The sequence below is a fragment of the Oryx dammah genome, unplaced genomic scaffold (genome assembly GCF_014754425.2).
Source record: "Oryx dammah isolate SB20612 unplaced genomic scaffold, SCBI_Odam_1.1 HiC_scaffold_5, whole genome shotgun sequence".
NCBI classification, from domain to species: Eukaryota; Metazoa; Chordata; class Mammalia; order Artiodactyla; family Bovidae; genus Oryx; species Oryx dammah.
The window spans coordinates 57,993,576-58,123,460 of record NW_024070189.1 but is presented as its reverse complement, the minus strand read 5'-3'; the positions used below and the strand labels follow the sequence as shown (position 1 = coordinate 58,123,460).

General features: G+C 39.8%; 2 protein-coding genes, 1 non-coding gene and 1 pseudogene across 4 annotated transcripts; 2 read left to right on the top strand and 2 right to left on the bottom strand.

The window, feature by feature from the left end:
* The first annotated feature begins 27,540 nt into the window (after positions 1–27,540).
* Positions 27,541–30,245, top strand: PCDHAC1 (protocadherin alpha subfamily C, 1). Its single transcript, XM_040239888.1, has one exon. The coding sequence runs from the start codon at positions 27,541–27,543 to the stop codon at positions 29,995–29,997; it is 2,457 nt and encodes an 818-aa protein (XP_040095822.1). The 3' UTR covers positions 29,998–30,245.
* Positions 30,246–62,792: 32,547 nt separating this feature from the next.
* LOC120863555 lies at positions 62,793–64,085 on the bottom strand (annotated as a pseudogene).
* An 8,473-nt stretch (positions 64,086–72,558) lies between these two features.
* On the top strand, positions 72,559–122,323 carry PCDHAC2 (protocadherin alpha subfamily C, 2). Of its 2 annotated transcripts, XM_040239887.1 has the most exons (5): positions 72,559–75,511; positions 87,104–87,162; positions 90,434–90,522; positions 119,613–119,714; positions 120,155–122,323. In XM_040239887.1, the coding sequence occupies exons 1-5, from the start codon at positions 72,959–72,961 to the stop codon at positions 120,223–120,225; spliced, it is 2,874 nt and encodes a 957-aa protein (XP_040095821.1). In that variant the 5' UTR covers positions 72,559–72,958; the 3' UTR covers positions 120,226–122,323. The 2 variants fall into 2 exon arrangements, with proteins under 2 accessions (XP_040095821.1, XP_040095820.1); XM_040239886.1 differs by having other exon boundaries at positions 72,573–75,511; positions 119,613–122,323.
* Positions 103,795–103,866, bottom strand: TRNAC-GCA. Its single transcript has one exon. It is a non-coding gene; the product is annotated as a tRNA-Cys (tRNA).
* Positions 122,324–129,885: the final 7,562 nt, after the last annotated feature.

The window sequence follows — 129,885 nt, the reverse complement described above, 5'->3', positions numbered from 1 at the left end:
AGCGCGGTGGGGAGCTGGTCTTACTCTCAGCAGAAGCAGCAGAGGGTATGCTCTGGGGAAGGGCCGCCCAAGACCGACCTCATGGCCTTCAGCCCCAGTCTTCCTCCTTGTCTGAGTTCTGCGGAGGGACCAGGTGAAATAGAAGCAGAATTAGAGCAGTTGAAAAAGGTGAGGTCATATTTTAAATTTTCTTTCTGTTTTAGCCATCCTCACAGTTTTCTGTTTAAGATTCTTCAATCTCAGTTTTAAGGTCATTCTTTGATTTGCTCGTCATTATGGTTTTAATGAGTGTTACTGACATCATGAGTTCCATTAATCTTCAAATTAAATATTAGTAAAAACCATAGTATTAGTCATAATACTAATTATTTGCTTTTGTTGAATTCTTGACAGTTTTAAAATATTTATTGCTTACATAAGCATTTTTCAAGAAACTCCACATTGTGAGTACTTAAGCATCTAGAAAACCATAATTAAACATTCTAAAATCTGTGTCTTTAAAATTTATAGATATACCCACATACAGATTTTGTTTTGAATGGGGCCATAACTTTTTAAAGTTTTTCTTAAAGGTGCATTTTTCTTCCTTCTTAAAGAATCTTTTTTGTTTGCTCCTTACTTATTTTACTCTGGCTCACCACCATTCCCCTGTCCGTATACAATCTGAAAAACCTTATGATTTTCCTTTAACATTTTTATTTGCAGTTACATAATTATTCACATACATGCATACACGTGGTGGGTTTTTGTTATTGTTTCTTTTGGAAATTTTGTTAGCATAGATACTGCATTTTACATTTCACAGTCACCAGTACTTTGTGGAAATCCCTGAGTCATTTAATAGCTGTGTAGTACTCTGTAGTGTGTATGTACCATTTATATGATATCATTTATATCATTTATCAGTTATTCACCAGTTGATGAGTACTTTGTGGTTTTTTTTGCCCTCATAAACCATGCTGTGGAGAAGGCAATGGCAACCCACTTGAGTACTCTTGCCTGGAAACTCCCATGGATGGAGGAGCTTGGTAGGCTGCAGTTGCTCAGAGTCGGACACGACTGAGTGACTTCACTTTTACTTTTCATTTTCATGCAATGGAGAAGGAAATGGCAACCCACTCCAGTATTCTTGCCTGGAGAATCCCAGGGATGGGGGAGCCTGGTGGGCTGCCGTCTTATGGGGTCACACAGAGTCGGACACGACTGAAGTGACTTAGTAGCGGCAAACCATGCTGTAATATCATTTTACATATTCCTAAAATATTTGTGCCTTTATTTGTATAAAGTTCATTTTCAGATATTGATGAATCTAAGAGTATGAATAATTTTAATTTAAATATATGTTCTGATTACTTTCCCAAAATTTTGAATTTCTTTTGATCTCCACCAACAAGTTTGAGCACTCTCCCTTTTATCTTTAAAAGCAATAGAGGTCTTACATTCTGCCAATGTGATACGTATAAAGTGGTATCTTTGTTACTTTAATTTTAATTCCTATATAGCTTTGAGCATAATGTCATCAGCATTTGGTTTTCATTGATTTGTCAGTTAAATTTTTTGGTTGTTTTTCAATTTGGGAAAGTTCTCTGTCAATAATTAGCTTTTATCTCCCATCTATATCACAGATATTTTTCCTCCTATATATTGATTTGTTTAGGGTATATTTTGCCATATAAAAGTATTTTTTAAATTTCTCTGTTTCCTGTTATGGATTTTAAAGTCTTTTAAGTTTATTTAGGGGTATCTTCCTAAGATTTATACTGAACATTCATTAATTCATTTAAAAACATTTAAATTTAATTTAATTAAAAATTGAAGTATAATGATATTAATTTCAGGTGTACAATGTAATGATTCAGTGTTTGTATATATTGTGAAATGATCACCACAATAAATCTAGTTAACATTCATCATTATACATAGTTACAAAATTTTTTTCAATGAGAACCTTTAGGATCCTTTCTTTAGCATCTTTCAAATATATAATACAGCATTATTAACTACAATCACCATACTGTGCATTATTTCACTAGGACTTATTTATTTTATAACTGTCAGTTTGTCCTTTTTGACCACCTTCACCCATTGCACCCACCCCTTGCATCTGGCAACCACGAATTTGTTTTCTATAAGTTTGTTAGATTCCACATAAGTGAGATCATTTTTTCTTAATGTAGACATTTATCACATTAAACCTCCCTCTTAGCATTGCTTTTGCTGTATTTCACAAGTTTTTTAAAAATATGATTTTATTTATTTATTTTTGGCTTTGTTGTATCTTTGTTGCTGCGTGAGCGAGTGGGGGATGCTGTCTAGTCATGGCACACTGGCTTCTGATTGTGATGGCTCCTGTTGTGGAGCCTGGGCTCTAGGCATGGCAGCTTCAGTAGTTTCAATAGTTGTGGTGCAGGGGCTTTAGCTGCTCGGCAGCATGTGGGATCTTTCCAGATCGAGGACTGAACCCTAATCTCCTGTATTGGCACTTCGATTCTTTACTACTGAGCTACCCGGGAAGCCCACCTCATAAGTTTTGATGTGTTGTGTTTTCATATTCACTTGTTTCAAGATATTTTTGAATTTTCCCTTGATTTCATCTTTGATCCATTGGTTTCCAGGAATGTGTTGTTTAATTTCCACATATTTAACCATTGTGGTTGGAAAAGATACTTCATATAATTTTGGTCTTTTAAAATTTGCTTACCCTTGATTTGGATCTAATATCTGATCTATCCTGGAGAATGTGCCATGTGTGCTTGAGAAGAATGTATATTCTGCTGCCCTTGGATGGAATGTTCTACATGTATATCTGTTAGGTACATTGGATGTAAAGTATAGTACAAGTTCAATGTTTTCTTATTGATTTCTTTCTGGATAATCTATCCATTGATGAAAGTGGATATTGTAATGTTGTCTATCATTCCTTTCACTCCTTCAGATCTGCTAGTATTTGTTTTTATATTTATGTGCTGTGATGTTAGGTACATATATATTTATGATTATTTTATCTTCTCGATGACATGACCATTTTATCAGTTTTAGAGACCTTTTTGTCTTTTGTTACAGTTTTCTACTTAAAGTTGATTTTATCTAAGGATAGTTAACTCTCCCCTCTCTTTTGGTGGAATGTCTTTTTCCATATCTTCACTTCGAGCCTGTGTATTAGCTGAAGTGAATGTTTTGGAGGCAGCTTGTAGTTGTGTCTGTTTTGTTTTTTTTTTTAAACGTTTTCAGCCATTCTGTGCCCTTTGATTGGATAATTTAATCCACTTACATTTAAAGTAATTCTTGATAAGTAAAAACTTACTATCACCATCTTGTTCATTGTTTTCTGGTTGTTTCATTGTTCCTTTGTTCTTTTCTTCCTCTCTTGCTATCTTCTTTTGTGAACTGATGATTTTCCATTGGGGTATACTTTGATTTCCTTTTCTTTATCTCGTGTGTATGTGTCTATTGTAGTTTTTTGTTTGTTTTGTAGTTACCCTGTGGCTTACTTGAAATATCTTACAGATAAAACAGTTTATTTTAAGCTGATAACTTTGATCATATTAAAAACGTCTATTCTTTTTCCTCTCCCCTTACTTTGTTTTTGTTGCCATAATTGACATCTTTTTTATATTCTGTACCATAAACAAATTATTGTAGCTATATTTATTTTTAACACCTTTGTTTTATAACCCTTATACTAGAGTTAAATGGTTATCACATCATCATATTACAGTATTAGATTATTCTGAGTCTGACTATATACTTACCTTTACCAGTGTATCGTGTATTTTCATATGGTTTCATGTTATTAGCTGCCTTTCATTTCAGCTTGAAGAACTCCTTTCAGCATTTCTTGTAAGGCACATCTAGTAGTAGGTGATGAACTCCCTCAGCTTTTGTTTGTTTGGGGAAGTCTTTATCTCATCTTCATTTCTGAAGGTCAGCTTTGTAGGGTCAGGTTTTCATGGTTGGCATTTTTTTTTAGCTCTTTGAATATATCCTCCCATTCTTTCCTGGCATACAATGCTTCTGCTGCAATATCTGCTGATAGCCTTATGAGAGTTGTCTTATATAAGATACATTTTTTTTCTTGTTGCTTTAAAAATTGTCTTTTTTCTTCTTTGATTTTATACCATTTTATTATAATTTGTCTTGAAGAAGATTGTCTTGCATTGAAAATTTTAGGTAACCTATCGGCTTGATGAACTTGGATGTCTAAACCCTTCTCCAGGTTTGGGAAGTTCTCACCATTCTTTCTTTATTTTTTAAAAAAGTATTTCTTTATCTTTGGCTGTGCTGGGTCTCAGTTGCTGCTTGGGCTTTTCTCTAGCGGTAGCGAGTGCAGTGTGGGCTTCTCATCGCAGTGGCTTCTCTAGTTGTGGAGCACGGGCTCCAGGTGCATGGGCTTCAGTAGTTGCAGGACATGAGATGAATAACTGTGGCTTGTGGGCTCTAGAATGTGGGCTCACTATTTTCTTTCTTTTCACATCTCTTTATCAGATATTTTTAAATGATCTGTCTTGCTCCTTCTACTGTCTTTCTGTAGCATTTCAATTTTTCTGGTTCTACAGCAGCAAGCTACTCTTGTTTGTTCTCAGTGGCCATTAGGCATCTAAACTATGGTGGTTCCCTGACAGTTTCAAGTCAAGTGAGACAGATACTAGTTCCTTGAGCAGCCCTCCAAAACCCAGAAGGGTTAGATTCACGCCCTTTCTCCCTCCTTCCTAAAGGAGCTAGCTGCCTTTTTGCTAGCAGTGAAGTTGCTTATTCTTCATGACTCCCAGGCATCCAAACTATGCCAGTTCTATCAGTTCTCTGAGTAGGGCAATATATAGAAACTAGTCCCTCATGAAGTTCTCCAAGGAGCTGAAACATTGGACACATGCTCTGCTCTTCTCTTTCCCCTTGATGGTGGGAGAGTGAAACAGGGTGTTTTTTCCTGGTGCTGAGCTATGCCAACTTCTGGGAGGGGCTGATGTGAGTAAAGTAAAATTACTCTTCTTATTTGTTCCAATACACCTGTTTAAGTTTTAAATTCATTTCGGTACTCCAACTTCTTAACTTGATTATGGAATTCTTGTAAGGGTATTTCATTACACATATCATTACTAATTAGTATTTTTGTGGGAGAATTAGGGCTGGGACTTTCTATTCTGACAGCAAGGAGAAAATGTCTTTTAATTTCATGGCTGCAGTCACTATCCACAGTGATTTTGGAGCCCAAGAAAATAAAATGGGCTTCTCTGGTGGCTCAGACAGTAAAGAATATGCCTGCAATGCAGGAGACTGAGTTCGATCCCTGGGTCAGAAAGATCCTTTGGAGAAGGGAATGGCTATCTCCTCCAGTATTCTTGCCTGGAGAATTATGTGGACAGAGGAGCTTGGTGGGCTATAGTCCATGGGGTTGCAAAGAGTCAGACGTGACTAATAGCAACATTACAAGATATTAAATATGGTTCCCTGTGCTATACAGAGGTCCTTGTTATCTGTTTTATATATGGTACTGTATATCTATTAACTCCAAATTCCTAATTTATCCCTGCCTTTCCCCTTTGGTAACCATAAGTTTGTATTCTGTGTGAGAATGTTTTTGTTTTGTGAATAAGTTCATTTGTATCATTTTTTTAGATTCCACATACAAGTGATATTATGTGATGTTTGTCTTTTTCTATCTGACTTACTTTACTAAGTATGACAATTTCTAGGTCCATTTATGTTGCTGCAAATGGCATTATTTTATTATTTTTCTTGGCTGAGTAGGTAACATTCCACTGTATATATTTACACCACTTTTCTTTATCCAGTAATTTGTTGATAAACACTTAAGTTGTTGATGAACACTCAAACTGCTGCACAAATGCACTCATCTCACACACTAGCAAAGTAATGCTCAAAATTCTCTAAGCCAGGCTTCAATGATATGTGAACTGTGAACTTCCAGATGTTCCAGTTGGATTTACAAAAGAGAGAGGAACCAGAGATCAAATTGTCAACATCCATTGGATCACTGAAAAATCAAGAGAGTTCCAGAAAAACTTCTACTTCTGCTTTATTGACTAAGCCAAAGCCTTTGACTGTGTGGATCACAACCAACTGTGGAAAATTCTTAAAGAGATGGGAATACCAGACCACCTGACCTATCTTCTGAGAAATCTGTATGCAGGTCAAGAAGCAACAGTTAGAACTGAACATGGAACAACAGACTGGTCCCAAATTGGGAAAGGAGTGTGTCAAGGCTGTATATTGTCACCCTGCTTTTTTAACTTATATGCAAAGTGGTGGTGGTGGTGGTGGTGGGTGGTTTAGTCGCTAAGTCATGTCCAGCTCTTGCGACCCCATGGACTGTAGCCTGTCAGACTCCTCTGTCCATGGGATTCTCCAGGCAAGAATACTGGAGTGGATTTCCATTTCCTCCTCCAGGGGATCTTCCTGACCCAGGAATTGAACCCAGGTCTCCTGCATTGCAGGCAGATTCTTTACCAACTGAGCTATAAGTCAGCATGCATTATGTGGAACAGCATGCATTATATGCAGAGTACATCATGAGAAACGCTGGGCTGGATGAAGCACAAGCTAGAATCAAGATTTCCAGGAGAAATATCAATAACCTCAGATATGCAGGTGACACCACCCTTATGGCAGAAAGTGAAGAGGAACTAAAGAGCCTCTTGATGAAAGTGAAAGAGGAGAGTGAAAAAGTTGGCTTAAAGCTCAGCATTCAGAAAACTAAGATCATGGCATCTGGTCACATCACTTCATGGGAAATAGATGGGGAAACAGTGGAAGCAGTGGGAGACTTTATTTTGGGGGCTCCAAAATCACTGCAGATGGTGATTGCAGCCATGAAATTAAAAGATGCTTACTCCTTGGAAGGAAAGTTATGACCAACCTAGTTCAGTTCAGTTGCTCAGTCGTGTCCGACTCTTTGTGACCCCATGAATTGCAGCATGCCAGACCTCCCTGTCTATCACCAACTCCCAGAGTTCACTCAAACTCATGTCCATCGACCAACCTAGACAACATATTAAAAAGCAGAGACATTATTTTGCCAACAAAGTTCCATATAGTCAAGGCTATGGTTTTTTCAGTAGTCATGTATGGATGTGAGAGTTGGACTATAAAGAAAGCTGAGCACTGAAGAACTGATGCTTTTGAACTGTGGTGTTGGAGAAGACTCTTGAGAGTCCCTTGGACTGCAAGGAGATCCAACCAGTCAGTTCTAAAAGAAATAAGTTCTGAATATTCATTGGAAGGACTGATGCTGAACGTGAAATTCCAATACTTTGGTCACCTGATGTGAAGAGCCAACTCACTTGAAAAGACCCTGATGCTGGGAAAGATTGAGGGCAGGAGGAGAAGGGGACGACAGAGGATGAGATGGTTGGATGGCATCACCGACTCAGCGGACATGAATTTAGGTAGGCTCTGGGAATTGGTGTTGGACAGGGAAGCCTGGCATGCTGCAGCTGGGTCGCAAAGAGTTGGACACGACTGAGCAACTGAACTGAAGAAGATTCTTGAGAGTCCCTTGGACTACAAGGAGATCCAAGCAGTCAATCCTAAAGGAAATCAACCCTGAATGTTTGATACTGAAGCTGAAGTTCCAATACTTTGGCCACCTGATGCAAAGAGCTGACTCACTGAAAAAGACCCTGATGCTGGGAAAGATTGAAGGTGAAAGGAGAAGGGTGCAGCAAAGGATGAGTTGGTTGGATGGCATCACTGACCTAATGGACATGAGTTTGAGCAAACTCCAGGAGATCATGGAGGGCAGAGGAACCTGATGTGCTGCAATCCATGGGATTGCAAAAAGTTGGACATGACTTAGGGACTGAGCAACAACAACAATAGTTGCTGTATAACACAACAACAATGACAATGGTAACTCTGTTTAGATAAACTAAACCTCCATACTGTTTACCTTAATGGCTACACCAATTTACATTCCCAACAACACTGTAGGAAGGTTCCCTTTTATCCACACTCTCCCCATCATTTAGTATTTGTAGACTTTTTGATGATGGTTATTTTGCCCTGTGTGAGGTGATGCTTCTTTGTAATTTTGATTTGCATTTCCCTAATAATTAGCAATATTGAGTATCTTTTTGTGTGCCTTTGGCCATCTGTATGCTTTCTTTGGAGAAATGTCTATTTAGGTCTTCTGTCCATTTGTTCGGAGAAGGCAATGGCACCCCACTCCAGTACTCTTGCCTGGAAAATCCCATGGATGGAGGAGCCTGGTGGGCTCCAGTCCATGGGGTCGCTAAGAGTGGGACATGACTGAATGACTTCACTTTCACTTTTCACTTTCATGCATTGGAGGAGGAAATGGCAACCCACTCTAGTGTTCTTGCCTGGAGAATCCCAGGGACAGGGGAGCCTGGTGGGCTGCCATCCATGGGGTCGCACAGAGTCGGACACGACTGAAGCGACTTAACAGTAGTAGTAGTAGTCCATTTGTTAATTGTTAGTTATTTTTTTATATTGAGCTATATAAGCTGTTCTTATATTTTAGAAATTAAGCCCTTGTCAGTCACATTGTTTGAAAATATTTTATCCTTTTCCATAGCTTGTCTTTTTGTTTTGTTGATGGTTTCCTTTCTGTACAAAAGCTTGTAAGTTTGATTAGGTCTCATTTATTTATTTTTGGTTTTATTTCTTTTGCCTTGGAAGACTGATCTAAGAAAGTATTGCTATGATTTATGTTCAAGAATGTTTTGCTTATGTTCTCTTCTAGAAGTTTTATGGTGGTGTGTCATATTTAAGTTGTTAAACCATTTTGAATTTATTTTTGTGTATGATGTGAGCGAGTGTTTTAATTTGATTGATTATATGTGACTGTCCAGCTTTCCCAACACCATTTCCTGAAGAGGCTGTCTTTTCTCCATTGTATATTTTTGCCTTCTTTGTTAAAGTTTTTTTCCCCATACGTGTGTGGGTTTATTTCTGGGCTCTCCATTCTGTTCTATTAATCTGTATATCTGTTAATCCATATATTGTGCCAATACCATGCTATTTTGATTACTGTAGCTATATAGTATTGTCTGAAGTCTGGAAGGGTTATGCTTCCAGTTTTGTTCTTTTTCCTGGGATTGCTTTAGCAATTCCATATCTTTAGTGGTTCCATATAAATTTTAGGATTATTTGTTCTAGTTCTGTGAAAAACATCATGGGGAATTTAATAGGGAGAGTATTAAATCTGTAGATTGCTTTGGGTGGGATGGCCATTTGGACAATATTAATTCTTCCAGTCGAAGAACATTAATATCTTTCCATTTATTTGAATCATCTTCAGTTTTCATTATCAATGTTTTATAGCTCCCATTGAGTGAGTAAGTCTTTCATCTCCTTTGTCAGGTTTATTTCTAGGTATTTTGGTTTTTTTTAATTTGATTTTAAGCAGAAATTTAAAAAACTTTCTCCTTCTGATATTTCATGGTTAGTGTAAAAAATGCAGTAGATTTCTGTATGTTAATCTTGATTCTATACCTTGCTGAATTCATTTATCAGGTCTAATAGTTTTCATGTGGGTTCTTTAGGGTTTTCTTTATAGAGTATGTCATCTGCATATAGTGACAATTTTACCTTCCAATTTGGATTTTTTTTTTCTTTTTCTTGTCTGATTGCTATAGCTGGGACTTCCAATACTATGTTGAATAGAAGTGGTCAGAGTGGGCATTCTTGTTTTGCTCCAGATTTTAGCAGGAAGGCTTTCAACTTTTCACCTTTGAATATTATGTTGGCTGTGGTGTATTATATTTATTGATTTTTCAGATGTTAAATCAACCTTGCATTCCTGGAATAACTCCCGCTTGGTGATAGTGAATAATTTCTTTACTGAGTATGGTTCTCTAGTATGTTGGTGATAATGTATGTTTTTATATTTATGAGAGATATTGGTCTCTAGTTTTTTTCTTGTATTGTCTTTAGTTTTGGTATCAGGGTAATGTTGCCATCAGAATGAAGTGTTTACTTCTCTTCTATTTTTGAAAGAGTTTGTAAAGAACAGGTGTTAATTCTTATTTAAGTGTTTGGTAGAATTCATTCATAGTAACTTTTGGTCCTATTTATTTGTTTTCATTTTGTGTGTATTTCTATCATTATGTATTCAGTTTCTTTACTTTTTATATATCCATTCAGGTTTTCTATTTCTTTTTGACTCAGGTTTTGTATTTGTATTTTATATAAATTTGTCTGTTTTATATAAGGTATTTATATATTGGCATACAATTGTTCATGGTATTCTCTTATAATCCTTTTTATTTCTGTGAGATCACTAATAATGCCCGTTATTTCATTTCTGGTTTTAAGTAATTTTAGTCTTCTGGTTTGTTTCTCTTGGTCAACCTAGCTAAAGTTTTGCCAGTTTTGTTGATATTTTCAAAGAACCAACTTTTGGCTTTATTGTCTTACTCTGTTGTTTTACCATTCTTAGTTTCATTTATTTCTGCTCTAATGCTAATTATTTTGTATCTTCTGCTTGCTTTAGATTTTATTGCTTTTCTTTTTACCATGTCTTAAAGTAGAAGATTAGGTTATTGATATGAGGTATTTCTTCTTTTTAAATGTCAACATTTATAGATGTATGTTTCTCTATAAGCATTGTTTTAGTTGCATCCCATAAGTTTTCATATGTTGTGTTTCCATTTTTGGTCATTTAAGAGTATTTTCTGATTTTCCTTGTTCTTTCTTCTTTGACCCATTGGTTATTTTAGCATATTTCATCTAATTTTCACATATTTGTGAATTCCTCAAACTTTATTTTGTTATGATTTTTTGTTTCATTGCATTGTGGTAGAGAATATTCTTTGTATGGCATTAATTTTAAAAAATTTATTGAAGCTTGTTTTATGACTTAGTGTTGAGAAGGGCAGTCTCATGTGCACAGTCTTTCAACCCTTGTTCAGCTACGTAAGAATGGGTCTTGGAAAGGGAACCCATGTACACTCTTTGTGGAAATGTAAATTGGTGGCTACTATGGAAAACAGTATGATATATTCTCAAAAAACTAAAAATACAACTATCATGTGACCCAGCAATTTCAGTTCTGGATATATATATATTTTTAAAAATGAAAACACGAATTCAAAAAGATACATGTACCCCAGTGTTCATAGCAGCATGTGTATGTGCTTAGTTACTTGGTCATGTCTGACTCTGTGACCCAGTGGACTGTACCCTGCCAGGCTCCTCAGTTCATGGGATTCTCCAGGCAAGAATACTGGAGTGGGTAGTCATTCCTTTCTCCAGGAAATTTTCCTGACCCAGGGGTGGAACCCGGGTCTCCTGAATTGCAGGCAGATTCTTTATTGTCTGAATCACCAGGGAAGCCCTCATGGCAGCCTATTATTTACAATTGCCAATAGAAGCAACCTAGATAAGTGTCCATCAACAGATGAATAGATAAAGAAGATGAAGCCATAAAAAAGAATGAACTTTTGCCATTTGTAACAACATGGATGGACCTCGAGTGTATTATACTAAGTGAAACAAATCAGATAGGGAAAGACAGATACTGTATGATATTACTTATTTACGGAATCTAAAAAATAAAACCAACTAATGAATGTAACAAAGAAGAAATATACCTATAGATATAGAAAACTAGTAGTTACCAGTGGGGAGAGGGAAATGGGGAAGGATAAGAACAGGGGAGGGAATACAAACATAGTAGTTTGTAGAGGTGCAAACTATTATATATAAAATAAAAAAGCTACAAGGATATATTGCACATCACAAGGAATATAGCCTGTATTTTATAGTAACTGTAAACCAGTATGGTGTACATATGTAACTTATTTAAAAAAAGAAGGTATTGTCAAATGTAGTCAATAACGTTTGAGAAATATTTGTCTTGTAAAGTAATAAAATTGTTTTTAAGTGGGATTGTTATGGCTACACAGTTTGTACTTTTTCAAAAATGAGTTGTTTATTTCAATACTTGAACTTACAACAAAAAATTATACCTAAGAAAATAGAATGGGTCTTGATAAGGAATGGAACATTTCATTATCAAGAGATGAAGAGTCCATACAGCCTTTGCTAGGTATATATACAATGTGGGGCTACATTTCCCTGTTTCAGGCTCAACGGATGCTCTGCTTGGAGCATGCACATCATGTGGCACCTATCCAACTCCAATTAAAAAGTTCTTTTTATTTTTATTGAAGTATAGTTGATTTATAATATTGTAACATTTTCAGGTGTATAGCAAAGTGACTGAGATATACATGCATGCATGTGTGAGACCCTAGGGACTGTAGCTTCCATAAGCCTCTTATCCTTATCCATCAGAGGGCAGACAGAATGAAAACCACAGTCACAGAAAACTAATCAAACTGATCACATGGACCACAGCCTTGTCTAACTCAATGAAACTATTAGCCATGCCATGTAGGGCCACCCAAGATAGATGCATCATGGTGGAAAGCTCTCACAAAATGTAGCCCACTGGAGAAGGGAATGGCAAACCACTTCAGTATTCTTGCCTTGAGAAACTCATGAACAGTATGAAAAGGCAAAAAGATATAACACTGAAAGATGAACCCTCCAGGTTCGTAGGTGCCCAATATGCTACTGAGGAAGAGTGGAGAAATAACTCCAGAAAGAAGGAAGAGATGGAGCCAAAGCGAAAACAACACCCAGTTGTGGATGACACTGGGGATGGAAGTAAAGTCTGATCCTGTAAGGTACAATATTGCATAGGAACCTGGAATGTTAGGTCCATGAATCAAGGTAAATTGGAAGTGATCAAACAGGAGATGGCAAGAGTGAACACTGACATTTTAGGAAAGGAGAAAAGGAAAGATATACCCATTTGAATGCAGAGTTCCAAAGAATAGCAAGGAGAGATAAGAAAGCCTTCCTCAGTGATTAATGCAAAGAAATAGAGGAAAACAATAGAATCGGAAAGACTAGAGATCTCTTCAAGAAAATTAGAGATACCAAGGGAACATTTCATGCAAAGATGGGTTCAATAAAGGACAGAAATAGTATGGACCTAACTGAAGCAGAAGATATTAAGAAGAGGTGGCAAGAATACACAGAAGAACTATACAAAAAAGATCTTCATGACCCAGATAACCACGATGGTGTGATCACTTACCTAGAGCTAGACATCGTGGAATGTGAAGTCAAGTGGGCCTTAGGAAGTATCACTATGAACAAAGCTAGTGGAGGTGATGGAATTCCAGTTGAGGTATTTCAAATTCTAAAAGATGATGCTGTGAAAGTGCTGCACTCAATATGCCAGCAAATTTGGAAAACTCAGCAGTGGCCACAGGACTGGAAAAGGTCAGTTTTCATTCCAATCCCAAAGAAAGGCAATGCCAAAGAATGCTTAAACTACCGCACAATTGCACTCATCTCACACGCTAGTAAAGTAATGCTCAAAATTCTCCAAGCCAGGCTTCAGCAATACGTGAACTGTGAACTTCCAGATGTTCAAGCTGGATTTAGAAAAGGCAGAGGAACCAGAGATCAAATTGCCAATATTCACTGGATCATGGAAAAAGCAAGAGAGTTCCAGAAAAACATCTATTTCTGTTTTATTGACTATGCCAAAGCCTCTGACTGTGTGGATCACAATAAAATGGAAAATTCTTCAAGAGATGGGAATAGCAGACCACCTGACCTGCCTCTTGAGAAACCTGTATGCAGGTCAGGAAACTACAATTAGAAATGGACATGGAACAACAGACTGGTTCCAAATAGAAAAAGGAGTATGTCAAGGCTGTATATTGTCACCCTGGTTATTTAACTTATATGAGGAGTACATCATGAAAAATGCTGGGCTGGAGGAAGCACGAGCTGGAATCAAGATTGCTGGGACAAATATCAATAATCTCAGATTTCAGATGACACCACCCTTATGGCAGAAAGTGAAGAAGAACTAAAGAGCCTCTTGATGAAAGTGAAAGAGGAGAGTGAAAAAGTTGGCTTAAAACTCAACATTCAAAAAACTAAGATCATGGCATCTTGTCCCATCACTTCATGGGAAATAGATGGGGAAACAATGGAAACAGTGAGAGACTATTTTTTTGGGCTCCAAAATCACTGCAGATGGTGATTGCAGCCATGAAATTAAAAGACATTTACTCCTTGGAAGGAAAGTTATGACCAACCTAGACAGCATATTAAAAAGCAGGGACATTACTTTGTCAACAAAGGTCTGTCTAGTCAAGGCTATGGTTTTTCTAGTAGTCATGTATGGATGTGAGAGTTGGACTATAAAGAAAGCTGAGCGCCGAAGAATTGATGCTTTTGAACTGTAGTGTTGGAGAAGACTCTTCAGAGTCCCTTGGACTACAAGGAGGTCCAACCAGTCCATCCTAAAGGAGATCAGTCCTGGGTATTCATTGGAAGGCCTGATGCTGAAGCTGAAACTCCAATACTTTGGCCACCTGATGCGAAGAGCTGATTCATTTGAAAAGACCCTGATGCTGGGAAAGATTGAAGGCAGGAGGATAAGGGGAAGACAGAGGATGAGATGGTTGGATGGCATCACCGACTTAATGGACATGAGTTTGGGTAAACTCTGGGAGCTGGTGATGGACAGGGTGGCCTGACATGCTGCAGTTCATAGGGTTGCAAAGAGTCGGACACAACTGAATGACTGAACTGAACCGAACTGAATTAAAATGGACTGGAATGGGCGAATTTAACTCAGATGACTATTATATCTACTACTGTGGGCAAGAATCCCTTAGAAGAAATGGAATAACCCTCATAGTTAACAAAAGAGTCAGAAATGTATTACTTGGGTGTAGTCTCAAAAATGAAGAATGATCCCTGTTCGTTTCCAAGGAAAACCATTCAATATCACAGTAATCCAAGTCTATGCTCCAACCAGTAATGCTGAAGAAGCTGAAGTTGAAGGTTCTATAAAGACCTACAAGACGTTCTAGAACTAGCACCCAAAAAAGATGTCCTCTTCATCTGAAATGAAGGGACAGAATTGCAAAAGTAGAAAGTCAAGAGATACCTGAAGTAACAGGCAAATTTGGCCTTGGTGTACGAAATGAAGCAGGGCAAAGGCTAACAGAGTTTTTCCAAGAGAATGCACTGGTTAAAGCAAACACCCTCTTGCAACAACTCAAGAGAAGGCTCTCCACGTGGACATCACCAGATGGTCAATACTGAAATCAGATTGATTATATTCTTTGCAGCTGAAGATGGAGAAGCTCTATACAGTCAGCAAAAACAAGGCCAGGAGCTGACTGTGGCACAGATCATGAACTCCTTATTTCAGTAATTCAGACTTAAATTGAAGAAAGTAGGGAAAACCACTAGACCATTCAGGTATTACCTAAATCAAATCCCTTACGATTATATAGTGGAAGTGACAAATATATTCCAGGGATTAGATGTGATAGACAGCTTGCCTGAAGAACTATGGATGGAGGTTCATGACATTGTACAGGAGGCAATGATCAAGACCATCCTGAAGAGAAAGAAATGCAAAAAGGCAAAATGGTTTGCCGGGAGCTGCCATGGGAGATCCCACCCATGACAAAGTCATGTGGAAGAGAACTGTTAAGCAAGGCTTCAGAACTCAAGGGGCTCCCTAGGCTTTCTCGAGCATCTACCCCAAAACCAGAATCTGTCTGTTTTACTGTTTCACAACTTTCCCCAACTCCTCTGACATTAACAGGGGGCCAACCCTGACCACCTTTCTCTAAAGAAAATTAACTTAGGGCTCTAGCTAATAAGTCTCCTGGACATGAGAGGAACATTTCAAATCAAACCCCCTCTATTAGCATTCTAGCTTGCTTGGCAGGTTATCCAGACTCTTGCAGCTATGCATGCAATTATTTACAGCCTCCCAACTGTGAGAAGCACAGAAAGCCTAAAACATAGAGCCTTTGAAACAGTTAAAAGTTATTAGAGTAGTGCTAGTGCTGATGTAGGATTTCATTATTGGGCCAATGCTTGTTGCTAAGTTCCCATATCTCTTATCCACTGTGCTCCTGGGAATGCATTAGTTAACATAGTGAGAATGCTAGAAAAACAAGTGTAGCCTTGAATTTAACCATGTCAAACTTTTGAGCTAATTGGTTCTTTCTTGTAACTCATTGCATCTTTGCTCTGTGAAAAACGTAACTCTGTTTGGCATTTTCTGAGGCTGACATAGATTAGAAATATAAAGAAAAAACACTTTGAGGTAAAACAAGTTTTTTGGTTGAGCAGCCTTTATCAAAAGAGGGTCATAAAATGTTCACAGGCCTCTAAGCCTAGAAGATACTGTACACAACATCTTTTGTGGAAAAGGTATACAGAAAAATTGTTTCAATAAAGGCAATACCACTGGAATGTTGGGCTGACTCTGTATGACCTGGCATCTTTCATTTCCCTCTATGTACAAAAAAGGTATATAGGTACTGTTTAAAAATAAAGCCATGGATCTCGCTCATCAAAGCAGCTTGATCTCCTCGTGTCAATCATTTTCCTCCTGTTACTCTCTCTTTCAGGCTAGTTCCCATCTGGAGTACAGAGATCTGCCATGTCTACTTATTTGCCTGGGTTTCTAAGACCTGAATGGGAAGGTGCCCTGCGCCTTCACTCCCCTGGGAGACCAGGAGGGCACCTGTGGCCTCACGTAGACAGTGCAAGTCTCTTGTCTTGAGACTTTATTGATTTTCTGTTTAAACCAAGGAACACCAGCCTCTTTTCTTCTCTCCTCTATTTTCTTATCTACAACATTCTTAACTATCTCTCTCTCTCAATCAATCGCCGACGCTGTTTCTCCTTCGGGTTTCCCTGGATCCTGCGGGGGCTGGTCCCTGGCGATGGTTGTTTGAGGAGGCCTTACAAATAGCTGAGAAAAGAAGAGAAGTGAAAGGCAAAGGAGAAGAAGAAAGATATACCCATTTGAATGCAGAGTTCCAAAGAATAGCATGGAGAGATAAGAAAGCCTTCCTCAGTGATTAATGCAAAGAAATAGAGGAAAACAATAGAATGGGAAAGACTAGAGATCCCTTCAAGAAAATTAGAGATACCAAGGGAACATTTCATGCAAAGATGGGCTCAACGAAGGACAGAAATGGTATAGACCTAACAGAAGTAGATGATATTAAGAAGCAGTGGCAAGAATACACAGAACTGTACAAAAAAGATCACGACCCAGATAACCACGATGGTGTGATCACTTACCTAGAGCTAGACATCGTGGAATGTGAAGTCAAGTGGGCCTTAGGAAGTATCACTACGAACAAAGCTAGTGGAGGTGATGGAATTCCAGTTGAGGTATTTCAAATTCTAAAAGATGATGCTGTGAAAGTGCTGCACTCAATATGCCAGCAAATTTGGAAAACTCAGCAGTGGCCACAGGACTGGAAAAGGTTAGTTTTCATTCCAATCCCAAAGAAAGGCAATGCACAATTGCACTCATCTCACATGCTAGCAAAGTACTACTCAAAATTCTCCAAGGCAGGCTTCAACAGTATGTGAACCATGAACTTCCAGATGTTCAAGCTTGATTCAGCAAAGGCAGAGGAACCAGAGATCAGATTGCCAACATCTGCTGGACCATCAAAAAAGCAAGAGAGTTCCAGAAAAACATCTATTTCTTCTTTGTGGACTACACCATAGCCTTAGACTGTGTGGATCACAACAAACTGTGGAAAATTCTTCAAGAAACGGGAATACCAGACCACCTTACCTGCCTCCTGAAAAATCTGTCTGCAGGTCAAGAAGCAACAGTTAGAAGTGGACATGAAACAGCAGAATGGTTCCAAATTGGGAAAGAAGTACGTCAAGGCTGTATATTGTCACCCTGCTTATTTAACTTATATGCAGAGTACATCATGTGAAATGCTGGGCTGGATGAAGCACAAGCTGGAATCAAGATTGCCAGGAGAAATATGAATAACCTCAGATATGCAGATGACACTCTCCTTATGGCAGAAAGTGAAGAAGAACTAAAGAGCCTCTTGATGAAAGTAAAAGAGGAGAGTGAAAAAGTTGGCTTAAAACTCAGCATTCGGAAAACTAAGATCATGGCATCTGGTCCCATCACTTCATGGCAAATAGATGGGGAAACAATGGAAAGAGTGAGAGAATTTTTTGGTGGGGGGGGTTCCGAAATCACTGCAGATGGTGACTGCAGCTATGAAAGTAAAAAATGCTTGCTCCTTGGAAGAAAAGCTATGACCATCTTAGCATATTAAAAAGGAGAGACATTACCCTGCCAACAAAGGTCTGTCTAGTCTAAGGTATGGTTTTTCCAGTAGTCATGTATGGATGTGAGTGTTGGACTTTAAAGAAAGCTGAGTGCTGAAGAATTGATGCTTTTTGAACTGTGGTGTTGGAGAAGGCTCTTGGGATCCCTTCGACTATAAGGAGATCCAACCAGTCCATCCTAAAGGAAATCAGTCCTGAATATTCATTGGAAGGACTGATGCTGAAGCTGAAACTCCAATACTTTGGCCATCTGATGTGAAGAGCTGACTCATTGGAAAAGACCTTGATGCTGGGAAAGATTGAGGGCAGGAGGAGAAGGGGACAACAGAGGATGAGATGGTTGGATGGCATCACTGACTCAATAGACATGAATCTGAGCAAGCTCCGTGAGTTCGTGATGAACAGGGAAGCCTGGTGTACTGCAGTCCATGGGGTTGCAGAGTCAGACTTGACTGAGCAACTGAACTGAACTGGAATCTAGCCTGCTAGGCTCCTCTGTCCATGGAGATTCTCCAGGCAAGAATACTGGAGTCAGTTGCCGTGCCCTCCTCCAGAGGATCTTCCTGACCCAGAGATCGAATCCGCATCTCTTTTGTCTCCTGCATTGACAGGCGTGTTCTTTACTACTAGCACCATCTGGGAAGCCCACATAATGTGTGTGTATGTGTGTGTGTGTATATATATATTTTTTTCAGATTAGTTTTCATTATAGAAAATTGTTTCCTGTGTAAAAATTGTTACAATAAATCCTTGTTTATCTATTTTATTTTATTTATTATTTTTTTTTCCACACTGTGTGCTTTGTGGAATCATAGTTCCCCAACCAGGGATCAAACTCAGGTCCTTGGCAGTGAAAGCACAGAGTCCCAACCATAGGACTACCAGGGAATTCCGTATTTTACATATAGTAGGGCTGCTCTGATGGCTCAGACAGTAAAAAATCCCCCTGTGATGTAGGAGACCTGAGTTCAATCCCTGGGTCAGGAAGATCCCCTGCAGAAGAGAATGGCAATCCATTTCAGTATCCCTGCCTGGAGAATTCCACGGACAGAGGAGCCTGGTGGGCTGTAGTCCATGGGGTTGCAAAGAGTCAGACATGACTGAATAACTTTCAGTCACTCACTCACAGTATGAATCTTTTAACAACAAACAATGATATGTTATTCCATACTCCGAATTTATCCCTCCTCCTTCCCTTTCCTCTTTGGTACCCTTGAGTTTGTTATCTTTGTGAGTCTATTTCTGTTTTGTAAATATATTCATTTGTATTTTCAGATTGTACTTTTAAGTGATATCGTATAATATCTGCCTTTCTCTGATTTCCTTCACTTAGTCTGATATTCTCTAGATCCATTCAGGTTGCTGCAAATGGCAAGAGTTCATTCTTTTCATGGCTTAGCAGTATTCCATTGTGGGTGTATATCATACACGCCACATCTTCTTTACCTGTTACTCTGGTGATGGTCACTTAGACTGCTTCCATGTGTTGGCTATTGTAGACAGTGCTGCTTTGAACATCGGGTGTGTTGTCTCTGTTTTGTTTTTCTGGTGGCACTGGGTCTTCATTGCTGTGGGTGGGCTTTCTCTGATTGTGGAGCGTGGGCACTGCTCTCCATTGTGGTGGCTCCTCTTGTTGCAGAGCATAGGCTCTAGGCATGTGGGCTTCATTTCTTGCAGCAAGAGGGTTCAGTAGTTGCAGTATGCAGGCTCTAGGGCACTGCAGGCTTCAGTAGTTACAGCACACAGGCTCAGTAGTTGCAGCTCATGGGCTTTAGAGTGAAGGCTCAGTAGTTGTGGTGCTGGGGCATGTGGAATTTTCCCAGACCAGGAATCAAACCCTTGTCCCCTGCATTGACAGCTGGATTCTTTTCCACTGTGCCACCAGGGAAGTTCTGTTGTATCTGTTTTTAGTGGGGAAGAGAAAAAGTCTTTCTACCATGGCACAAGAGGGGTACATTTAGGCAGACTGCTCTGCAATTGCCTCTTGTCTGCCATTTTACTTTTGGTTTCTTTATGTCTTAATTCTTCTTTGTTTTTATATTCCTCCTTTACCAATATTTTATTAAGTGAGTATTTTCAAATGTAATATTTTAATTCCTTCAATGGATTTTAAGCTGTATATTTATTTTCTCAGTGGTTTCTCTAGAGTTTATTATATACATTATAACATCAATATCTCCTTCAGATTTATAGTAACTTAATTCTATTAAGGTATAAAGATATTGCTCCTATATAATTCTTTTTCTTTCTTCCTCTTTGTTCTATTATTATACGTATTACATCTTGTAGTGGGTTGAATTGTGGCCTCCAAAAAGGTATGTCCACTTCCTAACCCCTGGAACCTGTGAATGTGACATATTTGGGGAAAAAAAGGACTTTGAAGATGTAATTAAGGATCTTGGGATGAGGAGTTTATCCTGAATTTCCCAGGTGGGCACTAATTCCAACGAGAAGAGTTTTTGTATAAGAGAGAATAAGGGAGGACACAGACACAGAGGGAAGGTCACGTGAAGATAGAAGCAGAGTGGAGTCATGAACAAAAGCTGTATGCGGCAAGAAATGAAATCTCTGCTAGAGCTTCCAGAAGGGGTGCAGCCTCGCCAACACCTTAAGTTTGAATTTCTCCCCTCCAGAACTATGAGAAAAACTGTTTTAAGCCACCCAATGTGTGGTAACTCTTTTGCATCAGCTACAGGAAAGCAATACACATCTCTATATATTACAAACCCAACAGTACATTGTTACAATTATTACATTATATAATTTTTTGTCTTTTAAAGATGTTGAGGGAAAAAGGAAAGCAATTATATATTTATAGTGTTTCTCATTTCCCATTTCTGGTTCTGTTAATTTATTGCCCTGCATTGAAATTTCCTTATCCAATACAGCTGTTCTTCCATCCACTTCCTTTGTACTATAATTAGCAATTTTGTTTCATTTCTATATATTATAAGCCCAGAAATATGCTTATACATATTGTTACATACAATTGGTTTTTTAAAAGAAGAAAGGAGAAGCTTCTGGGCCTACTTCAGAAGGAATACTATTCCTCTCTCCCTGCCAGAGCCAAGGAGATCTTTCTTGGATGTTCACTTTGAGAACCTAGTGGGATTCCTGAAAGTAAAGTCCATGAAAGTAGGCATGCTCCCCCTTCACCCCAACTGTGACCTCCATGAGTTTCTCACTTTTAAGATAGTCCACAACTCAGCCTCCAGCAATTTGTTAAAATTTCCATTTAGGTGTTTCTTCCAGGCTGTGCCTCTAGAGGCTTCTGCTCCATGGAAACAGATCATGGTTGACTCTCTGCATTTGCTTATTTCTTCAGATTTTTGTGACTTCCCTGGTGGCTCAGATAGTAAAGCATCTGCCTACAATGAGGGAGACCCAGGTTTGATCCCTGGGTTGGGAAGATCCTCTGGAGAAGGAAATGGCAACCCACTCCAGTACTCTTGCCTGGAAAATCCCATGGACGGAGGAGCCTGGTAAGCTACAGTCCACGGGGTCACAAAGAGTTGGACACAACTGAGTGACTTCATTTTCACTTTTTTTCTTTCCAGATTTTAGAGTAGAGGTTTTCCCTGTAAACTCAGTTCTCTAATGGGTTTAGGGAAAGTCATGTATCCAGCTTTTCTTGTTGTTATTACAAGAAAAAAAGTGATAAATTCTAAGCTCTTTACGTGTTGGAGGTGAAACTGGAAGTTTGTTCTTTCTACTTACTTTTCTCAGCCTTCTCAAGTGTTTCTTATTGATCTTGACTATGTATTAATACCAAGCAGAGCTTGTTCACTTTTTTTTACTATTTCCAATGTGGCTCTAATTTCTGTTATTATATTCTATTATTTCTGATTTTATATTTCTCTTCCACTTATTTCATGAGTTGCATCAGCTCTGTTTTCATGGTCTTCTGTGGCATTTTCATTTTCTTTTTGAAATTCTGTATCCCTGAGTTCTTAATTCTCTGAGATTCTTTAAAATTGTTTCGTGAATCTTTTGACTAGAGACCTTTAGAGATTTCTGTGTTATTATCTGTTATTTTTCATATTATATTCTTATTCCTTCTTGTAATATTTATATAGGTCCTGCATTGGCTCTTTTTTTATTAGTATTTATCTTTGAGAGGAGTTCCTTTAGGACCAGCTATCTGCAGGTGAAAATGTAGATGGATGGGCCAGTAGTGCTCTGGACAAAGGTGAGCATTTCCTGTTTACCATTTGTTAGAGGGGTTTGTGTATATCTTAGCTTTTACATATCTCCCAATAATGAGAACTGGCAGCTGCAGAGCAATTTGTCCTCCACAGTTTTCTCTTAATTTTACCACATACTTAGGTTCACTCTTGAAATAATTGTGCATCTGCTCACTAGTGCATTCACTCCTGCTTTTTCTCCTATTTTGTGCTGACAAATAGGATTATGGAAAAGCCCTGCCTGATTTAACTTAGGTACCTAGATATTTTTGTTTCAAATAAGGGATCTGTTGTTTTATATCTCAGTGTGAAGTACTACTTTGGAAAACTCTAATCTACCAGTTCTTTCCAAGGTCTCCAGTGGCAAGAATACTCTCTCAGCATTTTCTGGCATCTTGGTCCAATTTTCTTAGCACTTGGTAACTTCTCTTCATATATACTATGGTTGAAGTTCAAATGCTTTAAGGAGTTTCATCAAAGACACAGTTTTACTTTTTGTTGGCTATTCCCCTGTTGTTTTTGGTAGGTTTTATGGAGAAGAAATCCATTTTCATTTATCCATAATTGATTGAAATCCCTCTTTTTGTCTAGTTATTGCAGATATGTAGGAAAACTATGTTTTATAACTTAGTCATCTCATTGAGCTCTCTTTTAGTTCAATTTATTTTTCTTTAATTCTCTGGGACTTTATGAATAGAAAATTTTATTACCTATAAATTTATCATCTATTAGTAAGTAACAGTCTATTTTATCCTCCTCTCTAACACACATGCATATGCACACACACTTCCTTATCTTGTGTTGTCTAGAATTTCCAAGTCAGTATTGAATAATAGCTATTACATAAAGTGTGCTGTTATGCTTATGATTTTTCAGGGCAATAATTCTGATATTACTATTGTTTAAAATAAAGATGGCCATTTTGGGGGGTGATAGCTGTGAAATTTTTATCAAAATTAAAAAATATATAAATAATTATGATCTGGAAATACTTTGTTTTGAAACTATAATATAATGTGATATTTATGTAGATTCTTTTTTGGAGAATGTTGATAGTGCCTTTGTCAGATCTTTATTTTAGGTTAGGCACTCTTATAAAACTGATGTCAGATAGGGTGATTGGTAGTGGTTGCAAGCCTTCCTTTTCAGCCGCATATGATGAAATTTTTTTCATCAGCTCAGAGGAAGATCTGGTGTGACTGCTTACCAAATATGTAGGAATATGAAATTTGATATAGGTAAAATATGTGATTGAGCCAGACTGGCTAGCTCTTAATACAATGACATTCAGCCAATTTGACTTTAAAAAATTAAGTGTAAAAGTCTAGGATTTTTTTTATCTGTGGCTTAATAACATCTAGGAAAAACCACATACGAATTTCAGCTTTAAATCCATCATAAAAAAGTTATGTGATGTGGCTGTTAAAGAACCAGATGCAAGTTTAGACCCTTACTTGATATGGAGTATTTAGAATGAAAAGGTAAGATCTCGTCTCCTTGGATATTATGACCAATCTGGAGCATGACTTTAAGTTCTGAGGACTATACTTTGAAGATGAAATAGAGTAAGATTTTATAAAGAGGTAATTCTAGAAAAATTAGCATAGTTATAAAAAGGAGTAAGAAAACACAGCATAGAGTTAATTAGAGTGAAGATTCATGAAAAAAATGTCTGAGACACTTTATATAATATGTTATGGAGAAAAACTTTGTACAAACTTGAGAAAGATGTTCTATAGTAATGAGCTATTGGTAAAGTGTTCAGGTTAAAAAAACACAATGATTGACACAGGCTGTTGTGTACTGAGAGTAGTTGAGCCACTTAATTTATGTGCCTAGAGCTTGGCTAGATATTTCAGAGACAAAATTGAGTGATACATATCTCTACCCTCAAACAATTCACACTCTGTTAGGCTTGATTTGAAACCTTTATAAAGCAATATTATGGGATGAAAATTTGCTTAATGTGATTGTGATGTCCAGTTTTTTAATTTACTTCCCATAAGTACAGAATATACTCCCAAAAGAATAATCTTAATTACTAAGAAAATCTTAAGTACAATAACATCTTACTGACAAACTCTGGTGGATATTCAGATCATTCTCCTGTTTGGCTTCAGGATCTCTAACATGAACTTATTCATTATGACTAGCAATCTCTTGAATTTACAGATTACAGCCAAGTTTGGTGGGAGCTTTATAATAGTAGTCTTTGCAATAGAACTCAAGCAGAAATCAGAACAATGTTTTTGCACAGAGTCCTCTTAAAGTTGTACTTGCACCTAATTAAAAGCTTGAAAATACTTGAATTAGGAGACACTATAGAAAATGCCATGTACTGGCAAAATGAAATATTAGAAAGGAAGGGTTCTGCTATAGAGAAGTTATGTTAATTCATGATTTTAACCTTAACTAGTAATATTATCGGAGAAGGCAATGGCAACCCACTCCAGTACTCTTGCCTGGAAAATCCCATGGACGGAGGAGCCTAGTAGGCTGCAGTCTATGAGGTCGCTAGGAGTTGGACACGACTGAGCGACCTCACTTTCACTTTTCTCTTTCATGCATTGGAGAAGGAAATGGCAACCCACCCCAGTGTTCTTGCCTCGAGAATCCCAGGGACGGGAGGGAGGGACCCTGGTGGGCTGCTGTCTATGGGGTTGCACAGAGTCGGACACGACTGAAGTGACTTAGCAGCAGCAGCAGCAGCAATATTATACATAAGAAAAAAAGTTTTTAGACTTTCTCATCTTCTGGATATCCAAATATTTAGATATCTAAATATTACTTTCCCACAAACTCTAGTTTATATCAATTAACATTGAGTGTGTGCTGTTGCTCAGTCGTGTCCAAGTCTTTGTGACCCTATGGACTGTAGCCTGTTAGGCTTCTCTGTCTGAGATTTTCCAGGCAAGATTACTGGAATGGGTTGCCATGCCCTCCTCCAGGGGATCTTCTCGACCCCAGGGATTGAACCTGTGTCTGCTGCAGCTCCTGCATTGCAGATGGATTCTTTACCACTGAGCCACCAAGGAAACCCAAGGGCAGGGGTGATATGTATTATTTTTCATTTTATAGTCCTTGATAGCAGAGGAGTAACTTTTGACATGCCACATTTCAATGATTACTTTATGATAGGCTTTGAGGCAGAATTATTTTAAAAACTGAAGTATAATAGAAGCATTTGTGCTTTGTTATAATTATCATATATATTAAATAAATAGGCAGCTCATAAATAAAATAAATAGGTAGCTCAGTGGTAAAAGAATCTGCCTGCCACTGCAGGGGAGGCAATTTCGATCCCTGGGTTGGGAAGATTCCCCTGAAGAAGGAAATGGTAATCCATTCAATATTCTTGCCTGGGAAATCCTATGGACAGAAGAGCCTGGTGGGTTATAGTCCATGGGGTCCCAAGGAGTCCGACACCACTTAGTGACTAAAACAACAAGAGGCAGCCTGCCCTCCTTCCTTGAAAGAAATAAGGGTTGGGTTTGTGATGGACAGAGGAGGTGATTGGTATTTAGTGGCACAGTGAAGTTACCAATCCCACTTAGTCTTAAAACCAGAAAGCTGGAAGTGCCTGTTTATCCCTGCCTGCCCCACCTACATTTTAAGTGACAGTTAAAAAAAATTATTAGAGAAATACTTAGGCATACAGTAAAGTTGAGAGAATTGTGTGATTAACTCCGTGTATCCAATACTCAGCCGTATGTTTGGGCAGTGGTCTGACCAGTAAATATAATGCCCTGAGAGCTTCATTTCTTTATCTGTATTCAGCTTTTGTCTTTCAAATTTTGGTTCTTGGGGTTTTGGACACTGAAATTGTATTAAAAGAAGGATTTGAGTGAAGAATTTAGTGTTTAGTGTTTAAGCTTTTTCAGCAGCTCTCCACCCTCTCAGGAGAAGCCACTGGTTGTAGGGTGCTAGGTGGAATTTGGAAGTATTGTGGGCAAGAGCTGTTTTTCATAGAACAGATCACTGTCCCAATTTCCGTGCCGAAGACCGGCTAAAAACAAAGCTGGGGAACCGACGGGCATCAAGTCTGCTCTTACACCACTGTTTTCTGAATAAGAGCAAATTAACAGAACAGTTTTCTGGTCACGCTATGGGGAGTATCTCAGTATTTCCCCCTTCATTTTGTACGTCCAGGTCCAGTTTGGGGATGAGCTGTCAATCTTTCTGAGTTTCTGATGCTTGATATTGACTGGCTTCTAACCACTTTCCTCGCCCAGAGTTTGCAGAGCACTCCCCTTAGGGGCTCCTGGGGAAAAGAGAAAAGCTGCTGATTTGGAAAAAAGAGGGAACGTTGAACCGGAATTGCGCTCGCCTAGTTTTGTGCTTTGAAAAGCGAGAGTGCCAGGGAATGATACCCATATGCCCCTCGCTGGTTCTCGCTATAGAAATCTTGGCGTCTCCGGGTTTATAAGAAAGTGCAGAAGAGACTTAAACTCGCAGCGGAGAGGCTGAGAATCCAGCACGGAAGGCACCATAGCACTTGGTTTGGGGGTTCCTGTTTCCTTAAGCCTAGAAGGCGTATTGGTTCATGTCGTGGTCCCGCCTTCCAGCGTGTAGGCCCGGCCGTTCCTCTCTGAATTCATCCCTCTCTGCCGGCACTGTACGGAGTCAGTGGGTCCGAGCGCCCGGGATCAGATGCTCGGCTCTCAAAATAGTCGCTGAGAGACGCCCAGCCGAGCTCAGCGCCAGTTTTATGCCGTCTTCAGGTAGAGTTTGTAGACGTTAAGACTGCGGCGGTCAGGGCGTTGTCCTAGGAAACGCAGTTTAAGGGAAGATGTGTTAGTTTCTTGGAGCATCTCTTTGCCCCGCCCTGCTCTCGCTGCCTGGGCGCGGGGCGAGTTCCCAGTGGGCGGGGAACGGAGACCGCTTTTCCCCGAGCCCGGCGATTTTCCTCGCCTCTGCACCCCTAGGCGGCGCTGCGCTCCTCCGCTCCCGCAGGTCCGCTTTCCCAGACGGCTGCCGAACCTCCGGTCTAGCAAGCCTTGCTCTCAGCCGGCCGGTCCCGGGTAATTACGGCATTCGGAAGGCGAACGTCGGCTGTCTCTGCACCTCCAGCGGGCAGCGGCGGCCGACCGGCCCTCGGTTTTTTCCTTTTACCACAGCTCGCACTCTCCGGGAGTCCGGAGCATGGTCCTGGGTCACCGCTGGTAGAGCGAGGACGCCGAGAGGGAGGGGGATGGTGGGCTGGAGGGTGGCGGTTCTATGTTTGTGGGTTTCCTGCGGCTCTGTAGCGGGGCAACTCGAATACTCAGTGTCGGAGGAGACCGAACGGGGCGTAGCCGTAGGCAGTGTTGCCCAGGACTTGAGGCTGTCAGCGGCCTCTCTGTCCTTGCGGAACTTTCGCTTCCTTTCCAGCCGCGGCGAGACTTACTTCGGGGTTGATCTGGCCAGCGGAAGCTTGGTGGTCCGAGAGCCTGCAGACCGCGAACGGCTGTGCGGGGCCAAAGCTGCCTGCGTCCTGATCTATGAGCTTGTGCTCGAGGACCCGCTAGAGCTGCACAAGGTTCATGTTCACGTTCTGGACATCAACGACAACTCGCCTCACTTCCCTGCCGGCGACGTGCAATTCCATATTCCTGAGTTCCTTATGCCCGGAGCCCGCTTTACTCTCCCAAATGCCGAAGATGCCGACGAGGGAAGTAACGGGTTGCTAAGCTACAGCCTGAGCCCCAGCCGGCACTTTCGCCTGGACATGGGTTCGCGGGTCGACGGCAGCGAATTCCCAGAGCTGGTGTTGGAGAAAGCGTTGGATCGGGAGCAGCGTGCCACCCACCGGCTAGTGCTCACCGCTCGGGACGGCGGGCTGCCAGCGCGCTCCGGTGAGGTACAAGTCACCATCGTCGTGGTGGACACAAACGACAATGCACCTGTATTTGAGCGCTCAGTATACCGCACCGAGGTACCAGAGACTGCACCCAGTGGGACTGTGTTATTCCGAGTGCAAGCCTCGGACCCGGATAAAGGCTCCAATGGGGAAATCCGGTACTCCTTAAGCAACAGCACCCAAGCCAAACTGCGACACTACTTCCACGTGCACCCTAGAAATGGGGAAGTGCGGGTCGCTGCTTCACTAGGTCCTCCTGAAACGCTGTTGGAAGCATACATTGAGGCAAGGGATAAAGGTGCCTTCAGTCTAGCCAGCACCGCTAAACTGCTGGTGGAGGTGACTGACGTGAACGATCACGCCCCTGAGGTGGACCTTCTCACTCTCTCCAGTCCCCTTTCCGAGGACGCCGCCACTGGCACAGTGATTGCTCTCCTTAGTGTAAGGGATGAAGACCTTGGTCCCAATGGTAAAGTCACCTGTAGCATGTACAGTGGAGGCCCCTTTAAGTTGAAGGCTTCCTTTGGCAACTACTACAGCTTGCTGACTGATGGGCTGCTGGACCGGGAGCAAGTCAGTGAATACCAGGTTCTGATCACTGCCTCGGATGGTGGCTCACCTCCACTTAGCACTCGCAGGACACTGACTGTGTCAGTTGCTGATGTGAATGACAACACACCAAGCTTTCCTAAATCAAAAAAGGAACTTTTTGTGGCTGAAAACAATGCCCCTGGGGCCTCCCTAGGACAGGTGTTTGCCCAGGACCCAGATCAGGGGAAGAATGGCCTTGTCTTCTATGAGCTGTTGGATATTATCTCTGAAGGGCAGGCAGCCTCTAGCTTGGTGGCAGTAGATTCATCCAGTGGGACTATCACTGCCAAAATTTCCTTTGACTTTGAGTGGCTCAGGGAGTTTCACTTCCAAGTGGAAGCCCGGGATGGTGGCTTTCCTCCCAGAAGTGCAACAGTGACTGTGAACTTGTTTGTGGTAGATAGGAACGATAATGCTCCAGTCATCTTGTTTCCCTTGCCCAAAAATGGCTCTGTCCCAGTGGAAATCGTGACCCGCTCTGCCAGAACAGGACACTTGATCACAAAAGTGGTAGCAGAAGATGCAGACAGTGGCTCCAATGCTTGGCTTTCCTACTACATCTTTCAGGCTTCTGACTTGAGCCTTTTCAGAATTTCAGCCAACATGGGAGAGCTCCGTACTGCTCGTTTAGTTCTTCCCACTGATGCAGTTAAACAGAAGGTGGTGGTGGTGGTTCAGGACCATGGAGACCCATCACTTTCCACCTCTGTCACATTGGGTGTGCTGTTGAGCAGCTCTGCCCCTCAGGTCCTTCCAGATTTTGAAGGTGGCTGGGAAACAGGAGGGCACCTTTCTGCCCAGAACCTGTATTTAACAATTGCCCTGGCCTGTATTTCCTTTTTATTTCTGGGGTGTTTACTTTTCTTTGTGTGTAGCAAGTTGAGCCAGAGTGCAGGTTGTTGCACTCAGAGCTGCTGTCACTCTCCAGAGGAGCTGAGGTATGGAAGCAAGGTGGCTTCGAATCCTTGCATATCATCAGCCACAACAGATGTCACTACAGTCGAAAGACTTTCTCATACTTATCTCTATTGGGCCTCCCTGGGACTTGGTTACGATAATAACAGTTTGCTGTTGCATGGGGAATACATTGCTGCTGACCTGAGAAATCTGGCCTCTGGGGTAGAACTGAATGTGCCAATATCCTGTATCCAGATTCGGAATAGGAAAGGGGATCATGCAAATGTCAATGCCATGGTAAGCATATTTTATGGAATTTGATTCCCTTGACCAGGAGATGGTCACTAGGTGTTTCTAAAATGTTTCTTATATGAGTCTTTGGCAGCACGTAATCCATTGAATTGAACACTCCTGCTCAGCATCCCCTGTACTAAGGATTCTAGGAAGATCCAGGTGTTAAAAGAGATCGTTTTTGGCCTCAAGGAGGTTACAGTTTATTTTTGAAAAACCAAGGTAAGAAATTCAAACCTATTAAAGAACAATTAAAGTAATACAGTATAAAGTTCTAAAATTGAAAAGAATAAACCACCAAAGCTTCTGGAACAGGTAGTAAACAACCTGGGATGTCTTTGAATAATTCCTTTTATGAATTTCTTTAAGGAATTACTTGAAACAAATATCCTTTCATTAGAAAACATATTTTGAGCAACAGGTATGTTTAAGGCATTCTGACCTAAGTTGAGAATGAAAATTATGGAAGAGTCTTTGCATAATACAAACTTAATACCATGGATGATGAGACATTTACTCAAACCATAACAAATACATGATTTAAATATGATGATAACCTAAAACATGTAAAAATAAATTGTAACAGATGTTCAAAGAGGGGAGAGAGAGAGAACATCTAGACAGGGAAGAGGGAATCAGAGAAGGTTTTGTGGTAGAGAAGGCAGTGAATTGGATTGTGAATGCTATACCATTTAATAAAATGCAGCATATTCCCTAGGCTATATTTTACAATGATTACCATTTTGACAAAGTAGTCTTTTTTGATAATGATATTCCGAAACATAGATAATAGTTCCACACAGTATTTGTAAATATATAGAAATAATAAGCATGTCTCAGAACACTTATTTGTACTGACAGAAAGATGATACAGTTGCGTATAGGACGTGACAATCTTTTATTATGTGTTCTTATTGATGCATTTCACAAAGAAGACAGATGCGTAATTGCCATGTCAGAAACATTTGTGTGTTCAAGGTGCACTTCCCATTCAAAGTCCATTCAACTGGATTTAATTTTCTTATTCTTTTAGAAGCCAGTAAACTTTGAAATAAGTAAATACCATGTTAAGATGTAATGTCCCTAAGAAGGCTTCCCTCGTAGCTCAGTCAGTAAAGAGTCTGCCTGCAATGCAGGCTTCGGTTCCTGGGTCAGGAAAATCCCTTGGAGAAGGAAATGGCAACCCAGTACAGTACTCTTGCCTGGAGAGTCCCATGGACAGAGGAGCGGGGCAGGTAGTCTGTGGGACTTGACAGTCTATGGATTTGCAACAATCGGACAGGACTAAGCAAATACAGCAGCAGCAGCAGCACCTAAGAAAGATTAAGTTACTCAGATACTTCAGTTCCTCTATAGTGGCCCTTGGTATTTCAAAACTTTCTAAGTGAAGTGGGAGCAATGGATTAGCAATTTTCCGGTATTTCTTTCTGACTTCTCATAGAGATCATGGATAAAAGGGAGGAAGGTATGCAGAAGTCAGGGAAGGGGAACATTTTACCATACCATTTCAGATAATAAGGGGGAAATTGGGTTATAAGTTACTCTACTTCAAATAATGATGTTAACCCATCTTTATAATTTTGCGTATTTAATATTTACAGCATGATACAATGGAATCCATTATATACTATATGATTAGTCAATACTTGTTGATGAATAAATGATTCAATTTGTGAATCTATGAATTGAGTGGTAGAGAAAAATTTACTTTTTTACTTTATGTTTATATATAGCCAGCAGTTTAAAGGCCCTTCTAAAATATATTATTTCAATAACTATTTTCTTCCTTATGATATATAATCATGAAACAACACAATAGGGATTTTCTGGTCTAAAGCTAGCATGAACAACATCAGTGCTGTTTTTCTGGGGCTAAATACCAGTCCAGTTTCTGTAGATGACAAAGTGATTAGCAGGAATGCACATAATGACACTGTAAAATTTGCATGAATGAAAATTAAAGTGCAGCTAATTTTAAGGGAGAAAATTGGTGCACAGAATATTAGTATTTCAGGTATCAAAACACAATGTATAAACTCTCCTTCTATTAAGAGAATTCACCATTTCTTTCTTTTTTTCATTGCTTTCTGTAACAAGGAGAGATAAGAATACCAGTAATGTCCATGAAGTTTGAAAATTAGGAATTGTTTGAGAGAAAAATTTTGACTAGACTGCAAAGGAAACATAAGTAAGCATTAGGAAGATCAATGGATCTGAGAGTTAGAAGGAAAATTATCCACTTGGAAAGAATATAGCTAATAACAGAGGAATATGTCTCCTGCCACAGAATGTTTAAACTTAATGTGAGTGATAAAGTAACAGAGATATATATTATTTAGACATGGAGGACTGTTGTGCCCTATCATCCATCCAGTTGAGCAATCTTTCCATCATCGTTGATATTTTGCTTTATCAGTGGTTCATTGCTAATTTTTATGGGCTGGATATTTCCTCACATATAAAGAAAGTTTGTTGTATAAAAACATGGACAAAAATAACTTCTATGAGGCTGGAGTATTTGTAATTCAACAGAGGCATTTATCACTTACTTTTTCCTCGAAGTGTATATTGATCCAGTCTTTTGATGCTTTAGAAAAGAATGCTTGTCATGGTGTTCATTGAATGCCTTAAGAACAACTACAGAATTCTAGAAATAAGGTATTTCTTGCTTCAGTTTTAGAAATGATCTATCTTTTGAAAAGCCTGCAATTTCATAATTTTAACTGTGTTCAAATCACACAGAATCATGTTGATGCATATGTACTTATAGTTTGTTCTACTCTAAGCTCTTCTCTCTTATTTTAGAGTACATTAGTATACTTTACAATACTAAAAAAACAGCTTATGAAATTCGGGAAAAAAAAGAAATTCAGGAAAACATTTTATCTGTATCTCTCCTTTGATAATATTTAACAGATATAAACAAAATTGACCTACTGTGCAACAGCTAAGCAATATGAGTCTCATGTCAATTTTTTTTCTGTTAAGATTCTTGATAATTTAATTTTTTAGATGATATCTGTGATATATCTACTTCCTATTAAAAACTGCATTGGCAGTTTTTTAAAGATAGTAAATATTAGTGTCCCAAAAATGCACAACAGCATAAACTGACTTTATTAAAAATTTCACATGAAAATTATATTTTTAACATACCAGTCTAAATTAAACTAAACCAAATTAAAGCAACTTCTCTTTTGCCAGGATCTATGGGGCATAAGATATTTCCCCTTTGCAGTGTCATTTGTTAACAGGATGGTAGCCTGTTTTTGGCTTTCTGGGTGTTTTTATTTGCTAACGTATATTCCCCAAGTAGACTTGCCCATAGGTTAACTGGATATTTCCTTATATCTATTTTGACTTTGAAGCTGATAACCACACTTTGAAAAACTTTAGAGTGCAGAATCTAAGGAAGCATGCGGGCTATATGAAATATGTTCAGATTCAAATATATGGAGACAGCACAATAGTATTCTTTGTATAATATGGAAACCTCAAACTAGTGAAAAGGAGAAAAGAGCATCATAACTTGAATAGAAAAGAGAAAAGCAGTGCTTTGGGGAGATGTATGAGTGGGAAAGTTTTGACAGCATGTATGATAATGATAATGACCTATTGATTTTTGTTGCCTTCAATATTTGCAGTAATATTTCAGAGTCTAAATACTCTTTAGCTGGGTTGAGATGAAAGTAGACTGAATTACTAAGAGGTTTTTATATTGCTCAAATGCATATAATGTGAATATCAGAAATATCATTTGGCAGAATGTCAAATGAATATAGATCACAATCTAGGATTCTGACTAAAGTATGGGAAGTGAAGAATTTATTGGTAAGGATTATTCTTTAAAACCAAAACTTAATGATAAAGGTGGTTACTCACTTTGTTCCCAATTTTAATTGATGAGAAGAGAATGGGTCAAAATATAAATAAGTTACATGTCTCTTTTATACTGCATTTATGAAAAATAATTGGCAATAATAAGGCAAGAATACTGTAGTGGGTTGCCATTTCCTTCTCCAGGAGATCTTCCTGACCCAGGGAATGAACCCAGGTCTCCCATATTGTAGGCAGACACTTTACCATCTGAGCCACCAAGGAAGTCCCATGTGAAAAATAATTAGGATAAGAATTTCCTCCTCAGTCTTTAAACACAGAAGGTCATTATGTATTCATCTAGGACTTATCTTAGAATCTAGGGATGAATATGAGATCATGTAGTCTTCTGTGCTGCAGAGAAAGAGAAAAGCCTTTCTGTCCCAACTCAAATTGTTGGCTGTTCATAGAGCCATCTGATTGCCATGTACACATACCCTGTTTTCATAACTGAACTCTATTGACATACCTCAAAAACGTACTCTCTGAATTCAGGTACATTATGCCTACTCTTTGGAATCTTTAAGCAAAGATTACAGCTGTTTTGTTTAGAATCAAAATGATGTTCTTACAAAATAAAAACAACCAATAAAGACATCTTAATAATGTATTCATCACTTGAGATTGGCATGTCATTTTCCTTTCTTTTAAGGATTTGCTATCAAGGTTATGGTGGCCTTATTAAACAAGTTGGAAGTGTTTTTCTTTTTTCCTCTCCTTTTTTTCTAGTTTCTGGTCATGTTAAGATTGGTGATATATCTTCCTCAAATACTTCATAGAATTCACTAAGGATATTCTCTATGCCTTAAGTTTTCTTTGTGGGAAAGTTTTAAATCATGAAATCACATTTCTTTACTATAAAAGAAATATTAATAATTTTATTCTTGTTTCATTTCTATAAATTCTCTTTTCCAGAAATACGTTAATTTTAGCTAAATTTTCAAATATTTAAGCTAAAATATACACTAAATATGGCATAAAGTTTTTTTTATAATGTCCTCTTTGTAATCTTTTAATATTTACAGGATCTGTAGTGATATTCTTCTTTCCAATCCTAATGTTATTGTCAGCTGTCATTTTTCCTGGTTAGACTTGGTAGTCACTTATTATAATAGCCTTTTCAAGGACTAACTAAGTTTTGGGGATTCTCTTTCTTGTATATTTGCTTTCTATTTCATTGACTTCTGCTCTTAACATTGTTTACCTTCTCATATTTCTTTATATTCAGTTTGCTATTTGATTTCTAGCTTTTTGTTTTTCAGGTTTTGTTGTTTCTAATGTATGGATTTATGGATTTAAAGCCCCAAAATTTCCACTTAGTACTAGCTGATTCATGTAAATCTTATTTTTAAAATTTTATTTGAAGTATAACATACATAAAAGTTCATATATCATATATTAGCATACATAAAAGTTCATATATCATACATGTACAGCTTGCTGAATAATCAAAGCCAACACAATCATGCGATCACCACAGAGATAAGGAAGTAGAAGAGCATTACCAGCACCCCAAGCCACCCTCAGCCTCCTCTATCATTGGGCTTTGCTGGTGGCTCAGACAGTAAAGAATCCGCCTGCAATGCAGGAGACCTAGGTTTGATCCCTCGGTTGGGAAGATCCTGGGATAAGGGAATGGCTACCCCCTCCAGTATTCTTGCCTAGAGAATTCCATAAACTAAGGAGCCTGCTGGTTTATAGTCCATGGGGGTTGCAAAGAGTTGGATATGACTGAACCACTAATACCTCATTACTCTCATCTGAAAATATCACTATTGTAATGAGTTTCAATGTCATAAAAATACGATCATATAGTATTCTTATGGTTTTGTGTCTGGCTAATTTAATTCAGTATTATACATGTGACGTTCATCTGGCCTGCTGTGTGTAGCAATAATCCATCCATTAAACTGCTGTTTATCATGTTGTGTGAGTATATCACAATTTATTTATTCATTTTTCTGTTGATGGACATTTTTTTCAAGTTTATTTTTGCTATTATAGACAATTCTGCTATGGATATTTTCCCTATGTCTTTTGGTGCACACGTTAGCATTTCTGTTAACAGTGTATCTAGTAGTAGAAATTGCTTGTTTATATAGTATGAGTGTTCTCAACTTTAATAGATACTGCCAGCGGTTTCCCAAATTAGTTGTTCCAAGTTATTCTCCCACCAGCTTAAGAGTTTTAAGTTACTCCGCACAGTTACTCCACATTCTTGAATAATTAGTATTACTAGTATTACCAGCCTTTTACATTTTCATCATTATAGTGGTATGTACTCATATCTCATTTTTAAAATTTAAACTCTAGATTTGAGCTAGGTTTTTTTTTTCATGTAGTAAGTGAATATGGAACAGTCTACAAGGTGAATATTAAAGTGCTTAGTCCATTTGTCCCTTCCTTCCACTATATACTTTTAAAATCAGGTTTATTGGTTGTTTGGGGAAGGCAATGGTAACCCACTTCTGTATTCTTGCCTGGGAAATCCCATGGATAGAGGAGCCTGGAAGACTACAATCCATGGGGTCGTAAAGAGTCAGACATGACTTAATAACTAAACAACAACAGCAATTGGTTGTTTGGGAAATGTTGGCTCTCTCAGTTATACAGATCTTCCAAATGTGGACACATTTTATTATGCAATAAAAATAATATTTATCAATACCACCATTGCTCTCACCAGATGGTCTTTTATTATTGGGAAGCTACAGGCTCACCATGGTAGAGGAAAGTTTTCCAAAATTATAACTGTCACTCAAAATCTTAAATTCTAGTATTTGCAACAAATACTATCATTCATTTTCCTTGCAGTGAGGGATTCATTTCATTCATTTTTTTTTACAAAGGCTTTCAATTTTATTTTATTTTTAACAAACATACATGGGACTCGATAAAGGTTACTAACTGAATGAGCTCTAACAGACAGGTTCTCTGTGGCTTTGACACACTCAGCTTCTAAATGATCAGCTAGCTAGTTAGGATTGTACACTTGGTACTTTTTGCTGTTGTTCAGTCATTCAATCATGTCCAGCTCTTTGCCACCGCATGGACTGTAGCCCACAAGGCTCCTCTGTCCATGGGATTTCCTAGGCAAGATTATGGGAGTGGATTGCCATTTCCTTCTCCGCATTTCATTCATTTTTAAGAGAATGTCTGCTCTCTGGTGTTATAAATACCCAGATTCATTTTGTAAATTTCCTGCCTCAGACCTGGAATCAACCATTCCCCAAGGATCCTTCAATTCTTTTTTTGTGGGAGATATTATTCAGACATATAATCTGGGTGGTAGGTGTGCTCATTTCTACAGGATTGAGTCAACGTTTCTAGGTATTTTCAGTTACCAAACTAAGGGATATGCATTTTTTAAAAAGTAAAATCACAAATTCATACTAATCTTTCCAATTCAAGTTAAGAACTATAAGGTTTTTAGTTAATTTCATTACTCTTACATCTGTATCTCCTTTCTCTCACCATAAAAATCTTAGTGTTCATTTATATCAACATAATTACTAATTTATTACCACACACTACTGAAAGAACAGACTCAGAAAACAGTACCAGCACTACACCAACAATGTGATTACAGTAACAGTTTAATGTTTTTGCCATTTTTTTCATTTGTAGGCTGCATTTTACTAGGCTTGTACAAATTGTTGTTTAGTTGCTAAGTCGTGTCCAGCTCTTTTGCAACCCCATGGACTGTAGCCTGCCAGGCTCCTCTGTCCATGAGATTTCCCAGGCAATAATAATGGAGTGGTTTGCCATTTCCTTCTCCAGGGGATCCTCCCTACCTAGGGATCAGACCCATGTCTCCTGCATTGGCAGGCAGATTCTTTACTACTGAGCCATCAAGGAAGCCTCTTGTATAAATTATCATGTTTTAAAGTATCTTGGAATAGTTCATCTCTGTGTAGTTAAGCCACAAACTACATAGAGTTAGATTCATTTGTTTGAAATTGCTTTCAAAATTAGGGCTTTTTAAGATTAAGTAGTTTTGAACCACCTTTGTCTAATTCCCCCTCTTCCCTACCCCTTCCTCTGGTAATCACAAATCTGATCTCTTTTTCTATGAGTTTGTTTTTGAAGTATAATTAACCTACAGCACTGTTTTAATTCCTGGTGTACAACATAGTGACTTGATATTTCTATATGTTATGAAAGTCTAGTTACCATTTGTCCCCATATAAAGGCATTATATTATTACTGACTGTGTTTCCCATAGTGTACATTTTTTACCTGTGACTCATTTATTCTGTATAGCTGAAAGTTTGTACCTCTTTAATTTCCCTTAATTTACCTAGTTTACTCATCTCCCACCCTCCTCCCTTCTGGCAACCACTTGTTTCTTCTCTATATCTGTGATTTTGATTCTATTTTGTTTATTCATTTTTTTAATATTTGTTTTTCACATGTAAGTGGAATCATGCAGTTTTTGTTGTTGTCTGACATATTTCACTTAGCATAACAACAATCCACCCAGATTGTCATGAATGGCAAGATTTTATTCTTTTCTATGACTAATATTCCATTATATATATGTGTGTGTGTACAAAAAATGATATATCCAATAAGATTGGATATATCATTAGGTTGCTTCCATATCTTGGATATTAATAGTGTTAATGCCACAATGAACATAGGGGGTCCATATATCTGTTCAAATTAGTGTTTTCATTTTCTTTAGAAAAGTATCCAGAAGTGGGATTGTTGGGTTATATGGTAGTTCTGTTTTTAATCTTTTGAGGAAACATCACACTGTTTTCCATAATGGTACACCAATTTACATTCCTATGAACAGTGTGTTAGGGTTCCATTTTCTTCACATGCTCGTGAATACTTCTTTCTTATTTGCTGTCTTTTTAATAATAGTCATTCTGACAAGTGTGAGGTGATATCTCAGTGTGGTTTTGATTTGCATTTTCCTGCTGATTAGTGATTTTGAACATCTTTTCTTGTATCTGTTGGCCATCTTCATGTCTTCTTTGGAAAAATACCTATTCAGATCCTCTGCCCATTTTTTAATCAGGTCATTTTTTTGGATATTGAGTTATATGTGTTCTTTATGTATTTTGGATATTAGTCACTTATTGGATATATCATTTGCAAATGTTAATATCTTCTCCCATTCAGTAGGTGACTTTTTAATTTTGTCAGTAGATTCGTTTGCTGTGCAAAATGTTTTTAGTTTGGTGTCGTCCCATTTGTTTATTTTTGCTTTATTCATTTCATCTAGATTGTCTATTTTATTTACATATAATTGTTCATAGTAGTCTCTTGTGATTCTTTGTATTTCTGATATCAGTTTTCACTTTTCTTCATTTCTGATTTTATTTATTTGGCTTCTCTCTTTTTCTTGATGATTCTGGCTAAACGTTTATCAATTTTGTTTATCTTTTCAAAGAACTAGCTCTTAGTTTCATTCATCTTTCCTATTTTTTTAGACTCTATTCTATTTATTTCTTCTCTGATCCTTATGATTTCTTTCCTTCTGGTAACTTTGGGTCTTGTTTGTTATTCTTTTATAGTTCCTTTCAGTGTAAAGTTAGGTTTTATTTGAAATTTTTCTTGTTTTCTGATGTAAGCTTGTATCTCTGTAGAGTTCCCTTTTAGAACTGCTTTTGCTGTGTCCCATAGATTTTTAGATCACAGTTTCTGTTTTTATTTGTCTCCAGATATTGGTTGATTTAATAGTAACAAAGCAATCTTGCATTCTTAGCATAAATGTAGGTTTGTTGTGATATATTATTCTTTTTTATATCACTAGATTTAGTTTCTTAACATTTTGCTTAGAATTTTAAAAATGTGTATACGATAGAAATTGACTTGTAATCTTTCATTCTTATAAAGTTTTTGTCAGGTTTTGGTATCAAAACTATGCTGGTCTCATATAGTAAATTGAAAAGTATTACCTTTTTTCCAGTTCTTTGGAAAGTTTGTATATGTAAATCAGTGGTTTCTTTCCCTCCTGTAAACATTTGGAAGAATTCAGAATAAAGTCTTTTTGGACTAGCATTCTCTGCATTAAAGTTTTTAATTATAAATAAATATCTGTTATAGATATGAAACTATATAGATCTTCTGTTTCTAGTTATAACAATTGCTTCATTGTGTTTTTCAATAATTTTGTGCATTCAAATAAATGTGAAAATACATTTATAGAGTGTGGGCTTAATGTTGTTTCATAATATTTCTTCTTATTATTTTGAAATCATAGGAACCATATGTTTCTTTTTGTATTGCTAGTGTAGTATTTTTTATTTCTCTTTTTTTTTTGGATAAGCTTTGCCGTAGATGTGTTGGTTTTATTAGGCTTTTCAGTGAGCCATCTTTTGACTGCCAGAAAATAAAAAGAAAACATTACCTTTAGATGAGCGCTAGGAAGATGGACAACTGAAGTCTCGAGGGAAAAATAAAAGCCAGAAAACAATGAAATGACATCTTCAAGGGATTTAAGAAAACCTGAAAAACCTAGAATTTTATACCCAGCAAAGATATCCATAAAAAGCAAAACCAATACAATATTGTAAAGTAATTAACCTCCAATTAAAATAAATAAATTTATATTAAAAAAAAGTAAATAAAAATATTTTCAAATGAAACAAAGTTGAGGAAATGCATCCCAATCAGATCTGCACTGAGGGAAATAGTAAGTGATTTCTTTACAGAAAGTTTTCCTAATTAGAAGCTCAGAAATATAGGAAGGAAGGAAGGGAGGGGAAAAAGAGGGAAGAAGAGGAAGTAAATATTTACTGACTAAAACAATAATAATGCACAGTAGAATTTAAAATATAAGAAGAACTAAAATATATGAGGACAACAACAAAAATATGGAAAGAGGTAAATGGAATTAAAAGGGTTTAAGGCCATTACATTGTCCTGAAAGTAGTGAAAGTAAAAATTATATTAGACTTTAATAAGTCCAGGATGAATGTTGTATTTTCTAAGAAAATCCATTTAAGATAGTAAAGAAAAGTAGACAATAAGTTAGTAGCAGAGAGAAGATGGATAAAAATATACTTAATTAGTCCAAACGAAGGCTAGAAGTAGGGGAAAGGCAAATTAGATAAATACAAGTAGAGATTAAAATCCAGGTATATCAGTAGTTACATTAGATGTAGATAGACTAAACACTCCAATTTAAAAAATGGTCATACTGATTAGAAATTATACTCCCATATGTCAGTTATCAGAGATACACTTTTACAAAAAGGATTAAAAAAAAAAGTGGGAAGTAAAAGAATGGAAAGAGACATACCATATAAATACTTATCAAAAGGAAACTGTATAGCTAACTCTACAGATATCACTTATAGTGGACCTGAAGACAAGAAGCCTTATAGATATAAATAGGGGCATTCAGTTCAGTTCAATCACTCAGTTGTGTCCGACTCTTTGCGACCCCATGAATCGCAGCACGCCAGGCCTCCCTGTCCACCACCAACTCCCAGAGTTCACTCAGACTCACGTCCATCAAGTCAGTGATGCCATCCAGCCATCTCATCCTTGGTTGTCCCCTTCTCCTGCCCCTAATCCCTCCCAGCATCAGAGTCTTTTCCAATGAATCAACTCTTCGCATGAGGTGGCCAAAGTACTGGAGTTTCAGCTTTAGCATCATTCCTTCCAAAGAAATCCCAGGGCTGATCTCCTTCAGAATGGACTGATTGGATCTCCTTGCAGTCCAAGGGATGCTCAAGAGCCTTCTCCAACACCACAGTTCAAAAGCATCAATTCTTTGGCGCTCTGCCTTCTTCACAGTCCAACTGTCACATACATGACCACTAGAAAAACCATAGCCTTGACTAGACGGACCTTAGTTGGCAAAGTAAAGTCTCTGCTTTTGAATATGCTATCTAGGTTGGTCATAACTTTTCTTCCAAGGAGTAAGCGTCTTTTAATTTCATGGCTGCAGTCACCATCTGCAGTGATTTTGGAGCCCCCCAAAATAAATTCTGACACTGTTTCCACTGTTTCCCCATCTATTTCCCATGAAGTGATGGGGCATTATGTAATAATAAAAGGGTTAGTCCATTAGGAAGATAAAACAATCATAAAATTTAATGTGTTAATAACATCATGTTTAAGTACCTTAAGCAAAAACAGTTAAAGTTTAAGGACAAATAGAGAAATCTATAACCAGAATGGGAAATTTTAACATACTTTGTTCAGAAACAGAATAAGGAGACAAAAAAACCCCAAAAAACAAAAAACACAACAATGAGGATACAGAGAATTTGAATAAGGGGGTTAACGAGCATGTGTCTGTGTGCATATAAAACCACCCAGTAACTGCAGAATGAAAAGTCTTTAAAATACACATAAGCATGTGGTGCAGGTAAGAAAATTAAGTGTAATCTGGACCATAAAAGAAGTCTCAATGAATCCATGACAAGTTTTCATGCATGCATGCTTAGTTGCTCAGTCGTGTCTGACAGTATGTCAGGCTGTGAATGGTTGATTTTTGTAAATGTTCATGAATGTCTCTGTTTATGAAAGGGGTAATATTATGAAATTGCCTGTAAAAGTACTCTGTATATGTCTGTTAAGTCTTTTGCCAGTTGTGTTGTTCAAATATTCTGCATTCTTTTTTACTCTTTTTATTTGCTTATTTTATGTGACTGAAAAAGTTATGTTAAAATGTCTCATTGTAAATGAACTGTTTATTTCTTCTTGGATTTTTGTCACATTTTTACTTCATATATTTTGAGGCTTTTTATTTTATTTAGATACTTAACCCAATTTAGATTTGTAATATTTTCCTGTTAAGTGGAAACTTCTAACATTATGAAATAACTCTCTATCTCTACTTCTGTTGGTGATGAACTGTTTTAGTTTTTGTTTGCCTATGATGTCATTCTTGATAGATATTTTTCCTTGGGTATAGAATTCTAGGTCAGCATTTCCTTCACTTTGGCACATTAAATTTATCACCTACTTTTTGGGTTTCACTGTTGTCTTATTGTGCTCTTTTGTGACTAATTTCTTATTATTTTTCTTTCAGTTTTGCTAATTTTGTCTTCTTTTGTGCCTAATATTCTACTAGAAGTGTCCTTTGAGTTTTATTTTTAGTTATTCTGTTTTTCATTTTAAAATTCTAATATTATTGTTCATATCTGCTGGGTTATTTTAAATTTATTTTACTTCTCTGAAAAGATTTTCAAACTTGCTTTTTATTTCTTTAAATATATTAAATCTCTGATATTTCTACAGTCTGCAGTCTGAAAGTATGTTTCTGCTGAGTGCTGCATCAAATAGTTTTTTATCACAGCTCCATATTTCCATGTGTTCCAGATTTCCCCTGACTTCTGATGGTCATTACCCTGAAAATAATATTTCTTAGGATATCCTGAGATCTTGTATGAAAGTACCTTCAAGATAGATTTTTATTTACATCTGCCAGTGTCTGAGGGGCTTTGTAGGTGGCTCAGGCGTTAAGAATCTGTCTGCAATGGAGGAAATGCAGGAGATACTGGTTTAATCCTTGGGTCAGGAAAATCTCCTGGGGAGGAGTATGGCAACCCACTCCAGTTTTCTTGCCTGGAGAATCCTATGGACAGAGGAGTCTGGCAGGCTACAGTCCAGTCCATGGGGTCACAGAGAGTCGGACACTACTGAAGTGACTGAACACACACATGCCAGTGTCTGAATACTACTAGTTGTATGCTACCTTACGTTTAAGATTTGAGGATCTTTGGAGGCTTAGGCTCTATGTATACCCAGCTGAAAATCTACAGGATATCCAGTATCCAACCACAACTTTATAAGGTTTTTTTCCCTTTCCCGTTTTCCTTCTGTTTTGGTTGGCTCCAAGTGAAATTTCCCAGCAGTGGATAGGTTTAGTTTTGTTACACCGTCTCCTGGAGGGTATGGTCCTTGGGTTCCAGATTACTGTAGTTTGGAGATCCTATAAGATTCCTCTTCTTATGTACTTTCTGGTCCTTAATTTCTGTCTTCCTTATCCTACAAATTATCTGGATTTACAACCAAGTTTATGTTGGAAGATGCTTTCAAAACAAAAAGCAAGTTCAAAATTCTGCTCACCTCTCTGGGTTTAAGTTTCCTCCAGACTTTGTCTTAGCAGTTCTCACCCTTATCAGATTTTCAGTGCTTTTAAGATAATTGATTTAATATTTTATCTAGAATATTTACTTGCTTTCAGTAAGATGGCTGCTCTGAATAATTTAAGCTTCCATTACTCGAGATTCCCTAGTATACAATTTTATCACCAGCATATTAGCATCTAAGTAGTATTGAAATGTTTTATTGTTGTGAAGTTGCTCAGTCGTGTCCAACTCTTTGCAACCCCATGGACTGTAGCCTGCCAGGCTCCTCCGTCCATGGGATTTTCCAGGCAACAATACTGGAGTGGGTTGCCATTTCCTTCTCCAGAGGATCTTCCTGACCCAGGGATCAAACCTGGGTCTCCCGCATTGTAGGCAGATGCTTTTACTGTCTGAGCCAACAGGGAAGTCAGTGTTTTATAGGGGGATTTAAATCTTTTATTACTATTTTGGGCTTCCCAGGTGGCGCTAGTGGTAAAGAACCAGCAATTACTGATTTTGGGGAAAAAAGTAATTCGTACATTAGATCTACTATAACGAAGAGAGCACACGCTTTCACTTAAAACATTCAGACAATAACCTATTGTCTAAAAAAGAACACACACACATATTACATCTATGTAACCGAATCACTGTGCTGTATACCTGACACTAACATGACATTGTAAATCAACCATATTTCAATAAAAAGCAAACAAAAACATTCAGATAATCAAATTTTATTGAAGGTGGTACTTGTGACCTTGCTTGACATACAATTTCCATATTTCTTTATTCTAGTCACTCCATCTGGCATACCTTTTAAAGCATGAGACACTCAAAATGTTGAGACAGATAAGATATAATCCATAATAGTGAAAGATATCTCAACAATAAACAGGTAAACCATCAATTATAATACAAACAGATTAGAGCAACAATGAAACAAATACATGCTACCCTGGAATGAAGAGGGAAAGCAACTAACTTAGTATGTTGTTTGGTTGAGGGTGGGGACATGTAGAGAGATCTTCCCGTGTAAGATATTTCTATAGTAGAGGATTAATGGATGATTTGGGAAGCAAGGAGGTAGATTGGTGAACGAGTATTTCAGGCAGAGCAAAATCCATAAAGCCCTGGAGGAGTGAGAAAGCATAAGAGAAACTGAAAATACTTTGATTTGGTCAGAATATACTGTATATGTGTAAGCAAAAAAGAAGTTGAGGCTAGAAAAATAAATAAGAATCAGGTAAGATTCTTTAATGTTTAGAATATCAGATTTTATCATGAAGAAATAGGTAGCTGATAAGGTTGAGAAAAAGGTTAAAAAATAACTTTTCCATTAAATAGTACCACATGATCATTGTAGGTGTTTTATAAAAAGAAATTACCTGTAGTTCCAAAACCTAAATACAGTCACAATTATGCTTACAGCTCTTTAAAAAAAAAACATGTTCCATGTGTATTTTAAAAAATAGTTGAAATAATATATAAATAATTTATATATTATAGAATATAGTAAAATTTAGGAAAGTATAGGCATTTTTAAATGATTACATTTTTATTGAGATATAGTTGATATACAGTAATGTATGTTTCAGATGAATAACATAGTAATTCACAGTTTTTAAATGCTGTATTCCATTTATAGTTATTGTAAAATATTTGCTCTATTCTCTGTGTTATACAACATATCCTTGTAGCTTATCTGTTTTATATAGTCTGTAGCCCTTAATCCCCTACCCATATCTTGCCCCTCTCCTCTTCTCTCTTCCCGCTGGTAGCCACTAGTTTGTTCTCTATGAATCTGTTTCTTTTTTGTTATAGAGGTCAACATTTTAGATGACTGTATGATAGTTCATCACAGATAATTTTCCTATGCTGAACATTTGATTCTAGTGTTTATTATAAATGTCACTGCTGTGAACAAGTTTGTACATTGATCTTTGCTTGATTTTCAGATAAATTCCTTAGGAAGATGCACAGAAGACATCCTGCTATTAGCTTGAAAGTTGACGTGTTTTGTGTTTTTTAAACTTTAAAAATTCTTTTTATTATCATTTTGGTGGTTATCTTAGGTGTTACAACATAATCCTTGACTTCTCAAAGTCTAATTACTAATTAGTACTTTTAGCTCTTTTTGCTGGATCTATTTCTGTAATAGTTGTGGATCATGAATTATTCTTACTCAGACATATTATTTTTTGTCCCTATTTCTAGCCACATTTGGAACTATTTTGGAAAATACTGTTCAGTCATGTCCAATAATAATTGCAAGTTAATTAGCTGAGCCAGATTTTGTCTGATACTGTCCCCGGATCAGTATCTAGAAACAGACACCCAGGATGTAAATAACATAACTGTTAATAGTTTCCCATTCCTGCTCTTTTGACTTGAAAAATGTCATATAATAGATAAAAGGTTTTACATTTGGCTTCTTCTCTTAGAAAGGAGGGCATATTCTATATCTCCATCAAAACATTTAAAAGATATCTTCTTTTAGAATGGAACTGGAGGAATCCACTTGCCTGACTCTACTACAAAGCCACAGTCATCAAGACAGTATGGTACTGGCACAAAGACAGAAATATAGATCAATGGAACAAAATAGAAAGCCCAGAGATAAATCCACACACATATGGATACCTTATCTTTGACAAAGGAGGCAAGAATATACAATGGAGTAAAGACAATCTCTTTAACAAGTGGTGCTGGGAAAACTGGTCAACCACTTGTAAAAGAATGAAACTAGATCACTTTCTAACACCACACACAACAATAAACTCAAAATGGATTAAAGATCTAAATGTAAGACCAGAAACTATAAAACTCCTAGAGGAGAACATAGGCAAAACACTCTCTGACATAAATCACAGCAGGATCCTCTATGATCCACCCCCCAGAATTCTGGAAATAAAAGCAAAAATAAACAAATGGGATCTAATTAAAATTAAAAGCTTCTACACAACAAAGGAAAATATAAGCAAGGTGAAAAGACAGCCTTCTGAATGGGAGAAAATAATAGCAAATGAAGCAACTGACAAACAACTAATCTCAAAAATATACAAGCAACTTATGCAGCTCAATTCCAGAAAAATAAACGACCCAATAAAAAAATGGGCCAAAGAACTAAATAGACATTTCTCCAAAGAAGACATACGGATGGCTAACAAACACATGAAAGGATGCTCAACATCACTCATTATTAGAGAAATGCAAATCAAAACACAATGAGGTACCACTTCACACCAGTCAGAATGTCTTCGATCCAAAACTCTGCAAGCAATAAATGCTGGAGAGGGTGTGGAGAAAAGGGAACCCTCTTACACTGTTGGTGGGAATGCAAACTAGTACAGCCACTATGGAGAACAGTGTGGAGATTCCTTAAAAAATTGCAAATAGAACTGCCTTATGACCCAGCAATCCCACTGCTGGGCATACATACACTGAGGAAACCAGAATTGAAAGAGACACGTGTACCCCAATGTTCATCGCAGCACTGTTTGTAATAGCCAGGACATGGAAACAACCTAGATTTCCATCAGCAGATGAATGGATAAGAAAGCTGTGGTACGTATACACAATGGAGTATTACTCAGCCATTAAAAATAATACATTTGAATCAGTTCTAATGAGATGGATGAAACTGGAGCCAATTATACAGAGTGAAGTAAGCCAGAAAGAAAAACACCAATACAGTATATTAACACATATATATGGAATTTAGAAAGATGGCAATGATGACCCTGTATGCGAGACAGCAAAAGAGACACAGATGTGTAGAGTGGACTTTAGGACTCTGAGGGAGAGGGAGAAGGTGGGATGATTTGGGAGAATGACATTGAAACATGTATACTATCATGTAAGAAACGAATCGCCAGTCTGTGTCTGATGCAGGATACAGGATGCTTGGGGATGGTGTACGTGGATGACCCAGAGAGATGTTATGGAGAGGGAGATGGGAGGGGGGTTCATGTTTGGGAACGCATGTACACCCGTGGTGGATTCAACCAATACAGTATTGGAAAGTAAAATAAAGTAAAAATAAAAATTAAAAAAATTAATTAAAAAAAAGATATCTTCTTTAGATTAATGATAATAGCCTGAGCAAGATTGTTAATTATTAATGTGTGTAAGATTAAATTTTCCTCCCAAGCACCTGTCCTCTGCCATCAAGGATTATGTTTATAATCTCAGAAGATTATAGCCATGCATTTGGATTCATTCTGAATCACAATTGATGACTTGTAATGCCTTTCAACTTTCATTCAACTGAAAATCAAATAGGTCTGAATTGTCACAGCACTCTTTTTACCTCTGTGGAAAGCAAAGAACCTTATAATTTTGAGGACATAACACTAGTGTTTGCCTCTTTTATGGTGTCTTTCATAATCTATGACCCTTGGGCTCAGAAACATTTTGTTCATATAAGAGATTTTATCACCAAGCAAGAAGATTTACATAAGTCTATATAGTAAGTGAGGAGTTGATAGTAGTTCACGTTAATATTTGTAGCTTTGATATTATTCTACCTATTTAGATGAACAGAAGAATAAATTGTGAAAATTTAATCTATAGTTTACGTACATATCAGCTGCCATCTGCCTCACTTAAATTTGCCTCTCCTCTGAAATCTACTATTTATTCCTTCTGTGATTCATTTGTAAGTTAATATTTTATCTATAGTTCTCTTGAAATGCCCAACTGAAAGTTGTGCCCTAGAATGGTTTGATGGAATTTACTTTAAGAGTTTTTTTTTTTGGTCCATGTGATGGCTGAATATTCTCCTGTTTAACAGCTTATTTGAGGGTTTTTGGAAATACAAGACCAGAAGAAACTTAAATCACATTTTTGTGTTTGAAAATTTTATTTTCTCCTTATAACATCAATAGATTTTGTTATACAGCTAAAATAATATTTAAAATATTACATGAAAACTCTAAAATCACCAGGATCCCCAAGATATTAATCTAAATTTAGACAAGCAGTTAATTATATGTGGGTTCTTTACCACTAGTGCCACCTGGGAAGCCCTTAAGGAAAGGGAATAATTCCTTTTTTTCTTTAAAGGTTGTTATCAAGTACTTCCAGGCTTCCCTAGTAGCTCAGTTGTTAAACAATCTGCCTGCAATGTGGGAGACCTGGGTTCGATCCTTGGGTTGGGAAGATCCCCTGGAGAAGGGATAGTGCCCACTCCAGTATTCCAGATAATTTGATCAGGATGAAAACGTAAGGCCAGTTTCCACACTTGTTTAAGAACCTTAAAATTTTATAGTGCTATTTTATGGCTTTATTTTTTATCAACTTATGTATAGTTATAATGTATAGTATAGATTTAGCTATATCTTAATAGACTATATCCATTTAAAGTATTTGATTCAGTGAGTTTTGTTTTTAAAAATTGAGGTTTATTATATGCAATATTATATAATTTTCAGGTGTACAACATAGTGATTTATAATTTTTAAAGAATTTGTTCCATTTATAATTATTATAAAATAGTGGCTCTATTTCCTGTGTTGTACTGTATATCCTTGTAGCTTATTTGTTTTATACATAGGAATTTCTTCCTCTTAATCACCTGTCCCTACTTTGCCCTTCCCTCCTCCCTTCTCCCCACTGCTACCCACTAATTTGTTCTCTACATCTGTGAGCCTGTTTTTTTTTATTATTATTATAGTCATTAGTTTATTTTTTAAATTCCCTGATTCAATGTGTTTTAATGATTGTTTACATTCTTGAAATTACCACTAACCTAAAGATATAGAATATTTTCACCACTCCCAAAAGTTTCCTGTGGTCCTTTTGCAGTTATTTCTCCCTCCAACTCAGGCCTCAAAGAACAACTGATCTGCTTTCAGTTACTATAAATTGATTGCATTTTCTAGAATAATATATAAATGGAATTGTTCAGTAAGAAGTTTTTGTATCTGCCTTCTTTAGCTCAGCATAATGATTTTGAGATTCATTCATATTGCTGGGTATTTTCAGTAGTTCATTCGTTTTCATCATTGAGTAGCATACCATTGTATGGATATATCACATTTTTATTGCCTAGTCACCTATCAATGGAATGTTTTTTCTAATTTCTAGCTATTAAGAAAAAGACTTCTGTGTAGACTGGCTATGTTCTCTGGTAGGTGTATGTTTTAAGAAGCCGACACATTGTTTGTCAAAGTGTGCATCATTTCACATGTTCACCAGCAACCATATGGGGGTTCCAGTTGCTCCACATCTTCACAAACATTTGGTCAGTCTTTTTAAAAAAGGTCCTTTATCACAACCATTCTAATGAGTGTGAACCGTTATTCAATTGTGGTTTTAATTAGCATTTCCCTAATGATTTTGTGCATTTTTTAAAATGTGCCTCCACTTGTATGTCTTCTCCTAAGGAGTATGTTAAAATTATTTTCCCCTTTTTTATTGGTTTGCGTGCCTCATTATTACTGAATTGTAAAAATCTATATACAAGTCCTATATCAGATATATGTACTGCAGATACTCTCTCCCATTCTGTGTCTTGCCCATTCATTTTCTTAATAGTGTCCTCTGAAGACCAAAGTTTTAAATTTTGATGAGGGCAAACTATTTTTTATGATTTATGTCTTTTGTGTTCTCCTTAGAAAACTTCTGCTTATTCCAAGTTGACAAAGAATTTTCTCTGTGTTTTCTTCTAGAAGCTTTTAGATTTAGTTCTGTGAGCCATTCAAGCTAATTTCTGTGGATGGTATGAGGTAATGTAGATTTGTTTTTCTCCGTTCAAAGACCATTTATTGAAAAGACCTACTCTTTTCAATTATATGGCATGTTTATAAAAAAAATCAATGGACCATATTTTGTTGACCTTATTCTGGACTCTGTTTCATCCCTTTGATCTGTATGTTTTTTCTTTCACCAGTAGTAAATTGTTTTGATATTGTAATTTTATAAGTTTGTAAATGAGCTGTATAAGATTCCTTAGGATTTTCTAATTGTATCATCTGGAAATAGAGATTCTTACTTCTTTCTTCCAGGATTACATTTAATATTTTTATTTATTACTTAATAGCAATGGCTAGGACATATAGTACAATAGTGAATAGAAGTGATAAGAGCAAGCATCCTTGCTTTATTTCCAACTTAAGTCACTTCAGTCATGTCCAACTCTGTGAGACCCCATAGATGGCAGCCCACCAGGCTACCCTGTCCCTGGGATTCTCCAGGCAAAAACACTGGAGTGGGTTGCCATTTCCTTCTCCAATGCATGAAAGTGAAAAGTGAAGGCGAAGTCGCTCAGTCGTGTCCGACCCTCAGCGATCCCATGGACTGCAGCCCACCAGGCTCCTCCGTCCATGAGATTTTCCAGGCAAGAGTACTGGAGTGGGTTGCCATTGCCTTCTCCAATTTCCAGCTTTAGGGCATAAGTATTCAATATTTCACCATTAAGTATTATGGAAGTCATATTTTTTTATAAATGTTTTATCAAATTGAGGAAAATCCTCTCTCTGGATTGTTCAGAATTTTATCATGAGTAGTTACGGAATTTTGTCAAAATATTTTTCCACATCAATTGAAGTGAAAATAGAGTTTTCTTCTTTAACCTACGAATATGGTAAATTATACTTGATTGTTTTTGAATGTTGAAACAACCTTTCATTCCTGGGATAAACCTTTAGACATGATTATTGTCTTTAAGCATATTGTTGGTTTAGATTTGCTAATATTTTGTTATTTTTACACCTGTGTTTGTACAAGATATCTTTATGTGATTTCTCATTTTTTTCTTTTCTATTCTTTCTGTTGTGTATCTTTGTCATGCTGTGCTATTATCTTACCCAATAAAAAGACTTCAATTTCTTTGATAGATTTTTAAATTAAAATGAAAACACTGTTCATATATTTGTTTCATCTTGAGTTAGTCTTAAGATGTATTTTTCAAAGAATTTGTCTGTTTCTTCCAATTTGTTATCTTTGTTAGCACAAAATTATTAATAGTATTCTCTCATCTTTTAATGTCTATGTAGTCTATAGTGATAGCATTCCTTTTATTCCTGATATTGATGATTTGTGTTCTGTTTTTTTCTTGATCAGTCTAGCTTGAAGTTTATCAATTTTGTTGATCTTTTCAAAGAGCCAGCTTTTGACTTTTTGATACATTTTCTATTATTTTTCTGTTTTCTGTTTTATTTCTTCATCTTTATTATTTGCATTCTTCTATGACTTTGGGTTTACTTTGCTCCTTTTTACATTTTTTGGGTGCATTTTTCTATATCTTTTAGGTATATTCTATATCTAATTTAAAATTCTTTATAATAGAAAAAATTTAAGGCTACAAATTCCCCTCTAAAAACTGTTTATTTGCGTTCAACAAATTTTGATATACTGTATATTTATTTTTGCTCATTTTAAAATATGTTCAATTTCCTTCTGATTTATTCTTTTGCCCATTGATTACTTAGGAGTGTCTTTAAGTTTACTAGCTATCTTATTACTTCTGATTTCTATTTAATTCTGTTTTGTTCAAAGCAGATACTCTGCCCAATTTCAGTTTTTTGAGGTTTATTTTTATTCCCTGGTGGCTCAGATGGTAAAGCGTTTGACTGCAATGCCTGAGACCAGGCTTCGATCCCTGGGTCAGGAAGATCCCATGGAGAAGGAAATGGCAACCCACTTCCAGTACTCTTGCCTGGAAAATTCCATGGACGGAGGAGCCTGGTGGGCTACAGTCCATGAGGTCACAAAGAGCTGGACATGACTGAGCAATTTCACTTTCTTTTTATGTCTCAGTATACAGTCTATCTTGGTGAATGTACCAAATGTACTTTAAAAGAATGTGTATTCTGCAGTTGTCAGGTGTAGTGATTTATAAGTTATAAGTAATTATTTAGGTTTTCACTGATATTTTTGTGTAGTTCTGTCAGTTGCTCTGAGAGTGGTGTTAAAGTATTTATTATTATTATAGTTCTCCCTTTAATTGTGTCCATTTTTGCTTCATGCATTGTGAGGCTCTACTATTAGGCATATGTGCACATTTATAATTATTACAATCTTCCTGATTTACTGATCTTTATATTTTTATGAAATATCTCTTTGTTGCTCAGATCATGAATTCCTTATTGAGAAATTCAGACTTAAATTGAAGATAGTGGGGAAAACCACTAGACCATTCAGGTATGACCTCAATCAAATCCCTTATGATTATATAGTGGAAGTAAGAAATAGATTTAAGAGACTAGATCTGATAGACAGAGTGCCTGATGAACTATGGACGGAGGTTTGTGACATTGTACAGGAGACAGGGATCAAGACCATCACCAAGAAAAAGAAATGCAAAAAAGCAAAATGGCTGTCTGAGGAGGCATTACAAATACCTGTGAAAAGAAGAGAAGCAAAAAGCGAAGGGGAAAAGGAAAGATATACCCATTTGATGCAGAGTTCAACGAATAGCAAGGAGAGATAAGAAAGCCTTTCTCAGCAATCAGTGCAAAGAAATAGTGGAAAACAATAGAATGGGAAAGACTAGAGATCTCTTCAAGAAAATTAGAGATACCAAAGAAACATTTCATGCAAAGATGGGCTCAATAAAGGACAGAAATGGTATGGACCTAACAGAAGCAGAAGATATTAAGAAGAGGTGGCAAGAATACACAGAAGAACTGTACAAAAAACATCTTCATGACCCAGATAATCATGATGGTGTGATCACTCACCTAGAGTGAGACATCCTGGAATGTGAAGTCAAGTGGGCCTTAGAAAGCATCACTATGAACAAAGCTAGTGGAGGTGATGGAATTCCAGTTGAGCTATTTCAAATCCTAAAAGATGATGCTGTGAAAGTGCTGCACTCAATATGCCAGCAAATTTGGAGAACTCAGCAGTGGCCACAGGACTGGAAAGGGTCAGTTTTCATTCCAATCCCAAAGAAAGGCAATGCCAAACAATGCTCAAACTAGCACACAATTGCACTCATCTCACACGCTAGTAAAGTAATGCTCAAAATTCTCCAAGCCAGGCTTCAGCAATACATGAACCATGAACTTCCAGATGTTCAAGCTGTTCTAGAAAAGGCAGAGGAACCAGAGATCAAATTGCCAACATCTGCTGGACCATCAAAAAAGCAAGAGAGCTCCAGAAAAACATCTATTTCTGCTTTATTGACTACACCAAAGCCTTTGACTGTGTGGATCACAATAAACTGTGGAAAATTCTGAGAGAGATGGAAATACCAGACCATCTGACCTGCCTCTTGAGAAACCTATATGCAGGTAGGAAGCAACAGTTAGAACTGGACATGGAACAACAGACTGGTTTCCAATAGGAAAAGGAGTACGTCAAGGCTGTATATTGTCACCCTGCTTATTTAACTTAATATGCAGAGTACATCATGAGAAATGCTGGGCTGGATGAAGCACAAGCTGGAATCAAGATTGCCGGGAGAAATATCAATAACCTCAGATATGCAGATGACACCACCCTTATGGCAGAAAGTGAAGAACTAAAAAGCCTCTTGATGAACGTGAAAGAGGAGAGTGAAAAAGTTGGCTTAAAGCTCAACATTCAGAAAACAAAGATCATGGCATCCGGTCCCATCACTTCATGGGAAATAGATGGGGAACAGTGGAAACAGTGTCAGACTTTATTTTGGGGGGCTCCAAAATCACTGTGGATGGTGACTGCAGCCATGAAATTAAAAGACACTCCTTGGGAAGAAAGTTATGACCAACCTAGACAGCGTATTAAAAAGCAGGGACATTACTTTGTCAACAAAAGTCCGTCTAGTCAAGGCTATGGTTTTTCCAGTAGTCATGTATGGATGTGAGAGTTGGACTATAAAGAGGGCTGAGTGCAGAAGAATCGATTCTTTTGAACTGTGGTGTTGGAGAAGACTCTTGAGAGTCCCTTGGACTGCAAGGAGATCCAACCAGTCCATCCTAAAGGAGATCAGTCCTGGGTGTTCATTGAAAGGACTGATGTTGAAGCTGAAGCTCTGATACTTTGGCCACCTGACTCATTTGAAAAGACCCTGATGCTGGGAAGGATTGAGGGCAGGAAGAGAAGTGGACGACAGAGGATGAGATGGTTGGATGGCATCACCAACTCAATGGACATGAGTTTGGGTGAACTCCAGGAATTGGTGATGGACAGGGAGGCCTGATGTGCTGCAGTTCATGGGGTCACAAAGAGTCGGACATGACTGAGCAAGTGAACTGAACTGAATACTCTTTTTTGAAGTATATTTTATCTGATATTAAATTGGCCATTCCAATCTCATATTTACTGTGTGCATGGCGTATCTCTTCTCATACATTTACTTTCTGTTTCTTTACATTTGAAATGTGCCCTTGTACAAAGAATATGTTTTGTTCTTGTTCTTTTATTCATCTTGATAACTGTTATCTTTTGACTGAAGTTAATTTGTGTGATTGTTGATATGTTTGAATTTGTGTTCTCTAATATATTGTCTCAGAGAAGGTAATGGCACCCCACTCCAGTACTCTTGCCTGGAAAATCTCATGGACAGAGGAGCCTGGTAGGCTGCAGTCCATGGGGTCGCTAAGGGTCGGACACGACTGAGCAACTTCACTTTTCACTTTCATGTATTGGAGAAGGAAGTGGCAACCCACTCCAGTGTTCTTGCCTGGAGAATCCCAGGGACGGGGGAGCCTGGTGGGCTGCCGTCTATGGGGTCTCACAGAGTCGGACACGACTGAAGTGACTTAGCAGCAATATATTGTCTTTCATTTTCCACTCTGAATTTGTTCTTCTGGTTTTCCTTGTCTCTTTTGAATTATTTGAATATTCTTTAGAATTCTGTTTAATTTTTGGATATAGGTATTTTTAGTTAAATCTATTTGCATATTTTAGTTGTTGCTGTAAGGATTATAGTATGTATCTTAACTTTTATCAGTCTACTTAGAGTTACTTGTGTTCTACTTTCATGTAACATAGTAAACTGTAACCATATGAAACTGTTCAGCTCCTCTCATGCCATTGCTTACACTATAGTTTTCATTTGTATTAAACTTGTACAATATTAACCCAAGACACAAGATACAGTTATAATTTTTGCTTAGTCATTATGTGCTTTAGAGAAGTTAAGAAGATAAAAAGTCATTTTTATTCATCCAGACATTTACCATTTTCAGTGCAGTTACTTGTTTCCAAAGAGTCTGATTTCCCTGTAGTATCTTTTCACTTCAGCCTGGAAAAGTTTAATGTGTATCTGCTGCAGTGATTTCTCTTAGTTTTCTTTATTGGAAAGGTATTTATTTCTATTGCATTTTTGACTGATAAAGAGTTCTGAATTGATAGTTTTTTCTTTCTTTCAGCATTTTAAAGACTTTATTCCATTGTCTTTTAACTTCTGTTTTTCCTTTTGTTTATTTTTGGCTGCGCTGGATCTTCTTTGCTTTGCATGGGTTTTGTCTAGTTGTGGAGAGCAGGGGCTACTCTTCATTGCTGTGCAAGGGCTTTGCATTGTGGTAGCTACTCTTGTTGCAGAGCACAGGGTCTAGAGTGCTGGCTAACAGTTGTGACACATGGGCTTAGTTGTTCTGCAGCATGTGGAATCTTCCCAGATCAAGGATTGAACCTGTGTCTCCTGCAGGTGGATTCTTACCCACTGTGCCACCGGGGAAGTCCTTAACCTCTGTGTTTTCTGATGAGAAGTCTACAATCATTTAAGTCATTGTTACCTTTCTATGATACGATTGTTTTTGTTACCTTTTTGGGGGGTGAGGTGTACTGATTTCAAGGTTTTCTACTTATCTTTGGTTCAGAAACTTGACTATGATGTGCTTGCTTGTGGTTTTCTTCATATTTTTCCTGTTTGGGATTACCTGAGTTTACTAAACCTGTAAATTTATGTCTCTCACCAAATCTGGAAAAATTTTTGTCCTTAATTCCTAATAGAGCCAAATATTTTTTGGCTATATTCTCTGTTTTCTCTCTTTCTGAACTCTATCACCTACATATGAAACTTTTGAATATTTTCTGGTTTTATCATTGTAGAGTTTAACTTTTGTCCTTAATAGTCATATTTTTATATCCTCAAATATAGGAATATATGTCCTATATTCTCTATATATCCTATATTCTATTAGGTCTTTGAAGCTCTGCTTATTTGATTTCAATTCTTTCTCTCTCTCCTTCAGATTTGATCATTTTCTTACTCTAATTTCAGGTTCAGTGACTTTTACTTCTATTATCTCCACTCTTCTATTAAGCCTACTCAATGAATTTTTATTTCAGACATGATATTTTAGTACTAGTATTTTCACTTGGTTCTTTTTTTTATATTTTCTATGCTTAGATTTTCTTTATTTTCATTCATTACTGGCATGGTGTTCTTCATGTTATTAAATATAGTTAGAGTAGCTACCTTAAAGTAATTCCAGCTCCTGCATCATCTCAGGTTTGGTTTCCTGGTGGTCTTTACCTTTGAAAACACATCACATTTTACTAGTTGTTTGTATGCTATGTAATTTTGAATTGTATCCTGGATATTGTAAGTGTTGTGGAGACTCTGTACTGTGTTACATTTTTCTGAAGGGTGTTCATGTTTTCGTTTTAGGAGAGAATAAATGATTAGACTGAAAATATAAAACTTCTCTGGCTTGTGATGGGCAATAGTTCAAATTTAAGTTTAGTTCTTTTAGCTCTAGCCTTGGTTTTCTATATGTGGTTCAGGGGTCTACAGAGATGTGTGAAGAATTCACTTTATCTGGCTCTCTCCACTTAAGGATCTTTCTCTCCTCCAATTGCTGTGGTTGGTACTGACTCTTCATTATTCCTCATGCCTGAGAAAATGAGGTCTATCTGTCAGAGCTTTAGCTTCCTCATGTTGTGCCACAACCATGGCCTGTCCTCAGAGCAAAGCAACAAAAACAGGAAGCTCACACCACGCTAAACCCTTTCTCCAAATTTTGGCTCCCCAGCAGATCTCCTTGCTTTTGTTTACTCTCAGGAGCCCTCAGAAAGTTACTATATGTATTTGTTCAGAAGGCCTATTATGAGCTTAGTTAGGTATACTGGATTCAGCTTCAGACCTTTTTTATTTAAAGATTTTGCTTAAATATCACATTAATCCAGAATTAAATTTAATAATTTTTTTATCTCCAGATAAAGGGTTGAATGAATGTTTGAGAGAGTTAGATATCAAGAAATGTATTTGCTTTCCTTAAATATTCTTTATTTTTTAAATTATCAAATTATTAACACATTTACAAGAGACTTGGAAAATACAGAACAAAGTTACATACAGTTCCACTATATATTATAATTATTTTTTAAGTAGATAAATTAAGATTTTTAGTTGGAGTTTCAATATCAAGCTCTCAAAAATTAATAGAATGGACAGAAAAGTAGAAGGATCTAGTAGACCTGAAAGCACTATTAACCAATTCAATATAATTAAGATTTATACAGTTAAGGAATGTATATTCTTAAAGGAACAACTTTTAACCCTACTGGATATAGGGTAAAAATGACATAAAAACACTGTGATGTGGGGACTTCCCTTGTGGTCCAGTGGTTAAGACTTCACACTGCCAGTGCAGAAGGCACAGGTTCTGGTTGGGGAACTAAGATTCCACATGCCATGCAGTGCGACCAAAAGATAAAAATAAATAAGTAAAAACAGTATGATGAAACAAGTCACCTTAAGTGAAATAAATTCAAAGAAGTAAACTGACTTTCTCAATGAGAATTTAGGTATAATTTATAGGAGTAATATGAAATAATTATGAGACCTTTTATAAGGAAAACAAAATATTGCTGTGAACATGATTCTGTGTTTCTTTACTGTATTATGAACTAAGAATTTTAAAGACAAATTAGAAGTGAATTGGCACTTTTACCGTTGATTGTGAGTATAAATTGGCACAGAAATTTTGGACAGTATTTTGCCATGTCTGAGTAAAATTTATATGTCCATACTTTTAACTAAGCACCTCTCAAAATAAACACATAAGCACATACATACATGCACACACTTTCAGAAATACACCTAAATATTCAATCATATAGTAAAAATAAATTATAAAATATTCATAATGGCTGAATATTATACAGCCATTACCAGGAGTAAAACAGAGTTATCTGGAGAATTCCCTGGCTGTTCAGTGGTTGGGACTCTGTGCTTTCACTGCCAAGGACCTGGGTTCAATCTGGGTCAGAGAACTGGGATTTTGCAGGTAGCATCACAGGGCCAAAAAACAAAACAAATAAACCCCCCAGAGTTATCTGTGGTGACATCATAAATGTTAAGTAAAAATAAACAGTAGTATGCAGAATGTGGTTACACTTGGGTAATATATATAATGTACATATTTATGTATACATAAATGTATACATGTATACATGTATACATAAAAGTCTGGAGGAATATACAATTATCTATTAATGATGTACAGGAGAATGGGATTTGAAAGGACTTTCACTTTTTTTGCCTTTTCTGGATGAATTGAGTTTTGTATAAGCAGCATGTATTTTTCAATGTTATTGAACCTAAATAAAATAAATAGACCAAGGAAAAAATAAAAATATTTAATGCAAGAAATATAGCCAAAATTTACATCTTTTTAAAACCTAAAATATATGGACATACTATATTCACTTATTCAAAAAGTGACTATATACACAAATGTATGCATTGTATATGTATACACACATGTATTGTATATGTATGTGAATATGCATATACATATACAATAAAAGCTTTTTAGAGCAGTATAAACAAATATACTTTTACTTGCTAGTGATCCCCAGATGTTTTTCCTTAGTTGATTATAATATAACTTTAATATAATAAATAAATTAAAAGTGTATATGAGATACCAGGAAAGGGCATCAGAGGTTTAGTGTTTAGTTCTTGTCACATAGTAAATTTTCAATAAATGTTGAATGAATGAAAAGTTTCCCAATATCAGAAAAAAGAATTTTTCTTTTAATAAGAATGAGTTTGTTCAGCTCTGAATTATTTCTGCAAATAAGATTCTGACACACTAACATAAGGCAATTTTCTTGTTTACAAATTCTGAGCCTTAATAGTAAAATAGCACAGAGATGAAATAAATGGAAATACAGTGCAGTCACATATTACTCTAGGGTTAGGGTCCAAAGTGTATGTGTGTGGTGAATAACATGTTTAATTAGTAAAAACTTGCAAATCAGGTAAATCTTTCCAAGTATATTTTCCCTAGTTGTATTGGTACCACTTTATTTAAAAAATTTTTTTAAATTTTTTGTGATACTTTTATTTTATTTATTATTATTATTTTATTTTACAATACTGTATTGGTTTTGCCATACATTGACATGAATCTGCCACGGGTGTACATGAGTTCCCAATCCTGAACCCCCCTCCCACCACCCTCCCCATATCATCTCTCTGGGTCATCCCAGTGCACCAGCTCCAAGTATCCTGTATCCTGTACTGAACCTAGACTGGCGATTCGTTTCTTACATGATAGTATACATGTTTCAATGCCATTCTCCCAAATCATCCCACCCTCTCCCTCTCCCACAGAATCCAAGAGTCTGTTCTATACATCTGTGTCTCTTTTGCTGTCTCGCATACAGGGTTATGGTACCACTTTAAAGAGAAATTCTTATGTATGCTAAAGTTTAAGATTACTAAACTCACCTAAATCAGGGAACAAAAGAATTTTTTTCATCTGGATATTCAGACTTTTCCGCCATTAAGATAAATGATGAATGAGGATTGATGGAGGATTATAAAGTACTCCTGCTTTCCTATAGGGTTTATTCCATTTGCTTTGTAATGTTAGCTCAGTAACCTTGATACATATACAAATTCTTTAATGAGAATTAAATTTGATAATTTAATTTGGCTATGTATTGTAACATTATTAAATTTCTCCATGATTTAAAAAAAAATATTGGGGGGAGAATAAGTATAGGGAATAATCCATGATAATTTAATTTTCTGTCCCTAGCCCCAACCTAAAATTGCCAAGTTCTCAGAATTATAGCTAGTTTCTCATCCAGGGATGTGTACTCAAGAAACTCACAGTCTGATTTTTTTCAGGGTTGCAGCTACTTTCTTAACATATCATTGCTGACACTTGGAAAGAAGGACTTTTTTGTAATTTGAAAATCCTCTTTATTCTTCAACTCCTGCTAGCTTAAGGAGCACTAAATCTACATATCCTAGGAGGCTTATCTGTCTAGTATATCCTATGTATACATTGATTTATGAACCAATAAATGTTTCATATACAGTTGAGATTTCAAATGGGCTTATGATAATTGGATCAGAGGAATACTAGTCTAGCTTGAGAGTATAGCAGAAAACCAATCATGGGAGGCTATGATGAAATTTTAATTATAAAGGATATTGACTATCTTAGGGTGACAGTTCTGTTGTAATAGATGTAACATTGAACTGGAAAGGGGGAAAGTGAGATTTCCACCCCCCACCCCAGATCTGCTTGAAACCAACTCTTATTTCTAGTAAATTATCAAACCATTCTGTGCTTCAGTTTTATATCTTCATTAAAGTTACCATCTTATTGTCTTTGGTTTACTGAGTTTATTGAAAAATTCCCCAATAGATTTAGATAAAGAAAAAGTCTCAAGTTAAAGTGGTAACTAATTGGAAAGTTTGGTATGCATGTGTGTATACATATTTTTCTGCTCAGGGCTGGAAGGCTAAAGTAGACATTAACCCACTTCAAGTTGTAGACATATAAATTAAATGATATTAAGATCTTTTCTTAATGTAGAAAAGCAATTTATTCCATTATAAGCACTTACACAGTTAGTCATGGAGAGTAACAGGCCTGCTGTGAAACAGGTCACCCAAAATTGAGGTGGTATCAAACTAGTGGTCAAGGACTAACTCCTTAAAAGAAAAAAAAGTAACTCTTATCTGGGATTAATTTCATTTTAAAAACAAATACAAGCTATTGATTCACTCTTCTCAATTTAACTGGACAGTCTACGTGTGGTATAACTATCAGGTAAAAACATACATCTTTACAACTTGGTAGTCCCAAGTTTTTTTAAAAAACCATTTCACAGAAAGTAAAGAAATAATATTAAAACAGCTCAAGAAATACACCAACAAGCAAAAATATATGGGGAAGGAGGAACACATTGTTTTGACTTAACTGAAGAAACTGAGAGGAGACTGGTTTATGTAAGAAAATGTGCATCCTGGAAAGTTCAGCATGTAGGAATTTGTATGACTTGAATCTCCTCTATTTCCTGAATAAAAACAACATCTTGTAGTATTTATACTTCATGGCTCAGACACTTACCTCACTTGGCTCTATTTCTTACTCACTCTAGCCTTTACTTAAATGAGTCTGAAAAACCTGGGCATATAGCATAAGAAGAAAAATAACCACACAGGATATTCCCTCTTTTTTGTGGCTACTTTTTGGAAGGAATGATGCTAAAGCTGAAACTCCAGTACTTTGGCCACCTCATGCGAAGAGTTGACTCACTGGAAAAGACTCTGATGCTGGGAGGGATTGGGGGCAAGAGGACAAGGGGACGACAGAGGATGAGATGGCTGGATGGCATCACCGACTCGATGGATGTGAGTTTGAGTGAACTCTGGGAGTTGGTGATGGACAGGGAAGCCTGGCGTGCTGCAATTCATGGGGTCACAAAGAGTCGGACATGACTGAGCGACTGAACTGAACTGAATTGAACTTAGACCTCTGTTACTAGAAAATTCCTAAAGAAAATTTAAATATATGTCTGTGGCTCTGCTGAATCAAGAAGCCACCAGTTAATATTTAGAAAACACCTTCTGTTTGGACTAATAACATTGTTGATAGAATTTATTATAGAGGGATAACCAAAGTAAGTCTGTGTCTCAAAACCAGTGTTAAATCAATCTCAGAGTAGAGAGAAAGAACAGGGGAGTCCAAAAATCACAAGAAGTGCAGACATGATCTAAGATCCTTGTCCTTCTGGAGCCACACTTTCTGCAGGGTCTTCATCATTATAAATGTTCTCTGCCATTTGCCACACTTGCTTGACATTATCTTCTGATATAGAACAAATAACCCAAGGTTCATTGGGATTCCAGGAGAAATCAGATATCTTTGCAATGTGACCACCGTAAACAAACAACAATTCTGGTGGCCCATCTTCTGCATCTTCTGGGGATTGTCCCTCTCTAATTTTGCTTAAATCCCAGACATTCAGTCTACGATCAGTACCACTGGAAGCCAAAATAGTCTGTGAGGCGACCACTGAACCTGGAATATTTCATCCTTATGTGAGTCAAAGGAATGCAACTTAAGTTTCAGATTTCTCAGATCCCACAGAGCAACACTCTTGTCAGCTGATCCTGTGGCAAGAATGAACTCACTATAAGGATTGAAAGAAAGGCAGTTCACTTCAGCAGTGTGAGCATCAACTGGGTGGCTTGGCTTGAAAGTATTGTTAGAACGAGTATCCCAGATCATGAGTTTCTGATCATCAGCAACTGACCCAAAGAGGACTCATGGAGCAGATGCCAGGAGACATCTACTACTGCTGTGTGCCCTGTGAAGATGGTCTTCGCATCCACAACTTTCCCTTTCTTTGGAACAGCACTGATGTCCCACAGGCAGATGGCGTGATCATCTGAAGCACTCAGTAGGTGCCCACTGAGATTTGGGTTCCAAGAAAGCCTGTAGCCTTCCTTCTGATGTCCACAGAGACGCAAGTCTGGGTTGCACTCTCCAGAAGGGTCTAGTTTAGAAGGATGTTTTGTATAGCCAAAACCAAGAACATCACTGGATGGGGTCTTTGTTGCAATGATGCAAGGGTTCTGGGGCATATAGCATGCCCTGTTTACCTCTCCTTCAAGGTTGATCTTGATTTCTAATCCAATTTGTCCACTAATTGAGCCAAAACCTCCAAATTCTCCTTTCTCACTATTGTAGTGTGAAGCATCAAACTGAACATCATCGTTAGGGAGCTGCACGCTGGCTATCACAAGGTGGTTTTGTTCATCTGATGTGTGTGTGTCCCCAGGAGAAGTCAATGAATACTGAAATCTTTCCCTTCTGGTCTGGTTACATCTGGAAGCCACTGTGCAGTTAGGCTACGCCACTCCAGAGCATGGGTTATCACCAAATTGTAAAGAAAAGGAGTGTTCTTTTTCCATATTTTGTATTCTTCATTGATCACACATTCTTCTACTGTGTCATCAAAGGCTGCTTCCTTGTCGGCCATGGAGGGTAGGCAAGCTGGTGGGGATCCTGTGATTTTAAGATCTTTGAGACCGTTAGATCAGAGATGCTAAATAAGTAGAACCAGTATTAGATTTTTCGTCTCAGTACTAGATTTTTCTCCTGAATTCCATCAGTCAAGAATGCAAAAAGAGAATGCAGAAACTTGGGGTTTTGCTCTTTTCACTCATCCCTTCTTTCTCCTCAGGTTATTTTGATAATTTTATGAGACTTCTATCCCTATGTTGTGCCCTCTTTTTTTCTGGCTAATAATCATTGAAAATGCATAAAATGGAAAATTTACATGCTTTATCTCAATAAATGCCTAGCAGAAACTGTACCACTAAGTACTGTTTTCCCCTATTTTACTAAGCTGAGATCTACAGAGAGAGAGAGAGAGAGCGCGTGCGCGCGCAGGAGAAAGCGCAAAAACCTTTCCCAAGGACACATAATAAACAGTAGAGCCAGATCTTGAATCTTAAGAGTCTGGTTTACATTAAGCAGGATTATTATAAGAGGACCCTCCCTAGGTGTATGACCTAAGCATATAATGTGATTAAAAACCTTCAAGTGGAGTTGGGTCTATAATTGCTAGTGGAATTTAATCCTAGAATCTTACTACCTAAAAGATGCATTGTAAAAAGTTCTGAGGATACCACAAAAATGAAGAATCTATAAGTCTCTTGTAACTCTGAGAGGTTTCTAACTTTGATAAAAGTTTTAGATAACAGTAATTGCTCATCAAAATACCTTAAAGATCTTTTCATATCACAGGATACATCTCAACTTGGCTAATTTAGAGAATTTATATTTTACCCACCTTATAATGTACACATAACTGCTGAAGAATTTATGTAACAATATCCATCACACCAAATACATGAAAGAGATATTAGAAAAGTCTGGGAATTCCCTGGCAGTCCAGTGGTTAGGATGCTGTGTTTCCATTTCAGGGGGCCCAGGTTCATCCCCTGGTCAGGGAACTAAGATCCCTAATCCAATTTATTTGTAAAACCCCATTACTTAGGCAGAATATTGTAGATGAGATCCTGCAAACCATGTAGTGTGGCCAAAAAAGAGGTTCATTTGTAAAACTCAATTACTCAGGCACAATATTGTAGGTGGGAAGATGGTACTGAAAGAAGAAATGAAACACAAATCTGTTTTGTATCGCAGTTTTGCTAAGGCAAACCATTGTGTGTGTGTGTTTAGGCTTCCCAGGTGGCACTAGTGGTAAATAACCTGCCTGCCAATGCAGGAGACATAAGAGACACAGGTTTGATCCCTGGGTTGGGAAGATCCCCTGGAGGGCATGACAAGCCACTCCAGTATTATTGACTGCAGAATCCCATGGATAGAGGAACCTGGCAGGCTACAGTCCATAGGGTCGCACAGAGTCAGACATGACTGAAGCAACTTAGCACACACACACATGTGTATGTGTGTGTGTATATATATATATATATATTCCAACTGAAGTCTGTAAAAGATCAAAAAATTATAGTTGTAAAAGGAGTTGGACAGGAGCTCATATAAAATACTTGGAACTTTTTGCTGGAGGCAGTAACATAATTCTTTTTTTTTTTTTCGTAATTCTTAATTAAGAGTGCCTGTGTAGTGGTCAGAGGTGGTACTTCTAGCTCAAGAAAAAAGGGCATGGAAAAGAGCTTCCTGAAGATTCTGTTAAATTTCTTCACCTTTTGGGTATCTAGTTTCTTCATCAGTACCAACTTGATTGGGGACTGTGCTCTTGTGAGCATTAAATGAAATAATATGTATAGCTGCTGCTGCTGCTGCTAAGTCGCTTCAGTTGTGTCCGACTCTGTGCGACCCCATAGACAGCAGCCCACCAGGCTCCCCCATCCCTGGGATTCTCCAGGCAAGAATACTGGAGTGGGTTGCCATGTCCTTCTCCAATGCATGAAAGTGAAAAGTGAAAGTGAAGTCGATCAGTCGTATCTCTCAGTGACCCCATGGACTGCAGCCCACCAGGCTCCTCCATCCATGGGATTTTCCAGGCAAGAGTGCTGGAGTGGGGTGCCATTGCCTTCTCCGAATACATATAGAAACAATATGTAAACGTAGTGCTAAGGCATCAACATGGCAAGGAGGAACCAAAAAGCCAATAATTACTTGATATTCTGTATATATGAACAGATACTTTTGAGAATTCACCCTTTTTAGGTGGAGGTGTATGTTTGTTTTCTCCAAGCAGCAAACACAATGGGTATAGAAAGAAGACACTGTGACCTTCATTTAGACCAAGCTTAGGTCAATCTTGGAAAACAGTTCCAGTTCCAGGAACCTCACCAATATCTATATTTTTTGAAATATAAAAAAAATGTGTACAAATCGATGACTGCTTTGGCTAAAATCTACTTGGGAACAAGGGTATTTTTTTAGTGCCAAATTACCATCTTATTTTATTCTATGGCTAAAATCCCAAGAATTGAAGAGGAGAAACAGGGCCAAAACAAGTTTTTCTATTAAAATAAAAGGCCTTGAGTGATGAATGGAAACTTGGAACAGGTTTTAATGGCAATACCGGAAGCCAGAAATTAACTTAAATACAAACTTACCAATTTCTGGCATGCGTTGAGTCTCAAATAGAATATTGGTTCTAATTTTAGTGAATTAGAAACATGTCTTACTCCAGGCAGTTGGTATTCTCATTCCAGAAAGGTCAACTTGTTGCTGGATTGGCCTGGACAATTGATGCTTCCTTGCTTTGAGTCATTGATAAAATGTTGAATAACTAAGTGCTAAGGCCAATGGTAAATCTCTGCAGTCACCTACAAGAATTCTCCTTTCAGGCTGAAACATTCCACTAATAAACACTTTTTGTCACTGTTAGCCAAATAATTATGAAATCATCTAATTATACTGTCCATAGCCTTTCTTCATTCCTTTTGTCTGTAAGGATATACTGGGGGATTTTATTTAATGTCTTCATGAATTCCAAATAGACTGTGCCTGTAGCATTTTCCTTGTCAATTATTCTAGCAACTGAAAATCTAAAATGCCCATGTGGAATTGTTTTAAAAGTTTATGTGGTTGGTTTGATGTTACCAGTTTTCAGTTAAGCTAAAGTGGTCCCTAGTATGAATGCCTCTGTCTCTACGTGCTCAAAAACAGTTACTTTAGTAACAATAGTTTTGAAGGAATTTATATCAGACTCAATGGCACTTTTTTAAAAATAGGAAATTTGGTACTCTAGTCACATCTGTAAGTTCCTCTAGATCTCTAGAAGATCATTTATTCCTTGGCTCACTTATAGCACTTTTATGTTTCCTATCTCCTCACTGATCTTGAGGTTCAAGTTCCACTTAAACATTTTGCTCAATGAAAAATAAAGAATTTGAGTGAGATACTTTCTAAATTTCTCTCAACCTTTAACATTCTGTGATTTTTGGTAGGCCATCTCAATTGAAAATAGTGATAGAGAAGCAAAGCTCTCTAATTGAATAGTTTGATTTTATCTGTTATATTACACTATCTGCCCCCAAGCTCTAGTGTATTTCTCCCTTTTTATTATTTATCCAAAGATAGTTTGAGTTCCTTTGTTTATTCTAAGCAATTTTCAGATGCCTCAGTCTCGAATCAACAGTATATTAATTTCTTAGAACTAAAGACTTAAAGGATCTTTCCCTAGGAGGTAATGTATTCCCTCTGGAGGAAAGGGATTGTGGAAAAAATTCAACCATCATGTTAAATGAAAAATCTTTTTTTATCTCTCCAATCATTGGATGCTGTACCTGTAAAGAATGCTATAATCATATTTGTAAACATTTTCCTCTTCAAGATGTATAAAGATCAGAAATGCAGTTCCTTTATAACAAGATGGAATTTTTAAACTATTTTGGACCACACTAAACATTGGGATGTTCATTTGTCTCTGTTTTTAAAGTATATGTCATGTGCTCAGTTGGTGGAACAACAAAAATACACACCTTAAAGCTGAAAATTATAACCTTCCCTATTTGACAGATATTCCCATAATGGTCAGCCCAAAGCCTGATCCAACTAATGAGAACACCTTGTGATCAAAAGACTCTAGATTGTTTGCTTCCCCAAAGTAAAATGACTTGTAATGACACTAATAATAAAGGAAAATGGATGTGAATTAGGAGAGTTCACTGAGCACCAGTATTTTCTCAGAGGCTTACCTGGGTTGTGTTCTGATTGGTTTCGCTCCTGTGTCCAGTGACTTCACGATAGATGCATTTCACAGATACAATTAAGGGATATAATTAAGGGAGACTATTTCAGAGTTCTTGGCTAACATGGGGGTAAACAAAATCATGGCTTTTTGTTTTTTTGTGTGTGTGGTGCTTCTCATATCATGTTACTTTCTTTGTTAGTTATGAGCAGGGAATATCTTTTTTTATAATTTATAATTATAAAGTAGAAAGAGTGATAATATAATAATTCTGAACAGATCCTTTCTTAAAGAGTCCAGCAACTTTGTAATTAGTTCCAGGTTTGAAATATTTTGAATTTCAAATTTTAAAGGAAGTTAAATCATTGCGGACTGTTGAACCCTCTCACCATGAGATCTGGGGAAAAAAGGGAAGCGGTAGCTCTTCTTATATCTGCTAAAAAAGGATCTGAGGAAGCAGAAACACCCTTCACTTATTTATTGAGAGGTTTCCTACACTGTGAAAAAGATACAGACACATACAACATGGCTTCTGCTTGTAGGTTGGTTATAATTAAGATAAAGAAATAATATTAAAGCATTTGGATGAATTAAAAAATGACACATTTAGAATTCTGAATGTCAGCATTTAGAGAGATAAAAAGACCTTGTGTTTAGAATAGACAATGTTTCATGGATTAGGTAGGTTTTAAGATGGATCTTGAAATATAGATAAGATTTGGAAAGGGGGAGAGAAAAGATGAAGCTATTTTTATTTGAGATAATTGTACAGTGAAGTTGTAAATTTAGTTCTGTTCAAGAAACATTATTAAGTACCTCTGTGCCAATCTCTACACTGGGCGTTAGACATTACAGCATGTTTGGCAACAGTTCTGTACTCTGTTGCTAGCGTATCTTCACATATCTTAAAAAAGGTGAATCTCTTGTGAGGAAACAAATCCCTTGAAGGAATTCTCATGACGTAAGTCCCTTTTCTTTGATGATATAGAAAAGGACTGGTTTTTGTTTTCAAAATATAGGATAAGCTTAACTTTGGTACACATTCATCTTCCCCATCATCACCGACTTCCTGTCTGGCATAGTTACAGGTGCTAATCTTTGTTCGATACTTTAAAGGGCCGTGCTATATACAGACTGTCAACTAAGGAGGTTATCTGATGATAAGAAGTTGTTGCATTTTGATAATAACAATAATAATGATAATAACACTTGTCAATTACTATGTAGGTTGTTTTTCTCTTTCCAGTTTTATTGAGCTATAACTGACATACAGCATTGTATAATTTAAGGTGCACAGCATGATGATTTGTTACATACATCATGAAATAATTACTACAATGTTTAATGAACATCCATTTTCTCATATAGATAGAAAATTAAAGAAAAAGAAACTTTCTTTCCTCATGATGAGAACTCTTAGGATTTACTCTCTTAACAGCCTTCATATATAATATATAGCAGTATCAATTATATTATTTATCATCTTATGCATTATATCCCTAGTACTTACCTTATAACTGGCAGTTTGTGTGCAGCCCATCTTCTAACTGGCTTCATCTAACTCCCCGTCTCCTACCCTCTCACCTCTGGTAACCATAAATCTGATTTCTTCTTCTATGAGTTTGTGTGTTTGTGAAGTATAACTGACATACAACACTATGTTAATTTCTGGTGCACACCATAGTGATTCAATATTTCTGTGTGTTACAAAATGATCACCACAATAAGTCTAGTTAGCATTTGTCACTATACAGAGATATCACATTATTATTGACTATATTCCCATATTGTATGTTTCATACCTGTGACTTATTTTATAAGAGGAAGTTTGTACCTCTTTAATCTCCCTAAGATTGTTTTATATACATCATTTCATGTAATTGTAATGATTCTATGAGTTTACTTAAAATTGTCTTCCCCAATTATAATGAGTAAGCTAAAGTTTAAGTTATAGAACATGACCAAGGCCACATGGTTAGTCATTGGCAGGGGTGTGACTGACTTCAAAATCTGTATTACTACACGGTGCTACTCTGCTTTTCTGTAGAGGTTCTTGAAGGTCTGAGGAAAGGAAGGAGTGCATAGTGGTGTGGCTGATGCATTAGTACTAATATTCATGGACAGGGCACCTGCCAGCAGTCTAAACAGTCCCATTCCAATAACTAGTAAGGTTGGCATGAGACATGTACAGTATATGAGGAACTAAATCATTGTAATGCCAAATACAGAGTACACCATCTCTTCAGTACATCTGTGAAAAGGTGGATGCTTTGCACTGGTGCTGTTTGCCTTCTTAGCCACTGAGGGAGTAAGCACTAGTTGAAGCTTATGATCCTGACGCATCAAGACGGACAACCTGGCAGATGTCCTTGCTGGAAGATGACAAGATTACTAAGAGGAGAGGCCTGATTTTTCTCCTGAGTTGACACTCGGAGGCTTCCATTAAAAACATTAACAAGCCTCTGTCATTTTCATCTCTTCTTAAGAGCCTGTGATCTTGTCAGGGGCACAGGTCCATGCATGGGCAGTGCCTAGTGACCAGGTTCCTGAGTTGTGGGCAGAGGTGGCAGTGACTATGAAAGCCTGGGAGGAGATGAGGGAAGAAAAGGTCATTCTTCCTGACAACTCCTAACTTGATTCCACTTATGAGCCATTTATTTTCAGAAATAAGTAATGGGTGAAGACATAGGCCAGACCTACAATTCATCCACTTGAAAGTTTAAGGCTTTCTGAGATCAAATTACCACAGCAAACACAGACAGAGTTACTATAGGGACATTTTGGAAGGAAGCTGACAGAGGGAGAAGTCAGAAGCCTAGGAAAGGAGATAGAATGCGATGGAAATTGCTTCCCTCTCTGCACCCTTGAGGGAACAAAGAGGGCAAATAAGAAGCAGCACATAGAAGACATAGAAGGAAGAGAGAGAAGGAAGCTGGGGGCTTCTCTGGAGTAAAATGAGTTAGGTTGTGGAGCTGTCAGAGGGTGTACCTGGGGTGTGGGGAGAAGAGATGCCCTAGTCCAGGCCTTTGAAACCTGGGTGCCTTGGCCCCTTCACCCCCTGAAGGAGCAAAGCATGTCAAGTGTCAGGTCTTGTTCTAGTTTTGTTGCAGTTCATAGCTAGGAAATGACCCACAGCAGAAGATCAAGGGACGAGAGGATGCTGAAAGAAGAGAAGGAGTGCTTTTTTTTTTTTTTTTTTTTAACAAGTGGGGCAATGAGTTTTAAACTCTTGTAGGATAGATGAGAAGGCCTGGGGAAAGTGGATGCTCAGAACAGAGAAGAGGCAATGACACAGCACAGAAAGGCTTCTTCTGATCCTTCTGCCTTTCTGTTCACTGAAGGCAATTGGTTATCCTTTTGTTGCCTCTGCAGCAATACAAGGGGTGTATTACACCTGCAGAGACCAGCAGGTGTAGAGGAGCCTCGTATTTATGGAATATGAGCTTCAGCCATTGAAATTGCTGCCTGGTAGTGTAAGATAAATCCTAACCTCCCACATTTTGCTTAATAACAGCAGACTTTTCACTGCAATGCATTAATGGATTCCAACTTCTGGACAGGCTTGGGAAATCAAGAGTAACTATCTTGATGTAATGGTTTTGCAGACTCTTGACACTGTCATCCATTAAAGAAAAAAAATTAAATCACTTGAAAGAACAAAGAAAATGTTTTGGGTGATAAATGAAAAAGATTTGAAGTAAAATGAGGAAAAGCTTGAAGGAAGAAACTCTTTAAAATTTTACCAGATTCTCCCGACTATGATCAAAAGTGGTCAAGTAAGAGCTTAGCCTGCAGCCTCATGGAACCAATATTTTTAAAGAATTTTAAAACCTGAAATATTGATTATTTGCCAAGGCACACACTCAAAGGCCATTCAGCCAGGAGCAGAATCGAGTGTTGGATCCCAGGATGCTAGTTTTAGGTCTGCACTTCCCACCCCCTCCCTCTGCTCTAGAAGTTGAACACTTTCTGCAGTATTTAGGAGTATTCAGGGGAAATGCTGGGGTCGGAGACACACTCCCCGTCATCCTCCAGAGTGCCTCTCGCGTTTGTTTCTTTGAACGTGAAGCCGCCGCCCAGACACCAGTACTTAGCTGAGGCCCTCTGTGTATTTTCTTGAATTGCGCTTGGAAATCTTTTCCTGGGAGCTGATAGCTCGAGTCCTAGAGATTTAGCAGTCTTTGCTAGAATCTGCTTACAAGACCGGTGCAGCAGCCAGGGACCGTGGAGACGGGCTGAACAGGACAGTGGGGGCAGGGAGCAAGGGAGTGGCCGTGTTCCCGCGGTCTGCGGGGATACGGCGGGTCCACGGTGCAGGAGCTGGGGCTGGAGTGGTTGGAGCGTCTGGGCTGACTGGGTCGGTCGCCGTCCGCCACCTAGGTGCGGAATCGGAGCCGGACTTGCTGAGCACTCCTCCCCCTCCCCTTCTGCTTCCTCTTCCCTCCCCCTGGACCAGCGGCGGCGGCGGCAAGGAAGGGAAGCCGGGCAGAGCGACTCGGTGGCGAGCGGATGAGCTGGGATATGGGGAGTCAGGGCTGGCGGCGGGGCCAGGAGCCCTCCGGAGGGCCCACGAGGGGAGCGGCCCCTGGCATTTGTTAGCGTTTGCTGGCACGTGAGGTGTGGGGGAGCGGGCGCTGGGCGGCACAGGCGGAGGCGGAGGCGCGGCCGGGGCGTGGAGCAAGGCTGGGGAAGCTGCTGCCTCCGGCCCTGCCCGGCTGCCTCCGCCGTGGCCGGTGGCTATGGAGCTGGCGGGCATCAGACCCGGGGCGACAGTGCATCCGCGACTCCAGCCGCCCATGTCCTGGCTGCTGCTGTTGCAGCTTCTCCTGCTGCTGCCGGGCCCAGCGGCCTCCCAGCTGCGATACTCGGTGCCAGAGGAGCAGGCACCCGGCGCGCCTGTGGGCAACGTGGCTCGTGCGCTGGGGTTGGAGCTGCGGCGCTTGGGGCCGGGCTGCCTGCGCATCCACCACCTGGGTGCGCCCAGCCCGCGCTACCTGGAGCTGGACCTGACCAATGGAGCGCTCTTCGTCAACGAGCGCATTGACCGGGAGGCGCTGTGCGAGCAGCGGCCTCGCTGCCTGCTCAGCCTGGAAGTGCTGGCGCACAGCCCGGTGGCGGTGAGCGCCGTGGAGGTGGAGGTGCTGGACATCAACGACAACTCGCCCCGCTTCCCGCGGCCCGACTACCAGCTGCAGGTAAGCGAATCGGTGGCCCCTGGAGCGCGCTTTCACATAGAGAGCGCGCAGGACCCCGACGTGGGCACCAACTCGGTGCAGACCTACGAGCTCAGCCCCAATGAGCACTTCGAGCTGGACCTGAAACCCCTGCAAGAGAACAGTAAGGTGCTGGAGCTGCTGCTGCGGAAGGGCCTAGACCGCGAGCAGGCCGTCTTGCACCACCTGGTTCTCACAGCTGTGGACGGGGGCAGCCCAGCCCGTTCCGGCACGGCGCAGATCTCGGTGCGAGTCCTGGACACTAACGACAATTCTCCCGCCTTCGACCAGTCCACTTACCGCGTCCACCTTCGAGAGGACTCGCCCCCAGGCACGCTAGTGGTGAAGCTGAATGCCTCCGACCCGGATGAGGGCTCCAATGGCGAGCTCACGTACTCCTTGAGCAGCTACACGTCGGACCGGGAGAGACAGCTCTTCAGCATCGACGCCAGCACGGGGGAAGTGCGGGTCAGCGGAGCGCTGGATTACGAGGAGGCCTCCTCCTACCAGATCTATGTGCAGGCAACTGACCGGGGTCCGGTGCCCATGGTGGGTCACTGCAAGGTGCTGGTGGATATCGTGGACGTGAATGATAACGCACCAGAGGTGGTGCTCACGGACCTGTACAGCCCGGTGCCCGAGGACGCTGCCCCCAACACTGTTGTGGCCCTTCTCAGTGTCAATGACCAAGACTCGGGTCCCAACCGGAAAGTGAGCCTGGGCCTGGAGGCTGCACTGCCTTTCCGACTGAATGGGTTTGGAAACTCCTACACATTGGTGGTGAGTGGACCCCTGGACCGGGAGCGGGTGGCCGCCTACAACATCACAGTGACTGCCACTGATGGGGGAGTACCACAGCTCACGTCCCAGCGGACACTGCAGGTTGAGATCTCTGACATCAATGACAACCCCCCCAGCTTCCCAAAGGACTCCTACTCCATCTACATCGAGGAGAACAATTTGCCCGGGGTGTTGCTCTGCACTGTGCAAGCGACGGACCCAGATGAAAAGGAGAATGCTGAGGTGACCTACTCCCTCCTGGAGAGGGAGGTTCAAGGGCTGCCGGTCACCTCCTATGTCTCCATTAACAGTGCCAGTGGCAGCCTTTATGCTGTCAACTCCTTTGATTATGAGAAGTTTCGGGAGTTTTTTGTGATTGTGGAGGCCCGGGACAATGGGAGCCCACCACTGAGCAGCACTGTGACCGTCAATGTGTATGTAGTGGACGTGAATGACCATGCCCCTCACATCCTGTACCCTACCTCAACCAATTCATCAGTAGCCATTGAAATGGTGCCTCGAACTGCCCCTGCTGGCTACCTGGTCACTAAAGTCATAGCCATGGACTCAGATTCTGGGCAAAATGCTTGGCTCTTTTACCATCTGTCCCAGATTTCTGACCTGGACCTCTTTAAAGTAGAGCTCCACACTGGAGAAATTAGGACTACCAGGAAGATGGGAGACGAGACTGGAACCACTTTCAACCTGACCGTGGTGGTCCGAGATAACGGAGAGCCATCGCTCTCAGCCTCTGTGGCCATTACAGTAGCCGTGGTGGATAGGGTTTCCAGAATCCTCCCTGACACTCAGAGACACGTGAAAAGTCCTCGGACATACTCTGAAATTACACTTTATCTCATAATAGCACTAAGCACAGTGTCTTTTATATTTCTTTTGACAATCATTGTTTTGAGCATCATCAAGTGCTACCGCTACACTGCTTATGGCACCACGTGCTGTGGAGGCTTCTGTGGAGTGAGGGAGAGGTGCCCTGCAGAACTCTACAAGCAGGCCAACAACAACATTGACGCCAGGATACCTCCCGGCCTCAAAGTGCAGCCGCACTTCATCGAAGTGCGAGGGAACGGCTCCCTCACCAAGACCTACTGCTACAAGGCCTGCCTGACAGCAGGCTCAGGGAGCGATACCTTCATGTTTTACAACACAGGGGCACAGACAGGACCAGGACCTGGGGGAGCCCAAGCAGCGGCAGGTGACAGCAGGCACCTCACAGGCCAAAGTGGGCAGAGTGCTGGGAACCTGATTATACTAAAAAATGAAGCTGTTTCTCAACATGAGGTGAGATGGCAGTCAAGGGGCCTTCCACAAAGTCATGCATTTTTCACCCACTCCACCACTATCATGTGGCTGGCTTTACTGAGTCATTAACAATGACGAGGGTTATCTGGCACACTGAGTATATGTAGTACCTGTGACTGAGTTATAATCTTATGTGTTTTCATCTCTAGAAAAAGAGCACTAGAGAATTGTTTTAGTTTCCCTTTTCTTTTCAGATATATGAAGACTTGACTATAAAATTGTTTGAGAAATGAGGGTTTGTCTTAAGTGTGGGATGTTCAAGCACAGCTTTGTAGAGAAATAGAGTAGGCCCGAGAATAAGACGGTGCTGTAGGGAGTGATGTTATGAGACTCAAGGAGGAAGGGCTTGTGCCATGTCATCTACAGGGAAAGTCCTCTTTTGAAACCCTAGAGGAGTGTCGTTTTTCAAAGTTCTTAGACTTCAGGGTTATGGTGGTCACCTCTGTATGCTCTCCATACTATTTATACCTTGGACTATCTACAGTGTAAAGTATCTAGTTTATATTTCTGGATATTAGTTCACATTAGTTAATCCAGTTACTATTTCTAATATTAGTTTTGCATTGTACTAATGTGATATGATCTGCTAGAAACTCTTCTCAGAGTTGATGAGATCATAGAATGTGGACCCCCCACCCCCACCCCAAAGACAAAGTCTGTTTTGGCTGTTTGCTGTGGTAACTCTTCTGTAGGGGCTGTCAGAGGAGATGAATGATGGTAAGGCTGGGAACCCATTTGTCTGGTTGGGCCATGGCGATGTTAGAATGAGTGGACTAGGGATGTGAGGGTTTGGTGAAGCCTGGGACAAGCTGGGGTTGGGGAGAAAGAAAGGGGGGAAGAATCCTGCCCTTAGTCACCTTTCTTGGCATTGTGTGAACTCATTGTAAGAGGATTTCCCTGCACATAGAGTAAGTCTGATTCCCTCTTAACAGTTTCTAAGGCTTTGATGAGATGTGAAGCAGCCTCTTCAAGGCCCTCTTGTCTTTAACTTAAATGATAATACTTTAAATAATACTTCAGTATGTTCCAAAGCACATGTTCATTTACTGAATCTAGCTACAGAAGCCTTGGAAAGGGGGACTTACTGTACAGGAAGGACTGGTGTTGGTAGATGCACTGGTTTTAGGTTTTAAGGAGGCATAAGGTTAGTTTGCTCGTTATGTGAAGGATGTATGTGTTGGACAGCGCATGTGTTTTGTGTAGTGTGTTTGTCTCCACATGCATTTTCTGTGAGACTTAAATAGGGTTGCAGAAGTCAGAATTTTATCTCGTAAATTGTGATAAATTGTTTCTTCCCAAACAACTACTGTGTAGCTAGGACTTTCAGAGGTACAGTATTTGTCCCTCCTATATTTTTGTGACGTGTTTTCATTGACATATTGCTGTCTTTTTATCCATAGTTTCACATTCTAAATTCATGCTCATCTTCAGGAAATTAATACATAAGAACAGAATAGAACAGAGATGGATTGAGAGAATTTCCATGTACATTGAAGGTAGATTTATCTGTGGAGCCTGGTGTTAGTCAGTGCTGAGCAGTCACCAGAGGCAGATTGCAGATTAAGAACAGGGGGTGGGGAATCAAGGAGTTTCTAGAATTCTTTGGATCATAGCTTTGGGCAGCATGTAGGGGAGCCTGGTGGGCTGCTATCTATGGGGTTGCAGAGTCAGACACGACTGAAGTGACTTAGCAGCAGCAGCAGAAGGGCTTAATTTTAAATAAGGATGCTGTAGACATTTGCTGAACAAATTCCTGAGAAGTCTTTGTGGGCCTCTCTACAGAGAGCAGGGCAGGTGAGCTTTGCTACCAGCTGTGAGCCAGAAGCGAGGGGAGTGAACTGTTACCCTCCCTCTCCTGACTCGAAGCTTGAGACAGTTTGATATGTGAACTATTTTTGTCTCACACTGACCTGTGTGTTAATATGTGCTTTGGTTCACAAACCTTTAATCTAGGGAGAAAATTATGTCAGAAAAGTGCTTACTCCTGTGGGATTTTGCCAGGAGAGTACTTGATTTTAATAATGGCAAATTTTTGCCAGACGCTTTTGGAAATTCAATGCCCATCTGCAGCTCCTGGAATACTTGCAGTTACACAGAGAGAGTGAGTCATGTTGTCATAGCATGGCAAAATGGGGACAGAAACCACTCAACTCTGAAAATCATCACTGCTGGATCAACCTGTTAAAATCTTACGTGAGGCTTTCTGTCTTCTCTACCCAGTCATTTCAGATGGCAGGAGAGTCCTGGGGTGCAATTAATTCCATGTGTCTAAAATTAGTTGGGGACTGGAAAAGATGAATAAGGAATTTGTGCTCACTGACCACCCAGCTATATATAAAAATATTCTGCACTGCAATATATGTATGGTTTTATTACCTGTAAGTCATATTAAACAAATACTTATCAACATCTAGCATATGAGGAAACAGAGGTTAAGTAACATACACAGTCACTCTACTAGTGGTATTTTAAGTCATATCTGTCTAACTCCAAAGACTGTGCTGTTTGAAATGTTATAGATAGAAGTCTCATTGTTTATATTCCTGTTGATATGGGATACTCAGGCATTTAGGCTACTGCTGATTCACCTAGAAGTGTCACTTAACTGCTCTGGAAAAAGAGGAATTCTTTGCATAAAAGTAGGTCACCAATGGGAGGATCAGTGAGTAAAGAATGTTACTACCAAACTAGCATATTTTTATTTGTTTTACCATTGACAAAACCTGTTCAACAGATCTTTTATCTTCATTCTTTCTCTAGTTTCTCTTGTTGCTTATTAAATATCAGTATTTAATATCAGAATAATCTTTTGGTAGATTTTATCCCCCAGTGAGTTTATTTCATGAGCCACTTGTGCAGTGAGGTTTTTGGAGTAACTGTTTAACAATGGGGCAGAATTTTTCCTTGGAGAGATCTGAAAACCTAGTATTGAATGTAGGTGGCACCCTCTTCAGAATCACCAAGAAAAGAAACCAAAGCTTATGGTGGATTCTGTGCACTTGTGGTCCTTGCACTTGTGACTGCTGATGAGTCACTTTGAGTGCTCTTGTCAGAATTGTCCAACTGGGCCTCACTGGGACTAGTTGGCCCAAGATGTAGACATCACAAGAGAGTAGCAGAAATGAGGTATATTTACATTCACTTTCACTTATTTTAAAGCAATTTGGAATCACCAAATCTTCAGTTATTTTTGCTGCTGTGTGTATATATTCACTCTAATTCCAGATGTAGTAACCTGAAAAGTAACCCTCCTTTCAGTGGCAGCTAATTTTTTTCCCACAGGACTGACTCTTCTAGCTGGTGACTGACTCTGCCCTGGATCAGAATGTACACTTCGTGTAAAGTGGCATTGTAGTGAATTCATTAAAAACCTCACAGTGGTCAAAATAGGCAAAGAAATTGTGTCTGAGCTTCCATTTCAATGTCTCATCCTCATATGGTCACTTTTGAATGGGTGGGGCTGTTTTGTTTTGCCATTTCTGTTTTGCTTATAGAGCTGTTGTGAGAAAAGGTTTCTTTGGTCTAAGAATACAATAATGTATTCACATTACCCTCTTCCTCCCCTTTTCTACATATCAGCTGAGCCAGATGGAATTATGGCTGAGCTCCTCTCTGTCTCTTTATCTTGCACATATTCTGATTGTTGAAGAAATCTGTTTACTGTAGCTTGAATGTCATTGGCCTACCCTTCGTACTGACCCAGGAGTGAGCCTGCACACGGGCATCTGGTCTAACTCAGAACACTCTGCAGGGACACAGCCTGGCATATTATAAATTGTCTATTGGCATGCTGTCTGTTTGACAGAATAGCAGAGTCGATTCTGGATACTTGCCTTGGTTGGCCACCAAGTTTTGCTCTCAGTGAGAGGTCAGGATGATGTCAGTTTGCAAATGTTTGAGGAAAAATTACCACCAGCAAGCCAGAGGTTTAGCTGAACTGTGGGGATTTACAGATGTCTTCGAATGTGACTTTTGTAAATTTCACCTGGCTCCATGTTCTTGTGCATATTATAGTATGAATATAAATTTGGCTTATTTGTATGATAATATTTTGAGTATTTTAATCTGAAAGCATGATTTCAAAAATCGAAGGTCAAGAGAATTCCTCTGCAGTGTTTTAAATATGCTAGCCTAAAAATTATGCAACCTTTTTTCTTTCGAGGGTTTGAATTTGACAAATGTGAAGAAATCTCCAAAATCACAAAAATTGAAGAAGAATACTAGTTCCTTGGCACATGAACAACACTGGTTCCTTTCTGGCCTTGCAGGGTCAAAACTCTGGGCTCCAGGGAAGTGAAACTGTGAGTGAAAAAGTAACTGCTGTGCTCGCAGGCTGTGCATCCAGAGTTAAGCAGATCTAACATTTTCTGTTGTACTGGACCTGTTATGTATGTTTTAAAGTTATGTGTACTTTATTTTCCTGCTCTGTGGATTAAGGTTATAAATGACTGTTTTTAGAAGTAACTATTCACCTAGAGGGGCTTCCCAGGAGGCACTAGTGGAGGGTTCAATTTCTGGATCAGGAAGATCCCCTGGAGGAGGGAATGGCAATCCACTTCAGTATTCTTGCCTGGAGAATCCCATGGACAGAGAAGCCTGGCGGGCTACAGTCCATGGGGTCGCACAGAGTCAGACATGACTGAGACACTGAGTGTGATCACAATTCACCTAGAAATCTCATACTTATCATCTTTTCATTTTGATTTACGAGAAGACTAATATGTAACATAACAATGATTATTTTAAATGTTAGATTCCTTTTTGCCTTGATGACCAACAGTTTTATGTATTTATTTCCTATTGCTTTGTAACAAGTCACCACAGATTAGTGGTTAAAACTAATACTCAATTATTACCTGCCCATTGTGGCTGGCTTCTCTGCTGAGGTTTTCACAAGGCTGAAAGGAACATATCTGCCAGGCTGAGTTCTCTCTTGGACACTCCAAAGAAGAATCTGCTTCCAAGTTCATTCAAGTTGTTGGGCAGAATGCAGTTCCTTGAGGACTGAGCTCTCTGTTTTCTTACAGGGAAAGAAGGGGGGCCCACAGCCCCCTTTTCTTATAGGGGGCCCCACGGCCCCCTCCATCTTCAGAGCTGGAGAGTATTTTGACAGTAGAAAATATTTTCTCTTGTGGACTCCCTCACATGCTTCAGATGTCTCTGCTGGACTCCGTCTCATGTTCAGATGTCTCTGATTTCTGTCTCTGATTTCTACACCCAGATTTAAAAGACTGGAATGATTAGATCATCCCACCTATATTCTCTCCCTTTTTTCAAAGCCAACTGTGCCATATAGTATGACTTAATCATGGAGTAAGGCCCATCATATTCAGTATTGGAGATTATACAGGGCATTCACACAGAGTGTAGGGATCCTGGAGGCCACTTTTGGGTTTTGCCTATCATAATTTATATTAGTGTTCATAAAATATCACTGAAAAATTTGCAGTGGATACATCTTTAATAGATTCCTACTAGGAAGGAAAAGGAGATGCTACATGTAGTCTTGTTTCTCAAACAACCATTTATTGATAGCTTCATGGATTTCCATAATAAGAAGATAGCATTTACTTCACTGAGTAGTCCTATGGTTTTATGAATGGCATAGAGTATGTGTCCTGGAAAAGGTGATTCACTCTTTTGTAGCTCAAATATTCTATAGTATAAATAGTAAATAATAGCACTACAGGATAAATAAAATCTCAGCTATAATTTTGATAGGAATTTAAATGTATTCTTGTTCTTCAATACTACATTACCTGCATGAACTACTTAATTCAGCTTTTCCACTTCTGGAATTTTGTGACTTATTCTACTGAAGGACTACTCTTTGAAACAACATACTGGGGCTTTTTACCTATAAAACTTAAGCAAAGCTCAGGGATGTACCATCCAAGTATTAGGGAACTGAACATATGTCTCATTGTATCAGGTATATCGGTAGTCAACCTCTCAGCTTCAATTTTTCCAAGTTTAACCAAGTTCAGGTGAAACCCATGTACATTTTTTTTTACCTTTAATTTTATATCATTTTAAAATTAATCAATATTGGGGGAAGTCAGTAGTAAAAAAGAGAAAAAACTATATCTGTTATTCCATGCAAATTTATTTAAAACACAGACTTTCACATTCAGTTCAGTTTAGTTGCTCAGTCATGTCTGACTCTTTGCAACACCCCGCACTGCAGCATGCCAGGCTTCCCTGTCCATCACCAACTCCCAGAGCTTGCTCAAACTCATGTCCATCAAATTGGTGATGACATCCAACCATCTCATCCTCTGTTGTCTCCTTTTTCGCCCGCCTTCAATCTCTCCCAGCATCAGGGTCTTTTCAAATGAGTTAGTTCTTGGAATCAGGTGGCCAAAGTATTGGAGTTTCAGCTTCAGCATCAGTCCTTCCAGTGAATATTCAGAACTGATTTCCTTTAGGATGGACCGGTTGGATCTCCTTGCAGTCCAAGGGACTCTCAAGAGTCTTATCCAGCACCACAGTTCAAAAGCATCAATTCTTCAGTGCTCAGCTTTCTCTATAGTCCAACTCTCACATCCATACATGACTACTGGAAAAACCATAGCTTTGACTAGACGGACCTTTGTTGGCAAAGTAGTGTCTCTGCTTTTTAATATGCTGTCTATATTGGTCCTAACTTTCCTTCCAAGGAGCAGGCGTCTTTTAATTTCACGGCTGCAGTCACCATCTGCAGTGATTTGGAGCCCCCCAAAAGAAAGTCTACCACTGTTTCCTCATCTATTTGCCATGAAGTGATGGGACCCAATGCCATGATCTTAGTTTCCTGAATGTTGAATTTTAAGCCAACTTTTTCACTCTCCTCTTTCACTTTCATCAAGAGGCTCTTTAGTTCTTCACTTTCTGTCATAAGGGTGGTGTCATCTGCCTATCTGAGGTTGTTGATATTTCTCCCAGCAATCTTGATTCCAGCTTGCGCTTCATCCAGTCCAGCATTTCTCATGATATACTCTGCATATAAGTTAAATAAGCAGGGTAACAATATATAGCCTTGACATACTCCTTTCCCAATTTAGAACCAGTCTGTTGTTCCATGCCCAGTTCTAACTGTTGCTTCTTGACCTGCATACAGATTTCTCAGGAGGCAGGTAAGGCAGTCCAGTATTCCCATCTCTTGAAGAATTTTCCACCGTTTGTTGTGATCCACACAGTCAAAGCTTTTGGCAAGTCGATAAAGCAGTAGTAGATGTTTTTCTGGAACTCTCTTGCTTTTTCGGTGATCTAGTGGATGTTGGCAATTTGATCTCTGGTTCCTCTGCCTTTGCTAAATCCAACTTGAACATCTGGAAGTTCACGGTTCACATACTGTTGAAGCCTGGCCTGGAGAATTTTGAGCAATACTTTGCTAGTGTGTGAGATGAGTGCAATTATGTGGTAGTTTGAACAATCTTTGGCATTGCCTTTCTTTGGGATTGGAATGAAAACTGACCTTTTCCAGTCCTGTGGCCACTGCTGAGTTTTCCAAATTTGCTGGCATATTGGGTGCATACTTTCACAGCATCATCTTTTAGGATTTGAAATAGCTCAACTGGAATTCCATCACCTCCACTAGCTTTGTTTTTAGCAATGCTTCCTAAGGCCCACTTGTCTTCGCTTTCCTGGGTGTCTGGCTCTAGGTGAGTGACCACACCATCGTGATCATCTGAGTCGTGAAGATCTTTTTTGTATAGTTCTGTATATTCTTGCCACTTCTTCCTAATATCTTCTGCTTCTGTTGGGTCCATACCATTTCTGTCCTTTTTTGTGCCCATCTTTGCATGAAATGTTCCCTTGGTATCTCTGATTTTCTTGAAGAGATCTCTAGTCTTTCCCATTCGATTGTTTTCCTCTATGTCTTTGCATTGATCACTGAGGAAGGCTTTCTTTTATCTCTCCATGCTATTCTTTGGAAGTCTGCATTCAAATGGGTATATCTTTCCTTTCTCCTTTGCCTTTTGCTTCTCTTCTTTTCACAGCTACTTGTAAGGCCTCCTCAGACAACCATTTTGCCTTTCTTTTTCTTCAGGATGGTCTTGATCACTGCCTCCTGTACAATGTCACAAACCTCCATCCATAGTTCTTCAGGCACTCTATCAGATCTAAATCTTGAAATCTATTTGTCACTTCCACTGTATAATAAAATGTATAGTGACTTTCACATTAGTTAGTTCAGTCGCTCAGTCATGTCCGACTCTTTGCGACCCCATGAGTCGCAGCACGCCAGGCCTCCCTGTCCATCACCAACTCCCGGAGTTCACTCAGACTCACGTCCATCGAGTCAGTGATGCCATCCAGCCATCTCATCCTCGGTCGTCCCCTTCTTCTCCTGCCCCCAATCCCTCCCAGCATCAAAGTCTTTTCCAATGAGTCAACTCTTCACATGAGGTGGCCAAAGTACTGGAGTTTCAGCTTTAGCATCATTCCTTCCAAAGAAATCCCAGGGTTGATCTCCTTCAGAATGGGCTGGTTGGATCTCCTTGCAGTCCAAGGGACTCTCAAGAGTCTTTTCCAACACCACAGTTCAAAAGCATCAGTTCTTCGGTGCTCAGCCTTCTTCACAGTCCAACTCTTACATCCATACATGACTACTGGAAAAACCATAGCCTTGACTAGACGGACCTTACATGACTATCAGCCAGACCTACTTATGAGTCAGGCAATTTAATCTCTCTAAAATTCCAGGTTTCTAATTTTTGTAATTTAAGTATGATAATGTTGCCATTGCTTGGCAGTTAATTTATTTGAAAGGATTTTAAAAGCCTATCCAATACCTGAACCTTGCTAGCTTCTGAGGATATAACTATTATTATGAATATTTGAGACTATCTGTATGTTTTATAAACAAAGATATAATCCCTTCCATAGAGATTATGGTCTAACAAAGGTGTTAGGATAAATGCAGTAATATGTATAAAGTGCTTATCCCATTGCCTGGTATTGTGTGGATACATAAAACATATTAAGCACTTTCTTCCTTACCTTTTCCCTGCCTGATCTCATTGCTGTAAGATGTATCATAACTATGATTCTGGCAAATAAATCTCAGAAGCATCGTGTCACTGAAGAATTAGTATAGAAAATAGCAGCATGACAAATTACACGTTGCTGAGGAAGTGAGATTATGTAATGGACTGAGTTTCCTGGTCAATCTTGCTAGAACTGTGCCTTTCAGCAAAATGAAGTTGGTGATTTTGTTCCCAAGATCAGCAGTTTTCATCATGGATGTTACCCAGTCATAGAAAAATTGGCAGCATTTACTCAACAGATGTCAGAGTCTTTCTTTAAGGAAGGGCCTCATAGCTGACAAGCTGATACCAGTGCTACCAATCATCAGGGGAAAGCTGGTGATGACATGATTAATAAAAAGTATTTTGATCATTTTTCAGGTTTACCAAATGGTTGCAATTATTTTCTCTGTTGCTCCCTCTACTACCACTGATAGAAAATGTGCACCCTTCATTTCATATGTAGATAGTTTTATGCTACTTTATGAGGAACATCAATAACAGTTTGTGAACTCAAGAACCAAGGGTGAAACAACTTGTATGTTCGTATCTTGCCAACAGAATGGAAGGGACCAGAGAGGGCAGTTAGTGTGTGGGGACATTTGAGGCAAAAATATCCTAGAGTTGTAGCTTTTTCCGGGACTTGACTTGGCTAAATCTCAGAATATCATCTAACCATCCCAAAGTCTGCCTGGAAGTTGAGATTCTGATCACTTCTTTGCTGGATGTTGTGAAAAAATATGTTTATGAAATACTGTGTATCCCTTGAATGAACTATAAGAATGACAGGATCAAGACTTACTGACATTTTGAAATAGTTTATTGGCATTACTGTGGCCTTGTGTCTACCAAACATGATAATTATAGTCCAGAGGAAAATACAAAATACAACATCTTTCTCTTCATCTTTCCACTCAAATAGACTTCTGTATTCAGTGACAGGACTTCTTTATTATTTTTTTCAAAATACTTTTTAAAAAATTCAATTGAAAGATAATTGCTTGACAGTGTTGTATTGGTTTCTACTGTAAAGTGTGAATTAGCCATAATTATATGTGTGTATATATATATGTGCATCTCCTCCCTCTTTAGCTGCCCGCCCTCTCGCATGCCACCCCTCTGGGGTGTCACAGAGCGCCAGGCTGGGCCCCCTGTGCTGGGCAGCAGCTCCCCACTAGCCATCTGGTTTACACATGGCAGTGTACACACGTCAGCGCTACTCTCTCAGTTTGTCCCACCTTCTTCTTCCCCTGCCGTGTCCGTAGGTCCTTTCTCTACATCTGCATCTCTATCCCTGCCCTGCAAATAGGTTCATCAGTACCATTTTTATAGATTGACAGGAGTACTGTAATCTCTGTTCATGAAAACACATCGAGAGGAACATCTGTCACAGGTTTTATTTAATACAAATTTTGCTAATTGTTACCAGAATAGTGGTGGTGATTAATTTTGTCCCCAGTGACTCCTGAGTAGCTCCTACTCAGCGCACAACTCTCAAAACAGTCTTCTGATACCCACATTTTCCTCTGTGTCCCCTTTACTCTGAATTGACAGTTTGTAGACACAGGGCAATACATCTTTCCAACACATAGGTGGTGCAGAGCGAGTCAGGTTCTACTTAGGTCTCAGCTGCTCCCTGTTAAGCAGAGCTTAGCAAACAGTAATTGAATAAGAACGCAAAGCACTCAGAGGAGCAGGAAACAAGTACAATTTTATGAAAAGGATTATGCAGCACAACAAGGTCAAACCCTGCCACGGTTTGTTTTCCTCTCCCTTGTATTCCTCTTCGATCAGCAGAAGAGGCTGTTATCAGTTGTTGGCATTATGACTGGGCACATCCGTCCAGGGTCAAACATGCTGCAGTCTGCAAAGCCAGCAGCAGATTGCAGTGCTCTGCAGTCCAGCCAGACCAGCAGAACTTGTGTAGTCCTGTGCCCTGTTATAAACTAGAATACCAAACTGGGGATGTAGCCTTAATGGGGCATTTGAGGGCAAAAGCAGTGAAAGCTTTTCCTGTTTCAGAACAAACTGTCCTTCCATAAGTGCTGCCTGAGGAACATAGACCTGTGTTTTGTTTTTTAATGGAAGTATAGTTTATTTACAATATTGTATTAGTTTCAGATGTACTATGATTCAATTATACATACGTATTGTCTTTCAGATTCTTTTCCATTTTAGGTTATTACAAGATATTAAATAGAGTTCCCTGTGATATATAGTAAGTCCTTGTTGTTTATCTATTTTATATATACACAGTAGTGTGTATTTGTTAATACATAGACCTGTTTGGAGCAAGGCAAAGCCAAAGCTGGTCCTCACAGCATCATTAAATTCTGTTTTCCATGATATTTAATCTCTGCATGGACCCTGATGAACTAGTTTAATTTTCTTCTGAAGTGCTGTATGTGTGGATATTATCTTAGAGTTGCATATGAAATGGCAACTTCAATATTTTTAATAAATGCATGGAGATATTTAAGAACCAACTTACTGATGAACATCATCACTAGGAGAACATTGTTTTGCCATATTAACAGAAACTCCCTTTGTGATTTTGCAGCCACGACAGCCCAACCCTGACTGGCGTTACTCTGCCTCCCTGAGAGCAGGAATGCACAGGTATGTCTTTCCCTCCTCCTTTTGTCAGAAGTTACTGTAACTGTGACTCAAATAAACTCTTGTCTTCATAGGCCAGAAGCAGCTGTCAAAACTGAGATGTCTAAATACTTTGCCAGGGGAATGAACTTATTTTTGTCTCCGTATCTGGAAGTGGTCATTGCCAAATGCTTATCAAGTGCTGCCAAATACGAGTGCCCTGTAAAGTCACAGACAGGCAGCTGTGTACTTTCTCTCATGAAAATTTCTATAAGGAAGTAGTTTCAACTTCTTTTATCCTTTTTCCATCTATACTTTCTGACCCTGCTGTAAAATGATAACTAATACTGATGCTTTGGGACTTGAGTATATCATATAACATATGCTCGTGTTGTCCACCTTGGTTTTCCATCGCACATTGACTGTTATATCCTATTAGCCACATAATTGTTATTTTTGTCCATGTTCACCCTGTTAGCATCTCCTTATCTTTTCCATCTTGTTGCTGTCTTATTGCCTGCCCTCAGTGGCATGGACTCCTCAGAGGATGAGCCACGTGAAGGGCCTTTATTGAATATCTGGAGACTAAATCAAGCTTACTTTTAAATTAACCTAGAGTAATAGCATTACTCTAAGACTCAGATTAAATATAATTTTGCCTTCTCTACTTTGTCTCTTTGACAGTAATTGATTAACTACGATTATTCCCAGACCTGATCTAGTATTCATGCTACAGGGCCAAATAAAAGATTCATTATTTGTAAGTGTCTTTGGGAAACCAGATGGAGAGTGCCAAGCAACTAATGTTCACTACCACCAGAATAATTTAGTTTTAAAGAGGAAATAAACTCCAGAGTTAAGCCCCTCAAAATATCTGGGCAACTTTTGAGTAGATCTTGAACCAAACCTTGATCAATTTCTAAAGAGAGAGTTTACAAAGTATGTGTTGAGTTAATGAAAAATTGGTTTTAACCCATGAAAAATGTATTAAATTCAAATAAGTCAGTATATTCCCAACCATTTTATTTCACATTGAGCAGAAATCATTATATTAGGTGCTCTTTCTGAACAAGAAGTGATCAGTTGAAGACTGAAGATCAGTAGTTGGCTTGGTGAGACACTGCACTAGAATCGGGTCATAATTTTAGGCCAGAAACACTCAGGCAGATGCCAGCATACTAGGTTTCAGAAATATTCTTTCTACTTGTTAGAAGCTATCTTATGCTTTTTCCTGTATCTAAGCTATTGTGGTAGACTACATGATAGGAAAAAATATGGTTTATGTTACCAACTCTTTATCTCCCAGTTGAATTAGTACTTTATTTGAAAAGTACCAAAGCTATAAGATTCACCTTTAAAACTATATTAAAATGCTAAAACGTATCACTTCCTTATTCCATTTTCAAATGAAAAAAAAAGCCATATGTGCTTCTATTCAGGTTTCAACTAAGATGTCATAAGATTCAAGTAGGATAAGAAAGGAAATAAAAATTAAAACTAAAAGTTATTTATTCCTCACAGTGTAGTACATGGAACATATGTTAAGTTGTGAACTTAAGTAATACTCATCTTTTTCATGCATATGCTTGGCTTCCTTACCTTTCTAGCCTCAGATACTGTATATCTGTCCTTTGAAAATTCTGCTTGAGCTGAGCTGGTTCCCAGGGTAGTTATATCTTCAGAGAGAATCTAATTGAATCCGTATAATTTGTTGGTAGGCTCCAGCAACACCATCAGCAGTACCTGAAGGATATTAATATTTGGAAAAAAGGGAAGATTCTAGGATATAGATGAAGGGAAGAATAGCAATAGAGCAGAGCTTATTGAGTGAATTTCCACTAGATGTGTTGTTTGAAGTCAAAGGGTAAGAGGATATTGGGAATTCCCTGGTGGTCCCGTGGTTAGGACTCTGATCTTTCACTGCCAAGGGCGCATGAATCCCTGGTCAGGGAACTAAGATCCCACAAGCCACATGATGTGGCCAGAAAAAAAAAAAAAAAAAAAGGAAAGAATGTTGAATTTAGAGACCTTCCTCCATAATATTTCAAGTTTGCCTGCTCTGTTGAGTCACATGACCCCTTCAGGCAGTCGTCCTCTAAGTTTTACTTCAGTAACTTAATTTCCAAGGTGAATCAATGTCTAGTTTCACAGACTTCTCTTATTTTACTAAAGGTTTTCTTGATATTTATTCGTAGGGTTCCATTCGTTCCTTTCTTCATCCAAAAAATATTTGAGAGTTTCATATGTGCTTACATTCAGTTCAGTTCAGTTCAGTTGCTCAGTCGTGTCCAACTCTTTGCAACCCCATGAATTGCAGCACGCCAGGCCTCCCTGTCCATCACCAACTCCCGGAGTTCACTCAGACTCACGTCCATCCAGCCATCTCATCCTCTGTCGTCCCCTTCTCCTCCTGCCCCCAGTCCCTCCCAGCATCAGAGTCTTTTCCAATGAGTCAGCTCTTCGCATGAGGTGGCCAAAGTACTGGAGTTTCAGCTTTAGCATCATTCCTTCCAAAGAAATCCCAGGGCTGATCTCCTTTAGAATGGACTGGTTGGATCTCCTTGCAGTCCAAGGGACTCTCAAGAGTCTTCTCACATACATAAATGAATATGATGTTCTCTCTGCCCATGAACAGTTTACATTGTATCTCTGCTTACCGCTAAGGATCTCCCAGTTCATGTCTCACTCCTTTGCAGTATTTCATGCGGAGTTAATCTCTTCTGAATTGGGGTCCATGAGTGGTGATGTTAAACTTTCTCTAGTCCCAGGATATGTAGGGTGGGTTTTCTTTGAGGAAAAAGTAAAGAGTGATGAAACAGAAAATAAAGTTAGGGAATAATTGGGCAAAACTGAAATAATACTGTAGTTACCAGCAAATAATGTTTGTGCTTTCCTCTGCTCTACAGAAAACCCAGAAATCAGAGAACCAGCAAAAGAAACTCGGGGCTTTTGAAAATAAGCTCTCATCTGCTTCAGCATTAAGATGATAAAATGGCATTTTTTTAGCCCTATGATGGGCTTCCTGTTAGATTTAATGAACACCACATGGCATTAATGAAAACCAAAATTGCTATAAAGATAAAACACATTTATCTCCTGCATGGTGTAGCAGGCAGTAAGTCAGCAATGCTCTTGCATTTTATGCAAAGTAATAGTAATTGCTTCAGTTTAAGCACGAGTAGAAATTGTTAGCTGCAGTCCTGCCTCCAGAGATGTAAGCACTTTCTGAGGGTAGAAGGAGAGCTGGAAAGACATTTATGGTCTAACTTTTATTTGGGTCTATGTGTTTACTCAGCTCTGTGCACCTGGAGGAGGCTGGCATTCTACGGGCTGGTCCAGGGGGACCCGAGCAGCAGTGGCCAACAGTATCCAGTGCGACACCAGGTAAAGACCCAGGGTCTCTCCCTTCTTGTTTGAGTTCTGGAAAGTCATCAGATGACCTGTTTTTGTAAGACCAGGAATCTCAGTGGCTCTTTTAATTCTTTCTTTTCCTTACATGTGTGACTTCCTCATGTACATGAGTATACACAAGTATTTTGATTTTCTTCTTAATGTACCTCAGGGGTTGGAAACAGGTAACATAAGGGCGTGTGTGCACATAAACTTCTTTTCTGTAATAACCAGGTACATGTCAAATACTTAGTCTATCTGAGCTACACAGACAAGATCTGGTGACCTCATGCACAGAGATGACACTGTTAGCAAAGATTTTTTGGTTAAAGATGTTGGAAATCCACTCCAAATAGTAAACAAAAGGGAGACTGATAGATTGATTAATAGATAGACTGATGAAATGGAAGTAGAAAAGTCGGAACCAAGGCACCACTCTGTCTGACTTCAAGTCACAGTCAGGCCTCCTTCTTTCCTGACATCTGCATCTTTCAGTAGACTGACTTTTATTGCCTTGACATGCACGTTGCCAAACGTGACCAGTCTTGCAGTTTCTTAGTGCAGAGGACCAGTGGGAACTGATTCCTAATCCAAACTTTCAGGAAAGAGAATCTGCCAGATGACATCAAGAACCCAGTGGCTGGGTGAGCATTAAAAACTTTCCCAAATTCACATTTCCTTATTTTCCTTATCTTGCCCAGTCACTAAAGCAGTGTCATATAATGTAAATATGGCTTTGAGACCCATCCTGGTGGCAATTTTCAGAAAGGAACAAATATAGAGGTTATAAATGTTGTCTAGCATAATCCTCTATAAATAGAACATCATTGTGGTGATAATAGTGACTAATTTTTGAGACACACTATATCTAGACGCTGTGCCGTGCATGATCTCATTTACTCCCTGAGACAGTCTTCATGGGATGTATTATCTCTGTTGTACATAAGAGGAACTAGAGACACAGAGAGGTTAAGAAACATACCCAAGTTCACATAGCTTATGGTAGAGGTAGGATTCAAACCTAAGTGTGTCTAACTTCAAATCCAAGTGTATCTACTTCTATTCATAGCATGGCTGGCTTGCAAGAATCCACCCAAATTCGAATATATATATATATATATATGTATATTCGCATACATAACAGATTATATAAGTGTATGTGTAAAAAGTTCTTTCCAAAAATAATCTGGTGCCTTTCAAATGATTAGGCTATGCAAGTAACATGTGCAGCTAAGGGCCCATTTTTGCTGGCAGCTCTTAAGAGTTTTCGTTGATTCTAATCAGCCAGCATTTGCTATTTATGAATGTTGTATAATTCAACTAAAAGTCACATTTGTCAAAAAAAACAAATGCCTAAGTTAAAGCAATTCATTAGAGAGCTAATATTCCAGATGACAAGGGGGAGAACGTAAAATAGTTCATTGACAAATTTGCAACCCCAGTGCCAGTGGTGGCATAACGTGGTGGAGGAGGAAGTGGTTTTAGACTGCCAAGCGTTGTAGGATGGGAGGCATCTGAGAGTTGAGAACTGCTCAATCAAAGCAGTGCCTTGAAATCACCCCTACCATCCTGCCTCCATTTCAGGGTTTTTCTTGTTCTCACAGAGACTTTGCAGGTCAGGCTGGTGAGTCCAGAACGAACTTTGAATACCTTCTCCCTTTCATTGATGGTGCTAGTTGGTGTATATTCCTAGGCAAGTGGGAAATAGGAACTGTTTATAGATTATTTTATCTGCATCTGGCCCAGGACTCTCCTTCAAATTCAAAACAATGTTAAGAACCCATCTTTAAAAAAAATTATTGAAGTATAGTTGATTTACAATGTTGTTTCTGCTGTACAGCAAAGTGATTCAGTTATACATATACATATGTTCTTTTTTATATTCTTTTCCATTATGGTTTATCACAGGATATTGAATATAGCTCCCTGTGCTATACAGTAGGACCTTGTTGTTTATCCATTCTCTATATAATAGTATGCATCTGCTAACCCCACACTCCCAATCCATTCCTCCTCTAGCCCTGTTTCCCCTTGGCAACCACAGGTCTGTTCCTTTTGTGTGTGACTCTGTTTCTGTTTTGTAGGTAAGTTCATTTATGTCATATTTTAGATTTCACATATAAGTGAGATCATATGGTATTTGTCTTTCTCTTTCTGACTTCCTTCACTTAGTATGATAATCTCATGGTCCAACCACGCTGCTGCAAATGGCATTATTTCATTCATTTTTATGGCTGAGTAGTACTCTATTGTTGGAGAAGGAAATGGCAACCCACTCCAGTATTCTTGCCTGGAAAATTCCAAGGATCAAGGAGCCTGGTAGGCTATAGTCCATGGGGTCACAAAGAGTCGGACACGACTGAGTGACTTCACTTTCACTTTCAGTACTCTATTGTATACATATACCACATCTTGATCCATTCATCCGTTGATGGACATTTAGGTTGCTTCCATGTCTTGACTACTGTAAACCATGCTGCTGTGAACACAAGGGTGCATGTATCTTTTTGAATTATAGTTTTATCTGGGTGTATGCCGAGGAGTGGGATTGATGGATCATATGGCAACTCTATTTTAAGTTTTTGAGGAACTGCCTTACTGCACCAATTTACATTCCCACCAGCAGTGTAGGAGGAAGGAACCCATCTTCTTGACAGAAGATAGAGAAGGAGTCGCCATGGCTCCCTGTCCCTGCTGTCCCGACTCCTCTTGGATAATCCCTTTTGTTCAGGGCTATCCCTGGCTGCTGACTCATGAGTCAGTTTTCATGGACTGAGCTGGACAGAGCTTCCATCTTCCATGGGTGACCTCCCCGTACTTTTCAGCATACCTCTGCACCAGTGATGGGACATTAGAGAGATGCTCCTCTGTGTTCTGCTCTGTTCTTTGGGTATTTTAGAGTTTTAGGACTCAAAAATATGTTCTGCACTGTTTGGAGGGAACACGAGATGAAGATTTAAGATTATAGTTTAAAGTCAGATGTGAATTGAATTCCAGTTCCAAACTTCCTTGTTGGGTGAGCGTAAACAAATTGGTTAAATTCATGTTTTCTTTGTTACCCTATCTGTAAATTGGGTATAATAATACCGATTTTATCCAGTTGCCATGATAACTGAAGAAGAAAGAGCTGAATATAACGCTTGATATATAGTATTAATAAATGTCTAATCTTTTCACTCCTTTTTTTCCTGGCATACTTTTGTTCCCTGCAGTCTTTGTTGTGGCCTTAGATGGTAGCGTGGTGGGCAGCGTTCAGTAGTTCTCACTTCTGAGCCCAGATACAGAGCCTCTGAAGTAGTCTGGATCATCCTGGTAGCTGTACAGTCCGTTACACCTCGCCCCCACCCCAGCCACCTTCCTGGAGAATTCATCGACATGCCCCAAAAACGCTTGGTTGTTTTCATTCCTAGGTAGAGCTTGCCTTTCACGGATTCTGCTGCCCTTAGTGCTTCATGATGATGGTGTAGTTGCTTCCAAAAGGCTTCCACCTGGTGCCCGAGTCCCCGCACACTTGTTCTCCCCATCTGAGAGCTTCTCTGGAAATAGCACCGTCTCGCACCAACCCCGGCAACAGCCGTGGGAATAGAGAGAGGCCTGCTGTGACCCAGTCCTCCTTGGCATGTGTTCTTTGTAGTTGTTTTTCCTCCACTGAAGAATCCTTTGGTCTTGTCATCAAACTGTTCATTTATTGTCACAGTCCCCAGAAGCTGAGGCTAAAATGCCACGCTCTAAAGGGGTCAGTGGGGACATCACCAGGTGATGTTTCTCGCAGGATGAACAAGCCAGGCATTAAACCCGCTAATCTCAATTCCTGGCCCCTTTCTCCAGCCTCAGCTCTGTGTGAGCAGATTTGGACCACAGGCTTCTTATTTCCTTAGCAGCTTAGTGAGACTGAGGAGGGAAAGAAAAGGAGCTGAGGTGGGGAGTGCACAGCTCACAATTCTTCTTCAGATGGAGGAGTGTTTTGCGGGGAGGGGCATTAAAGGGCCAGCCATTCATGCTTACAACTCTTTTAACGTTCTTAGTGTGCAATCTCTGGAGAGGTTTTAATGAGTGCCCTCTTGCACAGTTCCTAGAGGGAATCCCAAGAGATTATGAAAAGACTGTCTGTACCTTCCAGAGAGCCAGTCTGGCTTCAGGGTCCCTGGCTGCTTTGCTCTCACACTGGTTCTTCCGGGCTCCTCTTTCCACATTTCATGGGACCTCAGGACTTACTCAAGGCAACAGTACATTATTTTTGGAGTGGGAGATGATCACTGTTTTCAAAAAGAGCTCAGGGAATTCCAAAAAGCACAGCACTGCCAAAGATAACATTATAGCTTTTCAAGCAACACCCCCCGGTGACCTGGGGCTGAACAGTGAAAGATTAATTAGGTAGGTGAGGCAACTCAGGCCTTGAGGCTTCTTTAGACAAGCTTAGTTTAGAGTGACTGCACAGGGCTTCTGCAAGGATGGTTCCCAGAGCCACACTGATAACACCCATCAAATCTGAAAATCTTGGGCGGAGGCCCAGCCATCTGTGTTTTAAGGGGCCCTCTAAGGGACCCTGATGAACACTTCAAGGTTGAGGACTGGTCGAGAGTTGAGGATATATTCCTGAGGTTGTCTCATACTTTTGGAGGCTCAGAAACCATGCAATGAAGGCTTCTGTTTATGTGCCTGTTAATGATTCTTACTAGAAACAGGAAGCCTTCCCCATATCAAAGAGCCAATAACTAAGAGCTCAAGCTCTGGGTCAGAGTAACCCTATCTGAAATCTCACTCTTCCACTCAGAGGTTGTATGTTCCTACTACTACTACTACTATTACTACTACTAAGTCGCTTCAGTCGTGTCCAACTCTGTGCGATCCCATAGATGGAGCCCACCAGGCTCCCCCGTCCCTGGGATTCTCCAGGCAAGAACACTGGAGTGGCCTGCCATTTCCTTCTCCAATGCATGAAAGGGAAAAGTGAAAGTGAAGTCGCTCAACCATGTCTGACTCTTAGCGACCTCATGGACTGCAGCCTACCAGGCTCCGCTGCCCATGGGATTTTCCAGGCAAGAGTACTGGAGTTGGGTGCCATTGCCTTCTCCAAGTTCACTTTTACATCCATGTTTTCAGTTCAGTTCAGTCGCTCAGTCGTGTCCAACTCGAGACCCCATGAATCGCAGCATGCCAGGCCTCCCTGTCCATCACCATCTCCTGGAGTTCACTCAGACTCATGTCCATTGAGTCCGTGATGCCATCCAGCCATGTCATCCTCTGTCGTCCCCTTCTCCTCCTGCCCCCAATCCCTCCCAGCATCTGAGTCTTTTCCAATGAGTCAACTCTTCTCATGAGGTTGCCAAAGTACTGGCGCTTCAGCTTCAGCATCATTCCTTGCAAAGAAATCCCAGGGCTGATCTCCTTCAGAATGGACTGGTTGGATCTCCTACCCCAGTAAACTGGCGTATCTCTTCACGGCTGCTCCAGCAAAGCACAGCCACTGTTCCTTACCATGGACGAGGGGTATCTCCTTACCACCACCGTTCCTGACCTTCAACGTGGGATAGCTCCTCTAGGCCCTCCTGTGCCTGCGCATCCACCACTGCTCGGGTTGCTCCTCCCGGCCGCCGGCCCTGGCCTCAGGCTCCGGGTGGCTCCTCAAGATCACTGCCCCTGGCCTCGGGCGCGAGGTGGCTTCTCCTGGCCACCACTGGCCTTGGACGTGGGGTAGCTCCTCCCAGCCGCCTCCACTGACCTCGGAGGCAGGGTAGCTCCTCTCGGCCTAGGACCATTATTTCTGAGTCCCAGTTTCTTTCTTTTTGAAATGGAGATAATAGTGTCTACCTTATAGGGTTGATGCATGAATTAAATGAGACAGTACACACATTTGTAGAGCCTGGAGAGCAATGTTTAGTAAACGATGGTTATTTTTAGGATTTTTCGAGGTATGAGTCTACCTTTCAACGTCAGAATTTAGGTCTGAGTTGTTCTGAGTAGTCTCTGTGGGAAGGCTTTATTATAGAGCAGACTTTTTAAAAAGCACCATTTTGTGCCCTTGGGGGATTGTTTTTGCCCTGGTTTGCTGCATCTCTTTACTCTGTGGAAAATGGACAGTTAATGTGCCCTAGTTTCATAGGGAGATTCATGCTCTTATTTGTCTTAGGGATTCCCACCTCCCTGACAAAAGCAACTGCCCACGAAAGGTCTCCACAGAGACTTCATTTCTGATTCTTCCCCAGAAAGAAGTCATGATCCTTAAATTTGGGGGAATCCATTTAGGAGCACTGCCAACATGAATTTTTCCACTTCATGAGTGGTTGTAGCCTCAGGCCTTGTCCGAGAATTTAAAAAGCATGCTGTTCCACTAACCTGCTCACCCTCAACTTCTGCTGTTGTCATGGCAACGATAGTCCTGGGAGATGTGTGCATATCTTTATCAGGGAGGAAAAAAAAAAAATGAGATCAGCAATCTATGTGGGTGGGGCCGCTCCCTCCCATCAGTATCCTCACTCTCACCTTGCATCTCACAGCCCAGGAGTGCCAGATTGCCTTAGGGTCTCTAGTAGCCGAGAAAAACAAGTCCTTGTGTAAGGTACACTTTTACTCTCTTGGTGCTGTGGAGCTCATCAGGTCTGCTGGAGTTCTCTGTGTAGCTTATCTTGTGTGTTCTGACCCGGCCTGGAGGGCCGGAGCAAGGTGTTGAGAGAAAGGGAATTAGAATCCTCTACCCAGGAGACGCCAGGAAGTTTGTCTTTGCTAGCTCCATCTGTCTGGACTTTCTTCAACTCCTTCTTAAAGAGCACTTGGCACCACACTTGGCACCTTCTATTTTTAATGGTCATGTAAATGAAAAACTAGAAGGAAGACTTTCTGCTTTTTCTGAAAAGTTTCTGTTGAATAGATTCTGAGATAGTTCTTCCTCTCCACTTTGTATTCCCCACACCGCTCTCATTTTTCCTACATCCATTCTTCCAGGCTCAGTAGGCAGTATACAGTCAGGGTTGGGGCCGTGATACATAGTACAAGAATTTCTTCCATGTCAGAGGCCCACAACAGATCCTGTGCCTCCTGAAAATGGAATCCCTTGTGCACTGAGGACTTCCCTGGTGGCTCAGACAGTAAAGCCTCTGTCTACAATGTGAGAGACCTGGGTTCAATCGAAGATTCCCTGGAGAAGGAAATGACAACCCACTCCAGTACTCTTGCCTTGAAAATCCCATGGACGGAGGAGCTTGGTGGAGGCTACTACCCATCGCAAAAGAGTCGGGCATGACTGAGCAACTTCACTTTCTTGTGCACTGAGATGTGTGCTCCTGGGCATATATTTTGGAGAGGGAGAGTGTGGTGAGGAGGGAGGAGCAGCAGGCCTGTTGCCTTAGGCCACAGTTTCCTTCAGCCCCACAGATGCAGAGAAGCAGCTAATGGAGGGCCAGGAAATGGAGACTCATTACCGTTCCCTTGGTTATCATCGATTCATCTGACGAGCCTCAGGAGGAGTGCAGTCTGGTCCCTGCAAACTTCATCATAAGAAACAATTTTTGCATATGTCTTTAGAAAATAATACACTTCATTCTTCTTTTATTTGAGTGTTGCATGGAATAGGAGAGTTTCTGAGTAACCTTCCCTTCTAGCTTTCTCTATACACTGTTGTTGGTGGCTGAACTTTTAAGTCCCTTTTCAAAAGGGAAATTCAAGTTTATACTGTGGAGATGTCAAAAGACCACAAGGAACGGGGGTGTCACCAACTCTGCTGCCTGTCTTGGCTCAAAGATGACAGGCCACCTGTGTGTTTGAGAGCTTTGTGGGAAAGCAGAAGTGTTGGGTGAGAGTCCACACTTCATTCTGTGGGATAGATTTCTTGGATTGTATGGAGCTGGTGGGCCTGGAACTCCTCCCTGGGAGGTGCTTGGACGAGAAAGACTTATTAATGGCCAGCGTTGAGAGCAGATGGGTAGCAATAACTTGTAATGCCTTTCAGCTTTGCAGCTCTAGCAGGCATTGCCTTCAGCCTCATTGATTCTAGTGAACTAGAAATGAAAGCCAGTCCCCAGCAACAACATGGATCTTTAATGACAAATATTTTCAGAGCAACTCAGCCCAGATTCCGAAAGAACTTGAAAAGTTCATTTTCTCAGAGGCAGTCAACTTTGCAGTTGAGAAGGTCACTGCCTAATCTGGAGAAACACATTCAGGTCAAGCACTGGCTAGAGACCAGGGGCCTCTAGGGGAAGGTCATAATAGAGTTCAGTGCCAGAACTGGAAGTGAGCCTGTGGGTTGGAGAGGAGCCCCTCTCTGACTCAGCCCTCAGAGCTTGTTACCCACGGTCAGAGAAAGGACAAGGAGCAGAGAGGGGTGCCGTGTCACTCCCAGCTCAGTGAGACCAAGAGCTTCCTCAGCAGCTCCCTGCCTAGAAGGGTCTGACTCCAAGGCAGTGGGCTAGCTGAAGGATGGGAGAAGGCAGTCGTGATGGCAATACTAATGGAGATAAAGGGGGGAAAGGTGCTTGTGCTTAGTATTAAAAAAGGAAATGGAGAGCTTTGTAAAAGTCAGATTCAAAAGGTTAACTATAGAAGGTTAGTGTAGGAAAAGGTAACTTTCATGAAACCAAATTTGACTCCATAACATGACGAGAATAATGAGAAATCTGTTGTTACTAGAGTTGTGTCCTTTAAGTACTGAATACCAAACAGAGTACCCTAAGCCTCCAGATTATAGCTGCAATTGCATGTGAAAAACAACCAAACAAACTTCAAAAGTAAGTACAGCCTGTCCTGTACAGAAGGTCTGAACAAACAAGTTTGTTGTTGATGGTCCAAGAAAGCCCGCCAGCTTGGGTGTACTTCCAACATTGGCCCAGTCCCGAGTCCAGAGCTGTTGCTCTAGGGCGACATCATGGGCCACACTGAGCAGTCAGGTGACATTCCTGCTCTTATTTTCTTTGACTCTGCATCATAGATACTTTCTTATCCAAGCACACATATGTTATATGTGTTCCCTTGATCACCTGCTGTTACCTAAAGGTCTATGACAAGGCTAGAAGCTTCAGCCAGTGTAATTGACTTACGTTAGATGCACACCAAGCTCCATGTCAGAGTTTTGTGGGGAGAAGGGTATCACTGGATGTGTAATCAGACTGAGGTGGATGCCCTTGAGCCTGGGAGCTTGGTGCCATGTTTGATGAGCCAAGGAGAAGTCCCCTTCCCTCAGCTAATGCCTATTTGTAAGGAGATGTGGAGGGTCATTTGGAGGGTCATTGTCATTGAAGTTTCAAAGTCTTTAAATCCCATCCTGTTGCCCCCTTGTGTTGTGGAAATAGTATTTTAGAACAAGAGAAAGGAAGACTTGATATGATAGCTATTATTTATTGAGAAATGTGATCAGCACTTTATATGCCTTGCCTACTTAAACAAGACAGAAATTATTATTCCCTTGTTCTAGATTAAGAAAATTGAGGCTCATAGGAATTAAATGACTTCCTTCTAGTCATCCTTTCTTACATCTAGTGTTTTTTGCTCACTATTATATTCCCAGTGTTGAGCTAGCTGTCTAGTACATGATGGTGCTTAATAAATATTTGTTGAACTCATCAGTGAATAACACTGGCTAAGGCAGTATTTGAACCCATTTCTGCTTGCTGCTGAACTCTATGCATTTAAATGACACACCACATTTACTTTGTCCCACATGCCAAGTAAAGGAAACAGTTTGGTAATTTGGACAAAACTGTTCACTGTCTGAGCTCCAGGCAAACTGTAGGGGTCTGAATTACTTTCCCATTTCTGCTGTAATAAGTTCCCACAAACTTTGTGACTTAAAACAATACAAATTTATTATGTTACAGTTCCAGAGTTCAGACATACAAAATGGGTTTTACTGTGCCACAATATAGGTGGGTTCCTGCACTATGTAACAAGGATCTACTTTCTTTAGTTTCCAATAACATGTTCCTCATTTCCATCTGAGCCCTCACTAGCAGCATCTTTCAAGACCATATTTCCACAACAGTTTGTAGTGACACTTAGGTATTCCCCAAGACAAGGTATGTTTTCCCTACCATCATCCTCACTTCTGAGTCCTCTCTAGCAGAGTCATTAATGTCCATATTTCTACTAACAGCCTTTTCAAGGTAATCAAGACAGTTTCTCCATGCTCCTCAAAATCCTCAAATCTCTGTCTGTTTCCCAGTTCCAAAGCCACTTTTACATTGTTGGTATTTTTCACAGCAACACACCATTTCCAGATCCCAAAATCTATATTAGTTTCTATGGCTGCCATAGCAAATGACCACAAACTAGGTGACTTAAAACAGTACAAATGTATTATCTCATAGTTCTAGAAACCAGAAGTCCACAGTGGGTTTCCTTGGGTTAAAACCAATGGATTTGCAAGGCTGCATGCCTTCCAGAGGCACTAAAGGAGGATATGTTTCCTTGTCTTTTCCAGCTCTCAGAGGCTGCCTGCATTTCCAGGCTCAGGGGCTCCTTCTTCCACAATCATGGCCACTGCAGAGCGTCTGCAGACCTCACTCTCTGACTCTCCTACCTTGCTCTTTCCCTCATGAGGACCCTTGTGACTACATTGGGCTCACCTAGATAATCCAGGATAACCACTCTTGCTCAAGATCCTTAATTTAATCACATCTGCAAAGTGCTTTTCTTTTTTTTTAACCATGTAACATAACATAGTCATAGGTTCCAAGAATTAGGATGAGGGCATCTTTGTTGTTGTTTAGTTGCCCAGTCGTGTCCAACTCTTTTTTGACCCCATGGATTGGGATTTCCTAGGCAAGAATACTGGAGTGTGTTGCCATTTCCTCCTCCAGGGAAATCTTCCTGACTCAGAGCTCGAACACTCATCTCCTGCCCACGACTCCTGCACTGCAGGCAGATTCTTTACTGCTGAGCCACTGAGGAAGCCTGTGGACATCTTTGGGGTACCATTATCCTGCCTATCTCAGGATCTTCTATGTGCAGGCAGAGGTGGCTCTGTGTGTCTGTGTGTGTGTAAATTTCAGTGTAAGTGAAGGTAAAGTTAGGTGCAAATTAGGACCTTGAAGAGGGTGTAGTCAGTGGAACTAGACTTTAAAGGCCTTTTGAAAGCTATCAATTGTCAACAGTGTGCTGGAGATGAATTCATCACTCCCTCCCTCTCCAAATCTTAGCTAATTAGGAATAGATGCATGAGACCAACTGAGAGAATCAAACTTCAGAATCAGGCATATTATTGGTAAAGAAGTTCTGGAGACTGTGACAGGGCTTTCAAGCTCCTGAATGCAAGGGAAGAAAGTCAAGAATGGAAGAACTCTCCCTTGGTGAGGAGGGGGACCTGTCCTGGTTTGATTACCAAACAGAGGCTGAGCTGGAGCAGACAAAAAATTAGGTAAGAGCTATGTCATGAAAGAGGGCTTCCCTGATAGCTCAGTTGGTAAAGACTCCGCCTGCAATGCAGGAGACCTGGGTTCTATTCCTGAGTTGGGAAGATCCTGGAGAAGGGAACGGCTACCCACTCTAGTATTCTGGCCTGGAGAATTGCATGGACTATCCATGGGGTCCCAAAGAGTTGGACACAACTGAAAGTTGGACTTTCACTTCACTTCACTATGTCAGGAAAGAACAATAACTGCTGATGTTAACTTGGCCCAATCAGGAAACACAATCTGAGGAATTCCCCAGCAGTCCTGTGGTTAGGACTTGGTACTTTTCACTGCCTGATTTGATCTCTGCTTGGGGAACTAAGAACCTGTATTGTGGCCTGTGGCACAACCAAAAACAAAAAGGAAATATAATGCACTTAAACTTTAGTTTATGATAATCTCCCCAATGAGACAACTTTTCTGAGAAGAGTAAGTAAGGAAGTAGAGCTAAATGTGAAAAGTCCCTTCCTAGCACATTGCTGTGAGGTTGGAAGGATGGTTGGTGGGTGTTTCCTCCTCTGTGGGAAGAGCTGGAAATGTGGAGAGAGGAGGAAAGTCCCCACTTCATTGTTATGTTAAGGGAGTTGATGTACTGTTTTGTCCCAGGCTTAAGAGTATTTTCCCAAGGGTTGTGGAGCAATCAGGAGAAGACAGTCCTCTTTGGGTCATTCACAGGAAAGAGTCAACTAAAGACCTGGCAGAAAAGTCACTGGGTGATGCCAGGAGGCAGGGCACTGCCCATCATGTGCCCTGTATGGGTCTAGCATTTGTGTCTAGGTGAAAGCAGATTAAAAAATATATATCTAGGACTTTCTTGAAGAAGGAAGTGTAGAGCCTGATGCGCGTATATGTACGTGTTGGGGGTTGTGGGCGGGAAGGGGTACTTTAGTCACTATTTCTAAATGTTACCTTTCCTCAGGGATGCCTCCTGTGTCAGGAGCAGGGGTCAGGGTGGTTGTAGGCCAATTCTGTGGATACACATGCACTCAGGATTTGTTTGTTTTTTTAGGAGCATTTTGCATAACAAATCTATTCTCACGCTAGCTACCTCCTTGAGATCCTAACAGGCTAAGCACTTCCAAAGCCTAGAGTGTCCCAGCACCCTCAGCAGCTCTGACTGGAGACTAAATCAGCCTCTTGCCTCTGACAGTGATTAGCCAGGAGACCCATGGAGGAGCCTCCTTGGAGGCCAGCATCCCCTGGAGGCTCCTTGTATCACTAAGCTGTTGATCTGACTGCTGTCCCTCAATCTGCAGCCAGTGGGGTTGTGTTTAGCCAAAGATCTGTGTCATGTCAGTTTCCCTCTGTTGGACCAAGTGTAAATTCATTCTAAATCTCTGCCTGGGGGAAATCTCTGTAAGGAAGATGAGCTTTTCGGTGTGCTCTCTCTAATTCTAGGCACTTAGAGATATAAATTAGCTTCCTTGGTCTTTTCTCACTCAAGGTCACAACCTTTCCTCCAGGGTACTAATGTTCTAAATGGTTGTGATTTGAAGGGCACTAGGAAGGTCCTTACAAAACCCACCTGACAGATAGGTCCCTAGAACTTTACCATTAACCACCACCACTATCGGCATTCTCTTTTAAAATGCCCATTCTTTCATTCATCCACTCATGCATTCATATTTTCTCTTCCTATCTCTCTCACACACATACACACACACACACACACACACACACACACACAAGTATTAGACTATCCTGTCCAATGAAACTTTCCTTGGCTTGGCTTTAATATAGAATTTGGTTAAAGTGAAAGTGAAGTTACTCAGTCGTGTCTGACTCTTTGTGACCCTGTGGACTGTAGCCCGTTAGGCTCCTCTGTCCATGGGATTCTCCAGGCAAGAATACTGGAGTGGGTTGCCATTTCCTTCTCCAGGGGATCTTCCCAACCCAGGGATCGAACCTGGGTCTCCTGCATTGCAGGCAGATGCTTTATCCTCTGAGCCACCAGGGAACCTCCTATATTGTCATTAAACAAGCATTTGTTAAGTATCTAGTTAAGGCCAGTCTCTGTTCTAGGTGATGCAGATACAATACTAAATATAACAGCCCCGTTCTCATGATCTAGTGGGGGAGACAGAAATGTAAAGAAATAAGATGGAAATATTACAGTGTTAGGACCATAATAGTGCCATGTATAGGCAGGTCCAATGAGGGGAAGGAAGCTGGGACAAACCACCAGGGCCTGTCAGTCCAGGATGGGACTCAGAGTCTATCTGTGTTGTATCCATACAAACCCTAGGTGAACATGGTCAGCTGGCTCATGTTTCCTGAGAGGGACATCCTCATTGTTTAACAGAGCCCAAACCCTCCCTCAGCAACCATGAATAGCAGATATGTTGTGGTAGCCCAGAATTGGGAATTTAGGGGACCAGGTCTGAGAGTATGTGACATTCAATACTGTGTTGAAGGATGGTACATAGATTGTGGGAAGAAAGTTCCAGACAAAGGAAATAATACATGTGCCCCCAAACCAGAATGCATAGTATTGGTGAACAGAATGAATACATTTGATGGGAAGGGTGGTGTGGAAGACTGTTGGGAAATGAGATCAGAAAGACTAGAGTCAGATTTTCTTGGGCTTGCACAATCCTGCTAAAGACGGAGAACTTTCATTCAGTTGCTAGAAGTGGAGAGCCACCTCAAGGTCTGTTTTTTCTTTTTTAAGAATAGAGCCTCTATTGAGCCTCTTAGCTCTGCTGAATCTGCAAAAAGCATCCTGTAATATGTCAAGACAAACTCATGAGCTATCACTCTAACGTTTTTTTCCACCTAAACCAGGAGTTAGAAACTCTTGAGTGTCTAGAAATGTGGGACCGAGAGGGAAATGAATGCAGCATTTTTGTAAAAGGGACTGTCCTTGGAAATGTTCTTAGGTAATTCTCCTGGACTTGGTTTAATCATGTCTAAGAAAATGTGGAATGAAGGGAAGGCTTGTTTAAATTTTGCCTTGTGTTAGCTTTCTAAGGGAGGCAGTGTGGCATTGCATAGTCCCTCTGTTCCCTGTGGGACCACTTCATCATTATGCTTCAGATTTATTAATGTGTGAAAAAGGAAAGACTGTAGGCTGCTCTAAGGATTAAATGAGATGATGCCTGTGAAATGCTTAGCACAGTGCTTAGTTCATGGTAAGCACTCAAAAGTATTACTATTTTCTCAGTTTTAATACTCCTGGTACTTAGCACAGTAAATAGGATTCCCAGTGTCTTTGCTAGAGGAAATGGAATGGTCTTGGAGTGCACAGAATCAGAGACGGTGGTAGAGGAGAGGGTTCTCTCCGATGACAGTCATTCCCCTGCTCCTGTCCCTGCAGTGTTCTGACAGCACCTCCATTTTACACCCTCAGTGCAGAGATACCACGGCTTGTCTAGAAATGGTTGCTCAAGGCTGCAAAGTGACACAGCAACATAGAGCCTGGGATTGCTGCCAAGTTTTAAGAAGCGCAGATTGTGACAAAGTAAGGGAGGGAGGCAGAGAAGAAAAATCTGAAAACCAGAAGCAGTGTTCTTGCTGAGTGACACGATGGTGGCTCACACAGTTTCAGGTGGGACAGGCACTGTGAAGGGTCACTACCAGGTGGTGGTGCCAAAGGAGGAGCCCAGTAAGGGACTCGGGTCCAGGCAAGGCTGCTGCATGGGGCCCTGCACTTGGAAAAGGCCCTGTTGGGTTTAATACTCTGCTTTTGCTATCTTGAAGTTCTTAATCTTTTTTTAATAAGGGGCCCCCCATTTTCATTTTGCAGTGAACCCTGCAAGTTATGTAGCTGGTCCTGGGTCCAGGCTACCTGGGGCAGGGACATTTCGTCTCAGCTAGTGTTTTGAGCTAGTTTTTGAACTTGCAACTGATCAAGTAGAGTGGGTTAGTATTCTGTTTTAAAAAGGTTTTATTTATTTGCTTATTTTTGGCCATGCTAGGTCTTTGTTGCTAAATGGGCTTTTCTCTAGTTGCAGAGAGTGGGGGCTACTCTCTAGTTGCGGTAAAGTTGCGGTGCATGGGCTTCTCATTACGGCGGCTTCTCTTGTTGCGGATCACGGGCTCTAGGGCCCTTGGGCTTCAGTAGTCCTGGCGCAGGGCTTTAGCTGTTCTGCACCATGTGGGCTCTTCCTAGGTCAGGGATCGAACCCGTGTCTTCTGCATTCGCAGGCAGATTCTTTACCACTGGGCCACCAGGGAAGCCCTAGTATTCTTTCTAATCTCTCTCTCTCTAATTATAAAAGGACAAAAATGATAATTATTATCATCTACATACAGAGAAGGCAATGGCACCCCACTCCAGTACTCTTGCCTGGAGAATCCCAGGGACGGGAGATCCTGGTGGGCTGCCATCTATGGGGTTGCACAGAGTCAGACATGACTGCAGCGACTTAGCAGCAGCAGTAACACTTGTTATACACTCCCTCTAACCCCCACCTCTATGTCACTTAACTCACTGATCTTCCAGGGACTTAGCCCTCAGGGTTGAGAATCCTGGAGCAGAGAAAGGAGAGAATTTATTTGTGACTAATAATAGTAACAGCTCATCTGTATTGAGCACTTAAACCATGTTTTATGCACTCAAGCCGCATATTGTTCTAAATATTTTGTGCTGTGCTTAGTCACTCAGTTGTGTCTGACTCTTTGCTACCCCGTGGACTGCCAGGCTCCTCTGTCCATGGAGATTCTCCAGGCACGAATATTTGAGTGGATTGCCATGCCCCCCTCCAGGGAATCTTCCCAATTCAGGGATTGAACCCAGGTCTCCCGCATTGTAGGTGATTTTAATGTCTGAGCCACCAGGCAAGCCTGAAAATACTGGAATGGGTAGCCTATCCCTCCTGCAGAGGATCTTCCCAGCCCAGGAATCAAACCAAGGTCTCCTGCATTGCAGGTGATTGTTTATCAGCTGAGCTACCAAGAAACACTTTATATGTATTAACTCTGTTAATCTGTATAACCACCTCAGAGATAAGTCTGTTATGATACCCATTTTATTTTGTTTTTTTAAAAGCCTTGTATTTTATATCGGAGTATAGCTGGTTACCAATGTTATGTTAGTTTCAGGTGCACAGCAAAGGGACTCAATCATACATATACATGTATCCGTTCTCTCCCAAACACCCCTCCTATCCAGGCTGCCAGGTAACACTGAGCAGAGTTCTGTGCTATACAGTAGGAAATTGTTGGTTATTGATTTTAAATATAGCAGATTACACCTATTTTAATATTTAGGAAACTGAGACACCTAGCGTTAATTAAGGTCACACATCTGTCTAGTAAATGCCAAGATCTAAAGCAAGGCTCTTTGACTTCTCAGCCTGTGCTCTTTAACCTCTACACACACTCTCTCTGCTGCTGCTGCTGCTAAGTCGCTTCAGTCTTTTCTGACTCTGTGCAACTCTGTGCGACCCCATAGACGGCCTCCTACCAGGCTCCTCTGTCCCTGGGATTCTCCAGGCAAGAACACTGGAGTGGGTTGCCATTTCCTTCTCCAATGCATGAAAGTGAAAAGTGAAAGTGAAGTTGCTCAGTTGTGTCCAACTCTTAGTGACCCCATGGACTGCAGCCTACCAGGCTCCTCCGCCCATGGGATTTTCCAGGCAAGAGTACTGGAGTGGGGTGCCATTGCCTTCTCTAACACACTCTCTCTAGCGAGTCTAATGCTGTAACAATGTCAGAGTTTCTCTACATTGTTTATTCCTTAAAGCAATATTGTATTTATTCATTTACTTGTCTTTTCTACACTGTAACTCTCTGAGGTGAGGGTACCTGTCCAAGTATTATTCCTAACCCTATACCCTAATGTCTAGCACCACATCTGCTTTATTGTATGTAATAAATAAATTTACTTGAATGGATAACAGTGCCTCTGGGAGGTCGCTACTATTTTCATTTTATAGATGAAATTACAAGTCAGTGTCACCCACATAGTGTAGTAGAAAATAGTAGGAAGCAGAATAGCAGAGCTGCAATGTGAACCCAAGGCTTTTGGTATCTAATCCAAGGTGCCATCCACCTTGTCTAAGCTGCTTCCATTCTGCCTGTTTCAGAGGGCTCTGGAGAATGGTTTCCTACCTAGCAACCATTTCTAAGCTGGAAGACTTCACAGCTAGCTGGTTTTAATGATCCCTGGGAGGGGCAGAGCCTGATGAGAGGAAGGCCCTTGGAAAAGAGTTTCAGGAAGCCCTGCATCTGGGAATCAGTTGTTAGAAGAGTCGGGTTCCTTAGAGGACTACCATGTAGGAATAATATGTATCCTTTATTTCAGTTTCTGCATATGCTAAATATTATTCTGTGTGATTTATGAGCAGTCTCTTTTAATGATCACAGTCCCATTAGATGGATATTGTTATCTTTGTTTTACATGTGAAAGAATACTGAGAGGCCAAGTGGCTTGCTCAAGGTTACACAACAAATAAGTGCTAAAACTAGGATTCAACTCAAAATGTGTGACCCCCAAACATTCATTTCAAGCATTCTGCTACCCTTGGTTATAAGAGAAGCTAAGCAGGGGGCATTGTAAGAAGAAATTGCCCTCCCAAGACCCTGGAGGACATTAGTGATGAGAAAATAAGGTGGAGAGAACCATGTAGTCTGAGCCCTCTTAGGTGAGGGTTGGGGGGGGTGGTCACAGAAGAAATGTTATTTATTTATTTTTTAGCTGACTATGGAGAGCTAGGGAGATTTGAGACCAGCCATTCCAATTTTTGAATCTGGGTTCTCAGCACGTGATGTCTTTACAGTCTTAACCTAGAAATGGCAGAGTTATTTTGGGCACAAAGCAAGAGCTGTGGCTTTAAAAATATGCCACTGTATTTATCGCTTCCGCTTCAAGATTACTGAAAATTAGCCCAGCTGTGGCCTGAGGCACCAAGCAGCCACACAGTCTTCTCAACCCACCCAAAGAGGCTGAAACACCCAGAAGTGGCAGCCTCTGGGGAGTGGCTATCAGATTAGTTCTCCATCACCAAGCCTACTCTCTCTGATCACACAAACACACCATCCTTTGCCAGCTACTGTGGGGATCAAGATGCTAGGCCTGTGAATCAGCTCAGCTCTGTCTTCTCCCCCATCCCCAAGGTTTAATAGAAGTAAAAACATTAATAATTCTATTACTGAGCTGGAGAATCAGTACAGGAATAATTTTTCAGCTTTGTTACCCAATTGCTATTTGAGTTAAGGCAGATAATCTTGCTGTAATTTAAGCCTTCAGTTTCCTTATCTATAAATTGGAAATCTTATATATATATATATGTTATATTTTTAATATATATATAAATAAACATATTAAAAATTTATATATAAATATATATATATAGGAGAAGGAAATGGTAACCCACTCCAGTACTCATGCCTGGAAAATTCCATGGATGGAGAAGCCTGGTGGGCCACAGTCCATGAGGTCGCAAAGAGTCGTATCGACTGAGCAACTTCACTTTCATATATGTATACGTATGCAAAGTACTTAATAAAGTACTTGGCCCATAGTAAGCAATCAATTGATATTCCTGAAACGCATCAATCTTCTGTTACTCTGGTCTTAGTAACAGGTAAAATGATGATGAACTTTTACTTTGTGCCAGGCACTGTGTTATGTGCTAAGGATAACTGATGACTCTGCAGATAAAGAATCTGCCTGCACAGAAGACACAGGAGATGAGGGTTTGATCCCGGGGTCAGGAAGATCCCCTGGAGAAGGAAATGGCAACCTACTCCAGTATTCTTGCCTGAAAAATCCCATGAACAGAGGAGCCTGGTAGGGTGTAGTCCATGGAGTCACAAAGAGTCAGACATGACTGCGCAACTAAACACACATACAAGAATAATTACATTTAATCCTATGACAGCCCTATGAGGTGGATGCTATTACTCCTTTACACATGAAAACTGAAGCCCAGAGATAATTAAATTATTTGCTAAACATCACATAATTTACATGGTGTAGCCAGATTTAGACCTAGTACTATGATTATAGACCCTAAAGTCTTAAAGAGAAGAGGGAAAAATATTTTTACATTCTCCAGTTTCCATGGAAAATTCTTTCCACTGTCAACTGAAGGACGAAGAAGCTGTGGGGAAATGCTGTTAGTGCTAGCCCAGGTGGTTTCCGCTTTCTTCCCCTCTCTATGATCCTGGACAGGATTTGAGTTTCCAACCGTCATTCCCCTGTGTTTTGTGGGCTGTAATTACTCAGATTTACTTTGTGCCATTCATGAAGGATCCAGCAAGAGGGAGGAGGTGGAGCTTATCTAAACAATTCATAGACCCCACTGATGGTGGAGTAGCGGTGGGGGCGGGGGGGAGGCAGGGGGGAGGCAGCTGGAGATGTTTTACATCCTAATCTTTCAGTGCTGGCAGATACTTTTTGCCTTTTGGTCTGAGCATGTATTCAGGCCGGGCGTGTATAATTCTGCAATCTGCCAAGTTCTGGTAGAGAGAGACAGAGAGAGAGAGATAGACAAACCGACACACACGCACACTCTCTCTCTCTCACACACACACACACACAGAGAGAAAGACAGGCACACATAGAGAGGGAGATGGAATGGTTGCTCAAAGCTGCAGAAGGCTCCAACGAAATTGGAGCTGCTTGAAAGGCCTCAGTGGCTGGCAGGCTGGGAAAGAAGTCCAGGAGAAGCGAGATGCCCGCTGTGCAGAAAGCCTGGATGTTCATTTGCAAACCCAGAATCTGCGCAGCCTTCTGTGCCCTGACCCTTCCCTGGGCAGCCAGAGGCACCAGCAGCAGCCCAAGTCCGCGGGAGAACAAGCAATCCAGGGGAGCTGTCTAGCGGAGCCGGAAACGCCTGTAATCATTTAATAGCCTTTGCTGGCTGCACCGACAGAACGGAGTGGGCGGTAGGCAGGCTCCAGAGTGCTGTCTGGCAAGACAGTCCCTGGCTTTAATCAAAATGATGGGTTTCCTGGAAGCTCTTTATTAACCTCAGTACCAGAATCCCAGAGATGGTAACAAAAGGATGAATGGGGCGCGAAGGGGAGGGGCTGAAACCTGCAGGCTGGGCGGTGATTTTCCTGAGCTGAGCACTCACTCCCTCAGGCACCCCTCCCCCCAACTGCACAAGTCTTTCCACTTATGCTCTCTTAGAGAGAAGCTCCTGCCTGCATCGCCATCTCCCAAGTGGGTGACTAAAGAGATACAGCCGTAGAAATTGCTATACTTGTATAATGCCTCAGGGTTTTCACAGAGCCGTCGTATACAGCTCAGGATGTGGGTCTCATGACGAGTGAGACTCCCTAGATTTGAGTCCCAGGCTCCACAGTTAGTAACTCTTGATTGATCTTCAGTATCTTCATTTATAAAACTGACATATTTATAAAGCAGACATAGATATTGGTCGTATCTACTTCCTGTGGTTCTTGTGAAGAGTAGAAATTATATTGCATGCAAATCTGCTTAGCTGGGTGCCACACACACAGGAAGGCAGAGTGAATGTTAACTAATTCATGACTGATGGAGACCGAAAGGTGATCACCTCCATTTTATGCCTGAGGCAACTGAGGCTCAGAGCTTTTTCTATAAATTGCCTAGGTCTAGATACCCTTAAGGGCTTCCCTGGTGGCTTAAATGGTAAAGAAATCTGCTTGCAATGCAGAAGCCTGGGTTTGGTCCCTGGGTTGAGAAGATCCCCTGGAGAACAGAGCTACTCACTCCAGTATTCTTGCCTGGAGAATTCCATGGACAGAGGAGCCTAACGGGCTACAGGCCATGGGGTTGCAAGAGTCAGACACGACTGAGTGGTAAACACGCACACACACACACACACACACAGGTACCCTTAAGTGATAGAACCAGAGCAAGCCCTCAAGTTCAGAAGAGCAAAACAAGAGGAAGAGAGGAAAAGAGAATTAAAATCCCTCCAACATTTTCTAGGTTTGCCCCTCTAAGAACTTTCCTGAAAGTAATATCCTTAGTCAAAATGACTGCGGGTGGTTCTGTTAAGTAGAGTCCCTTGGACTGCAAGGAGATCCAAGCAGTCCATCCTAAAGGAGATCAGTCCTGGGTGTTCATTGGAAGGACTGATGTTGAAGCTGAAACTCCAATACTTTGGTCACCTGACGCGAAGAGCTGACTCATTTGAAAAGACCCTGATGCTGGGAAAGATTGAGGGCAGGAAGAAAAGGGGATGACAGGATGAGATGGTTGGATGGCATCACCAACTCAATGGACATGAGTTTGGGTAGACTCCGGGAATTGGTGATGGACAGGGAGGCCTGGCATGCTGCGGTTTATGGGGTCGCAGAGTCAGACATGACTGAGCGACTGAACTGAACTGAACTGAGTTGAACTGAAAGTCAGTATAAATCAGATAAACTGCTTCTGGCCTTAACTGATTGTACAGACAGATTAGAATGGGAATCGGGGGTGAGTTTACAAGTCTGGCATTTGCTTCACAATCTTTAGGACCTTCCCTGGCATCTGCATTGGCAAAGCCTCCAGCTTAATCATTCCTAGTCACTGAGGCTAAACTCCAGTCAGAGTTAGTTTAGCATGAAAGAAGAAAAGTTGGGAATGTTTGCCTAAGGGGAGTGCCTAACATGGATTACTGCTAAATGAAGTGGTCAGCTACCCCTAGAAGGCAGTTTTTTTTAAAAGTTGCAGATCTATATGTCTTTGTGTAAAAAAAAAAAGTATGTTGTTTGAATTTTTTAAAGTATCCCTACCTATTGTGGATAAACCAGTCAATATAAAAAAAAGCAAAATCTATATTTAATGTATAATTATGATCGTACTCTGTTAAACTTTTGGGGCTTCCCTGGTGGCTCAGGCAGTAAGGAATCTGCCTGCAATGCAGGGAACCGGAGTTCAATCCCTGGGTTGGGAAGATCCCCTGGAGAAGGAAATGGCAACCCACTCCAGTATTCTTGCCTGGAGAATCCCATGGACGGAGGAGTCTAGTGGGCTATGGTCCATGGTGGTTGTGAAGAGTTGGACACAACTGAGCAGACTAACACTTTCACTATTAAACTTTTAAATTCCATTTGGTTGTAATCTGAACGTCAGGGAAGGGTTGATGTCTGTCAGAAGCCCTCTTCTGAGGACTCAGTTCAGTTCAGTCAGTCACTCATGTCTGACTCTGTGACTCCATGGACTGCAGCACGCCAGGCTTCCCTGTCCATCACCAGCTCCCGGAGCTTTCTCAAACTCATGTCTTTTGAGTCGGTGATGCCATCCAACCATCTTGTCCTCTGTTGTCCCCTTCTCCTCCTGTCTCTTGCTATCTAGGTTGGTCATAGCTTTTCTTCCAAGGAGCAAGTGTCTTTTAATTTCATGGCTGCAGTCACCATCTGCAGTGATTTTGGAGCCCAAGAAAAGAAAGTCTGTCACTGTTTCCTTTGTTTCCCCATCTGTTTGCCATAAAGTGATGGGAGTGGATGCCATGATCTTAGTTTTCTGAATGTTGAACTTTAAGCCAGCTTTTTCACTCTGCTCTTTCACTTTCATCAAGAGGCTCTTTAGTTCCTCTTTGCTCTCTGCCATAAGGGTGGTGTCATCTGCATATCTGAGGTCATTGATATTTCTCCCAGCAATCTTGATTCCAGCTTGTACTTTATCCAGCCTGGCATTTTGCATGATGTACTGTGCATATAAGTTAAATAAGCAGGCTGACAATATATAGCCTTGACATACTCCTTTCCCAGTTTAGAACCAGTCTGTTCCATGTACAGTTCTAACTGTTGCTTCTTGACCTGCATACAGGTTTCTCAGGAGGAAGGTAAGGTGGTCTGATATTCCCATCTCTTTAAGAATTTTAAGACTCTAGTAGATCCATTAATTTGGGTTGTGGCTTGTCTCAGTTTTGTCTTTGTCAGCCAGTGTGCTGGGTCCCTGGGAGCAGAGGGGAGGGGACCTGTGGGAGGTCCCAGGAAGGGGAAGGGAGACAGTACAGAAAGAGGAAGCATTCCTTTGACTCACCTGGGACTGGCCCTGGGATGGGGTTAGGGGCAGAAAAGGTATGTTTTCCTTCTCATCTTTTACTCATCTTTCTTTCTCATCTGTCTCATGAGATACTCTCCTCAAGTATCTCCTTGATTCTGCCCCCAAAGTCACAGTATTTTATAAACAAAGTCAGCCAAGGGTTTCAGTGCTCTTGGTCAAAAGGGACTCAAATGAAGAGGTCAGTAAATGTTGTTTGCCAGATCCTTTATGCTGTTATTTCATCCAAATGAACCCTCAGAGATGTTTGCGCATACATTGGCCTGAATAGGTTGAGTACAAGGATCCAGGAGACGCTGGAGAAACCAGATCCTGTTCTGCTCTGCAGAAGCTGAATATGGGGAGGATGTACCTGAATGGTTCTCTGATTGCTTCTTAGAGTGGAAGCTGAGTCAGACCCAACCAAGACTCCCAGCACAGGCGCAGAAGCTCAGTAACGTATAAAAGAAGCTCATTAACTCTTAGCAGTCCAGCTGTGAGGGGCTGTTTCTGCCAACAGGCATAGTCATTCAGGTCCCTTAACTCCACAAGATAAAAATATCTCTGAGCTTGGCTTCTCCAGATAACCATCCTGAAGGCCTCATGCAGGGTCCTGGCTGTGGTCAGAAAAAATTTCCATCCTAAGCTTTGAGAGCAATTGAAGGGCTGTGGAGTGGCTTTGAAACTGAGTTCTCCTAGACGCCAAGTCAGGGGCTTTTAAATACATTTCCCACTTTTGTCTCAGTCTCTCGGAGGTAGGCCTGTAATTGAAAGGTCAACAGGCAGATTCTGGGTGAGTGCAATTGCAGATCTGGTTATCTTAGGTGAATCAAAGAAATCAGTCTTGGGGACAAAATATCTACTGCTATCTGTCCAACGGGCTTCCCAGGTGGCAGTAGCGGTACAGAACCTGCGTGCCAGTATAAGAGACACAAGTTTGATCCCTGGGTCAGAAAAATGCCCTGGAGGAGGAAATGGCAGCCCACTAAAGTATTCTTGCCTGGAGAGTCCCATGGACAGAGGAGTCTGGTGGGCTGCAGAACATGGGGTGGCAGAGTCAGACACGACTGAAGTGACTTTGCACACACACACATGCCCTCTTCCAAACAGCTATATTGTCAGCTCTGCCAGGGAAGCATGGTGAAGCACAGGAGTTTATGGGAGAGAAGAAACTCTTCTACCCCCTTTCCCTACTGTCTGCTGGTATTTGGACTAAATCTGCAGTATCTTTACCCTGCACTTCTAGCCCTGAGAGCTGTGCCTTGTATATTGCCTGTGTGTGATTCCATTTGTTGGGCTCTTACAGTGGGCTGGAGATAGCCTCAGCACTTCACATGCATTTCCTAATTGTCTTTAGGGACTCCAAAGTGCAGCAGAGGGAAGTTGTTTGAGCTACTGAGGAACTGGCACCACTTCCATTTCTCACATCAGTCCTTTCATTCATCCATCTAGCAAGTATTTATCAAGTACCCGTTATGGGACAGGAATTGTGCTAGACACTGGCTACACATTGGTGAATAAAACAGATATATTTTCTGCTTCTCTGGACTTTACAGTGATAGAGGTGAAGGGAGGTGCTGCTTGGCTAGGATGACTGTAGAGTGCCTGTCTGAAGAGGTTCCAATTAAGCGCAGACTTGAAGAATGAGAGTCTAAGCATGAAGGGGAGATCATTCAGGCAAAAGGAGACCGTATGTGTACAGGCCTCGAGGCAAAAACAATCCCAAGGGGTATTAAGGAATTGAAAGAAAACTTGTGTGGCTGGAAGATAGTGGTAAGAGGGAGACTTGTAGATGAAATTGGAGAATAAAAAAAACAGGTTATTGAAGGGCCTTATATACCATGTTAAGGAGTTTGATTTTTTTTTTCTCAAGGCAATAGAAAACATTCAAATAATTTTAAGTAAGGGAAGTGATATAAAATAATTTCTATTTTTAAAGGATTTTACTGTGTATATTATACTTCAGTACTTTTAAAAGGGAGAAAGACTTAAAGGAATCAAGGTAACTCCAGCTGTGTGGAAGATTAGAGAGAGGCAGAAGTAGAAGCAGTTTGAGCAAGGAAGAGGCTGTAATTGTTGTAATTCACAAACAAGATGTAGTAGTGGTATCTTGAAAAAAGGTAGCAGCAGTGAAGTTGGGGAGAAGAGGACACTGGTTACATCTAGGAGGCTGAAATGACAAGTGTTGGTATATTACAAATGAAGAATAGAGACAAATGAATAATGACTCTGGATTTCTGCCTTGAGCATTGGAGTGAATGGAGTATCATCGACTGAGATGAGAGATTTAGAAGGGAACAGAGGAGAAGAATCATGAGTTTGATTTCAGATTGCTTCTGTTTGAGATGCCCATGAGACTGCCAAGAGGAGATACCAGACAGGCAATTGAATACATGAGATTGGAGAGACCTGTGGACTTTGAATTTGTATCTCATCAGCATATTTAGATGGTGTGTATACCCATGGACAGGCTGAGATCCCAAAAGGAGAGAGTGAAGAGAAAGAAGAAGAAAAAGTCTAGGACCAAACCCAAGGAAGCTTCAGCGCATTAGATGAACAGTATCTTGTGAGGAAACTAACAGCCCGAGAGAAGGGTCAGGAGAATAGTTTTACTAGCAACTCATTAAACATAAGTCTTTCAGGACTGCCCTGGTGGGAAAGTGGTTAGGTCTCTGTGCCCAATACAGGGGACATGGGTTCGAACCCTGGTCAAGGAACAGAGATCCTGGATGCCATGCAGCATGGCCAATAAATAAATAAATGTTTCAAGAAGGTTTGAAACTAATGCTGCTGAGAAGTTCAGTAAGATGTGACTAAAATGTGATCACTGGCTTTGGAAATAATACAATTAGTGAGCTTGCTGTGAGCAGTGTTAGAAAAGCAGTGCTCAAGGATGCCAAATTAGAGGAGATTGACAAGTGATGGGAGGTAGGGAGATGGAGATAGCACATGCAGAGAATCCCAAACTCCAGTCAAACATAAACCATTTGTCTGGCGGTTCATGGCTTCTCCAAAGGAGCAGTGTCAGATACACGAGCCTTCTGTGGTGCCAAAGAGTTCCAGTGTCATGGCCCTTGGGATCACTTTGCCCAGACACTTCTCCAGCTCTGACTTCTACTCTTCTAGATGTCTCTGGTGCACTTTAGGTGTGTCTTCCATTAGAAGACTCTTGGAAAATTCTTGCATTGGGAACCCCTGTGGATGCATAATCTTTTTCCTCAAATCTCCATGCAAATTTCACTTCTCTTTTGGAATCTTGTTTGAATTTCTCAAGTGTGATTAATGATTTTTGCCTCTCAGTCCTATAATATTTTGGGGCTTCCCTGATGGCTCAGTTGGCAAAGAATCCACCTGCAATGTGGGAGACCTGGGTTTGATCCCTGGGTTGGGAAGATCCCCTGGAGAAGGACATGGCAACCCACTCCAGTATCCTTGCCTGAAGAATATCCATGGACAGAGGAGCCTGGGGGGCTACAGGCCATGGAGTCATAAAGAGTCAGACACGACTGAGTGACTAAGCACAGCACCCATATATATCTTTTATTTTTAATTGAGATATAATTGACACATAATATTATATCAGTTTCAGGTGTACAATATGGATTACTACCTGTATATGTAGGAAAATGATCACAATACGACTAGTTAACCTCTGTCAGTACACATAGTTACAAAAACATTTTTATGATGATGAGAACTTTTAAGATCTCATCTTTTAGCAGCTTTCAAATCTGCAATACAGTGTTAGTAACTGTAGTTACTGTACATTACATCCCCACGACCAACTTATACTATAACTGTAAGTTTGAACCTTTTGGCACCCTCACCATCACCACCATCACTACACCCCACCTCTAGCAACCAGCGGTCTGTCTTTTGTATCTATAAGCCAGTTGTTTTGTTTTTTTTATATGCCATGTATGTGACATTATATGTATTTGTCTTTCTCTGTGTTATTTTGTCAAATATTTAAATATTGATTTATTTCACTTAGCATAATGCCCTTGAGGTCCATTCATGTTGTCACAAAGGGTAGGATGTCATTCTTTTTTATGGCTGAACTTTATATATATCCATCACATTTTCTTTATTCATGAACCAGTAGATACTTAAATTGCTTCCATATCTTGCCTACTGTAAATAATGCTGCAATGAACATGGGGTACATATATCTTTTCAAGATAGTGTTTATGCTTTCTTCAGATACATGCCCAGAAGTAGAATTGCTGGATCATATGCTGGCTCTATTTTTAATTTTTTGAGGAATCTCTGTATTCTTTTCCATAGTGACTGTGCCAATTTGCATTGCCACCAACAGTGCACAAGGGATCCCTTTTCTCCATACCCTCACCGACACTTGCTATTTCTAGTGTTTTTTTGGTAGCAGTCATTCTAACAGGTTTTCTTTGGGAAAATGTCTATTCAGATCTTCTTTCCACTTTTTAATCAGATAGTTTGGGATTATTTTGATATTGAATTCTATGACTGCTTTATATATTTTGGATACTAACCCCTTATCAGATGTAGAATTTGCAATTTTTTTCTCCCATTCCATAGGTTGCCTTTTTCATTTTGTTGGCTTCCTTCTTTGTGCAGAAGTCTTTTAGTTTGATGTAATGTAATTTGTTTGTTTTTACTTTTGTTATCAGAATAAAAAAAATCATTGTTAAGACTGATGGTAAAAAGCTTACTGTTTATGTTTTCTTCTAGGAGTTTTATGGTTTCAGGTCTTACGTTCAAATTTGTAATCCATTTTGAGTTAATTTTTGTATATGGTGTAAGATAGAGGCCCAGTTTCATTCTTTTGTATGTGGCTGTCCATTTTTTCCAGCATCATTTATTGAAGCTGCTGATCTTTTCCCATTGTATATTCTTGGCTTGTTTGTCATTAATTGACCATTTTTGCTGAGTTTATTTTTGGGCTCTGTATTCTCTTCCATTTATCTCTGTGTCTTTTTATGTCATACTGTTTTGATTAATTAGCTTCATAATATAGTTTAGAAGCTTCATGCCTCCAGCTTTGTTCTTTTTTCTCAAGAATGCTTTGGCTGAGATTTCCCTGGCAGTCCAGTGCTTAAGACTCTGCACTTCTACTGCAGGAGGGCACGAATTTGATCTGTGGTCAGGGAACTAAGATTCTGCATGCCACACAATGCAATAACTATACAAACAAACAATACAATACAAACAAACAAAGACAAAGAATTTGTCTACTGGGTTCTTTTGTGGTTCCATACAAATCTTAGGATTGATTGTTCTATTTCTGTGAAAAATGCCATTGGAATTTTGATAAGAATTGCTTTTCTGTAGATTGCTTTGAGTAGTATGGGCATTTTAGCAATATTAATTTTTCTAATCCATGAGCATGGAATATCTTTCCACTTGTTTCTGTCTTCTTCAACTTATTTCATAAATGTTGTAAAGTTTCCAGTGTACCAGTCTTTCATCTTCTTGGTTAAATTTATTCCTGGGTATTTTATTGCATATTCTACTTTAATCCAGTACATTTCCTGCCCCACTCCCAGGCAGCGTAATCACAACCAGATATTCTTTAGGGAATTCTTCACAAAGAACCAAAAATATGTTATTAGAAACTTAGATTTATGGACCCAGTGGTGAAAAAAATCTGCCTTCCTGCTTGTTTCTAAACACTGGCCTTGCCCTAGGCTTGAAGAAATAACCCATGATTTCATGGGTGCTGTGCCTGTCTGTGCACCCTCTCCTGTGTTCAGTGTGGCACATGGAAGATGTATGTTGACTCTGTGACTGACTTGCAGTGTTTTGTCTTGCAGAACCAGAGGCAGGAGAGGTATCCCCTCCAGTCGGGGCTGGTGTCAACAGCAACAGCTGGACCTTTAAATACGGACCAGGCAACCCCAAACAATCTGGTCCCGGTGAGTTGCCAGACAAATTCATTATCCCAGGATCTCCTGCAATCATCTCCATCCGGCAGGAGCCTACTAACAGCCAAATTGACAAAAGTGACTTCATAACCTTCGGCAAAAAGGAGGAGACCAAGAAAAAGAAGAAAAAGAAGAAGGGTAACAAGACCCAGGAGAAAAAAGAGAAAGGGAACAGCACGACTGACAACAGTGACCAGTGAGGTCATCTAATGGAAACAAGCCACTTAGCCAATTTTTGTAATAATGGCAGACCTCTCCCATGTAGCAACTCCCTACTCCTTTCTCCTATCCACACAGACCCTCTCTTATAGACCTCAGAAATCTGCAGAAAGTTCCCTGTGTCTGTCTAGATCACATTTAACAGGTTTTTGTCTTAAAAGCTTTGCTAAGTCTGGTGTTAACTCTTTCTCTCCACTCTGGCTTGTTTGCAGAACCTAAAAAGCAGACCCAAGTTTCCTTTCTCCTCCGCCGCAAAGGAGAGGCTTCCCAGCCCCGCCAGTGAGAGGTTGGACTCTCTGCCCTGTGCTCCGGGGATCCTGTCTTGATGACACTTGCAGGGCAGGCTGAAAGGTTTTGAGATTGAGCAGCTTGAGTGTCTGTGGCTACTGGGTATGTGTGGCCACCGGGGATAGGTGAGTGTCAGATGTTGGCTGGGATGGGCCAGGTTAGATTAGGAGGGTTGGGAAACAAAGGCAAATCAACAATGGGAAGTATGAAATGAAAAAGGACCAGACTTTCTAAATCTTTACAACTCAAGAGGTGGTGGCCACCCTCTAGCAGACAAAATTCCCTCCACTGACAAGGCTTTAGGAATCCCTAAGTCTCTTGGCTGTGGTATCATTATACCTAAAACCTGCATTTTTACCTACAAGCCTGTAGTTCAGTGTTTCATGGGGGGTGCCAACCAGGGCAACAGAAGCAGATCTGATGTGTTTCCTGTATATGTCCTTGTGCTCACTTTATTAAAAATTCTTTTGCACACAATGTTATGAAAAGGTCAGATCCTTTTCCAACAACACATATGCAAAAGCAAAAGAAAACCCCAACACCTCACTTTATGCTGTTTGTTGTTTGATAGATTTATTTAAAAAAGAGCAAATCTATAACTATAAATCTTTAAAGAGAAATATGATTAATACAACTCCCCTAAACTATCCTCGAAAGAGAATTCTGTCTACAGCCATTTAAATGATCATTGCTGCTACAGAAGTGCTTTAAGAGAATTGCCTGAAACATCTGTATTATACCGGCCACCTGCCAATCACAGCTTTACTCTTTCAGGTCACTCTGGGGCTGCCTCTTGCATGTATTAATTACTAAATAAAAGGATCTTTCTCTCTCTCTCTTTTCTAAAAAACAATTATGTGCACTTTGAATACACAACCTTCTCTAGCCATCTCTGTCAAGACCCAGAAATTGAAGAAAAATATTGTTTTCTCGTACATAACAGTGAGCAGACTTTTCAATCCTCGAATTCTGTGATTTGTCTTGGAGTGCTAGCCAACACCTTCTCTTTGGTTTAGTTTTCCTTTTCTATAACACTCTGAATTGCTAATCTTGCTAACACCTATGATATTACCTAAACTCAATCTCCCATATGTATGCTGTATGCTATTATAAGACTCCTGAAATATATTTACTCTGTGCTTGTGTATGTGAATGTTATTGCAACTATTACCTAGAGTGAACTTTAAGCTTTATTGTTGAATGTAATTCCATTATATTTCCTTTTGTACACCTGTGAAAAAGTGGAGTAGTGTTTTTTTAACCATTGTTAATCAGCTTTTGTGTATGAAAGACATAGTAAAATTTCTTTCTTAAATCAAGATACTGGTGATTCAAGGAATTTTATTTGTGGTCAGCCAAGAGCCATCTCTTGCCAAGACTCTGGCTGGCAAGGGAATGGATAAAGCTGTTTTTTTCTAGTAACAATTCTGGAATACATACTGAAGATATTCCCTGAGGGTGTGTGCAAGCACAAAATTTACCAATTTGACCTCTTTGAAGTTGCAGAATGCTTTGAAATTCTAACAATACCTGGAATATCAGCTCATAGAAAATAATAAAATTTACTGCCAACCTTAAATAAGAAATTTTAATTTTGTTTAAATGTACGGTTTAAGAAGTTTGATTATATTATCTTTTAAAAGTTAGCATAAAAGAGGTAGGAGTCTGTTATTAAAGCAAAAGCATTAAATCTAAAAAAAAAAAAAAACCTGTTTTGTCTACTTTTAGCTTCATTCTCCCATTTTTTGAAGGGTGTGTAACTTCAGCTCTGCAGGATTGCATGGGGTAAAACTTCTTGCTAACACATGTGAATCATTGCTACATTGTAGGTTGTGATCATTTTGCCCCACTGAAACCCATGTATCTGACCTTACGTGCCTTTTGAATACTAGGAGAATTGGGCTAATTTATTAATGATGATAATTATAATGTGTGTGTACAGCACTTTTTACATTTGCAAAGTGCTTTCCAATCCATGTTAGTTACTAGTTATTACAGCTGTAAGGATAAAACACATCATGTGGATTCATTTTTGATTGGTGCTATTGGTATTTCCTCTGTATTGCTAATAAATGGAAAATGGTGGTATGAAAGAAATGGTGGTCATTTCTAAGTATAAAAGTAGGAGCAAATAGAACACTGATTATCATTAGCTACTATTATTGAAGAAGGTTGCAGTGTGAAACTTACTGTATCACTCTCTGGCTGTCTCCCTGGCTATTATATTCATTACTAAGGCACAACACCCAGTGGAATCAAGAATCAAATTCCACAATATCACCAGAACAGGCAGCCAGGAGATTTCTGGGTCACATCCCAGTACATCATTTCAGTCTTCTCTAATGAGAATTCCAACAAACCAATTTTAATCACTAGAGCCCTCCAGTCATCTAGTTCATATTTTGTTTAGCCCTTGCATCTCTCCACAATTGGGAAATCAAATAATGCCCCCAAGAAATTAACTTTTATTGAGTACAGGTGTATGCCAGCCTGTGTAACAGGTAGGCTCATAGTACATGTTCTGTAACAAATAGATGATATTTTCCTTCTGTAGTTAAAATTTTATGAGCATGTGCTAAAAAAAAAAAAAACCAATTACTTCCAGAAAAAAAAACAAAACAAAACAATTACTGACAATAACTTGGAGATTCCTCCAGGTCAAGTCTTAAGTCATTCTTTTTAATTCCTGTACAAATCCCATATGATAGCCAGATCATAATGTCATAATGTACTAATTTTTTTCTCTATTAATGGACAGTTGGGTTATATCCAGATTTTTGCTACTAGAAACAACAAATAGCACTTATATGCAATGATAAATTCAGTTGCCGAACTTTATAAAACTTGGTCTAGGTGTATCCCGAAGAGGAAATGTGGAAGGCTTTTATGAATATTATGCAACTCCTGCAATAACTGCAGTCCTCTATGTGAACATACACTTATTTTTAGCACTGAGCAGTCGATTATGGCTCTATTTATATAGATGACTAATGAAAAACAGAATAGACGTTCACAAGAAAGACAGACGTGAGAAAGATTTGTTTTCATTTCTTATCCAAAATCATTTCCTAGGAGCTCCATTTCACCCCAAGACTTTTCTTCTTCCAATTGTAGATTGAGATGCATGTGTCCAGGAAGAAGAAATTTTCCTTTATCCTTCTACATTCTTCTGGCTGATCGAAGAATGAAATTGACATGAGACTGATTAACAGGAGAAAGTCAAACAGAAGTTTAATAATAGGTCTATGTGGGAGATACCCAGGAAAACTGAGTAACTCACTAAAATGCCCAGAACCCTCACTTTAAACACCATCTTCAGCTAAAGACAAAAGAGGATGTTGGGGGTAGTGGTTTGGGACTTTAAAGGAGAGGAAGGCAATTCACATGGAGATAGAAAAGCAAATGTTTGGTAAACAAATGTTTGCTGGGCCTGCAGAGACAATGGGACACAGAATAGACTCTAATCTCTATCTAGAAATCTCTACCTAGGCCCTGCCCAATTTCCCCCTAGTTTTTCTTTGCATATGTCTGATGACAGCACTATTCTGCAAACAGGCCCTTTATCTAAATTCTTTTTTAAAAAATTGAAGTGTAGTTGGTTTACAATGTTGTGTTATATCTAAATTCTTTAGGCAGCTAAGTGGGAAGTAAAAAGAGAGACTTCCTGAGTCTTCAGTTTCTTAAAAATAATCAGCCTAAATTAATCCTCATGCCAAAGAGATGCATTCTGGGTGGAAAATTTTGTCCCCTGCACCAGTTTTGAAACATTGATGTTGGGCTTGTTAGGGAGCTGTAGCTGGGATGGGGGCTACCCAGATGAAGCTCGTGGTAAAGAACCCACCTGCCAATGCAAAAGACATTAAGAGATGTGGGTTCAGTCCCTGGGTCGGGAAGATCCCCTGGAGGAGGGCATGGCAATCCACTCCAGTATTCTTGCCTGGAGAATCCCCATGGACAGAGGAGCCTGGTGGGCTACAGTCCAGAGGGATGCAAAGAGTCGGACATGACTGAGCGACTGAGCACACAGTACAGCTGGAATGAGCAGTACTGGATCAAGCCTAGGGTTGCTTGTAGGACAGGGAGGTGGGTTTTTATAGACTGAGTTTAAATCTGATAGTAATTTTAGTTTCTTTGCATAAATTTGGGATACTAGGGCCAAGAGGCTAAAGATCAAGTTTGTTTCTTCTGGTTAGATGTACATTGTGGGAAAGATTCTTTGATTGCAAGTTAAAGACTAGCTCTATCTATTACTAACTTAAGCTAAAAAGGACTGTCTAGTATAAGGCTACAAGTTTACCTCACTGAAACTAAGAATAAGAAGGCAGCTGGGCCTCCAGAAGGGACCAGAGACTAGAAAGCTGAAGAAATATTAAAAAAATTTTTTTAACTTTATCTTTAATTATTTTTCATAGTCCGTTCTATTCTTCCTTATCTCTACAGACCAGTTTTTTCTTCTTCTATTTTCCACAGCTTCTAAATTTATTTGCCCTTGATTCTAGTGGTCCATAAAAACCTACCTTCTCTTTCTAAATCCCCTTTCTAAATTCTTCATGGTGAGAAAACTTGATTGGGTCACCTTCAGTCAGGTGGCCACTCTTTGACCCATCAGTCATGGGCCAGTGGGTTATGGATGGGAAAGATAGTTCCCCATAAAGAAGAGTCAGACACTTAGACACAATTTTAATAGCTTGCTAACAGCTAACATTAATTACCCAAATATATACTAAACATCAGTGTATAGCATCTTAGAGCCTAAAGGGAACTTATTTAATAAATGAGAAAATTGAAGAAGGGAAATGACTCTTTCCAAAAGTCACATAGCTAGTCAATGACAAAGCAAAGTCATTATTCTGTTACTATGGACTGAAAGACCAGAGGCCACCAGGAGTGAATAACATTATCTATTTCATTATATTCTTGACAGTCATAAGTAGTATAGTTTAGGGAGGCCATGTTATTTCACTTTTGTTGGTGTTTAGTCCAACCCTTTTGCAACCCCATGAACTGTAGCCCGCCATGCTCCTCTGTCCACAGGATTTCCCAGGCAAGAATACTGGAGTAACTTGCCAATTCCTTCTCCAGGGCAGGGATTGAACCTGACTCTTTGTGGTCATCATCTTTTTGATGACCACTGTGTCTCCTGCGTTGCAGGTGGATTCTTTACCCCTGAGTCACCTGGGAAGCTTATAGAAAGCTTATTTCACATCGAGTAGTATATCATCCTTATATATGTTTTATTCCTCTTTTTAATCAAAGTAGAAACATTAATACTGATTTTATTGGTTCTGAAAATAGAACACAATTATATATACATATATTTTTAAAATAAAATATGCAGAAGCCAAGAATTTAGAAAATAAAGTATCTGCAGAAAGCACCATTAAGGAGTTGGAAGTCTATTCTTCCACGTTTTTTTCGATGCATATTGCTGCTTGAAAGTACCTGATAAATAGCGGCTTTCTTCCTTGTCCAGAGTAATGAATAAACTTATAAATAAGACGAATAGAAGGCAAAAATGTTACTCTGATTCATGTAAAGATGAATTAGAGGATGTTGATTAGTGTGGGTGCCAGAGTAGGGACTGCTAAAGGAACTCCGGAATTATTCAGGGTTTCCCTCCTAGTTAGTATCAGGCAGGAGAGACAACCTGGAGGAGCAGAAATGAGGTGGTATCCCAGTAGGCAGCACAGTTCCAAGCAGAAAAGGGGCACAGTTGAGTCAAGTATTCTGAGTTGGACATTACAGGGCCTTCTCAGGACAGATCCACCACGTCCTCCGCTGGCCTCCTGTTTGTAAAAAAGTTTTCCTTTCCCAGGCCTCCCCTGAGTCACAAGGGGCTGGCTCAAGAGTTAATGATTGAAAGAATGTGAACAGATAGTAACAATAAAAAATAGCAGTGGGGTCAGGAGTACTGGTAACCATTTAAACACTAAATCAGCCAAATAGCCGTCACAGAATCTTTTTGTTGCCCCAGAAGGACACAGAAAACAGTTGGATGCACATTCCTGAGTTATTGTACAGCTACTGAAACCCTCACCAGATGGGAGAGGTTAACTGCCTGATGACCACTGGCCCTTAGGCTGGCTGGAACCAAAGACTGATAATGTTAAACACCTGTGACACTGTCCTGTAACTTCACCATCAACCAATCAGAACTGTGCATGAGCTGATGCACCTGCAGCTCTCCTCCCTTAATTGACTTTAAAAACTCTTTCCAGAAACGTCTTTAGAGCATTAACTGCTCAATGGCTTTGCTGAGCATGTTTCTTTCCTTCACTACAACCTGGTGCCTGTAGGCTGGCATTCCTGCTCACTGATCAGCGGACCAAAGTTTGATTCCTGTCAGTTTTAACTTCCCCACATTGCCAATCAAATGAATCACTGCAATTCAACGAGGAAGCGTGCATATAGGAGTATAGAGAGGTAAGACTGCGACTAGGTTCCCTTTGCACAGAAGGGAAAAATCAGAGTGAGAGATGCATTTTTTTCCCCATAAATATGTATTTTAGAGGGTCATACTAGTCTTTCTGTAACTTGGTTTTTCCCACATAAATATAAATCTTTAAAGTTATTTGCATATATTCTATGATATAACTACACTAATTTATTTAACCAGTCTCTGTTAATAGATATTAAAGGTTTTCCAGTTTTACTACTGTAAACAGAGCTCTAATGAATATTCTTTTACCACATTTGGCATATTGTCCAATTTTCCTTCAGGACAAGTTCCAAAAAGTGGAACTACTAAGTAAAAAATGTACACATGAAACTTATATATTTTACAAAATTGGCTCTTAGAATTGCAGTATACTCCCACCAACAGTTTATAAGAATTTCTGGGGTTTCCCTGGTGGCTCAGTGGTAAAGAATCTGCCTGCCAGTACAGGAGACACAAGAGATGGAGGTTCAGCCTCTGGGTCGGGAAGATCCCCTGAGAAGCAAACGGCAACCCACTCCAGATGGCAACCCACTCCAGAATTCTTGACTGAGAAATCCCATGGACAGAGGAACCTGGTGGGCAACAGTCCATGGGGTCGTAAAGAGTCAGACACAACTTAGTGACTAAACAATGACATGTATAAAAAAAATAATAAAAAAATTTAAAAATTAACATAAAAAGAATTTCTACACCTGGCTAAACATTGAATGTTATCCTCGTTTTTTGAAAATATAAGAAAAAACATTGTTGTTTAATCTGTATATCTTTGATTACCATAAAGCTGCAATTTTCCCCTATCTCTTCTATCAGAAGATGATGATTTGACTGGTCTGATTTACTTCGTTGTGGTATAAACCCTGACAGGTGCCTGACTTCAGCTTTGGTTGCAGAGGCATCCACTTTAAAGGGGCCTCCATTTCAAAGATGCCTGTCCTGAGTAAACACAGCAGCAGCCACTTGACTAGATAAAGAGACAGGCTGCCCCCTACCTCTTTTGATTTTGAGATCTTGGTCAATTTTGATAACTGACCATTTGGGCCTAGTTTTCCCCTCCACCTCTGTGCTTTGAATTCCCTCCTTATGTTTTAAATTTACCAATAAAGAGTAAGTTCAGAAACCCTAGGCCCCCACCCTTGATTCCAATAAAATCAGAATGCTAAGGTGCACATATGTTTTTTCTTTCCCTCTCTTCCCTTGTCCTCACTGTGGCCCTAGTTATATGATTTCCAGGATCTGTAAGTATTAAGCCTTTTCCCCTCAAGGTTTCCTGGTGACTATTGCTGAGGGTGTCTTGTAGTCATAATAAGTACCATAAGGGCTGGTCCAGCCACAACAGTGGTTATTGATAGGCTGAGACTGGCACGAAACAGGTGTCAGTTATTTACCAGAATATGAGATGCCTTTAAGAATCTGAGCAGCAAATCTGGCTTCAAAACAGAGTGAAAAATTGATGGTGTTATTTGGCCCAGCAGATGTATGAGGTAGATTACAACGTGTGATCTCAGAATCAATGTTCAGTCCATATATTTGTGCGATGGACAATTACTGTAATAAATGCAGACTTGACAATTCAATAGAAGGAACATAGTGCATTAGGCCTGTGTCCCAGAGGGCTTGCTGGATCAGGAGCTTTGAAATCATCCAGAACAGTGGGCTGAATGCCTTGCTTGCAGAACTCCACCCTTCAGTCCTCATAGTGACTGGAGGCCAAACCAGAGCACACAAGATTTTGTCTTCCATTTTTCTGAAAAGGAGCCCACATGTTATTGATCCTGGTTCTCTAGGCACATTGATAGAAGTTTGACTAACTCCCCAAGTAGAAGACTTGGAGCCTTTTCTGTATGGATTTTAGTGTAACTGGAAGAGGTTGGTAACCAAACCTAAGTTCAGCTGCTCACTGTTCATCTTGAAAGGTCAATACTCGAGAGACAAGTGTTAGTGGAAATGGTGAAGTTGTTTTATTTGGGAAGCCAGCAACTGGGATGATGGTGGACTAATGTCCTAAGATCATCTCCAAGTTGCTGGTTAGAGGATGAGGTTTTAAAGGGAAGTTTCAATGTGTTAATTTTATATCCTGCAACTTTACTATATTCATTGATTAGCTCTAGTAATTTTCTAGTGGAGTCTTTAGGGTTTTCTATGTAGAGGATCATGTCATCTGCAAACAGTGAGAGTTTTACTTCTTCTTTTCCAATCTGGATTCCTTTTATTTCTTTTTCTGCTCTGATTGCTGTGGCCAAAACTCCCAAAACTATGTTGACTAGCAGTGGTGAGAGTGGGCACCCTTGCCTTTTTCCTGACTTTGGGGGAAATGCTTTCAATTTTTCACCATTGATGATGTTTGTTGTGGATTTGTCATATATAGCTCGTATTATGTTGAGGTATGTTCCTTCTATTCCTGCTTTCTGGAGGGTTTTTATCATACATGGATGTTGAATTTTGTCAAAGGCTTTCTCTGCGTCTATTGAGATAATCATATGGTTTTTATCATTCAATTTGTTAATGTGGTGTATTACATTGATTTTGTGGATATTAAAGAATCCTTGCATCCCTGGGATAAAGCCCACTTGGCCATGATGTACGACCTTTTTAACATGTTATTGGATTCTGTTTGCTAGAATTTTATTAAGGATTTTTGCATCTATGTTCATCAGTGATATTGGCCTGTAGTTCTCTTTTTTTGTGGCATCTTTGTCTGGTTTTGGTATTAGGGTGATGGTGGCCTCATAGAATGAGTTTGGAAGTTTACCTTCCTCTGCAATTTTCTGGAAGAGTTTGAGTAAGATAGGTGTTAGCTCTTCTTGAAATTTTTGGTAGAAATCAGCTGTGAAGTCATCTGGACCTGGGCTTTTATTTGCTGGAAGATTTCTGATTACAGTTTCAATTTCAATGCTTGTGATGGATCTGTTAAGATTTTCTATTTCTTTCTGGTTCAGTTTTGGAAATCTATTTTTCTAAGAATTTTTCCATTTCTTCCAGGTTGTCCATTTTATTGGCATATAATTGCTGATAGTAGTCTCTTATGATCCTTTGTACTTATGTGTTGTCTGTTGTGACTTCTCCATTTTTATTTCTAATTTTGTTGATTTGATTCTTCTCCCTTTGTTTCTTGATGAGTCTGGCTAATTAAACTTAAAGCTTTTGCACAATGAAGGAAACTATAAGCAAAGTGAAAAGACAGCCTTCAGAATGGGAGAAAATAATAGCCAATGAAGC

What these genes read in the sequence shown, in the direction of transcription:
- PCDHAC1 (XM_040239888.1), top strand. Translation starts at nt 27,541, where the DNA reads ATGGTGGGCTGGAGGGTGGCGGTTCTATGTTTGTGGGTTTCCTGCGGC.
- PCDHAC2 (XM_040239886.1), top strand. Translation starts at nt 72,959, where the DNA reads ATGGAGCTGGCGGGCATCAGACCCGGGGCGACAGTGCATCCGCGACTC. An exon ending in AAGCTGTTTCTCAACATGAG is followed by an intron (nt 75,512 to 87,103) that starts GTGAGATGGCAG and finishes GTGATTTTGCAG; the next exon opens with CCACGACAGCCCAACCCTGA. An exon ending in CTGAGAGCAGGAATGCACAG is followed by an intron (nt 87,163 to 90,433) that starts GTATGTCTTTCC and finishes GTGTTTACTCAG; the next exon opens with CTCTGTGCACCTGGAGGAGG.